The sequence below is a fragment of the Cydia pomonella genome, chromosome 17 (genome assembly GCF_033807575.1).
Source record: "Cydia pomonella isolate Wapato2018A chromosome 17, ilCydPomo1, whole genome shotgun sequence".
Classification (NCBI taxonomy): domain Eukaryota; kingdom Metazoa; phylum Arthropoda; class Insecta; order Lepidoptera; family Tortricidae; genus Cydia; species Cydia pomonella.
The window spans coordinates 7,425,739-7,569,917 of NC_084719.1; the positions used below are offsets into that span (position 1 = coordinate 7,425,739).

General features: G+C 36.7%; 3 protein-coding genes across 9 annotated transcripts in view; all 3 read left to right on the forward strand.

Moving 5' to 3' along the window:
- The first annotated feature begins 13,285 nt into the window (after positions 1-13,285).
- On the forward strand, positions 13,286-75,113 carry LOC133527137 (solute carrier family 22 member 1-like). 2 transcript variants are annotated; one of them, XM_061864023.1, is made up of 7 exons: positions 13,288-13,549; positions 52,374-52,556; positions 58,400-58,613; positions 59,233-59,488; positions 60,936-61,556; positions 71,325-71,503; positions 71,968-75,113. In XM_061864023.1, the coding sequence occupies exons 2-7, from the start codon at positions 52,396-52,398 to the stop codon at positions 72,130-72,132; spliced, it is 1,596 nt and encodes a 531-aa protein (XP_061720007.1). In that variant the 5' UTR covers positions 13,288-13,549; positions 52,374-52,395; the 3' UTR covers positions 72,133-75,113. The 2 variants fall into 2 exon arrangements, with proteins under 2 accessions (XP_061720009.1, XP_061720007.1); XM_061864025.1 differs by lacking the exon at positions 71,968-75,113 and having other exon boundaries at positions 13,286-13,549; positions 71,311-71,500.
- On the forward strand, positions 33,935-40,301 carry LOC133526844 (uncharacterized). 6 transcript variants are annotated; one of them, XM_061863649.1, is made up of 3 exons: positions 33,935-35,550; positions 36,179-36,409; positions 38,812-38,947. In XM_061863649.1, exons 1-3 carry the CDS (start codon positions 34,708-34,710, stop codon positions 38,929-38,931), a joined length of 1,194 nt encoding a protein of 397 aa, XP_061719633.1. In that variant the 5' UTR covers positions 33,935-34,707; the 3' UTR covers positions 38,932-38,947. The 6 variants fall into 6 exon arrangements, with proteins under 6 accessions (XP_061719633.1, XP_061719631.1, XP_061719634.1 ...); XM_061863648.1 differs by having other exon boundaries at positions 33,947-35,107; positions 35,402-35,550; positions 36,179-40,301; XM_061863652.1 differs by lacking the exon at positions 38,812-38,947 and having other exon boundaries at positions 33,951-35,107; positions 35,402-35,701; positions 36,179-36,516.
- Positions 75,114-96,630: 21,517 nt separating the features above from the next.
- Positions 96,631-144,179, forward strand: part of LOC133527136 (organic cation transporter protein-like) — a 48,179-nt gene continuing 630 nt past the window's right edge. Inside the window, exons 1-7 of the mRNA XM_061864022.1 lie at positions 96,631-97,192; positions 108,027-108,234; positions 118,752-119,007; positions 135,549-135,738; positions 136,580-137,022; positions 139,658-139,836; positions 143,541-144,179. The exon at positions 143,541-144,179 is cut by the window's right edge and continues 630 nt beyond it. Coding sequence (XP_061720006.1) covers positions 97,023-97,192; positions 108,027-108,234; positions 118,752-119,007; positions 135,549-135,738; positions 136,580-137,022; positions 139,658-139,836; positions 143,541-143,732 — 1,638 coding nt within the window. The 5' untranslated portion in view covers positions 96,631-97,022 and the 3' untranslated portion in view covers positions 143,733-144,179. The remainder of the gene's footprint in view (positions 97,193-108,026; positions 108,235-118,751; positions 119,008-135,548; positions 135,739-136,579; positions 137,023-139,657; positions 139,837-143,540) is intronic.

Genomic DNA, 144,179 nt, shown 5'->3' on the forward strand with positions numbered 1-144,179 from the left:
AAAGAACATAAACATTTTCCATCCATCAGCAATGTTAATCACAATCCCTCTAACGCCACTCCAAACTCCAATTTGACCTTTTTGAGATTCAAATCCTAGCCTGTAATCTCTTACTGTTACGAAATCGGGTACAAACCGACCTAGCCTTACAAAAATAATAGTATAAGTACTTACCTACATTAAAAATAAAAACTATAGTGACAACAGTGGTTATCATTCAAACACGCGTTGTCATTATGACTATCATATTGGTGAGTTGGTAAAAAGTGTCAATCAATAATCGGAAAGTTGCACAACAAATAAATAGTAAAATGCGAGCGTGCCTTGTCTTAACCCATTAGCAACACTAACCTCTATGATTCTCGGTGGGCATACTTAAAATAATAATAATAATTCAGCCTATATACGTCCCACTGCTGGGCACAGGCCTTCTCATGTGCGAGAGGGCTCGGGCTATAGTCCCCACGCTAGCCCATTGCGGATTGGGGACTTAACATACACCTTTGAATTTCTTCGCAGATGTATGCAGGTTTCCTCACGATGTTTTCCTTCACCGAAAAGCTAGTGGTAAATATCAAATAGTATTTCGTACATAAGTTCCGAAAAACTCATTGGCACGAGCCAGGATTTGAACCCGCGACCTCCGGATTGAAAGTCGGACATACTTAAAAAAAGTTAGAAATTGATGGTCAGTGAAAAATAACTTTCACAGCTCGAAAAAGACGATCAGTTGAGTTTTCTGTACCTAATAGACATTCTGTAATGTTAATACACCTACCTGACATTGTGAAGCCACCCATCACTCACAGCGGAGGTAAAAACAAGGCTAACACATTCATTACAAGTTTCAAGTTCAAGTTTCAAGTTTCTTTATTTGACCAAGTAACAACAGAACGTTACATCTAGCATGTCAAAATACAGGTCATTGCTAAAACTAATCATGCAATGTCTTATTAGGTATATAGGTAGACAAAATTATATAAATCACTTATTACTGGCCCTTGGCTTGGAGAAGACTGAGATGTGTGCGGTTTAGGACTTAACTACTTTGCTTTTTGGGTTTAGGCTTCCGTTTAAAACTATTATTTTGTCATTCTGACATTGGGAAGAACTTTTTAAAGTAAGGAACCAATCCTACCCTACACATATTTTCGAATATGTATAGTTAGCGCAGACCCGGTAAAAGTATGAATGTTGTCGGTAAACACAACCGACAGCCGGACCAATCAATCACACACAGCAACAGCCGGATAAAAACGGACCGTCCGGATTTGCATGCCGCTCTAATTATTACTTTAACATTCAATATACAAGAGTAAGTTCACTGAGTAATACTTTCACGATTTTCTACCATAAAATTGACGCCCCACGCACGCACGCACGCACGCACGCGCGTGCACGTGAGCACACATACACACACGCACGCACGCACGCACACACGCACACACGCACGCACGCACGCACCCCTCTACTTTGTTTTCGTTGTTTTAAGCAAAGAAAAGTAGACACTTTTCTTTGCTTAAAACTAACTTTACGAATTTCTTGACTAATTAACTGTTGGCTTATAGAGCCGCAATTTTATCCTATTGTATTTCTGTGGTCTATGGTATTTCTGTGGTCATCGCATCAAATTCAACATGTTGGCTATTGGGTTAGTTATTTTAATCTCTATGTTCTCTTTTTTTATTTTATTTTAGTCATTTCAAACAAGAATTAAGAAGAAATACACCAAAAGATGAAAAAACACATCAGCAAAATAAACTTACAAAGCAGAGTTGTGACAAGCGCTTGTGTGACGAGTTGTGAAACTCGAAAAACCATAGAACAAGAAAAAATATCATAACAATGTAAACGTAATAATTTATGAGATAGATCCAATCAAAATTTCTCGGGAAAAGTTATATTTCGCGTTTTATTGTACCGTCGGAAGTCAAAATGCAGAGCGCTGGTTCAAACAACAAACAAATACTAAAATCCTTTACAGATGTATAAGTCTCGAAGTGTCAGAGACAAAATATATAAAAGGTAAGGTGAGGTAACACCAACTGCTCGGGGCAAAACACACACTATAAGGTTAATATAGTCTTACCCCAACTTACCTTATAATATTAAAAAAAAAAAAAAAAACAATTATCGAATTATCCTGAGGTGTAAGGGTCTCCAAAACATGAATAACGGGGGGACACGGGGAGGACGGGGTACAATGAATTTATAACGGGGTTTGGTAAAGTCCCAGGTGATTTAAGTACTCTTCGAAAGCTGCAAATATATGTGACACGCTCTTGTGGCTCTGCAAATAAGATCGTGTCAGATCATAAATCTAGTGTTTTAACTGGATCAGGCATGAGTGGTGGGGGGGAATGACCGAGCGGGACAGTCTTATGTAAAGCCCGACCAGAAATATATGATCATTGTCAAGAGGGCGCTGTTATTCTCATGTTAACGGTGAAAGTTCCGTTTAGTATGAAAAATTTAGTTCCATTCAAATTCCGCAATATGTGCAATATGGCGCGTAATCATGTATTACTGGTCAGGCTTTATCTTTCAGTAGGATTAGCTGAGAAAGCGCTAAACAACAGTTTATCCTTGTCATAGTCTCACTGGTCCTTCCTGCTTTCTTCTATAAATTCGTGACGTAGACGTTTTTAGACGTTAGACGTTAGACCATAAAAAACGGTGGGCAACAATGAACCCGACCAAATTAAGTAGGTTGTTGTTGGTATGTTATCAGGAATGTTAAAACGTGTTTTTAATTTGGTCGCATTGCGTATGTTCTGTCCCAGGGGCGCACGCGGCACTTCGTTGTGCAACATATTATAGCAGGTGGATGTACCTACAGGTCGAAGACGGGCCGATTGCTAAACTTCATAAGATCTTCTAGACCTGATTATGTTTGTACAGATTATGTCTGTACTTTTGTAATGAACAATATTGCCGGATAATCTTTCTTATCTGACAGTGTCAGTTTTACGCCATTGTGGATTATTATTGAAGATAAGGCTGTTAAACTATAAACAAAAAGAAAACAAAGATAATTAGGTATCCATAAAATTGGATATAAACATTATAAACGTATTATTGTTGGATTTACTATTTGTCTTGCATCTACTTGGTGAACTAATAAGTACGTTTCTCACCGAACGGGTGAAGTCGGGTCTCGTTGGAGCGCATTTTCATGATGTATGGAAGACGCGATGGACTACGTCAGGAGCCGTCGGCGTCCGCGAGGAGCCGACCGGCTTGCGGCCGTACGACGATCGATCGAACGATCGGTTTTTATCTGACTCACTTCAGCCTTGATAAAAAAAAAGATATCGTGTCGTTGTCGCAGCGCAAACGATTGTCAACTTGGCTAGGCCCCCTGTGCAGTTGGGCAGCGTTGTTGTGTTCTCTAGGTTTTATCGATCCTTGACCGTTTGAGTATTGCATCGATAGCAAAAGCGATAGCGATAACCGTGGCGATGAGATTACGAAAAATAAACAAGTGCCACTTATTTTGTTATTGTCAAACATAACACGAAAGCAGAAATTGTATAACCCGCTTAATACAATCATGTTTAACCCTTAGAACATCAAGAGCTACTAATGTGGTCGTGCCTACCTCGCTAACGACCACTAAAGGGGTCATGGCAGACGCTGTCAAAGCAATTTTACTGTTGATAGATAAGGTTTAAATTCGTTTCTCACCAGTTGAGATGTTGGCGTGTATTGTATGCCACATTTTGATGCGAGAGAGGAAACGTTCAAATGGTTAATTGGATTTCCTACGTATACATTTTATACCGGTCCCTAGGTACAACTTACTTTCATACAATTTTCTATCTACCAAAATTTCACAAGATTTGTTTTGCTCACAAAATTTCACCGCAAAGAAGAACATCTGGACATCTTCTTTTTGTCGTTTGGCTCATGACAGTTACGATGAGGTATCCGCATCGGTAGTAGAGGTGAACACATTTAATCGTATCCGAGCATACGTAATCATTTTTGCCCAACGAAGACCTTCGCTGACGCTCGGTCAACGGTCAATAAACCAGTGTAAAATAAACACTTTTTCATTAATTTATTACATTTGCCTTCATACTTATTTATGATAGCGCTAAAATATCGTTATCTTATAATCGATTAATTAAATATGACCTACGAATAACATTTGTTTCACGAGGTCAATGCATCTTTTTTTAGGACAATAATTCAATAATATACTATAAACCAAACGAAACTCTGATGTGTATTCTTAGGGCCTGTTTCACAATGTCCAAGTAAAGTCCTGAATAACCTACTTGCCACTTATCTTATAAAAAAAGTCATCGTTGGCGTTTCACAGTCTTCGAATAAGCTTAACCTAACGCGAAATCACCTTTTCATACAAATGTAGTCCTCATTTTCCATTCCATTGTTGAAAATATTTTTACACGTTTGATTTTTTTCGAATGTTTAATTATTCCAAGAATTAAAAGCATTTAAAAATTTGTATGTAATCTATTTTTCGCTCCTAATTTTTACAATAATCAAAAAATCGAAAAAAGTCAAACGTACGTACATAGCTATGATACATCAAATTATGTAAAACTAATTTCCATAATATCAATGTCCAGAGAGGAATATGGGGACTACGTTTGTATTAAGAAACGGCGTCCCCTTTCCTCTTAAGGCAGTTCTATCTGACAGTTAACTTATATCCAATACTTTACTTGGACATTGTGAAACAGGCCTTATTGTTATAATAATATGTTACGAATTTGATCAGTACCCCTAGTGTAAATAAATTCGATTTCGAAACGTGACGTCGTACGCGTTTGCGTTAAGTCTCATTTTGTATGGGTTTTTGAACAGCGCGCCAAGCGGGACGTTTTGGAAAGTCAAAAATCTCATACAAAATGACACTTAACGCAAACGCGTACGTCACGTTTCGCTGTCGAAAATATTTACACTAGGGGTACAGTACCCCTAGTGTAAATTTTATCGACATCATAACGTGACGAACGCGTTTGCGTTAAGTCTCATTTTGTATAGGATTTTGAGTTTCCAAAACGTCCCGCGTCTTTCTAAATCCAATACAAAATGAGACTAAACGCAAACGCGTACGTCACGTTTCAAAATCGAATTTATTTACACTAGGGGTACAGTACCCCTAGTGTAAATATTTTCGACAGCGAAACGTGACGTACGCGTTTGCGTTAAGTGTCATTTTGTATGAGATTTTTGACTTTCCAAAACGTCCCGCTTGGCGCGCTGTTCAAAAACCCATACAAAATGAGACTTAACGCAAACGCGTACGTCACGTTTCGCTATCGACAAAATTTACGCTAGGGGCACTGGTTTAGTTATGGATATGATATGTCAGTGCCAAAAGTGACGTTTCTTCAACAAGGAACCTTACTTTTGATACTGATTTTTACCATAACAAATTCATATGGCGCATCCGTCACGTCAAGAGAGAGAGACAACGCTATGCGCGTATTATAGCGATATGCCGCTCGCACGTCGGAGTGCGAATCGGATGCAGTGTGCCATGTGCCTTACATGTTATTACGATAATACGCATTCGTCTTATCACAATTAGACCCGTAGTATGAGATACAGGCGAAGATAAGGTTAGTATCATTAATGTTTCATAATGCATTGGATTTATGAGTCAGTCTGAATGTATGTCAACATAATTTCGTCTATACCAATTTGAATTCTATATCATATCGCTCTCGAACTGCGCACACTTGGGCCCATAATTCTACCGTTTGTGTAATAATATTATTTCTTGAGATAATTACGTTCTAATTTATATGACTATGTAGTACTATGTAATCTCTCGCAATGCTCACGGGCACCTTGTATTTAATAAATAATAATATTATAGTAATTCAGCCTATATACGTCCCACTGCACACTGCTGGGCACAGGCCTCCTCTCATGTGCGAGAGGGCTCTGGCTATAGTCCTTACGCTAGCCCAATGCGGATTGAGGACTTCACATACACCTTTGAATTTCTTCGCAGATGTATGCAGGTTTCCTCACGATGTTTTCCTTCACCGAAAAGCTAGTGGTAAATATCAAATGATGTTTGTGGAGACCGGTCTGTTTAAGCTTACACGGGGTACAGGTTATGTTAAAGTATATAACTTTACTTTTGAGTGACATTAACGTGAGACACTTCATTCGGTTCTTGTCTGTTTTATTTTTTTTGTCTTTTAATTATTTATATAAGAATTCAAGCCTTGGCGACCCTCTACATCTCTAAGGATAATTTAATATATTTTTTATATTTTATCTCTGACACTTAGAGACTTATACATCTCTAAAGAATTTTAGTATTTTATGGTTTTATTTTTTTATCATAGTTTTTTTTGTGTAATTTGACATTTAGAGACAGTATACATCTCTAATAAAGTAATTATTATTTCATAGATTCGATATTTGTAATTGTTTTTTTTATTTTATTTATTGTTTGTAAAAATGGACATGTAAAAGTGCCCCTGTGGCCTATTTGCTGAATAAATGTTTGATATTTGATATTTGATATTTGATATTTTGTACATAAGTTCCGAAAAACTCATTGGTAAGAGCCAGGATTTGAACCCGCGACCTCCGGATTGAAAGTCGGACGTCATATCCACATAACACATTATACATTTTAAAATAATGCATGTTTGTACATTCACGGACTTTAATAGTTGATCCATTAATGGTTCAAGCTAATTTGGTGGTCAATACTATACAATACAAGAGACAACCAAAACTCACTAGGTAATTACAATCACAAGTAGCAATAGTGAACCGTTCTTGTACCAAAATAAAGTTAATTTTGTTTTATATTTTTTGCAATTAGTGAGTTTTAGCTGTCTCCTGACTTAAATTTGTAGTCGCCACTGTTGGTAGAACATTACTATTTAAAATCAAAAGGGTATTTGTGTTTTACAAATAAACATCTTTATTTCTTTCACACACGTTAAAAGATTGACAAAAAATTCAAATTAAATCATTGGAATTATTTTGCAATATCATTTATAATAAATATCTTTTTTAATACCTAGGAACTCCTTTGCTATTTTTAGATAAAAAAAACCCCAATTATGTTTTTATAAAAAAAAAATTATAGGATAATTTAATACATATCGATTATTTATCTAGTCCCATCGTAACTTCCGTAAGGCTTGTATGGGTCCTAAACGACTATATTATAGTATATATTTCTGTACAATTATTTACTTACAGACAATACATATAAAACATCCATAACTCAGGAACAAATATTTGTGATAAAAAAACAAAAGAATTATGCCGTAGGAGCCCGCAGGGGCCCATTTCTCGAACGATATTAGGCTAATATCAAGATAACATAATTATTGTCATAACCTCATAACTGTATACAATGAGATCGCATATCAAAATATACAAAAAAGTACAATAATTAGTATGTTGTCATGGAAACCCATACGAATCGACAGTTCGTGAACTAATGATATGTCTAATATCGCTCGAGAAAAGGGCCCGAGGATTCGAGACCTCCTGTAGTTTAGATGCTAATACTCGTAATTTTCACTATTTATTTATACTGGTAATATGTATATAGGTAATATAGTTGAGCAAATATTTGCGATTTACAAAATTAATCGTTTGTTAACCCAATAATATATAATATATATTTTAATTTATTAGACAATAATTTTGTTCTAATCTTATAATTATATTCTAATTTTTTTTAAATGTTTTATTTGGATTTTTGATATGGCTGTGTTATTTTGTAAATGTCAGCAATGTTCAAATATTTAAACAACAAAGAAATAAACATATGTAAAATAAATTATAGGTAAATATTAAGACATTTGTTAATCAGTAATGTATTATGTTGATCATTAATAATAAATTACCCAATAAACAATATAGTATATGTACATTAATTAGTAACATATAGGTGACCGCGGCCACCAAAAGTTCCACTTTGTTGCTTGCCATAAGGACGCCTTGTCAGGTTATTCGTAAAAAGATACAAGCAAATCTCGACCTTATGGCAAGCGACAAAGTGGGACGTTTTGCTGGCATATTTGCATGTTATTTTTAAATTTTGAAATAATATTTGTTTCCACCATATTTTGCATGCCAGATGTTGGTGATTTTAACTGTAAATATCTTTTAATTACTTTTATGTAGGTAAAGTTTTTATGCAAAATAAAGACATTGAATTGAAATATTATTATATGTACACTACAGAGACATGCATATTAAAGAATACTGCAGCTGTCAAAACGACAAGAACGTACCGTGTGAACCTCGTTATTATTACCCGGTCTCCTTCATTAGAAAATGTGGTAAGTGCGAACTTAAGTTACGGTGAGAGGTTCCGTATTATACATTCGTATTCCGTCTTACGTACCTATTCGGCGTTTTCACATTATCTGATCTAATATAGGATGTAGGATGCTCCGTCTGCGTAGTCAGGCTGCGGGAGCACCATTTTTGGTGGTCATGCACATTACAACAAACAATATGCCTACACATACGCACACAAGCAAAAACTATCGGTTCGACAGCTGACACTTATCGGAAGCGCCTTTCCAATATCAGATGTTGGTAGGGTTGCCACCCAAAGGTACTATAATATATAGTATCGTACTATATTTTAGTCAATTGTACTATATATTAGTTATACAAAAACAATATAGTATTAAAAAATTTATATCTTCATCACTAAAGAAAGGGGTATACAAAATTACAAAGTCAAAGTCAAAGTCAAAGTCAAAATATTCTTTATTCAAATAGGCCTAGCAACAAGCACTTTTAAATCGTCAAATTTTACAAATATCATCTTAATCTAAATATCAGAGCAATTTATTGATGCAGTTATTATTGTTCTAAAAAAAACATTGAACTATTATAGATATGGTAAACTTAATAATAAGAATTTCACAAAAAGATCGTCAAACATCAAAATTGTATGAAAATACTAGTCTAGAACCTTTCTAGAATAAAATCTAAATGTCAAAAAATACGGTATATATATACATTGAATTATCAATTTCATCATTAATAACATAACAATAAATAATTCATTCTTTACAATCACACTTAATCCCACGGTGTTTCATCATTCATGTAGTCTTGTGTGCTATAATAGGCTTTAGAGATAAGCTTACGTTTTACATAATTTTTAAATTTACTAACAGACAATTCAGTTATAATATTAGGAAGTTTATTGTAAAATCTTACACAATTACCCATGAATGATTTCTTAATTTTATGGAGCCTAGTGAAGGGCACTGCGAGCTTATGCTTATTTCTAGTATTAATATTATGTATTTCACAGTTTTTCTTAAAACTGGCAATGTTTTTATGTACATACAGAATATTCTCATAAATATATTGACAGTGCACTGTCATTATGTTAATGTCCTTAAACTTATCTCTAAGTGTGTATCTATGGTACATTTTATATATTGCACGAATAGCCCTCTTCTGCAGAACAAAAATGGTATTTATCTCTGAAGCACTACCCCATAGTAAAATACCATATGACATAATGCTATGAAAGTAACTAAAGTAAACTAATCGAGCTGTTTTCACGTCTGTTAACTGACGGATCTTGCTCACTGCAAAAGCTGCAGAACTCAGTCTATTCGAGAGATTAGCAATATGGGGACCCCATTGTAGTTTAGAATCTAAAGTTATACCAAGAAAAACTGTGCTATCTACTAGTTCCAATTCCTCATCCTTGACAATGACACCTGTTTGCTCATTCCTTATGTGACTTGTAACAAACTTAATGCACTTAGTCTTTTTCTCATTTAACAATAAATTATTAACATTAAACCAATTTACTACTTTAGAAATAGCATTGTTTACATCACTGCAAGCTTGTTGCTGTCGTTTGACTTTGAAAATAAGTGAGGTATCGTCTGCAAACAATACTATGTCATGGTGGGTCTTTACAAGGTAAGGCAGGTCATTAATGTAGATAAGGAACAGGAACGGCCCCAATATTGATCCCTGCGGTACACCCATAGAGACCAATGACCCCGGTGATCGCTGTCCACTCACATCAACCCTTTGTATTCTACCGTGTAAGTAAGACTTTATTAAATTCAGTGCCGAGCCTCTTACTCCATAATAGTACAGTTTCCTGATCAATGTTTCATGACAGACGCAATCGAAGGCCTTAGATAAGTCACAGAAGATACCTAAAGCATCCTGTGACTCCTCCCAGGCATCGAAGATCTGTTTAATTAGCTCAACACCAGCGTCGGTTGTTGAGCGACCCCGTGTAAAACCAAATTGTTTGTTGTGCATTAGATTATTAATGTTAAAATGTTTCAATAACTGACTCAAAACTATTTTTTCAAAAATTTTGCTGAATGTTGGTAACACTGATATCGGTCTAAAGTTAGTGGGGTCGGATGTGCTACCTGATTTAAATAAAGGAGTGACTTTACTATGTTTCATTAGATCAGGAAACTCACCGCAGTCAACACTGTTATTAAATATAACTACCAGGTCAGGCGCTACAACTTCTATTAAGGATTTGACAGTATGAACGGAGACTCCCCAAAGGTCACTAGTTTTTTTTACATTAATTGATTTAAACGCCTTTAATATATCTGAGGCACTCACATGTTCAAAATTAAGGTTTCTAGTACATTCTGGGACATTCTCTTCTAACAGTGTAACGGCAGACGAGGGTGATGAATTTAAGTTCTTAGTTGTGGAAGCTGGTACCTCGGTGAAGAATTTTTCAAATTCTGTTGCTACATCTAAACTGGAATCTACGATTTTGTCATCAATTTTTAGTTTAAGATCTTTCATCCTTTGCTTTGATCTACCAGTCTCCACATTAATTACTTTCCACGTTGTTTTAATTATATCAGAGCTAGTTTTTATTGTTTGACTTAAATAATTACGCTTAGCGATATGGCAATCTATTTTAAACTTCTTCGAATATTGTTTAACATATTCCTTAAATTCATCACTCGTATTGAACCGCCGTTCCTCATACAAGGCATACAATGCACGTCTTCGTTGATGTAACTCTGCAGTAGCCCACTCACTAAAAACTGATGCATCACTAACCATGACCGATTTTGTAGTAAATATCGCATTATAATTTTCCATAAAAGTGTGAAAGAATGAATTATACATATCATTAGGACTCATGTTGGAAGACAGAAAGGGTAGCGCCTGAATTAAACTTTGTTTCATTCGTTCCACGCGGTCAGAGGTTACTGGTACAAAAGTTATTTGTTTTCGCAAGGTATTTTTCCTTACAGCCTCAAACACCATTAATTAGCCTAAGTGGTCTGATTCTAACTTGCTGATTACATTTTTAGCGGTAGGAAAAATATCAGTGAAAATATTATCTATACAGGTGGCACTAGTGGCAGTCACTCTAGTAGGCTCCATAAACATGTGGTTGAGATTACATGATTTGAAAAGATTCAACAATCTACAACTTACTGTTGAATTTTCCAAAATATTTACATTATAGTCGCCGCATATAAGTAATTTCTTACTAGAAGGTGATATTTTAAGTAGGACGGATTCCATTATGCTTTCAAATATTTCAAAATTACTTAAAGGCGGCCTATACACACAGACAACAATAAATTGCTCCAATTCTACTGCACTTAGTTCTATAGTCCGCTCAACAGACATGGATACAATGTCCTTACGTTCCTTAAATTTTAACTGACTATTTAATATAATTAATGACCCACCATGTATGGAACTAAGTCTGGTGAACGAACTGCCCACCTGGTGATTATTAAATTGAGGCATTAATATCATTGATGTCCCATCGTATGCGACTTGGATTTTTAAACGCCACGCACACAATTCGTCTCAAATCGGTGTCCTATTTTATTTTATTTTTTCGCATTAAATACTATATTTTTTTTAATATTTTGTCAAAAATACAATTTTTCTGTGAAAAAAAAAGGTGGCAACCGTAGATGTCGGGTATGACAAAACTAGGTCCAGGAGAGTGCCATATGGCATCAAGTCCGCCTTTTGCGGTATTTGCGTTATCTAGGTATATCGGTTGTTGGCAATAACGATTTATTAATTATTAAATGAAAAAATAATACAAAAATACACGTATGTAAGACATTTTACTTCCATCCGACATCCGAAATCGGATCGGGAAATGTGAAAACGCTCTTATACGTAAGTACAGTCACGCTCTGTGATTGTAGAGCTATTTCTAGTTCTAGCTAAATTAGACATTCCATAGCGTAAGTATTGGCCCACCAATTTAGCTAGGACCCTCAATTGCTCATCAATCACGTAGCGTCGCCGTACATACTTTCATCTTTTTTATATACCTACTCCTCTGACCTTATCCATAAAACTTTACAAGCATCGATTATTTAATGTATTTATTTATTTAATCTTTATTGCACAAAAGAAAAACAATCTCATAGTACAAAAGGCGGACTTAATGCCATGAGGCATTCTCTACCAGTCAACCTTATATAATGTATGTTTTACCCTTTACAGACAGATTAAAACAATTAATGAATAATAGCTAATTGACGCTTGTAGCGCGTTTAGGAATAAGGCCAATATTATATCAATTATGAATAAACCGGTTAATAACACAATAACTACACAAATAAATAATATAAAATATAACAACATCAAGATAAAGTGCTAGAATGATTTGGGATACTGGGTTATTTATGCAGGAAATAAGCTTTTTTTCTATAAATGGTAAAACTAATATATTATTATAAGATTTATAAGTAAGTAATATATTTAAGTTCAGTAAGCTGCAGAAATAACTAACCCCCCCCCCCCCCTCTTTCCTGTATATGAAAAATCACCTAACAATGCGAAAAAATCAACATACTATAGGTATGTACATTATTTTTATTTTTTTGGTAAGCCTAAACTGAATACGGAACCCAAAAAAGGGCTTATCAACGCACTTGCTAAGTCTGAAGACCATGCGGTGCATTCCTTTTTCAATCGCAAACTATGCACCGTTCATTACTGCCTGTGCACAGCTGCAAAAAGTCCCAGCGGGGGAACAGTAGCATTGTAACGCGAGTAAAGCATAACCTCAATTCGTTTGGAAAGCGTGCGCCGGTGGCGTGATAAATATGACATTTCACTGTTTGTATTATTCCAAGTCAAAAGCGTAGAAGAACCAGTTTAAGCGCTTTGCGATTGAGCTCTGTTTTTTTATGATATAAAGGTTAAAGATACGCTGGTACGTCAAATACGTCTAAACGCTCGCGCTCGGTACGTAAATACAGTCGCATGCGCGCCGGCTGGCTTCCATAGCCAATGCGCTGCGCGCGCCGCGGTTATGCCACAGCGCCACACGCAAACGAAGCAGACGCCGGCCGGTCGTGCGCACAAAAACTAATAAATTCGAAATTCAAATTTGCCAAACGCTTCCGAATTATTGAACTGTGTTTAACAGTAATATCATATAATACATTTGTGAACACGTGTTTTAACTGTATTTGTGAAAATCTATGGAACTCTAGTGATTCTGTTCCTAGTTCTCTAGTGTTCTGGGTCACGGAATATTGATGAATTAGTGAAGCATTGTACTGTAAGTATTGTTTTGCTTTTAGTGTTGTATTATTTGCCTTTTACGCTTGATTATTAAACTGAAGACATTTGAGGTTAACTCCTTTATTTAGAATGCCATTTTAATTTTATCCCGAGGAGGAAGATGGTTTAAATCAGTCATGGTTTTTGCTCGAACTCGCACGCAGGTAAAGCAATTTGGGTTGTAAGTCTTCCGTTAAGTCAATTATCTGTAATCTTTATCTTTGTTGCAACACACCTAAGGCACAATTTAATATATTTTGCCGATACAGAAAATGAAATACTTAAACATTAAAATTTATTGAAGATGATTTATGTCATTACGACGTCACATCTGTCTTCGTCAAAACTGTGAATGGGCCCACAATCTGTTTCTCACAAGGATTATACTAAGAGATCTAATGGATTGTTTAGAGAAGTTTGACAGTTATCTATGGGGTGTCTGTCAGCTGTTTGTGTCATGTTTGTTTCATTTTTTTCAACTGACTCAAATATGGCCGAAGTCTCCCGCAATCTCTATAAGAAAGCGTTGGAATTATTATATTTAATCTGTATTAAAAACGTCGCTGTTCAAATATGATTGATAAAAATTAACTACATCAATAAAATTGGAGAATCCACTGCAATTATATACTAGGTTAATAGATATGTTTCGTACACTGACACTGGAACGCGTTTGACAACTTCGACACATTATTATGTTTATTTTCACTTATTCTTGCAATTAGGCATGATAGTCTGGGGCATTCACCTCCGTTCAGTCAGCTCTGTTTATAAATCTGCGGTCGAGTGTTTCACTTCACTTGACTCTGTTTGTCAAATATTGCATTATTTTCTAAACCTTGTTTGGAAAAGTGGAAAGTCAACCATTGCGTTGCTATGTTGACAATGCACCAAAACGGCTCTACATTTCTGATGTAATTTTTTTGCTTTTGAGAGTACAGGTACCTATTATGAAAAACTGATCTACTGGACTAACATGGAATATAAATTCGGGCCTAGAGTCAGACCAAGATCAATTAGCAGGGAGTGATAGCCCAGGCGGTGCACAGGTTATTTTAAACGTCAAACCTCTAAGACATTATGACGTTTACTTGACACTTGCACTGTCTGCATCAAAATCGCTACTAACTTATTCTTATTCTTGGTCTGACTCTTCTATGTTGATAATTCACTGGAAATGAATACATTTATACGTGCGTAGCCAACATGCCAATCGTTTACGCTCCGTAGCGATCGAAACGCAACCGTCACTGTCGCACTAATATGGAAGAGTGATAGAGACGATACGGTAGTCGTATCATTCGCCACGGAGCGAACGACTGTCATCTTGGCTACGCACCCAGATGTCTATTTTTTGCCCGCAATTTGCGAACTTCGGTGTTCGCGATTGGCGCTCAGGTATTATGGAACACTGACTTGTGTTCCATTTAACACAAATTCGCGCCTGTAATATCAGCTTAAGTAGTGCAAATTCTGTCAATTACTGGTCACTTTTTAATAACTTTATATTTTTAGTATAAGGTGGCCTTATACTAAAAATAATTATATTCACCCATAAACATAATTAATTTTAGTATAGGTGGCTAGTTATTGAAGGGTGGCCAGTCATTGACGATTTACCCTATATGGCGCTGACAATGCCTGACATTTTTGTTGTGGTTGGATTATCAACCCAATAGTTTGATACGGAAAGCACAAATTCATATGACGCACGAATTTTTGTCCAACTTTTGATAACTTGTTTCGTTTGTCTGTGCAATTGTATGACTCACTCGCCCAACGTTTTACTAATTAAGTACCTAGTACGATTTAATCCAATTAACATCCTCGACATTAATAACCACCTAGGTTTACTCGTAGTGCAAAAACTAAACGCAAATTCAATTAATTTGAAATAAACATTGACCTCTTATACCTACTTGCCATGCGCCATAGATGCTAAAAACCTGCAGGTGTATCTTTAGAGGGAAGAACAGCTTTGCGATCCTAACGAAATAACGGTACTTTTTTCTATGAAATTCCATGAAGAGTACGATACTACGACACGACATGGAGAATACGATATCCACTTACTAAATCTTAACTAATTATTTTGATTTTGATATCGATCGCTTCAGCATAATATTTACTTATTTTTTTATATTGGTTTAGCTTATTTTATTTGCATTGCAAATTTTGAAAAATAGGAAACCTATAAACCTAGTTTTTCATTGTGTCAATAACATACATAGCTACGGTGACTGCTTACCATCAGGCGGGCCGTATGCTTGTTTGCCACCGACGTAGTATAAAAAAATAATAATAATAAAAAACCATGGAGAATGAAAAATATTTAGAAGTGGAAAAACTTTTTCTCTGTATTGACGAATACGTGGTGTACTTCACTTTTAATTAAAGGCTGTCAACTTTATCCAAATCCTGTAGGAGCATTGGTCGTAACGTAACGAATAAATGTCATAATCGGGTACAACCCGACATCACAAAAACTAAGCAACATACTAGTAAATGGTCGTAACTACCTTATTAAGATATGCATGATATGTATGAGTCACGTGAGGTATTACAATAACTTTTAAAAATACCTCTGTGGAATATCTTCACCTACCTCAAGTCTTGTCTTAATGTGCAAAAAAATTTTTTTTTGGCTTACTTGCTCAGATATTTTATTTCGATACTTAAGAGTATTAATGAGAGTAGCTTAATGTTTAGTAAACCAATCTAATTGGATAATAATGGTTTTTATACATTTATTACAATAATTCACGTGTGAGTTTTGTTCAGGTCATTACACTCTTCTTTCTCACGAAGCCGATGTTTTTTGCAAATGCATTCGTTTTAGCCATACAACAATAGCTATATAGCGTCTATTATTAGACAACGCCTAAAATAACAATGGGTTACATCCCTTTGTGTCAAGATGGTGTAATGCGTGTCGTACGATACCGTTTACAAGAACAGGAAAAAAAATCGGTTTGAGCAGCTGCAGTATTACAGTGTTCACTATTTCTTCTTAGATTTTTGTTTTATACAGTAAAGACTCTAGATATGGAGTGTCGAATTAAGAGGAGTGGCATCTCTTATGGTAGAACTACGGAATGTGGAGATAAGGAATGGAATCTCCATATACCAAAAAGTGTCATCAAAAAACCTTAAATAGGTGGCGCTACAATACCTAGAATACTTGAAAAGAAAATCAAATCATAGACAGCGCACTTCACTCCGTCAATAAGGCCTAGGTTCTTAGCTACTCTAGCGCTACTCTGGAGAGATTTGGAACTATTATTTATAGCTGACCACTGGACACTTTTGCATAAGTTCTGCCTATGGAGATTGCGTTCCTTAACTCTACCTTCCATAGGTAGAACTGTTGCAAAAGTATCCAGCTGTCAGCTATAAATAATAGTTCCAAATCTCTCCAGAGTAGCGCTAGAGTAGCTAAGAACCTAGGCGTTATTGACGGAGTGAATTGCGCTATCTATGATTTGATTTGTTTTTTTTCTTCAACTGGTTGTTGTCACTTGATTATAGCGAAACTGAGACATTACTCCTAAGAATTGTTTAACATTAACTTTATTAATTATATAAAATGAACTTGACTACAAGATTAGTATAGAACCGAAGCTATAAAGAATGAAGCATTAGATAAATAGTTAAAAACTGAAAATTGCATGTATCAACTTAGGTATAAACCTGAATGTCATATTTATTATATAAAAATAAATTTTCGTTTTTCGTTGACTTGCATGACATTTATATGTACTTCTGGTCTCCCGCGATACAGGCCTAGCCTAGTGCGGGGACTCCTGGAAACTCTGTTGTCAATCTAGTTATGCACCAGCTCTTAAAAACAACCGCTGTATACTTTTTCTGTGTCCTTTCTTGTGCAATAAAAAAAAAAAAAAAAAAAAAAAAAAAAAAAAAAAAGTACTCTAGGTATTGTAGCGCCACCTATTTAAAGTTTTTTGATGACACTTTTTGGTACATGGAGATTTCGTTCCTTATCTTCACCTTCCGTAACTCTAGAGAAAGATTGAGAGGAAAGGGGACTGCCGCTTCTTCATACAAACGTAGTCCCTATTTTCCTCTCTGGATATTAACATTATTAAAAATATGTTGACACAATTTGTTGTATAGCAACCACAGCATTTAAATATTTATATGAAATAGGTAAGTCCTCTTTCGTCTTAAGGCAGTGTCTTACCTGAGCGAATAACTCGCGAACGCGAAGCGGCGTGGCGCGACGCGGCGCGGCGCGGGTGAATTCAATCCTTTGATACCTATGGAAGTGTCCTACGTGGGCGATCTCCGAATGCAGCTGGGCCGCCGCGCCTATAATAGAAGATCGTCTACAAGCTGTTTCGTTGCTTTTAACTCTTGCGTTTGTAGTACGTCGTCGAAGTACGTCGGTGGCAAACAAGCCTACGTCCCGCCTGATAGTAAGCAGTCTCCGTAGCCGATGTACGCCTGCAACTCCAGAGGAGTTACATGCGGGTTACCGACCCTAACACTCCGCACCCTCGTAGAGCTCTGACAAACTTATTAACCGGCAGGAACACAACACTATGAGTAGGTTCTAGTGTTATTTGGCTGCGGTTTTCTGTAAGGTGGAGGTACTTCCCCAGTTGGGCTCTGCTCTAGATCTGGATTGACATCCACCGCTGTGCTGTGCCCTACTACTTAATGTCATCTCGCTACACTCACATTGGCCATAGCTCTCTTTTGGACGTAGTTTAAGAACATACCCCCCGGGTATCTGAAAAGTTACATATGGTCGGTAGAGCAGGAGTGAACCTCTTAGAGCTCTCGGTTAGGGCTTCCAATACCGGTTTTTTAAAAGTATTTTTAAATGCAATAACGGGATCCCAATATTTTCCTTTTTATCCATTAAAATTGTCCTATTCGGCTGTATCAAGAAGTTCGAACTGCATCTAGCTATCATTTTATTAATAAAATAAGATTTTTGCATATTTGATATTTGCATTTGCGTCAGATAAATATTTGGTGATGAATCCTTAAGTTTTGTGATTGATGAATGTAATATTTACATAATTATGTAGTTCTTAAAGTTTATGACGATACAAAACTATATTTTTTTAAGCGATTCATATTCAATACCGAGATCCAGGGATTCCGGTATTTTTGAAGACTTATTAAGTATACCGGTATTGTGCGAAATTCGGTATTTGGAAGCCCTTATACCAGTCCTATCCAGATTGACCTTACTTCCAATTCAAATTCATTGACCCTATTAATTATAAAATAGGAGTGACGGTGTACAAGTACTACGGGTAGAAGTTAGTCACTGCCTCTGGCTGTTGTTACCCAGTAGAGTTCCTACAGGGTACAGTCAATGTCAAAGATATGTTTACACTTACCCCACTCACCTACTTTTGATTGGGGTCCATTTTGGTGTGAGCTCCACGCCAATATCTAATAAGTAAATAAGAAATTACACAAATCTAATAAATAAGAAATTGCTTTGAACAATGTCTTTAATATTGTCGCCGTGTTGCGTCTCATCATCGCGTTTTTCCCTTCAATTAGGATAGACAAGGCCTCAATATATCAAATCCTCAATAAATCTTTAAACTGTTTAAACTGAGTCATTGAAGTTCTATTTTTAACTAAAGGTGAATAAACCCGTCAGCCTTGGTACAGATTTGATGGCTTCTACACTTACAGACCACCCATTCACAAAGCAGTATTAATCGACTTTAAAACCTTTATAATTTTCTCCCTAATTCATAGAGTCTATGCGTAAACTGGGAGCAGAATTTACTGGTTCGTTTCTGGCGAAGAAATAAAAAACCAGAATAATGTGATCGCCAACTACACATACTTGACACGCATGCCAAGGTCAAGTAAGACTGGATAATAACGTTTTGCGAATCAAGCTACTCGTAAGGTTATTGTCGTCGAGATAACTGTAACTGTGTGTTATAATTGCTAATTAAGTTGCCGCTATGAATTAAACTTTTAATAAACACAGTTAATAGGGACTCGAAACCGGCGCGGCGGTGTTTATGACATTTCACGTTATTAAGAATGTTTGTATTCAAAAATCAATGGACTTAAGCGCGTTGAAAATACAATATAAATAACTAAACTATTAAATAGTGTAATGTGTGGTAGTAGTTTTATAAATACATTTTGTTTTACTATCTAATCTTAATGCAAATCGCAATTAAAAATGAAGAAAACGAGTAATTTATACGCGTTAAATCCATTTCTCTTGTATTGTACATTTGCAAAGGGGGGTGATAAATTAGAAGTTACGTAATTGCTAGGTTTAAATCAATTGGTTTAAATAAAGTACGACAATGGTAATGAACTAATGAATTACTTTAAGTTAAATAATATACAGTGTAAACTGTAGTATAGAGACTCTCAATGGACCAGACGTTTTTTGACGCTAAAATCTAGTATAGAGACTCTCAATGGACCAGACGTTTTTTGACGCTAAAATCTAGTATAGAGACTCTCAATGGACCAGACGTTTTTTGACGCTAAACTCTAGTATAGAGACTCTCAATGGACCAGACGTTTTTTAACGCTATAGAGTTTTCGTTTCCTCCTCCTCCGACATGAGCCAGTCTCTTCAAATTATGATGATGAGAGAAACCCTGTTTTTCTATTACTTTTCTTTGAGAACTCTAAAAATCTTAAATACCTTCTTAATATACATTATCTACTTTACGTTTCCCCGTTCATAATTCACTTGTCTCTATTGGTTCTTTGAAAATCTTAGTACATAGTAGTTTTCCACAAGTACAGTCAAGGGCGTAGCCAGCCAGTGAACTAGCCTGCCTACGAAGCAGGAGGTCCCGGGTTCGAATCCTGGAAAAGGCATATGTTTGTGTGTTTATCACAAACATTTGTTACTGAGTTATGGATGTTTTCTATGTATATAAGTATACATACATATATCTGTATATTATAAATAACGTCATCCGGTACCTACAATAAAAACCTTATTGCGTTTCCTGTGGGAATTGGTCCATTTGTGTAAACATGTCCTACAATATTTATTAAGTGTTTATATATTGATCGACCTAATACGCATCTGAGGGGGCTGGCAATTCGTTGCCATTAGGGCTCCTCTACACGATGGCCCAGTGTAAGCCAGTCTAAGGGACGCAGCTATGCGGTGGAATGAGATAGCAATATCACTTACTCCCTCTAACGCATAAATGCGTCCCTTGGACTGGCCTGCGCTGGGCCATCATCTAGAGGAGCCATTACACCCAGCTATCATCATTTTCAAGTGGTAAAGCCTCTTAACATATAAGCATACTAGGTACATTACAGAAGAGGGACTGTCTAACTTAAGTTCTTAATCTTTCCCACTTCATACCATACAGCACAATCTACGAATGCCAGCTAGCTTTGCTTACAAAATCACTTCACATCTTCGAGCAACACCGGCTTCCGACATGTTGGAAGGTAGGAGCCCAAGCGATATCTTACCGTAGAAATCGTTCTGTCATTTTTTGCGGGGGAAACGTGCACACAGTCGCACTTCTCGCTCACAATAAGCAATCCAATCTGTAATTACGACACAAATACATATAAAATGACACACGTCGAAGACAAATCCAACACCTGTTTTTGTCGGACGAAACACAACACGCACCGCGCTATGCCTAGCTAGGCTTTGGAAGAGAGGGAATAGTGCGAATGCCGACTCCCTTCCCGTTGTTGCTCGAAGCTAGATAGTCGAAGTATCACACTATTGCCGATCCACAATCTTAACTACATAGGTACAATAAACTAAAACTATACATACAGACGAATTGCTTAAACTTTTTTCACTGTCAGAACCACTTGGAATACACAGATGTACTTATATTCGCCACGATACCGAAAAAATCTAAAACCGTTTAATTATAATTTCGGACGACTGATAGTCATTTCATTTATATTGACACTAGCTGACATTGCTACTGTCATAGCATATTTTACCGAACATTCGTTATTCCATACATTGAGGTTTATCGTGAAGACCAAAATTAGGTTCCTTTTTTTGGATAAGTAGGTAAAGAAAAAATCGTCAATTGATGTAATACCTTCATATTTGACAAAAAAAAGTAAAAAAAAAAATCACAATTGGAACAAATTTTAAAGTATCTTCTTTTAAATCTATGTAATTAAATGGTTTTTTTTACCAGGTTTGAACCTGTAATTATCTATAAACAAAGCATGATGAGTTTTTGTGCAACATATAAGTTTTTTGTCTAAGTCACCTTCATGGCTTGTTTGTAACTTTGTATTAAGCGGGTGTTGCTACTTACTAGTCTTACTACACGGCCTATAATGCAAGCTTTAGCAATACTTACCTAATAATTTTAGTAGGAGATTTTTAGTATATTAACGGCACCAATCATGGAACATTTAAGAGAAAATTTGGAGTACATCAGTTTTCAAACTAACAAATATCCATGAAAAATTAAACTTAAGCAGCTCTTTGGCTCTTGTTTATGGTAAAATGTTGTAAGCGTTTATAAACTGATGGTTAGTACTTGTTTTACAGGATTTGCCCATACCATCCCATTACTAGTGCCTGGTCCATTATAGGGGTGTTTACTATAGGTACATTAAAAAAATTGAAAAGTTAGTTCTAATCATAAAATACGTCTTATAAAAGCTGTAACAAACGGGCGTACCGAACCGCGACCTTGGTCCGATCAGCTTATCTCTTTAACGCTCTCACTCTTTTTTGCAATTCGACATCTAAGTAGATATCCGAGATACAAAGCTTAGTTGCATTTTTGTGCACTTGAACTATGTAAACAGTATCTCAAAATGAAACCATTCATAAAAACCCATATCCTTGAAGAGCAGTTCACATTTAGATACCGACCTGTGTTCACGTGCTGCCTGCGTGATTGCTATTAAATGTATGAACCTTCGCAGTGATGATGATTCTAGAACATTAAAAGTATTCATCTGAATCTTTATTAGATAAAGTCGAAGTTAAGGTGCAGCAAGTTCAGAAAATGGATTTATAAAAAATCTTAGCTTTTTTTTGGATTACAATACGGGTGCCACTTTAATTAGCAATCTTGTGGCCTTTCTCGAGGGCCTGTATCGATTCGAATCTTGAGTTTTTGATTTCGCGAGAGAAAGAAAATCACGAACATACACGAAAAATGCACTTTCAAAATTTGTAACAAATTATGCACAAAGGCTAAAAATATGAAAATTACTTTTTGTTTGTTTCTACGTACAAAAATATTAAATTAAAAACATGATACCCGCTCCCGGGCACGCACTTCCATCTCGCTCACGCTTAGGCTCAGTGAGCATGAGAGAAGAACACGAAATAAAAACCTTCAATGGTTTACAGTTTATAGACTTTTACTAGTAGGTACGTGAGCACTAAACCTGATGAGTCATAAAAGTTGTAATTATTGATTTTATTTTTGATTGCTTACTTAGTAGTTAAAGCAGAAGCTTGTCTTGCTTCTGCCCCCGACTTCGTCTGTGGGGAATGATGATGATGATTGATGAAAACTACCCTATGTCTTTCCCCGGACCTCAAACTATTTCCGTGCCAAATTTCATCTAAATCGATTCAGCTGTTTTTTTTTATACTACATCGGTGGCAATCATACGGCCCGCCTATTGGTAAGCAGTCTCCGTAGCCTATGAACGCCAGAAACTCCAGATGTGTTACATGCGTGAAGAGGCAACAGACAGGTTGACAGACAGAGTTACTTTCTCTTTTTAAAATGTTTATAGCAAGAATATAAAAACCGGCCAAGAGCATGTCGGGCCACGCTCAGTGTAGGGTTCCGTAGTTACTCTCCCGTCACAATAAGCTAAACTGGAGCTTAAAGTATAGTAAATTGTTAACCAAGGGATGAAACGGTACCTTTCACCCGACTTAAACAAATAGGCAAATTTGCATACCTAATCAGTACCTAATTAAAGTAAGTCTTTTTACTATGAAGGGAAAACTTTTTGCGATAACTTAAAAACAGCTAAACTGATCATGTCCGCTATAGTTTTCATTTAATATCTTTCTTAAGCTCTACTTCCACGATTTTTTTAATATTTTTTGGACCTATGGTTTAAAAGTTAGAGGGTGGGGGACACATTTTTTTTCTTCCGGAGCAATTATCTCCGAATATATTCACTTTATCAAAAAATGTTTCTTGAAAGCCCCTATTAGTTTTGAAAGACCTTTCCAACTATACCCCACACTCTAGGGTTGAAGCGAAAAAAAAATTTCACCCCCACTTTACGTGTAGGGGAGATACCCTAAAAAAATTAAATTTTTAGATTTTATTGTACGACTTTGTCGGCTTTATTGATTTATATATCCATGCCAAATTTCAGCATTCTAGCAGTAACGACCACGGAGCAAAGCCTCGGACAGACAGACAGACAGACAGTCAGACGGACATGGCGAAACTATAAGGGTTCCTAGTTGACTACGGAACCCTAAAAAATTTTGAAACAGTGATAAGTAGGTAATTCCTTTGCACACCATCTAGGTATCTTTTCTTACATTTACCATCCGAAAATGTGTTCAATTCAATACCCTAGGCACAGTAAACCACCAACTAAGTTACTTCCTTTGCCTCGTCAATACCACTATCGGTATCTCCATTGAGAATATCACTTCAAAGAGGAACGTACAAAAAACGTCCCGTGAGAAAATGTGATATTAGACAAACATCAGACCGGATACCTATAGGTATTCCAAATACCTAACGAGTAGCCAAAAAAATAGTGTGTTCAAACGACTAAAAGTATAGATGCTAAGCACGAAGAATTTTGTACATTCACCCGCCATTTACTTTCTCTATCGCACGCCCATAATTATATTACTGTCCCGCTTGCACAGTGGCATTGACCACAGGCACACGGCCGGGAAGCAATACGAAATTCTTCGTTCTTAGCGACCCTTCTTTAGTACAGATGCCGATTCTGTTATAAGAATTTGATAGAAGATGATGAAAACGATTTCATCTTATTTAATTGTTACGACCTTGAGTGTGCGCTGCTGCTCCAATAAGCGTCAAACGATCCTCACGTAGTTCAGGACATCATATTGAATGCACTGATGATATCAAATATACCCAAAACCGAGATGACTTGGACGGGAAGTAACCTAAAACCTTCTTTGCCTACTATTGTATGATTAATTGATTATGATAATGAAAGTCTTAGTTAATTTTTGTAATGTTCGAATGTTTTAAACGCGTTTCCCTTGGCTATTGTATCATCTTATACACATGACACTAATGACACTTCGATGAGATGATGGAGAGAAGATAATTTTGGCGAATTCGCCTCACTGTGTTTAGCAAGCGATTGAAATAGCGAACGGAAAAAGCTCTCTTTGTCTCTAAACGCGTGAACTGGATACGTCACTCAAACATTAAAATAAGTATAAAAAGCCCAAGTTACTTCGGTGCGAGCATTGCCCCTTATCATTGTAACATTATTTTTATCGCGACATCCAAGTGCATTAATACTGCCGCGGATATCGTAAAATGGGTGACACTCGTTGTCGCACCAATACTGCGATTAGAAGGTTGAATCCGTCATTAATTTTGTCAAGGAAATTGAATGCCGCTTCAATAATGCAGCTACAGTTGTCATTCGAATGTAACCTTCTTCATCAACATTCGGATAAAAACTGCAGCAGTGTAAGCTGTGTGTTACTGTTGCAGTGTTTACCGCATTGCTGTCGCGATTAGAACGTTCAATCCGTTGCTTATTTTATTTGACGGTTTGCTTTTATGAAATCAATGAAATATTCGAAACGTAGGAAACTGGAAAAATATGATAGTTATAATTTGGATTTTTTCTAACGCATTGTGCATAATTTTCATACCTATCCTTGGATTTTACGGGCCTATAAACCCCGGTCTTTTGATAGGCTTGCGTGGGTTGGTTGGAGATATAGGTCCAACACGTAGATTCCCCTTGGAGAGCTTCAATGTCATGTAGATGTCTGCTGGAACCCGTTTACAGACGCAACAAAAGACACCCATGAACCGGTCGCAACAGGAATTGGGACTATTGTAGAAAAAGTGAACAGTGTAACGGTCTATGGATTGAAGTTTCGGTGGACAATGAGACTAGGTTATTGCAAAGACGTCCGGGCACCTGCCATAACAATGTTTTCACTAGCTATCGAGGCAGGCCGGGACTCGCCACCCACTCGATGGGCCCCTGAAACTGCCGTCGTGAAGACGACCAGGGGCAACACCGGTGTGAGCGGCTCAAGGGTGTCGAGATGTGTACGCCACTTTCTACCCAGTGGCTGATAACAGCCACTGTGCCAACTCGCGTCTTATGCATGTTGCACTTCCACCCCTGGAGCACATAGCTTTAACGACTCCACGCTGGCCGGCCAATGAAGGCAAGCCAGAGTTGAGAGTCCTGCGGGCCCACTCCAACCAACGAAGACTCGCCGCAGACGGAGACCCTGGCCGACTCTCGGGAGAACTCGGATCCGTTGGGTCGTTACTCCCCAACAACACGTCACAAGCTGCTCTGCAGTTATTTCATATTATTATTAGATGTTGCTATTAATCAAAACTCGCCTTATTATTTTATTAAGAAGATTGACGGTGACTTCTTCCGCGTCTACAGTTGCAATTCAATGCGAAACCCAAAGAGTAGCAAACCTTTAAAAGAAGTATTAGACATTTTATGGCATATTGTGACATCTACACCCAGCCGCGAATTGCATGGCCACTTTATGAGTGGATTCATTCGGAATGTGTCCATACCATTTTGTCCATATATATTTGTGCGAAAAGTAGCGATTATACTAGCGATGAGGCCTTAAAAATATTGATGCCGTGTTGTTATCGTTAAATCAATAATAAATCTTCAATATAAGTACGAACTGCTATCTTCCGGTTCAGAATGTTATCTTGGCGTCAGGTTATCAATAATTTAATTGAACTATTGACTTTAATCACATAATACAGAGTAAGTAGACGGATGAAAGTGCCAAGAATTATGTAAACAGGAGCATAGAGAAATAAGAAGTAATAGAGTGCTCACTCCATACATCAGTTTTGGTACCAAAAAGCTTATTATTTTCGCAGTCGACATCATCACATAGAGTAACTGGAACTCTATTTTCAACTCCTACGCTTACTCTGATTATAATATTAGGAAAATCGTTGAGCATTAAACTTATTGTTTGCCGCGATATCTATTGTCGAGTAGCAGTACTGAGACTTCCGCTACTCGATGCTAGCGATCTAGATGTCGACTGCGAAAATAATAAGCATTTTGGTACCAAAACTGATGTATGGAGTGAGCACTCTATTACTTCTTATTTCTCTATGACAGGAGCGTAAAACTGTTCTGACCGCAATTTTTGGGACTAGTTGTAACTAAGTTCGTTATACCCGTAGGTACTACACTCTACTTATACCGCAAAAGTATTCTCGTATACTTACGGCCCGATTCTAAGAATGATTAAGACACGTTTAAGATCTTGGAAAGATATTTAAAAAATCGATAACTAAACGACATGTCAAAATTGACGTTTGTTTCGATTCCGCTGTGATCCCAATAAGATCTATCTACGATATTTCTAACGTCAAAGGGACATTGGTCGCCCGAATCGAGCTGCTTCTGTCAATTATACGACTTACAAACGATATCTAAATGAGAACTTATCTAAACCAGAACTTATCGTTATTGTATTTCATTCTTCGAATCGGGCCGTTATAATAACAGTCATTTACATGTGCGTTGCGACTGTTGCGAGTTACAAGTTGGAGGAACGAATCGGGGTTTTTTACCACAACCTTACAGTAATCACGAGTACCTATGTGTGGGGTCTTACCGCGCTCTGTTGCTTATGTACTAGTAAATTATAGAAACAGGACTTAATCCCGTTAAATCCCTTTTCTGTAGTTTAAAAATGTGTAAAAATCGTGAAAGTTTAAATCAGTAATTACGTAGTGTACCAACCAGTCAAAACAGCTTCCAAATTTACAGAAAAACATTGTTATTATGAAGTCAGGAAGAAAAGAAGACTAACCTCACACTGAACCCTCACTCTTTATCCTTTTGTTTATTTTAAAACATTTAAAAGAACAAAAACATGACAAACGGTCAAGCCTAGTGGGTAGTGACCCTGCCTATGAAGCCGATAGTCCTGTGTGATGAGCACAGATATTTATTCCTGAGTCATGGGTATTTACTACGTGTATTGGACAAATGTCAAAAGCTTCATTTAATTACTTACATAATCACTACAACTGAATTTATTCTGGTTCTATTTTCCTTTAAAATTCATTTGTAGTTTTACATGTATGTAAAATGTATAATTGTTGGTGCAATAAAGAATATTTACTTACTTACTTATTAGTAATCGTATAAAACATAATTAAACTATAAAACTTCAAACCTAAATCTAAAATTTTAGTATTTATATATTATATATATATTTACCTGAGTACCCACAACACAACACAAGCCTTCTTGAGCTTACTGCTGGCCTTAGTCAATTTGTGTACGAATGTCCAATATTTATTTAAGTATTTATGTCTTTCTGTTCTTTCTGTTATTTTCTTAAGTTCAGTTCCATGACCGCATTGAAACTATTTAATTTATCTATTGGACATTATTTAATTACAATCTATTTCCACTACATCGTATATCTTACAATGTGCGTTTATTTCCATTGGCACAAGGATGCTTGTCCTCTTTATTGATAAGAGCTTTGGATTGAACTTACAACAGTCATTTTATTACCTTCATTAGTTTCTGTCATAATTTATATTTATGTAAGTATTTATCTGTCAGTTCTTGAACTTTATACAGATGGTCTTAATGAAAATGTTGGATTGTATATGTGTACACAACTCGATTCACAACTGTTTAAATGGGAATCCATTACAGAAGTCTTACACCTTACAAGTCTTTCACCATATCTTACAGAAGTCTTTAGAAGAATAATTAATTAATAAATAAATATTATAGGACATTATCATGAAATTATTACACAAATTGGCTACGAGTAATTCTCACAGTAAGCTCAATAAGGCTTAAGTTGTAGGTACTTAGTAGAGTGATCTCAAAATGTGATCAAATTGACATAGATTTGTTAGTTCAAATCGGCCACATTGTTGCCATCGCTATTATTAGGTAGTTGAATTTTATAAAAATTCTTCTCGCACAACGTATCAGCATTGGGATACGAGGAAATGCCGCCAGCATCCTTGGTACAGTCACGTCTGAAAATATCGATACGAAAAATGTGCCAAAAACATGTATACACTACCTTAATATATGGGCAATAAAGTGTATACATATTTTTGGCACTTTTATCGTATCGATATTTTTAGATGTGACCTCAAGGGCCTATTTTAGATTTAAGCTATTGTAATTCTTGTGTATATATCTGTTATGTAAATAAAGATCTTTCTTCTATCAATGTGTCAAAGAGCATTTTAAATATTCTAGGAATTTTTCTGCACGTTTATTGCCAAACCTTCCTACAATTATTTTCGGTTTCTAAGACATATGAAATAGAATCATCATCAAGAACATCGAGTAATAATCCCTAATCTGAACGGAAACTTTCTAACTGGAAACTGGCATTGAGAATTTTCTTAAGGGAGTTTCCAGAAATGGCAGAAATTTTGGTAATGTTTTGCAACTTGCACATTGTTATTTGCAATCACCTAGGACGAATGACATTCGATAAATCCATTAGTAAAATTCACATTGATGATGAAACGGCCTTGACTCTGATCAGGCAAGACAAGTATAGTCGTGATCAATTCATTTGATCATTTAAAGTCCGAATGTATGAAGTATAGGTAGGTTAGGACCGTCATGTTTCAAATTAAGAACACGTGTGCTGTGTGATTTATAGGACTCCATGACAGACTAATCAATCTACGTACATACATTTGCAAATGCTTGATTGCTTTGAGTTATAGGTACAAGATGGACAAAAACACGTTGACAATAAAAATTTAAGAATGTTTCTATAAAGAAGTTGTTATGACGATCGGTTTGGCCTAGTGGGTAGTGACCCTGCCTAGGAAGCTGATGGTCCCGGGTTCAAATCCTGGTAAGGGCTTTTATTCGTGTGATGAGCATGGATATTTGTTCCTGAGTCATGGGTGTTTTCTATGTATTTAAGTATTTATAAATATTTATATATTATATATATCGTTGTCTAAGTACCCTCAACACAAGCCTTATTGAGCTTACTGTTGGACTTAGTTAATTTGTGTAATAATGTCCTATAATATTTATTTATTATTTATTTCTCCTTACAACTTCCTTACAAAATTAAAGCTACAATCATTTAAGTCAAACAAAATGTATTATCTTCAAAATATTTTACTTTAGCTATGTTACACAAACACAAACGTTTGTTTTTAAGAAAACTATGCCGCACTAAAAAACTGTCAATGTAGTTTTGGCCCATTATAGAACGCTTTTCCATAGTTGTTATCTAAATAATTTTAAGCGATATATTGTGTTAATTCATACGTCGTAAAAACTTTACTATAATATATAATTTTATATTAATATACAATAATCCGTTATCCTTTACATTAGGTGTATCTTAGAAGCTTCTTGGAATCAGTCGCAAACGCAGTCATATAATATAAAATTACCTACCTACTTAGTTGCTTGTGTACGCATCACGTGGCCTTATATGGATAATAACATGTAGTATGCACCTGGCTTTATACTTTTTGGTTGTTTTGTTTATGGTCATCTTGGTTTTTATAAAGAACTGTCAGGTTTTGGCGGGAATCCGTCACCCGATGTTATGTTTGATGTAATCTTATTTTAATGAATACTGTGTATCGATTTAATAAAAAAATGTTACTGAAAGCTGTGGTGTGTGGGCTAAACCCCTCACACTGAGCATTAAACGAAAGGAGGATATTACTGGAAATTTATTTTTGAGAGTTTTCTAACGTGTGGTTTAGTTTAGATTCCCGGTAAACTGGAAACTAGCTATCTCTCCAACGTTTACAATGGCCATGTTTGTATGTTTGAGGCAGCACGCTTCACGGAACACACGGAATAAACTTCAGCTAGAACTCATTCTGTAGGTACGTAACTGGACTCGAGTTAACTAATACTTTAAGAGCAGAGCCCAACTGGGGAAGTACCTCCACCTTACAGAAAATCGCAGCCAAATAATACTAGACCCTATTCATAATGTTGCGTTCCTGCCGAGAAGTAAGGTTGCCAGAGCTCAACGAGGGTGCGGAGTGTTAGGGTTGGCAACGCGCATGTAATATCTCTGGAGTTGCAGGCGTCCATAGGCTACGGTGATTGCTTACCATCAGGCGGGCCGTATGCTTGTTTGCCACCGATGTAGTATTAAAAAAATATTCGAACGACTGCAGTAGCATTACTGCTGCAGTTTTGCTGAGTGACAGATTGAACGTTCTAATTTCAACAATACCGTAATTAATCAAGGAAGTTTATAGCAACAACGCTCATTTCTCGCTGCGACAACACTGCAGCAGTGTTGCTGCGGTTGCATTCCGAATATAACCTTTGCTAAAATATAACCACCAGGATAAAGACGTGAAAGGCGGTTGTGCGTACAATTTACATCTTATTCCAGGGATATGAGAATATCTACTATGTAGTAATTTGGGTAATAGCCAGAATAGCCAGAGCAAACTGGCCTTTGGGACCATATCTTCTTTTCATCCTGTTATCCCCTGCTGGCGTGTGGGGCTCGAACCATTTTCTTCCACTGACTCCAGTCTTTGGCAGTTTGGGTAACGTCCTCCCACCCCATCCCCAATACACCCACGGAACGGCGCCAAGTAGATTAAGGGCGACCATGTTTCCGTTTTCCGGGCATCTTCTAGGTCAGGGCCATTTTGCATAGGTGGATGTCAGGCTTCCTGAGGATATGCCCAAACCAATGCCATTTGCGCGTTTGGATCACCTTGTGTACGGGTGCTTGTCCGGTTATTCTCCATAAGTGAGAGTTTGTGATCCAGTTAAGCCAAAATAGACCAATAGTGGGACCGGATTTTTGCCCTATAAGTTTCGATAATTCTAAAGAGTGAAAAGTGATGTTTATCTGGTATGGGACATATTTTTAAGCATATTTGTAATATATGAAGAAAATTTAGAACGAGCGTTAGATATAAATAAGGTATTTATGTATTTTTATTGATGAATTTTGAATATTGAATTAAAGTACAAAATTTAAGCATCGTCTTTTATAATATGTATGAGGCTTTATGCTATCAAATTTTTAGAAAAAAAATCAACGTGCTACTTTGTCAAACTCAAATTAGCTTATTATTTTGTCAATATTGAATTAAAGTTTGAAAAATCCACAATATCATATCTAAATTCTTAAGTTAATAGGCAAGGCAAAAAATTAGAAGAATAGGATATGTGCTTTACAATTAATATGCGTTTTTTGTCCTGTAAGATCTAATATTGAATTAAAGTCCGTAGAGATAAGTCTATTACTATAAAATAATATATGCAGCCATTTTATGGAAAGTAAGAAATATCTGTGTGTAGCTTGCATTGTAATAGTAAAATCAACTTTAAAAGGCGCGAAATTCATAACCACGCCGCGCTGGTCCGTCAACATGTCGGCTCGGCGCGCGGGAGCCTATCGTAGCCGACCTAGTGAGCGATAGATACCTCGCACCGCCCGCGCCCCCCGCTCAGCTTCGCAAGCGCTGTTTGTCTTTTCTTTCAAATCATTCATTTGTTTGTTTATCGTGCACATAAATTAGATGCGGACATTACATGAATTTAATTATAGAATAAAAGTTATTATGACTTCAAAATGAGTGAAAAATGTTTGATATGTGTACTGTACTGACTTAGTAACAGAGAAAAAACGAGGAATTGAGCAGTTAATAACTGCGAGCAAATAATCTTTCTTGGTGATGGGAAAGTTAAATATTTCTACGGGAAGGAGGAACTACGTTTCCATAAAAAGTGTAGATTATACATTGAGTCGAAGGCTATACCGGCGTACAAAAGACTAATGGAGGTGGCATCAGAGGGCTTACCGCGAACCACGTTCGACGTGTTGCCTCCCTGTCATACTTACGTACGAATTTACAAGTGCGACAGAGAGGTAACACGTCGAACGTGGTTCGCGATAGGCCCTCAAATGTACAGACAAGTGACGATGATGAAAATTACATTTTCAAAACTTTTGTCTTTTGTTACCATTGTGTTAGCCGCCTGTACTTACTTTCAACATATATTAGTAGTTTATGTTACTGCTACATAATAAAAGGCATTAAAATACACGAGTGTGGGCTTAGGAAACGAACGAAGTGAGTTTCTTAAAAAGATCACACGAGTGTTTTAATGCCTAATTATCTTATACCTTTAAACGAGCAATTCTTGTATATATATATTTCCGGGATCTCGGAAACGGCTCTAACGATTTTGCTGAAATTTGGTATATGGGGGTTTTTGGGGGTAAACAATCGATCTAGATTAGTCTTATGTTTGGGAAAACGCGTGTTTTCGAGTTTTCATGCGTTTTTCTTTCGACGCAGAATATGGTCGCTAATTTCGTATTGCCGGCCACTGTCCGTCTGGTCCAGCGGGTTAAGACGCGGACTGCTAAACGAGTGTTACGGGTTCGAATCTCGCCTGGTGACTAACTTTTGTTTTTTTTTATATGTTCAATTTTATATATAATTTTTTAATTTTTATTGTTTTAGACAAGTTTAATTTAGTAAAAGAATGTAGTTAAGATTATCACCTATACACCACCATATTACAATAAATAGTTAGTTATAACCGAGCAAAGCTCGGTCACCCAGGTACTGTATAGTTATCGCAGGTAGTTCGCAATCACATTTTTAGCACAGGCATTATAAGAGAGGTATGGGCATTGTAAATGTCATCTGGCTCTGTGTGGTAGGGCACAGCACAGCGGATATCATTCCAGATCTAGAGCAGAACCCAACTGGGGAAGTACCTCCACCTTACAGAAAATCGCAGCCAAATAACACTAGACCCTACTCATAGTGTTGTGTTCCTGCCGGTGAGTAAGGTTGCCAGAGCTCAACGCGGGGAGGGAGGGTGTTAGGGTCGGCAACGCGCATGTAACTCCTCTGGAGTTGCAGGCGTACATAGGCTACGGATACTGCTTACCATCAGGCAGGCCGTATGCTTGTTTGCCACCGACGTAGTATAAAAAAAATATAAAAAAAACACACAATTAAAATATTTCATACGACATGTGCTAATTATATGTCTCAGTGTAAACAAAAATATATCATAATTATGATATCAATTTTCAAATTCAAAATGGCGGACATGTTTTATAACTTATTTTAAGAAATTATGAGTAGTTTGTTAGCAACATTAAAAATAAACTAAATGTTCTTTATTTTCCTAATACATTTCTTCTCGCCGACGGCGCAATTAAAGAAGAAGAAATGTAATATTATCGTTTTTTTCTTTCGCCGTCTTGCAAGGCTGAGCGGCGCAATACGAAGAAAAACGCAAGATTCAAGGCTCCGCCATATGGTCCTTCAACGGAAAAGATCAGCGCCGAAGATGGAATCACGCAGTAAATTACATTGAAGGTCAGAAATCATTCTTTATCTCGTCGACTTGAATGAAGAGCCGAGCGGCGCTATATAAAAGGATAAAGAATGCAGTAATACATTTTTTCTCGCCAACGGCGCAATTAAAGAAGAAGAATTGTAATATATCGTTTTTTCTTTCGTCGTCTTGCAAGACTGAGCGGCGCAATACGAAGAAAAACGCAAGATTCATATAACGCAATGATGCACCAACTAGCGCTATCATGAAAGCGCGTGCAAGCAACATTTAAATCGTTTCGTCTACATTGTGGTCAACGTGCAATCTTGAACGCATCCCTTCGTGCTCGTGCGGGCGGCAGCATTGCGCAGTCATCGAGTGCGACTAGCTCCTCGACCAATCGCAGCGCCGTACGTGAACGCCGAGAACGCAACACACTGCGCTTCAACTCACAGCCACTGACGTGACGACGCCATTATCCGTTTCGTGTTTGAACTATTTAATTTCTTTACCGAAAAACATATTTAGTAAATTAGTCGTGTATTGGTGTATTCCAGTAGTGTGAAATTGTAATATTTAAGTGTATTAGTGATCGTTTAAGGCATTTTATACAAAATTGTAATCGTAAAAATGTCAGAGGCTGAACAGAAAGAAGCCATAGCGGCGCGAGGTCGCGCTAAAGCCTCTATCACGCGCTTGAAAAACAGCCTTGACCGCGAAGCGCTCATAAATTCACCGATAGAATTAGTTACAGTAAAAAGGGCTAGACTTTTGGATGCCTTTTCTGACTACGAACGCCTTACTAGCAAGGTTGCCTCGCTTTTTTCTTCCCCACCAGCTACCCTCGCCAGCGATGACGAGGAGGTGGAAGATAACTACATTTTGTTGGTAGCGCAGCTAGATAGCATCATAAATGTTATCCGCCAAAGGGACAATCCTCAAGTGAACGCCACAAGCAGCAGCGCAACTGGCGTAAGTGTAAAGTCGGAGAACCTCAAACTGCCTCGGATCGTGATAAAAACATTCACAGGTAAATACACAGAATATTACGAATTTATAAACATGTTCACAGCCATGATCGATAAGTGTACTTCTTTTTCAGCAGTGCAAAAGCTATATTATCTTAAAGGTTTTTTAAGCGATGAACCGCTCGATTTAATAAAAAATCTACCATTAGAAGACAACAGCTACCCAGAAGCATTGTGCTTGCTGAAAGAACGATACGATAATAAAGTTCGAATTACCCAAGAACATATAAATACACTGCTAGATATGCCTACAATCACGCGATCTAATGTCACTAATTTACGAAATTTTATTTCAGTTGTAAAACAGCATCTTGCTGCTCTGCGAAACTTGGGTGAGCCTGTAGATAAGTGGGATGCCATAATCATTTGCATCCTATCTAAGAAGATCGACCTGCCTACCTACAGAGCATTTCAACTGGAGCGAAATAACAATGAGTCACCCACGGTAAAGGAATTCCTAGGATACGTGGAAAAACGTGCCCTAGCATTCGAGAACACTGACGTACAGAAGGGGCCTTCGCAGAGCTTTGTCAGTCATTCTATAACTGCACAAGCAAAGCCGTCAGCGCATCAGCCTCAGCTGCAATGTTTATATTGTAAGTCTGCACATAGAATATATAGTTGCCCGAGTTTTAAATTAGCTTCTGCTCAAAAACGCATCGAGTTCGCTTCAGCAAACAACTTATGCAAAATTTGTTTGTTGCAACACAAGCGCAAATGTAAATTTCATTTTCGGTGTGAGGTGTGCAAGCTACAGCATAACAGCTTGTTGCATCAAGACGAGTCTCCTACTCCTGTAACTTTGTCTGCAACATCGAGTCTAACGCATATACTCTTGCCTTCTGCTCGTGTGAAACTAATTACCATGCATAAATCTTGATGTGCATTCTGCTGTTTATCCATTCAAAGTAAATGTCAATTGCCATGTTGTTGATAAAATAACAACAAAACTGCCACAAATTCCTATTGACATCTCGCACATTGCATTGCCTACTAATTGCAAATTGGCCGATGAAGACTTTAATAAGCCTGGTGATGTGGATTTATTGCTAGATGCTGGTATCTTCTTCCAGATTCTCCTGACACAGCCGGAGTCCAATAATGGAAACCTAGCAACCTTCCAGCCTACAGTGACTGCAGGCAGTGCAAGTACTTTAGCACCGAGCATTACAACCTCGAGTGCTGCAACTACGAGTACTTCAATAGCATGTGCCGCTACATCACAAGGACCTACGCTTGTGCAGACAGCATTTGGCGTAATCATTGCCGGCCGCACGCAGCTACCTGCAAGAAATTCTGATCAGGTCACATCTTTGTTTTGTAGTAAATGCAATGACAATTTAAGCGAACAGTTAAGTGCATTTTGGGAAACTGAAAAAGTACCTGAAATTTTTCCAGAAAAATTACCAGAGCAAGATTACTGTGAAAAGCTTTTTAGGGAAACCACAAAGCTAGTGGATAATAAATATGAGGTCTCACTGCCCACCAAGGTCCCTTTAGAGCAAATCAACTCTGAGTTAGGGGAATCTTTTCACTTAGCACTCAATAGGTTTCTTAATCTAGAAAAGAGGTTACACATGCCAAAAAATCAAGCTCTTTTCACTGAATACAAAAAATTTATAGATCAATATGTTGATTTAAATCATGGAGAATACATTGACATAAATAAATATGATTTAACTAAAGATCCTGTGAACTTTGTCCCTCATCACCCCGTGATTCGCTTAGAAGCACGGACTACAAAGCTCCGTTGTGTTTTTGACGCTTCAATGCGCACAAATAAGAAAGTTTCTTTGAATGATATGCTTCTAAATGGCCCTGTGGTGCAGAGAGATCTGTTTGACATACTAATATTGTTCAGAGCTGACAAACTCTTTTTTATTTGTGACATAAAATCAATGTTCCGCTGTGTTAATTTAAATCCAGCTCAACGATCACTACAAAACATTCTTTGGCGAGAGTCCAAAAATAATGACATAAGGTGTATTCAACTTAACACGGTAACTTACGGCATGAAACCAAGTTCCTGGTTAGCCACAAAATGTCTTAGTGATCTTGCAGAAAGAAATGAACATTCTATGCCATTGGCAGCGTCAGCTATAAGAAACAACACATATGTTGACGATATTCTAGTATCTTGCAGCTCTGAACAAGAACTAGTACAAACGCAATCACAGTTGGTCAATATGCTCAATCTGGGAAGTTTTCACTTGCACAAATGGGCCTCGAATTGCATGCTAGTCTTAGAGAGTGTACCCAAAGAAAGTCACTACTTAGGAGAAGTAGATCTCCAAAAAGATCATGCCTTTGTGAAGACGCTAGGCATTCACCTAGATGTCAAGTCTGATGTCTTCAAAAGCACACGCCCTGAGCCATACAATAGTTCAAACGATTGTAAACGCGACATTTTGAGCTTTATAAGCAAATTTTACGATCCATTAGGTCTAATAGGTCCTGTTTTCGTTCGCGCAAAGGTTATTATGCAAATGTTATGGGCAGCTCATGATCTGAATTGGGATTCCACTCCTCCAGATAACATTCGTAAAGTATGGACTGACTTTATTGATGATCTCTCTCTGATGGAGCCAGTAGTCATACCGCGTTGTGTCAAGTCAGAGCAAACAGTGGCCAATCAGCTGATTGGATTCGCTGATGCCTCGTCAGTGGCCTATGGCTGCTGTTTGTACTTGCGCACAATAGATGAGCATGATAATGTACGTACTGAGCTATTATGTTCAAAGTCTCGAATTAGTCCATGTAAGAAATTACTTAGTACTGCAAGACTTGAATTGAATGCTAGCTTGCTCTTATCTGGTCTAGTAAAACGAGTTCATGACACTCTGACAATAAAATTAGACATTCATGAAATCCATCTCTTCTCTGACAGTCAAATAGTGCTGGCATGGCTAAAGACAGACGTTGCAAAATTGTTGACATACGTCGCAAATAGGGTCCGAGCCATCAAAGAGTTGACAGATGGCTATCATTGGCATTATGTAAACACTAATGACAATGCGGCGGATTGCCTCAGCAGGGGTCTCTTGCCTCAAGATATCGCAGGCCACGCCATATGGTGGCGGGGCCCGATATTCCTGCATAATAAAAATTATATTTTTTCAGAAGAATCACCCATGCCTACCGATTTGCCAGAACTGAAACCTGATCATACTAGTGCTCTGTGCCTTACAACCACGACGCACGACCCTGATCTCTTTCAAATAATAAAAAAGTTCTCTACTATAGCGAAAATGACTCGTGTTCTTGCATATATCCTTAGGTTTTGCAATAATGTTAAACCAACTTCTGAGAATCTTAAAGGGTTCTTAACTATAGTCGAACTCAACAAGGCCCTCATGTTAATAGTCAAACATGAGCAAGCTCAATTCTTTTCAGATGACTTAAGTATGTTGCGATCTGGCAAGCAGCTTAAAGGTAATTTAAAACCACTAACTCCCTTCCTTGATGGCGAAGGCATCATACGAGTTGGTGGTCGATTGCAAAATGCATTGCTTCCTTATGCTGCACAGCATCCGGCAATATTGCCAAAACAGTCGCCTATAACAAACTTGCTTATAAGAAATGAACATATATGTTTACTACATGCAGGACAAAAGTTAGTCTTGTGTTCTCTAAGGCAAAGGTTCTGGATAGTAGATGGTTTACGTACTGTAAAAAAGATTATACATAAGTGTATAATATGTTTCAGACTGAAGGCGACTGCAGCAGCTCAGCTGATGGGTTCGTTGCCTGCAGCACGCGTCACTGCCTCGCGCGTGTTCCAGAGGGTAGGCCTCGACTTCGCTGGGCCGGTCTCAGTCAAGAATAGCCGCATCAGAAAACCAGTAATTGGAAAGGGATACATAGCTCTGTTCGTATGTTTCACTACCAAGGCTATACATCTTGAGCTCTGTAGTGATTTAACGACCGAGTGCTTTCTCGCTTGCTTCAAACGCTTCATAGCGCGTCGTAACCTGCCCAGCGAGGTCTATTGTGATAATGCATCTACATTCAAGGGTGCAAGGAATAAATTAGCAGAGTTGTATCGCATGCATGCTTCTCAAACCCATAAACAAACTGTGACCTCATTCGCAGCTCAAAAGGGCATACAATTTCATTTTATTCCTAGCTATAGTCCGGTGTTTGGCGGTATATGGGAAAGCGGAGTGAAGAGTGCGAAGCACCACCTTAAACGTGTCGTAGGTAAAAGTCTCCTCACCTATGAACAGCTTAATTCCGTGCTTGTTGAGATAGAGGGCGTACTTAATGCCCGGCCCATTACAGCGGTAAGCAATGATCCAGAAGACTTTTCATATCTCTCTCCAGGACATTTCCTTACTGGTGCTCCTCTAAATACTTACCCAGAACAAGATGTAAGTAATAAACCCACTAATTTGCTTAGGTTCTGGTCTACCATAACCTGTATGAAGCAAACCTTCTGGAAGTATTGGAGTAAGCATTATTTAAATCAATTACAAAACCGACCTAAATGGCAATCGGTTACGCCAAATGTAGCTATTGATAGTTTAGTCATACTGCGTAGCGACAATTCACCTCCTCTCGAGTGGCCCATGGCGAGGGTAACTAACTTGTTTCCAGGAAAGGACGGTATAGTACGCGCAGTCGAAGTACGCTTGGCAAATGGTCATACTCATAATAGGTCAATCACAAAAATATGTGTACTGCCTATAGATTTATAAACTATTATGAAGGTATACATATGTATTTATTTTTAGTGTAAACAAAGAGCTTTTGTTTACATCTACTAAGCTATGGGTTGATTTATATGCGCTCGGTCTTAGTGCTATTTAATTTTGTTAAATGTTAATAATTAAATGTTAAACTTAAACATGCCTTTAAAATGTAAATGTAAAATAGAACTGAAATGTAATATTATAACATGATGTTTAGCGTGTGCGTAACATAAATGTAACTTTAATTTTATCTTATCTTCTAGTATACTATGCATATCTTGTTAACTTATGTTAAATGTTGCTCATGTTAATACGCTTTTAATTTAATAGGATTTCATTTTATTCTCGAGGCGCAATAATGTTAGCAACATTAAAAATAAACTAAATGTTCTTTATTTAAAAACTATGACATTATTGATTTTTGTTACTATAGAAACACTCTTCATAATACCTTCGAAATGTAACGTGCTCCCATTTCAGCTGGAATAAATCTTTATTTTCCCTAGCACATCTTTTAACTATAAATACCTACAGTCCACTCAGCTCCACCTGACCATGGCTCCGCCATAGTTTAAGACTTTAAAAAGCAAGAAATTGTTTCTTGCTTCTGTTTGTATATATGTATCATCACGGGTGCCGATTACGAAAATGACATCCATTATGGAACCCAAGATGGCGGACATTCATTTTTCTTAAAAATCGGTATGGGTGTCATCTCCGAGGTTCTTCGAGGTTCCGATTACGAAAATGACGTCCATTTTGCAATCCAAGATGGCGAACATTATTTTTTCTTAAAAATCGATATGGGTGTCATCTCCGAGGTTCCTCGGGGATCCGATTACGAAAATGACGTTCATTTTGAAATCCAAGACGGCGGAAATTATTTTTTCTTAAGTCGATATGGGTGTCATATCCGAGGTTCCTCGGGATTCCGATTACGAAAATGACGTCTATTTTGAAATCCAAGATGGCGGACATTAATTTTTCTTAAAAATCGATATGGGTGTCATCTCCGAGGTTCCTCGGGGTTCCGATTACGAAAATGACGTTCATTTTGAAATCCAAGATGGCGGACATTAATTTTTCTTCAAAATCGATATGGGTGTCATCTCCGAGGTTCCTCGGGGTTCCGATTACGAAAATGACGTTCATTTTGAAATCCAAGATGGCGGAAATTATTTTTTCTTAAAAGTCGATATGGGTGTCTTATCCGAGGTTACTCGGGATTCCGATTACGAAAATGATGTCTATTTTGAAATCCAAGATGGCGGACATTAATTTTTCTTAAAAATCGATATGGGTGTCATCTCCGAGGTTCCTCGGGGTTCCGATTACGAAAATGACGTTCATTTTGAAATCCAAGATGGCGGACATTAATTTTTCTTAAAAATCGATATGGGTGTCATCTCCGAGGTTCCTCGGGGATCCGATTACGAAAATGACGTTCATTTTGAAATCCAAGATGGCGGACATTAATTTTTCTTATAAATCGATATGGGTGTCATCTCCGAGGTTCCTCGGGGATCCGATTACGAAAATGACGTTCATTTTGAAATCCAAGATGGCGGAAATTATTTTTTCTTAAAAGTCGATATGGGTGTCATATCCGAGGTTCCTCGGGATTCCGATTACGAAAATGACGTCTATTTTGAAATCCAAGATGGCGGACATTAATTTTTCTTAAAAATCGATATGGGTGTCATCTCCGAGGTTCCTCGGGGATCCGATTACGAAAATGACGTTCATTTTGAAATCCAAGATGGCGGAAATTATTTTTTCTTAAAAGTCGATATGGGTGTCATATCCGAGGTTCCTCGGGATTCCGATTACGAAAATGACATCTATTTTGAAATCCAAGATGGCGGACACTAATTTTTCTTAAAAATCGATATGGGTGTCATCTCCGAGGTTCCTCGGGGTTCCAATTACAAAAATGACGTCAATTTTGGCGGTTCTTGTTGGTGCAGATTTCAAAAATAGAGACCATTTTAGAATTAAAGGTGGTTGATATCACGGCTACACACATCGACACCCATTTCAAAAAGTAGCGTCCGCCATATTTATTTTCAAAATAGATGCCATTTTTGAAATCCACACCCCTAAAAACCCAGAAAACAACACCCATGACGACTTTTTCAAAAAAGTGACGTCCGCCATCTTTATTTCCAAAATGGACGTCATTTGTAAAATTAGTACACATACATCATACAACATGAAAACTAAAAACATTTCTATCCTCTTTTGGGCAGTTGTGTAAGTCTGTAATAACCCTAGGTAGGTACGGAGACCTTGAGCGGTGTCGGCATTTACGCAAACATCAAAGGCGTCGGCCCACTGTTACTTTTTACACTGTGCTTTTAGTGTGTAAACAAAAACGTCACATGATATATCAAAAGAAAAGTTATTTTATCTTATACCTTTAAACGAGCAATTCTTGTACATATATATAATTATATTTCTGTGATCTCTGAAACGGCTCTAACGATTTCGCTGAAATTTGGTATATAGGGGTTTTTGGGGGTATACAATCTATCTAGATTAGTCTTATGTTTGGGAAAACGCGTGTTTTCGAGTTTTCATGCGTTTTTCTTTCGACGCAGAATATGGTCACTAATTTCGTGTTGCCGGCCACTGTCCATCTGGTCCAGCGGGTTAAGACGCGGACTGCTAAACGAGTGTTACGGGTTCGAATCTCGCGCGGTGACTAACTTTTGTTTTTTTTTAAAATGTTCAAGTTTATATATAATTTTTTAATTTTTATTGTTTTACACAAGTTTCATTTAGTAAAAAAAAAATGACCTATGTAATAAGAGAAATCGACAATAGATGGCGTTACTCTGTGACAAGTGCTGTAAGGTTAAAATCGATTGTAAATAATAATAATTGTCAGTTCACATTTTACTTTTTAAGTTTATGTAGATTATCACCACCATATTACAATAAATAGTTATAACCGAGCAAAGCTCGGTCGCCCAGGTACTATATTACTAACTGTACTAGGTTGCCTTTTTAACAAGTTGGTCCAGTCCATGGTTGCCTACATTTTATATAAAAATCGGTTAATCTAGGCGACCATTAACTGGACCAACTTTTTTAATACGGCAACTTTCAAATAAGCTTTCATTTGATATATCATACGATGAAATAACAAACAAAAAAACTATCCGTACGCAATCTTACAAGGCAACCTACTTGAAATGTATCACTGTGAATTTTGTCTTACATTTATTTCTTATCAGAAATAAATAACATGAGGGTGCATACACCTTTTAACGTATCTCTATATAACTATCGGTTATCAATATTAGCATTAGCGGTTAACAACAACATTCCCCTTAAAACAAATAACTATCGCGAGGAAAATACCAAGTCCAAACATCTGAAAAAAATCGGGAAAGAAAAGCTGCAACTGGCTTTTAAAATGGTACAAGGAAGGGTGGTCATCTGTATGAGAATGTGTTTTTTTTGTCTCTATTTGACCCAATGGTTGACTGGTAGAGGATGCCTTTTGGCATTAAGTCCGCCATTTGTGTTTTTTTTTTGTTTGTGCAATAAAGTTTAAATAAATAAATAATATTCATGTAACGCGATAACGAATTCTACGTGAACGAAACCGCGGGCAATACCTAATATAGTAACAACAAAATAACAATTTTCTATTGCTATTAATTTAAAACACGCTTTAGGAATTTTTTTGATGGACCGTAGACGCAGTCAAGGGCACCCCGCTCCCCACTACCGTTGTTCGCTGCCTCCTGCCACAGCGCGCGACGCGCGCAAACTTGCCGCGCGTTTGAAACGTAACGTATTAATATAAGCAAGGAATGCATACATATCAGTAATGAGTGTCGCCGTGATTTTATATTTCTAAATTTTTGTTTTGTAACTGAGATCATTGTTGATGATCGATTATTATTAACTCTACAAACTTTAATTCAATATTAGCTATACTGCTTAACCTGAAATTAATATCTAGACAAGCACATTGTCTACATGTCTAACTTTTTACTAGAATACTAAGTTGATCGATAATATCGTAATTTTGCAATATCAGCAACTCTAATTCTATATTTACAAAATAACTCGTGTTTTTACGTTTACCAGAAAGCAGCTGTTCCAGATTTCTAAAAACTGAAAATTGTACATAAATTGAAGTGTTATTCGATATGCTAAAGTTTTCTGTAACTTTAATTCTATATTTACTTAGTTATTAGCAAAAATTAAAATATTTAAATATAACCGAAAGCTCAACCTTAAAATTTCTAACTTTTTACCAAAGTATTATTTAACATACTCCCAATGACATATCAAAAAAGAAAAAACTTTAATATTATCGAAACCCATTTTTGTTCAACCGCTGGTCTAAAAGATGCGCAGAATTTGCCTTAAGCATTTGTTCACAAAGTTTTGTCATTAGGTTTTTGCGGACACACCAGGTTTCGCACCCATACAGTAACACGGCCTTTACATTGGAATTGAAAGTCCTCACTTTAGTTCTTCTCGTCAGGGTACAGTCACGGGCCATATATGTATATTTAAATTAGATGCCGTAACCAAATGACAATCGTCTATCAAAAAATGCCAATCTAGAAGTAAAAACTCATATATCAATAACAAAAAATAAACCTAGGGACATGTTTAAAAACGTAAAAATTGTAATATGTTTTATTTTATTGTCGAAATGTACTTCATTTGTAAGGTCCTAATGAGAAAGAAGAAATATATTATGGCGAAAATAACGAAACACTTATATTTTTATGATCTCTTCCAAACCTTTAGTCGCAGCCTCGAGGCCTGTGACGTAGGCCTCGCGCTTTTTGTACGACCTGTACACTTATTTTCACATTTTGGAAGCTTTTGGCGCACAATAGATACCTAACAAGGTTTATTAGAATGTACTAGAATCTCACGGGAAGTAGAATCGATTTATATCTTCCAAAATAATCATGCATGTTCCTAATTATCACTAACGTAAACTAATCACTAGGTACGTCGTAATTCACAATGGCAGCAGCGATTCTCATGAGACAAACAACGCATTGTCTCCGAGATGCTCATACTCGGACAATAATTCCCTCAACACGTCTTGTTACCATGTGACGCGACATATCCACTTATGCGTCTTATGTTTATAGATTTATTTCTTATTATTTATTTATTCATTCATTCATTTATTGCATCCATGGTTACATAGTAGTTTTAAGTTTCACATGGACCCCATGGGTACAGCAATAGTCTTAAATCTAAGTTATGTAACGAGGTTTTATAAGGTTCGTTGATTTTATACTATCTTATATCATTAGACGAGCAATTCTTGTATATATGTTTATATTTCGCGGATCTCGAAAACAACTCTAACGATTTCGATGAAATTTGCTATATGGGAGTTTTCGGGGGTGGACAATCGATCTAGCTAGGTTTTATCACTGGGAAAACAGGCGTTTTTGAGTTTTTATATGTTTTCCAAGCAAAGATCGATTTCCCAGTTATTACTATTCTATACTAGTTCAAATTTTAAATGTTATGTCAACAAATTCATTCGTAACTAAGATATAAAATTATTGATAGTTTACATTTTACATGTAATATAATTTATTTAATAAGATAGGTACATGTTAATCTTCCAAAACACAGAACTCAATGATGAGTTTGACTGTGGGATAATCAGCCTCTACTTACTAAAATTATACAGAGCAAAAAAAATAATAATTTATACTTAGTAGTTATTATATTACTGCAGTGTTTGGAAGTATTTTTAACAATGTCTTGAATTTAGATTTTTATTTTTAGGTTAAACTCCAGTTTTAATTTCATAATATTATCGTCTAATTTCCTTAGTTTTTACGTATTTTTTTGTATTTAATTTTATGTACCTACTTACATGTACGCAGGAAGTTTAAGCTTAATCCAATATTGGTAAGTGGATCTAGCTGGTAATACTTGACCCGAACATACATACCTACCTAAATACATGCTAATTATAGTCCAATATCATTAATGATATGTGATAAGTTGTAGATCCAACTGTTTTCCATTTTATACTCTGCATCGAATGCGTCGAAACAATCTAAATTAAATTAAATCATTGAACAAATTGATTCCAGCCGACGGGAGTCAACGAATTTCATTTAATAAGAGCGTATAGTGGTACATAAAATTGTATAAAAGTATTGAAGGCGCCATACATCCATCTCCTTCATAAGTGCCTCTTTTACGCTCGTTATTTGACATTTAACTTTAACATATTTATATAACGTATATTTACATCTCAATTTACAACTCATAAATGTACATTATTGATTATGATTAACTAGACCAAAACACTACCTACGTATTTCACCAATAATAGTACATCGATGCCTTGATTTATCAATATATACTTAAAGTTATGTATACCTATGTACCTGTCAATACCTAAAACGCGCACACTGTCTATTTGTATCGGAGTAAATGAGATAGCACTGTTGCATGTTACTGGGCCTCGGCAAGAAACTATTAAGAAATTTATTGAACAAAAAAAATTGGATTACTTGTGTATTATTATTTATAATTATTACTCCTTAGCGGTTTAGGTACAAATGTTTTGAAATTGTAATATAAAATAAAAATCAAAAATAGAGACGTAGAACCGTTTAACCAATTATTTTCTATAGAGCCGATTTCGTTCAATCATGTATCGAGTACGGCCGCGGTCTTTAAAATGTAATGAATATTAACATACCTATATGTTTATTGCGTTACTAAAACAACTAGTTTTTCTTAAAAACTTAACTTAACACCAGTTTCAAGGACATTGGGTGGTGACAGCCCCTTAAGAGATAACTATTGTGCCAAGCCCGAAAGCACAAAAAAAAATTACTCTCCTATAGAAAATGTTAAGGTCAGACAGCCAAAATTTATGAAACAGACAATTCTTTTCGTAATTTCGGGGTAAAATATATACCCTGTAAGTGTTTTCAGCTTCATAGCAATGGAAGTCGGAAAGTGGGTTATGTTTAACTTGCAAGATTTGACCCGTACAAACATAATTACACTCACATATATTACATACATAGATACATTGCAAGTTAATAAAAGCTTGTAAAATTACTACTAATACTAATTAATACTAATTAGGGAGTACCTACCTAACACGTTACTCGTATGCGCGTTTATTGAATATTAGCGATTTTGAAATCTACTACGTAAATCCATGTACATTTATTCTGAGGTTGTGCAATAAAGAGGATTTGTATTGTATTGTATTGTCCACTTAAGGCCCTAACGCCAATGACCTTCGATTTGAATCCCTAATAGTTTTCTAATGTTTTTTGCAGCTTATCATATTAACAACTACGGCTGTAAGCAATATAGTATACCAGATTTACTTCAAAGTTCACTGTCTTCGAGATATTTGGCATCAAAGTTGAATCATTTCAGGCCAAAAAACTGGTTTACTGGCCATAACTTTTGTGTTAATTAGTTAAAAATTAAAACCTCTGACTAGTTTTTAGAGACGTCAAAGACGAACCCAAATGTGTAGATTTCGTACATGTAAAATCCTTCACAGCAATCGAGTAAAAAAGTGTTTTTTTAGACACTGTTGTAAAAAAATGTAAAAACGAAAGTGTTCATTTCTTTCAAAATCCGGCAGACCAAAATAGAGATAAAAGATTGAAGAATCGATAGCCGTTTGTCTTATTATTCTATCTATAGTGCAAATATAGGAGTAACGACTCAAAACTAGTCAAAAATCGATGAAGACCGCGGGGAGCCCCTGAAGTCAAAACAAACGATATTTTAAACAAACAATACATATCATTTGTAGACCTCAGTCAGGACATTGTGCTCGGGCGGCGATGCGTACTTCCGAGATACGGACCGAAGGTCGGCTCGGGTGTCTGCGATTGATTTCAATGTGGATTGCGAACGGTGGATGGATTAAGTAAACATGTCAGTTGTGAGTATAAAGCCAGCTCCCTAGTAGTATCGAATACAGATGTTAAATTATAACATCCTTCATCATAACAGTTGGCAACCTCTTGCGAACCTATGTTAAATTGTACCTCTTTCTAACAAACAGAAATGTCAAAGTGACGGATAGGGACAAATGATTATTAACGGTTTTTTTTTAGATTTGGCAAAACGCAAAGAGCTATTTTTGAAAACCTCCTTACTTATAATAATTAAAACATTGAAGTAAAAAAACGAAGGGAGCTTTCGTTAACATACATTACATTGGGTAAAAATATTTTCTATAATTTTAATATCCAGAGAGAAAAAATATTTGTAGGGAGAAGCGGTCACTTGACTTTGTCCTTTTTCCTCATATTACTAAATAGTGAATGAAACAATATTTTTTTTCAAACCACTGTCAGTTTTGGATGACTCACGCTAGAACTAGAACGATCCGAGTCGAGTACGACCACCACCAGTTTGACACTGACATATTCGCTAGCATGTGCGTAACATACTTTTTATGCATCTCGCTCGTACTCGCATAGTAAGTTAGGCGAACAGTTTGACACTGTTAAGGTAGCACGTGATTTGGCATCATAAACTAAAGACAATTATATTGTCAATATAACGCAATAGCATTACCAGTCTACCACCTACGTGCTTACTTACAAAGTATGTTCGTGTCATCCACGATGTCGTGCAGAATTGTCAATTCTAACCTTTAATAATATGACGATACGAGTCAAGGCACACGTCGTCGTGAATGACACGATCAATCGTTTGTCAATTAATATCGCTCCAACTGCACTATGCATCGACGAAGCGGATTATTTACACATGTTTGTGTTGGTAACCTTTTGACATACATTTCGAGCTTACTTGGCAAACATGAATGACGTGATCAAACAATCACGGAGGCGTGGTGTGTTCACAAATAGCTGTCTATGAGGTCGCATGTGTGCATTAATCCTTCGATTTTATAATTCGGCCCTTGGTCTTAGAGTCGGACCAAACTAAGCTTGGCACTTGCAATGGCAAAATGTAGTAACCGAAACTGTCGTGAGTCATACTAACACTATTTTATTATTTTGGCTGGGGTAAACGCAAGCAAGACACGGGCAAATGGTGCTGGAGCTCCTCTCCTGCCTGTAACTGCGGGCACCCAGGCCAGACCATCAATCACATCATTCTGCCCCCTTACTAGATACACAGGCCATGTAGACGATTATAAGATCCTGTCAGAAGAAGCAATCGCGTACATGGGAAGGGCGAAATTCTAACGGCAAGTTTCTCTATGTAATCCAGTGACATGTACATGTGCCATTCGATAAATAATTTAGTCACTTATTTAGTCAGAGTATTTAAGTCACGTGATATTTACAGTAAAGACGAATTGTAATTGATCTATAAGCGATTTGCTTCAACATTACTTTTATAATACCTTAGAAGTTCCTTTGGGTTCCGTGTATCTACGAGTATCATCTGATGGTGGCATTCTGGACGATATCTGACTCTTGCAAAAGTGCAGTCGACTACTGCACGGGACGGGGGGATTACTCCGGCAGAATTGCAGAGCGATATTACAGCCGACTGCATTATTGCCGTAATTTTGTGACATTTGCAGCAACAATGCAGTCGGCAGTTATGTCGCGCTGCAATACTGCAGTAGGACCTTAGGGCTCAAAGAAATTTAGGTTTGACATGTGCTTATCACAAACGTGAACTTAACCTAATACATCTGTATAACCTTATACTTAAAAACCTTATGTGTGAACAAAAGGTACAAAGGGATAAGTTCACCTTTGTACACATGTATTGTATTCACTATTTTGTTATGTACTTGTTTTGTGCAATAAAGTGTTTTACTACTACTAAAACCTTATCTCCATGCAATACAGTTCACCATCGGTCAGTGGTCTATACGATGGTTTAAAACTACAGCGTGGTCATTGAGTAGTCAAAACAGTGAATAAGCGCTACCTTAGATTAAGGGGTCAATTAACAGACTGGCAGTCGGTTTATCATCCAATTATGGCCACTTAAATTTTCCTCCTTTAGCATCTTAAAGATAAACGCTTCATCGTCCATTTAAAAATCATTATTAAGCACCTCCGGTGGCAGCATGGTTCCATTTTTATCACTTGTCACTATGTCCGTCACTTTCGCGCTTACATACTTGTTAGAACGTGACAGGCATGGTGACAAATGATAAAGAGCCGATCATCTTAGCCCTACTGGTTTTGTTACGAGTATTAGATCTTCTTATACGAGTAAATTGTTTTATTCTTTATTCATACAACGCAAGCTTATAGTTTAGGCACTTTTTTCGTATCGATATTTTCAGACGTGACTGTACAATCCCTTATAAACATGTATAGAGCTGTGGAAAACGAGCCTGGTGCGTCATAAAAGACATTGACATCAGGTCTTTGGATGGAATTATCCGTCAAGTATGCCCGATTGGTGGGAGCATCAATTTATTGGTCTGACGCGTACGCAGTTACAAATTATTACAACATTTTCAGATACTATTTATCCCCTTTATAAGCGGACTATGATAAAGATTACCTTTACATGCATGGCTTTTCAAATATTGTTTCTTAAAGATTATAAGATTTCTAATTTTCAATTTTATTAAATGTGTCGTCACACTCACACATAATGCGAAATATAAAGCCACGTATTCACTACAAACAATTTTGTTTATAAACAGTGTTCGTATACAAAGTTTTCCAGAAAACGTAAAGTACTCAATGCGAAGCATGACTTATAAACAATTTTTTATAGTAAATTTGTCTTTTATGCACTTCAACTATAGTTTTGTCAAATACTCGCGGTCGTACATGGTCGCGAATACGTAGTGTGCTCTCTGTCACACCTACCCGCGGCGGGCGGTGTCCTGTCCCTTTTTTAATTGCCTCGCGTGCAGCGAGTTTTTAACACGGGTCTATTGTTTCCCATTGTATTGTTTGTCCGCATTTTCGTTAGTCATAATTTGGTTTTTCTCAGAAACTTGTAACTTTTCAGGATTGGCATGATACAAACCTAACCTAACCTATCTAAATGATAACCTTACGAAAATCCTGAGAAGTTAACAGTTTCAGAATTATGACTAATGATAATCTGTCAATCATTACATTATGACTTTCAATAATTATGTCAAACAATGGGATCCAGTTTAACACAACTATAGGTGGAGAGATGTTCTCTTAGAGGATAGTATGAGAGTAACCTTGCGCGGGGTGGACATGACGTTCAAACTTATGTCAGGATATTAAAAAAAAATGACAACCCGGCACCAACACCAGCAGGGCTCTAATAATTTCTCGGAACTCGCGCGCAACCCGCATAGCTGATCCTTTATCTTCCTTGAACGGATAAACCTATTGTTTACTAGCCTCGTGAGACAAGGCCCCAGTGTATGGAATACTTAATTGGTTACGACTCAAGCATAGCAATCATTTACATTAAATACGCCTCAGTAATAAATACACGTGCCAAATACGTATGCCATGTCAGTTTGCATCTCTTTCATACATGTTTCATTAAGCGTTAGTGCGACAGAGAAATTGCTTATAAATTACATAAAACCAAAAATGCCCAAGTTCTAATCGCTATCGTTGACTTGGTTTAAGATTTATTGTGATTGACAATGAAATTATATTCGTTGTTAACCTGATTCTAATTTGATTGATTTATTAATTATAAAATAGAATTGAGGTTAGAGTAACTTGGCAGCGATTTTGATAGCCCAGCCTGTATAAGTGATAAGACTGATAAGTAAACGTCATAATTTCATGAGTAGAAGTTTGACCCTTAAAAAAAAATTTCACTGATTGGGCTGTCAGAATCGCTGACAAATTATCTTTGTCAGACTCTAGTGAGTTAATCCAGACGGTTGGTCTAAATTGCGTGTACAGCCTGGCTAAGATGGTCGGTTTTTTATCATCTGTCATCATACCTGTCACGTTCTAACAAGTACGTAAGTGCGAAAGTGATGCATGACTTGACAAGTGATAAAAATGCGACCATGATACCGCAGCAGGTGTACTGAAGGACAAAGGCCTACATTGTTCCCGGGGGAGTTATGGTTATGAAAAAAAAATCTGCAAGTCCCTAGAGAGTTATAGCTTTTTTTACTAATTCATACAAATTACCTAGGTATAAATGAGTTTTAACTTTAAAATATTAACGTTTATAGTTTATTCATGTTTAAAAATATTTAATTTGATTAATTTCATAGCCGTTTAAAGTAATTTTACACAATTTTCAATTGTGGCTGAACGTCGGATAGGTCTGTGCCTTCGATGCGTAAACTGTCAGAACATAACAATATGGCGGATGAATGTTTGAAATGTCACCGTATTTAAGAATAATTTCGCTTAAAATCAATCATTTAGTTTTTTCTTCGTAATTGTGATGAAAAACATTGTGTGTAACTCCGGGGGTAAGAATATTGTTACTCGAGTCTTTAATCCACTCCAGCCTGCTGCTGTCGCGAATATATAGATTCTCGTACAAAATTTCACTTATCCCCCTCGTTTCACAATGCACTACGAGTATTAACTTCTTCAAAAATAATATTTGAAACTGTAAAAGTTCAAACCAATCCAATTTTAACCTTCGTTATCTTTTCCAGAGCCCTTGACCCCGCTGCCAAGATGGAAGAGAAGAAAGAAATCAATCTAGACTCGGTTCTGGAGAGCCTAGGTCCGTACGGACGATACAATATACTCAATTTCGTGCTGCTGCTTTTCCCGATTTTGCTAAGCGCTTTCTTCGAGTGTGGATTTATTTTTGAAGCGCAACAGCAGAATTACAGGTCAGTATTACCTGTAATTAAGGTATAGGGGTTCTTACAAATACATAGCCCGGGTTTTGGGGGGCTAAAGAGGGGCTTGTTTTTTCTTCGAAACGCGTAACTTTTCAGGATTGGCATGAAACAAACCTAACCTAGCCTATCTATAGGATAACCTTACGAAAATCCTGGTAAGTTAACGGTTTCAGAGTTATGACTAATAACTATCATTACATTATGACTCTCAATAATTATTTTCTCTCTATCTCTAACCTCTAACAAAGAGATTCGATACTTTTACGCAGTTTCTGCCTGTGGAAACTTGTAATTGGCTTACTGTTTCTAATGTTTCTATTTCGCAACCTATTTTGTTACTCTAGCTGTAAGTTTTCCTAAGAAATAAAATAAAGAAATAAGTTAGAATCGGGCCGTAAATCGTAATAAGAAAATATCCTTGAAGTAAACAATATTAATTAAGACTCTTTGATTTATTCTTATTGCAATTGTAAATACCTGTAAATAATAATAATTCAGTTTAATTTTATTGTTAAAGCGATAATTTTTTAGGGTTCCGTACCCAAAGGGTCAAACGGGACCATATTACTGTCCCGCTGTCCCTTCGTCCGTCCGTCCGTCCATCTGTCACCAGGCTGTATCTCATGAACCGTGATAGCTAGACACTTGAAATTTTCACAAATGATGTATTTCTGTTGCCGCTATAACAACAAATACTAAAAACAGAATCAAATAAATATTTAAGGGGGGCTCCCATACAACAAAGATAATTTTTATGCCGTTTTTATAAATAATGGTATGGAACCCTTCGTACGCGATACCGACTCGCACTTGGCCGGTTTTTTTAATACCATAATGGTACTTTCTTGTGTCATAATATTATCGACATGGACTTCACACTTTTATAAATAGAAAATTTTAAAATTACAGCAGAGTACCAAACTTGACATGCCCGTGTATTTAGTAACCAGTTTATATTCATTTTATACTACAAATCTTGATGCGATGCGCACGTTGCTCCGACGCCCAAGTGGTCGGAGCGACGTGCGAATCGGATCGAGTGTGATAGCGCTAATGCATATTTATTTTATGCTCCTAATTCATCTCATAATTTAATAAAATAATGATCTGTTACAAAATATTTAATCTGCTAACATTTACACTTTCTATTTCATTTTGCGTGTAAACGTAATAAACTTATTTTTCTAACAGCGAATTCACAACACGTGTCAAATCAAATACCTACACGTTGGTTTGTCATTTAACATGACATGACAATAGCCTTTAGATGTTTGTCATTCATTAGAAATTCATATTAAGCGACGTGGTCATATAGCGGTGTGTTTTTATTAAAACACGAGTATCGAATCTGGGGGGCGATTATTTAATTTTGATTGCTCGATTTCGTGTTCTTCCGTTAATAATATCCCCACTGCCAGGAATTTAAATAATACTAATAGAATTGAAAACGAATGGTCAATCCCACTAGATTAGATTCCAATTTCTATCGCTCGTATTTCTAACATAGCGTTTCACCGTTTTCCCACAGATTTTCGAGTACGAAATAGAGCGCTCGAAATTTAAAAATTGCCCCATGCCCTGTACATATAAGAATGATTAATATGAATGTCATATATGTCTTATATCATTTTTAGGGTTCCGTAGCCAAATGGCAAAAAACGGAACCCTTATAGATTCGTCATGTCCGTCTGTCTGTCCGATTCTGTCACAGCCAGTTTTTTCCGAAACTATAAAAGCTGTACTGTTCAAACTTAGTAAGTGGATGTATTCTATGAACCGCATTAAGATTTTCACACAAAAATAGAAAAAAAAACAATAAATTTTGGGGGTTCCCCATACTGAGAACTTTTCCCAAAAAATCTTTTTTCATCAAACCCATACGTGTGGGGTATCTATCGATAGGTCTTCAAAAATGATATTGAGGTTTCTAATATCATTTTTTTCTAAAATGAATAGTTTGCGCGAGAGACACTTCCAAAGTGGTAAAATGTGTGCCCCCCCCCCCCCCCCGTAACTTCTAAAATAACAGAATGAAAAATCTAAAAAAAATATATGATATACATTGCCATGTAAACTTCCAGCGAAAATTGGTTTGAACGAGATCTAGTAAGTAGTTTTTTTTTAATACGTCATGAAATTAAAAAAAATTTTTTTTTTCATCATACCCATACGTGTGGGGTATCTATGGATAGGTCTTCAAAAATGATATTAAGGTTTCTAATATCATTTTTTTCTAAACTGAATAGTTTGCGCGAGAGAACCTTCCAAAGTGAAAAAAAGTGTGTCCCCCCCCCCCTGTAACTTCTAAAATAACAGAATGAAAAATCTAAAAAAAATATATGATATACATTACCATGCAAACTTCCACTGAAAATTGGTTTGAACGAGATCTAGTGAGTAGTTTTTTTTTTAATACGTCATAAAATTTAAAAAAAAAATTTTTCATCAAACATATACGTGTGGGATATCTATGGATAGGTCTTCAAAAATGATATTTAGGTTCCTAATATCATTTTTTTCTAAACTGAATAGTTTGCGCGAGAGACACTTCCAAAGTGGTAAAATGTGTGTCCAAAGTGGTAAAATGTTGAACAAGATCTAGTAAGAAGATTTTTTTTTCATACGTCATAAATTGTACGGAACCCTTCATGCGCGAGTCCGACTCGTACTTGGCCGCTTTTTTTTTTCATTTTATTTATAATAACAGTACAGATATCATAACAGTTGCCCAATGTGATAGTGTAGCAAATATTATCCTAGATACATAAAGTTAATTATGATTTATCGTATCAAACTTAATAATAAACGCACCTTTATGCTACCAAAAACCTCTCGATTGGTTGATAACTCTGACGAAAATACATGACGTCGTATTTCATTGATTGATAGTACCTACTACGGGCAATAGTTATTATCTTATCGTATAGTTTCGGAAGCCCTTACGGATACACTTCGACCCATAGGGATCTTTTGTGCGATTGCCCCCTTTAAGAATGATCCTTCAACTACTCAACTTACTCAAGTACTTTTTCGACCATCTCCAAGTGGCAGATGACGGAGCGATTTGAATTCCAGATAGTCTGCTCCAAAGTCCTTCATTCTCTGCCATGCGAGGGCCTGACATTCACACATTTTAAGTGTCTTACTGTCTCTTCCTCGTTGCCATACATTAGACAATCGGTATTTTCAGAGTGTCTCATCTTGGCCAAAACTACTTTGACCCCGTAATGGCCAGTAAACACTTCCCGGCCAGTTGTCTTTTGCCAAGTTTCCATAGCGTTTTACTCCAACCGAAGTCTACTCTTTACATGAAGAGCTTTTAGTGCTTTAGACCCGTCAGACTGTCCCATTTTTGTTGTGTTGGACTTAGTATGGTCTCTGATAGCCGTTATAATGGTTCCCTATGAGAGCCCCACAAATGGTTCCGGACCTATAAGGTTGCTTACAGATCCGGCTTTAGCAAATTCATCTGCACAGTCATTGTCTATTAAACACTCGTACCCTGGGATCCATACAAGTTGCACTTTTTTTGCCTGCCAAGCTTGTTCAGAGCTTGGACGCAATTGTATACCAGTCTTGAGTCCACTCTAGGCGCCTTGAGCACAGCTTGACTGTCGCTGAGTATATATAGGTAGATATTCCTCCCTTGGGTCTGCCTAACTTATAATTCTCATGTACAGGCAATTATAGCGATTGTCTCGACTTGGAAGACAGCGGCGTAATTGCCCATGCTTACACTACTACCAAAGTTATTTTGCATAAATGTCTGCCCCCATACCAGATACTGTTTTGGACCCGTCTGTGTACCATATGATGTCGTTGACGTCAGAAATTGGTGCTTCAAGACCTTCAGTCCATTCAGCCCTTGTTGGAACTTTAACACAAACTTGAGTTGCATCTTATCGCAGCCCATATTCGTTATCCTTTCCATGAAATTGTCACATTCCATGTTTGTGTGTTTAGTCTCTGGCTTGCTATCGCTCCAGAGGCCATTTGCGCGCCTCAGATTGTAGTAGCGGCGGAAAGTCTACACCTAACGGGCTTTAACGGGCTATGGAAGTTATTAAGTATTTATATTTGTAGGAAAGTCCCTCGCCTACTTCATTTTGTCAATGATTTTATTTTAAGTCTCTCATTTGAAGAGTCAGTGACCAGTTATCATTCCGATTTCGGAAAATGGTTATGTTTCAAAATAAGGTCTACTCGTAATACCAAAAAATAAAGAACAATAGAGACAAAAGCTTTTACTGCCTATGAGTAAAGGTTATGCGACTTTCTTGTGGATATTATAAAATAAACGGACTTTAAAGCCTAAACTTTATTTATCTATATGTTAAATAAAACCTACTTGTATGATGAAAAGAATAATCCAAATTGCAACTGTTGCAATGTCCACAGAAAAGACACTGGTTTTCCCAAACTTTACCCAATAGGCTCAAGGATCATTTTTTAGTTTCATGGTATCCTTCGATCAGATGTGTTTTAGAATCAAATACTGTCTATATGGGACCCATTGCATTAAAGCAATACAAAAGTCAGATATTATAGTCAAAGTCCGACTTTCGTATTTCACCCGCCAAACGCTCCTAACAAAACGATAAGTAATCGTGACGTCACGGACACTGAAAGCCCATCCCAGCCCAAAGCAAGAAAATTGCGATTTTGACGATGAAATATTGTGTTTAAGTATATAGTTAGATTACTATACACTATTTTTTGAACAAAATGTAAGGAATGAATTACCCTTACTTTATTCATTTTCGGAAGTAAAAAATAAACAAATTTCGAGTGGCACAGAGAGCCATAGAGCGCGCCATGCTCGGCATCAAACTTCAAGACCGAGTGAGGAATGTCGAGATCCGTCATCGCACCAAGGTGCAAGATGTTGGACACGTCATTAGCAAATTAAAATGGAGCTGGGCGGGACATGTTGCCATGTAGAGTGATGGCAAAATATTAACGGAATGGTGGCCGCTTTCAGACGAATAGAGTGCCTGGCGTCCGTTGGCTCGTTGGGTGGACGACATTCGGAAGATTGCTCAGCAGTGGGCGATAAAAGGCTGATATGATGATGATGATGATGAATAAAAGACTTGAATTATGAAACTTTCAGGTCCTGTATTTTAATTGGTGTTGTGATCAATTGCTCATTTACTATCTATTTTACTAGATTTTGTTATAAAATTCAACATATGTCATCATTCCTATAACGGGACAATACGAGTAAGTACTCATCCTGAGAGAGCTTTGGCATTAATGAGTTGATGAGTAATGACTCACCAGAGCACAACTATAAAGTTTGAGCTGCACGAGTTTTTATTTTAAACGGTTTACGACTTTATCACACTGGCGATTTGCGATCGAATCTCGAATGCGTTAAAGTGTGTCCAAATTTAGCAAATATGATCGTATTAAATTGCGGACCTAATTAGCCGAACTAGTACTGCAAGGCTCGCATAAAGCACGCAATCTACAGCAAACTAGCATGAGTGAAATAGCGTTTATCATACGCCTGCTCATCATCATCGTAAACTTAAGAGCTGCGAATCTCCATGTATTTCTTTTCTTAGCCTTTTCCGGGGCAATCTGATACGACACGACGTTCACTTTCTCTAACTTGATTTATGTATATGCTCTTCTTGGCTTCCCTCTCTTCCTCTTTCTTTCAACTTCCCTTTCATGATTTTCTTGATGAATTCACCAAGTTGTAACAGGTGTCCCAACTTGTTCCCTGTTCTATTTTAAATACGACCTCTGTAAAAGTTGAAATGAAAAGCTGAACAAGAAAACACACTAGTGTATACTTACATTTTCAATTTAATCTGCCACAGATGCGAAATACCAGGCTGCGAAGGGCTATACAACGACACCTCATGGTTCGAATATTCGTTCGCTATCCCGATGACACCAGACAAGAAACACCTCGAGTCCTGCGTAAGATACGCGCCGATCGGCACGGGGTGCACGGTGGATCAGTTCAACACCAGCAAGATCGTGCCGTGTGAGAGATTCGTGTATGAGATTGATCAAAGCTTTATGCAAGAGGTGAGTGATATAGATATGCTTTTTACAAGAAGTGCAAACTTCAGGCTTAAGATATCTATATCTTGTGACGTCTATATTTATAAATTGTTTCACGAAAGTCTTGCCTACTGCTCAACATAAAATTTAGATGATGACTTATCATTATTAGGAGCATAGAAGTAATTAATACCCTTCCATCGTATATTGAGTTATTAGAGCAGATTTGTCAATAGTTACCTACAATGAAGTCTGAAGACCACGTTTTTCGTTACCTTAAGAGGAAAGTCCCCATTTTCCTCTCTGGATATTGATATTATGGAAAATATTTTTACATAATTTGATGTATATTAACAAAAGCTATGCCCCTAGATTTGAATTTTTAAGATTTTTGATTGTTATAAAAATTAAGAGCGAAAAATAGATTTCATAGATCTTTTTAAATGTTCTTAAGTTTTATAATAACTAAAAAATCGAAGATCAAACATAGGTGCATAGCTGTGGTCAATATACAACAACTAGTGTCAAAATATTCATCTAATCATCTCTAAATTTCTCAAAAGGATAGCTGCAAGAGATCCCCTTTAGGGATAAGTTTGGTACCTGCATATTCTTATATCTTTTACGTTTACCATCTCTTCAGTTCGACTTCGCCTGCCAAGAGTGGAAGCGCGCCCTAGTGGGCACCGTACACAACTCTGGGATGTTCGCCGCCATGCTCTTCACCGGCGCCATCTCAGACCGCTTCGGGCGAAAAATTGCCGTCGGGATCGCAGCGACCGCTTCGCTGGTCTTCGGGATCCTCCGCGGCTTTGCGCCAGATTACACCACTTATCTTGTTATGCATTTCTTCGAGGCCGGCTTTGGAGGTGGGCTTTATCCGTCGGCGTATGTTCTGAGTAAGTACCTGATGAATTGATGATTGACTCTTTGGTCCGGTCTCAGGTTGATGTTTCTCGTTGCATTGAACGTCTTTGTCTATGGGCATGTTGCTGTCTTTCCATAAAATATAGCGCGTATGGCGTCAATAGGAGACCAAGGTCTTAAGGTTTCTAAATAAAGTGCAATATAAATTTTAATGTCATGAAATCGAGAGAAGTTCCCACAGAGGTCTGTGGAAGTTCGTAATCCATTCGCATTGACTTTTGTTGGCATTGGCCGTTGTACAAATTGACAATTCATGCCAACACAATTTTTACGAAACAGTCGTATTTGTATTTTGGGAATTCCGACTTTTACAACACGACAAAGTAGTGTCTTTGTCGGTACTGCCGACTTGTTTACTTTTAATAATTCTATCTTTAATTGCGGACGCTTGAATTCAAACGAATTTTTTTATTAGGCAGAACAAGGTTGAACGCTTGGCAATAATATTATGCACGGATCTGATAAACTGAGCCCTCTTTTAAATCCGCTTTTAATTAGTTATAATCAAGTACTTTTATAAATTGTTAAACATTTCTTGAAAATATGTTACCAATTATATTAATAACTATAAAAGGGATCATTATTAACGTGATTAAAAGTTGCATTCGCTATAATTTTTTTGGAAACTCTTCATACCTGAAATCTTGTGACATGACACCGCGATATTGATTATAATATATGTACCAGTTTCGTTACTTAAATTATTTTGTTATAATCATAACATCTGCAAATATCATTTTTCTTCGGCGATAACGCCACTTATACGACTATATAAAAAAATTATATAATTTTAAATTATATACTGTTGAAGAACACATATTTTGCAACGTTACAACCGTGACCGTCTATTTCCATCAATAATAATGACCATACGGTCTCTATTGGTATTCGCATTTATAGAAATAAGAAACATTAATCATGAAATAAATAACACTTTATATGTCTGGCTCTATAAATAACCCATCAATGACTTTCATGACTCATAATAATTATCTTAATTATGCACCAACATTTTAATCTATCGCGGTTCGCATAGCAACCTAATAAGCAATATTATATCTTCGTTTCATGCAATAAAGTATATTTTCAAACTAGTGTTTGCAAATACGGTTATTAGGCTAATTAATCGCAGTAAAATTATACAGTAATGTTTATTGTTCTCTCAAATCAGCCTGCTGTTTGGATTATAATTAAAAATAAAATTATAAATTAATTGTTTTTTTTAATATATCGATGGACGGAAAGAAGTAATTTTTTCATTACTTGGGGGATAATTTGTTTGTTGTTCTAACAGACATATTTCGCTGATGGTGTTAAATTTAATATTTTCATCGAACCACATTAAGCAAGGTATATCTATTTTACTATCAACGATGTTAACTATATATATAATTCCATTCAATTCAAATTTGCCCACAGTTGTAGAGCTGGTCGGCCTCAAGCAACGCGTCATAGTATCAGCCATGTGCAACATGGCCTTCGTGATCGGCGTAGTCATCCTCTCCGGCATAGCCTGGTTCGTCAACAACTGGAGAACTTACGTCTTCATCCTCTACTCTCCTGCTCTCCTGGTCACATTATACGTCTGGTTCATGAATGAAAGTTCACGCTGGCTACTAAGCAAAGGAAGAAAAGACGAAGCGGTCAAAATATTGAAGTCTGCTGCCAAAATCAATAGATTAGACCCTAGAAAACTTGAATTAGACAATCTTGGAGATCCGCTTTTGAAATCAGAGAATCAAACTGATGATAAGAAATCTCAATTTTCCAAAGCTATTCGATCTTCTATAATATGGAAGCGTCTACTGATCTGCATGTTTTTGTGGATGACTTGTTCTTTTGTGTACTATGGAATGACGATAAACTCTGTGTCGTTGAGTGACAATAAGTATTTGAGCTTTATGCTGGTCACGCTGGTGGAGATACCAGCGTACGTGGTGGTGGCTTTAGTGCTGGACAGGTACGGGAGGAAGAAGACGTTGGTAGTGACCTACACGACTTGTGCTGCGACGAGCATGCTGTTTGCTTTCTTGCCAAAGGGTAAGTTACTGACAATATAAGAGTCCAGAGGGAAAACTATGAGAGTTCATATTAGCTGTTTTTTTTTTCTTTTATCTGTTTAGGTAACCCTTTGATCCTCAGACGCTTATCGCGTGCGGTGCGTCGTCGTAAACATTGCCGAAATGTACTAAGGTTCATATCGGACGCTTTATTTGATGTTTTTGGCGGTCAAAGGGTTAAGTTCTCTAAAACTAATTTTTCTTGTATGAGCCCTGTTATTCAGGCAAAATACTATTTTCATTTTTTAAAGATACAAAGTTATGGTACAGTATTAGGTATATCAAGAAGCTTTGAATGGAAAATATATGTATTATAATTTCGTAAAATGAATTGTCATAGTTTTCCACTTGGACTCTAGAATTATGATTGCCAAGCGATGGGCAATGCTATAATTAACTTCTTCACTTATCAATTATTTTTCACTTTTTAATAATAGAATAGGGAATTTCCCTATTGCAATATTACTCTGAGTAGGGGGCGCCACTAGCACAAGCAGTAAATCAGTTATTCGTAACAAATAATGTGCGAAAACTTGTCGTAAAACTGTTTACGGCGTAGTAAATATGTATGTGTAAATTACTCTATGGTTCACGGTTTGTGCTAGTGCTGCACTCTAGCAGCAAAATATTTCAGTAATACTCCCTATTATTTTAAAACATCCGTGATAGACAAAATCTACGTTATTTTCTTATTCTCCTTGTATTTTAATGAATCCGGGTTTTAACTAGTCGGAAAATAATTCTTTCCTCTATCATTATTTTTTAATACGTAACTAAATTAAAAATGGGTACCGTCAACCGGGGTGAATAGGAACAGCTGGGTTAAATAGGGACAAAACTTAAAATGTGATTTATCTGACAATTTTTTAGAAAATACCCACATAAATAGTATCATACAAATTCTACTATTATTTTCAATCGAATGATATATATTTTGTGTAAGTATTTTTTAAGAAATTGTCAGGAAGATCACTTTTTAAGTTTTGTCCCTATTCACCCCAGCCGTCCCTATTCACCCCGGTTGGTGGTATATATTAATTTGTGAACTATGGGTGTGGGCCTTATACTGGGGTTCCTTTGATCGCGGGAAACATTGATTATCGATTTTTAAGAAATAGGGAGTTGATTTCTGAACGCACTTAAGAATATTATGATGTGGTTAGCAACCTTAACAAAAATAGGTACACAATGAAAGCGTTCAGTTCATGGAGTGTGGAATAAAAGGAGGAACATCTCTATGCATGAAAAGTGTGCATCAAAAAATAAATACCTATTTAATATTAATATTAAATAGGCGGCGCCACAATAGACCGAAATAAAATGTCATAGACCCAGTGTTTATATAGATGTGCTATACGCGTGCGCCCGTGAGGGACAGAACATAGGCAATGCGACAAAATTAAAAACACATTTTAACATTCCTGACAACATACCCAAAACAACCTACGTAATTTGGTCGGGTTATTTGTTGCCCCTCCCCCATTTCATCTCTATATTATTATACCTCTATGGTTCATGTAATCCATGAGCCTACCTAGCGCCACCGGAGAGATTAGGAACTATTATTTAAACTTGAAAGCTGGTCACTTTTGCAATAGTTCTGCCATAAGAGATTTTCCTCCTTCTAATTCCACACTTCATAGTTCAGTTCAGAAACCAATTCCTTATAGTTTAAATATCGACGATCAATGCTTTCACGCGAACCAATGTATCGATCGATGGGGATGTGAAGATATTTATTTGGATATTTAATTTCGAGTACCAGCCTGGTACTCGAAATTAAATGTCCAGATAAATATCTTCACATTTCCAATGGAACTCGACGATTAACAACAGTTATGTCACAAAAAACACGTGTCGCTATTAAACGTGACATGACATAGTTACAAACCATACACAAACAACAAATCATGTGAACACAATGATGTATTTGTTGTCGGTTGTATGCACAATGAGGTGACACTTTAAATTACCGATCATAAAATAACCATAAACAACTTTTAAAGTACTTTGTTAATACCGACAGCTAGAGCGTAGCAGAACATTTATTATGCTACTATTACTTCCCTTTACCGCATATGCAACCATATATGGCAGTTATAATATTCAACTATATTGATACCTATTAAAGTTAAAATTCAAACAAATTATTTTTATGACATGCGTTAAGGGGTTCATATCTATAAGTTGTATGGGGTGATAAAATCAATAAAGTCAGGAACAAAAAATGTTTTTTAATATAAATTATTTAAAAATCAATTTATTGCGTAGGTACGAAAAAAATGAAATTAAAAAAATCTGTAGTAAGCCTCATGGACTCTCTTAGCAACATATAAATATAATACCTGGGTAAACATTATATTATAATAATCTACAAATAAATAATTACTACAATATAACAGAGATGTAAGGCTCTATGGTTAATAAAAGGTGGTGTAAAAGGTCCCCAATGTCAAAGTACTAATACTAATAAGATTTGATGGTGTAAAGTGTCTACAAGTGGCATATTGTTTTTATTTCTTTTACCACAGATAAAAATACAGTCACAAAAAGGCTCAAACTTAAATAATTAACAATAAATTTCAATTACACTAATTTAATAAATTTTTAATTAATTATTTTTGTATTTTTTATTTAATTTGGTTTTTATTTTTAATTTTTTTACTTAACATTTATATTAAATAATACATAATACATAACTTACCGACATTAATACACATGCGTACACATCACACATGTTAGGTGAATATAACAAGGGATCAAACGTTAAAATCCATCAAGTCGATTGAGTTATCAATGTTATCATGTCAAACAAGATATTCTTCTTCTTCTAAATATGAGTAATTAATTATGTATAAAGCGAAAACTTCTGCAGACAAAACATAGAAATACCTAAATGGAAAGTAGAAATATTCACTGCCTTAGGCGAGGCTCGAACTTACGACTCTGGATCGCTAGCCCATCGCTCTGCCAACTGAGCTACTGAGACTTCACTCGGCGACAGCGAATATTTCCACCATGGGCCCATTTCTCGGACGGTATTAGACTAATATTATTAGTCCACGAACTGAGGCCCATTTCTGGAACGGTATTAGTGTGTTGCCATGGTAACCCATAAAATTTGACAGTTCGTGGACTAATAATATTAGTTTAATACCGTTCGAAAAATGGGCCCCAGTATTAGACTAATATTATTAGTTTGTTACCCATACGGCTTGACAGTTCGTGGTCTAATAATATTAGACTAATACCGTTCGCCAAATGGGCTCCTCCCCTCCTGGGCAAAACCAACTTAAATATGACGTCGGTTCTAGAGCATAGAAATTCAACTATTTAAATAAAAAATTACAAAGAACCCGATAATATCGACCCGTTCAAATAGCGATTACAATTAAGTATTATTAATGTCGGTAATAAGCTACTTCAAGGAAAACATTGCCTCGATAAAGTTAATACATCTTATTACGTAGCGTATAAAAAACAATGATCTACCATACCGGTTTTTGTTTATTGTTAAATCCATCTTCAAGTTTTTTTTTACCCTACAAGGACGATCTTTATGAGGAAAACCATATTTCATAACTATTTAAAAAACAAGATAACGATTTGGCTTCGAGTCGTTAGATTTATTTAAGTACTTAACATTATTATCCAAATTCGTGAAATAAATATACCTATTTGTAGATGGTATCATTGCATAATTAAACAGAATATAAGGATGATGATACATGATGAATTTTACAACAAAATTGAATAGATAGAAAGCAATTTATCACAATAAATAAGAAACATAAAAAAATAAAATTAAGTATACCATTCAGATTTATTCAATTAATTTCAATTCAATTCTCAACAATAAATATTGTGTCGAACATAATTACTTAATTATTAAAATTATCTACATTTTACCTATTAAAAATTAAAATAAATATTGAAGATAATTATGAAAATTACAATTACAATGTCGACAGATTTACAAAATTATTAGAATAAAAATTCACAGTACATTTCCAATTGAACAATCAATTACTAGAAATTACAAATGCCAATCTCAAGTCAAATCAAATGTCAGTCTACTTAAAAAAATACTACAGTCTACTGAATAAATTCCTATAACAATAATAAAAATATTAACAATTGATTTCAATATTGTAGACAAGTGTCTTAGAGAAAACACTAGCCTTGATCGTCTGTTGAAAAATCTGCTATAGAGTACTAGGATTTTTTTAAAGATACTGTTTGAGCCTTGCATTAAACAATTTTAATTTAAAATAGATTTTAGTTCGATTGGTAACTTTCCTTAAATGTCATGCCCGAATCGATACCCCGAAGTTAACGGTTGAAAAAACACCGTATACGCGTTTTATTATTACACACTTTTATTAAGCTTCATTACGTATATCACTAAAATTGTAACTAAATTTTTTACCACTGCCCAGTATCTGATTCAGTTGAAATTTGAAACACTACAGTCATTCCGATGACTATGCAATAATTTGCTAACATGGAGCTGATCTAATAATACAAATCGGGAGGACCACAGGAACACATCGAGTTTAGACTCATTATAGAAAGGTCTCGAGAAGTACTTGATAGACATGCATATGAGAAGAAGTACTAATGGAAATATTAGAACAAATTAACTTATTTTCAGAAAATATTTTTATTTGTTTTTGTTTCAAGTAGAAACAAAACTACTACTACTACTACTGGTACTATTTAAATTAAAAACTGAAATAAATCATATAATAAGAAAAAGTGACAAAGGCCTCCAGTGCCCTACGCTGGGGGGCGCCATAAGGCTAAGAAATACATATACTTGGAAAAATTCGACCTATGCCGCCGTGATCCCGGTGGCCGAATGGCTGAGGCATCTGGCGCGATAGCATAGGAGTAGTGTTAGTAAAGACTCGAGTCGTTCGAGTCATATGCTTTAAAACTCGACTCAGTTTTTCATACTGACATATTAAGTCTTAACTCGTGTTCTTTTCATCTTGTTAGAGACTCGAGTCTTTTGTAGGGACTTGAGTCCTTTTCAGAGAACTCAATTTTTTTTATATGCAAAATTTCAAAATGCTTTGTCATTGAGTAATAAGTAAGTTAATAGCACACAAATAATACAATAACGCAAAATTTCTTTACTTTTATTCAGGTTAAACCTATGAAATTGTTGATAGTCTTTATTCCAAGGCTCGAGTCCTTTTGAGCTCTCTTAATAAAGACTCAATAAATGACTTGCCTCGGGACTTAAAAGACTCGGAATTTTTTTAAGCGTCGAGTTTCGTAAAAACGAGTCGAGTTATTCAAATTCAGACTCAGAGGCCTTGGTCACTTTTTCTTAGCATATGAAATTTATTTCAGTTTATGAGAAGAAATACTTTCACTCTGCAATAAGAGCGTGTGACACACAAATTTAAGTTAACTTTGCATACAAACCAGTGATTTATTATTTAATTATGTTAACTAGAACAGAACGCATGAAGTTTTATGAACGCCTATAAAGCTTCACGAACTCAATCCGATTCGACTTCAACATGTGTAGTGACACCTTTAACAATAAATTGCAGCCACAAACATATACAGTGTTCATTATCATCGTTGTGTAGATTAGTCCTACCTCAAACAGATAGTAAAACCACAAGCAATTCTGCAAACATATTAACGTAGATTATTTGCGTCAACACTAAACGTTACGATACCAAACTGCGAGAGATGATTGTTATATTGTTATGTTGAATATTATGCATCCATTGCACTTAGGTACCCTATATGACTACAGGATATTTATTTAGTCACCTGCAATAATTTACGGGCTGAATATATAGGTCATACACGTATTGAGCAATTTTTACTATGGGACCTATCCTGGAATCGCGAGAAAAATTTACTCCCATAGAAAATGTCAAGGTCAGACGACCGAAAAAATTTTTTTCGCGATTTACTGAGCAACTTTTACTATGGTATCAACGAGGAAATCGCGAGAAAAAATTGGCTGTTTCATACATTTTGTATATGCATGCATTGTAGTAGGTATTAGGTAAGTACCCTAAAGTTATAAAAACGGATAGCATCAGAATAAGGACGCAGGCGTAAAGGGGGCGCGGCTATCGTCTATAAGAGCGCCTTAATAAATATTTTAAATAAGATAGACTATGTGTCCTGTATACCGCGGTAGATAATCATCTTTAACAATGTTAGTAATTTCTATAGTCAGCCAACAAAATGTTTCAAAAATCGTAGCGCTGTTTCAGATTATAATACATTTGCCAAAAATTTATTTCGCGACCTTGAAGCCTTTTTTTGGAACTTCATCGATTCAAAACCTGATTTCTTGACTCTCGCTCGAAGAAAAAATCACGAACATAGATCTTGAACGCAACTTTAAAAAATGTAACAATTAAAAACTTCTAAAAATGCGCAAATGAAATGTCAAAGCTTTAGTGTACAGATATTTTTGAGCACTCTCACTCGTACACATATCTTTTGTGGCGCCATTAAAATATTGCCGATTCAAACTGCAGTATTTTACCCTATTGTAAAAATATGCAGTTAGTTCCGTTTGTCCTTTCGGCAAAATAACCATAATTATGTTATTAGCATAGCAATTACGGGCCAAATAGCAGAGGTTATCAAAAGCGTGAGAATATAATGAAAAAAATATTCTCACGACTGTCAGTTATTTTGAATTAAAGAGGAATGTTTTTGCATTAAATTATGCTCAACATTGTTGTAGAATTTACAATAATTAATGTTCGTACCTATACGACTATACCACTTAGGGATTGCAATCCGGATTATTCGAACTTCGAAAATCCGGATTATCCGCGAATTTTTCAATCCGTTTAAAAATCCGGATTTTTAAACCGCAATCCGAATTTTTGGATTTTTGACAAACTATTATACAATTGTATTTTGCACCATTAAAATGTTCTGATTACTGAAAATACGCATCAAGCGAGTTGTCTGGCCGTGTGGCAGCACTGCTGCCCGAGCGCTCGCTCACTGGCCTGGGGCCTTACCCCCTCTGCTCCGCGCCGCGGCCGCCGCACCGGAGTCGCGCGACCCACCGACCGTGCCGAAAAGATGCGACTTTATTGACGGCAGACGCTAGTTTAAAGTTAATGATAAACACTTTGGAAAGCTACGAAGATTCGTTTTCAAATAAACTAACGACAGCTTTAAAACGATGCATTTCGGAGAGGCGTCTAGAGAATGTGACTGGGACGTTGCAGTACTTGCATAATTATCAACAGTTCGTTTTACAGTCCAATGACGAACTATTTAAGACACCAACGTTCGGGCTAATCAAGGACACAATTTGCAACGTTGTTGCGACCGCCTCCTCGTTGACCTCACCATCCTCTATTCAAAGCATCCCTATCCCTTCAACGAGTTCGATGACATCTGATGGCGAACAAGTACAACACATGCCAGGTCATGTTATGACAGATAAAGAAAGGTAAACAGGCAACTCTCTTCTCACCCAAAGGGAAACATCAAGTACAGCAGAAAACACACCAGAAGCGCCTGATTTAGCAACTTTAGTGCATATAGAGATGGCTGTGTATGAAAACGGAGTAAAGATGGGTCCCATGTTATCGTCAGTCTACAAAAACTTATCAGCTATCCCTTCAACAAGTGTAGAGCCAGAGAGGGCGTTTTCCGCAGCTGGGATGCTGTGTAACCGCTTAAGAACGCGCCTGAATGACTCTACACTTGATGCTCTAATGTTCTTAATATTTTACTTTGTAGAGAAGCGTGATCCTACTTCCTAGCTTCAGTATTATCTTCTTGGGATTAGGACTTGAACACATCTCTACCACTGCCACTAAAACGACACCGCGTACCGTGTTACATGTTTCCCCGCGATACCTGGGCGGACCGAGATTGAAACAATGGCAAATCCGTGAGGTGCGGTTCTTGTTGTTCTTTTTTCTTCTTGATTAGCTCTCGATGCTGTCATGTTTCGCAGCGAAATATGTAACGGGGTACTGCGATATAGGTTCCGCAGCGGAGATGTGATAAAACCCTCAATAAATTTTGATCTCAGTGTTCGAGGATGTAGGATTCTTAATTAAAATGATTAAAGAAGAAATTTTTGTGTTTCCAATATGCTTTTGTTATTAATATAATATAACTGTGTAATGAATATAACTTGTTAATGATCATAAGACTATTTATCACAGTAATTAAAAAGACTGATTTCTTATTAAAAAGTCGTTTTATTCCAATTTATTCGTAGTACCAAGAAAAAATTCCCTAAATCCGGATTTTATCCGAAGTTCGGATTTCTGCGTGAAATTTATCCGAAAATCCGGATTTGGTGAAATAGATTCGGATTTGCAATCCCTAATACCACTATCGGTGTTTAATATAGTTAACCACGAATACCTAATGTTTATTATTAAAATATTACTGGTAACATCTACAGCCGTAAAAGCCTAAAAATACTAAATTGCTTAGTTACATTACAAATGAAATAAATCGAACGTTCGAATCAAAGTTATTCATAAATAAAGTACATAATACAGTGTAATAAGTTGAAGGCATTTGCGGAAGAGTAAAAAAATATTACCAGGACCTAGATGTGTGTTAGGTAGCTATCGGGATTGATAAAATTGTAGTTATTTTACTACCTAGTAGTAGGTTGGGTTAAGTTAATAGGATTAAAGGATTACTTACCAAGCGGACCCCAGGCTCCCATAAGCCGTAGTAAAATACCGGGAGAACGCGAGGAAGATGATGATTAGTAGGTCCTACTTAATTAATGACACATAGGAACTCCCCGATGATAAGGAAGGAAAATATTTACCGTGACTAACAATCTTATTTTACATTGATATATTCATGCAATGAACTTTAATAAAGTAACTACCTAATTTTAAAAACGGAAATTGATAACTAATCCTTTATAAAACAGAAATAACAAAAAAAAAATGAATATGATAAGTTATGAATAATAGTGAGTAACACGTTAATAACTAGCGAATGAATGACTTTCCCGTACACGGGGCAATGATATCCCGCACACTGCGGAGGCGTACGTGGAGCCGAAGCCAACCTTTTGACTATATAATGAAACATAAGGAGAACATATACCGAACGGATACTGCCACTGCCTCTACCCGTGTCGCGCGCAGAAACCGCACCTGCCATGGTGCGAAGACGAGTGGGCACTTTGTAGTTTTTTCACATCAACTATTCGGAAAAGATTATTTTCTTCCCTGCTAGGAGGGATCAAAGTGCCACTTTTTTCCTTGCTAAGAGGAATCAAGGCACTTTTCTGTTCTAGGACACTAATTGTGTTCACAATAATTTCCTCATAGGTGATGTGATAAGCAGTATGTGTCACATAGTAGCAAAATTATTTCCACCTTAACACTTGAATCTCTCACTACGCTCGGGATTACGCCCTCGCCTTAAATATGTCCTTTTGCTCCCTTGTGACCATCTTGTGATCTATTATTGCACCATGGTTGTAGCTATCTCTGCGCGCGTCTGATAAAAACTATCCTGGTGATAAAAAATAACTTGCAGGATTTAACAACTGGAGGCGCCGTATCTGTAGTTTTCTGTACAAAACATTCTGCTGATTTTTGATGAGGGTGGGGGGGCGGTATTTACAATTTTTATTCTATTTATTCTGAAGTACTTTTTATACTAGTAAATAATCTTTTATAACCATGAAAAACCGCCCGCAAGGCGCAAACCACATAACCTTAATTTCATAACAGATTCCGTTGTACAGCGGCCTGGTGGTCCACTGCGCTGTACCTCGTCGGCAAATGGAGCGTGACTCTTGCCTACAGCTCCGTGTATATCTACGTGTCTGAAGTCTTCCCGACGAACATGAGACAGACGTTGATCAGCATCTGTTCAACTGCTGGTAAAATTGGGTCTTTGGTTGCGCCGATGACGCCGCTATTGGTAAGTTCTACAGCGTTGTTGCCATCACCGCTGTCCATTTTTTTAATAACTGATCGGCGGTTGGCCCTAGTTACACCTGATGGAAAGTGAAGGTGAAGACAGGGCCTAAGATAGAGCTCGAACAAATGGAACGTTTACTACGAACGGATGCATTCGCTCCCCGCGCCTGGGCATATAATACTTTGCATTATTGCCAAATCAATTTGTATTCAGTAGGAAAGTTTGGGGCAAAACCAATTTCTCTCCGTCTCTTTTAGGTGCCTCTCCTACTAGTCAGCACCACCAATGAATTTCAAAAACCTATGGCCTTCCTTTTTTGCGGTTGATAACTGTAATATAAGTAGTCGTTTTATTAGCTTAATCTTAATTTTAAGAATTAGTTGAATTGCCTCGTAGATTTAAATATCGCAGACTTCCCCATCACTTGTATTATTTTAAAAGACTTCAATTTCTGTTTTGTCTAGACCTTCTACCACAAGTCCATGCCAACGGTCCTGTTCGGTGGCATGTGCATCGTCTCAGGGCTGCTGGTGCTGATACTGCCCGAAACGAGGAACACGCGGCTCCCGGACACGATCGAGGAGGCCGAGGCGTTATCCAAAAAACGGAACAAAGTTGACGAATCTTAATATAGGAAGCTGACTTAAATGAGATATGTTTGGTAATCGTCTTATACATACTTCGTCAAAATTTAATTTACAAATTGTCAAGGATACCGTTGATCTAATTTTTCAATATCCACCCAATGATAGCTGACTAAGACGCAAAAATAGTAACTAGATATTTTCAAATCGCTATCTAGCTAGGCTCTGAACAATAAGCCAGCTATCAAACCATTCGAAGAAAGCTTTATTTTATACCACATTTTATATCCTATACTTTGATATTTCAAATTACATTCGGCAGCTAAGTTCAACATGCAATTTTATATTTAGTATCCTTTTCATTTGAATCCAAAATTAAATTTGCTTTGTGTGGAATCGTTTGGCAGTATTTTACTGGTTTTGGCAGATAGCCCATTCTATAATGCTGTTAGTGTTTTCTATGTCTGATTACAGAATAGAATACAAATTACCTTACGTTGCCCTTGATTTATTCTAGAGTATAAGACTAATGGTGACTGTAGTGAGAATATTTTGAAAGTATGACTTATTTAATGACCAGGTTCTCTAATTATAAGATCACTTGCTTTTCCAACAGATCCACTTCTTTTTCTTTCCGTTGTCCCATCTACTTGGGGTGGGGTCAGGTCTTCTTTCTTCTTGATCGGGTGCGCCAGACTTATCCGTTCTGTAGGGCTAAGATGGTCGACTCTTTATCATGTGTCACCATGCCTGTCACGTTCTAACAAGTATGTAAGCGCGAAAGTGACGGGCATAGTGACAAGTGATAAAAAATGGAACCATGCTGCCACTGCTGGGTTGTCGTTTCTTGAAATTTTGCGGCTTCAAAATTCTTCATGACATTTGACCACCACGTGGCTTTTGGTCATCTCCTAACTCGGGGCCAATAGATCCAACATAGAAAAAAAGGTAGCAAATGATTAACTTATTTAAATAGAAAAAAAAATGCAAACTTTGTAATTTTTTAACTACTACATAGAAATAAATCATAAAACGTCCAGTCGATTTGAGTAAATTTGCTGTTACTAGAAACAGTTTTCTTGAATCGTAAATGTAAGAAGGTATTGAGAAGTTTTTTACAACTTTAACAGTTGGGCCGGCTGCATCTTCACAATACGCTATTAAAACTACATTGTACAGTGTCTTATTGTCTGACAATGTCTTATAAGCACCTGTCGTAAAACTAGCTTAGAAAGTTTCAAGTATTTTATAAACAAAGTACTTTCTTATTAAATAAAACCGTTATCAAATCTAAGTGTCTGCTTTAAAGAATAAAACGATTCTTTCAGTTTAAATTAGTTATAGTTTTTACTTAAATATATATAATGGTTACTTTCGTTTTTGTACATGCCATCACGGCCATCAGATCATTATTTTAAAGCAGAAAATAATTTTACGGTTTTGATGACTGTTTTTTTGTTTATAGTTTCGCCATGTCTGTCTGTCCATTCGTGGCTTTGCTCCGTGATTGTCAGTGCTAGAAAATTTGGCACAGTTATGTAAATGAATTATGCTGACTAAGTATTCAAATAAAAACTAGGAAAACACAATTTTTTTAGTGTGACGTAAAGTGAGGATGAGTGTTGATGGATAGATCTTTTAAAACGAATACAGTTCTTCAACAACCATATTTTAATATAGTGAATATTTTCGGAAATAATCGCTCCGAAAGAAAAAAAAATGCGTCCGTTAGAGGGACGGCTCTAACTTTTGAACCATAGAACCAAACAATATGAAAAAAATAATAATCATAGAAGCCGTTTTTGAGCTATCGCAAAAAGTTTCCCTTCGTAATAAAAAAACGTATTACTCGTACCTATGTATACTTATAGCCCCCGTTCAAGGTAAGTTGTTGTGACAGACGAGTAGCTACGGAACCCTACACTGAACATGGCCCGACATGCTCTTGGTCAGTTTTATTTATATGTGTTGTTTAAAACGTACGAATGTACTTAGTACCAACTTATCAAATTACCTACTTAAACTTTACCTTATAAGAATTAATAATTTAGGTACCGTATAACAACTTAGCAAAGCTCGAATACCTTTATTCTTAATCTTACAGAATATGTACCTAGGTGATTCTAATGTTATTTTAGTATTTATTATCTATAATGTTTATGTAATTATTCGTAAAAGACATCCGTTGACAAACGCTTTAGGGGTCATCCATTAATTACATCACACGTTTAGGGGGTGGGAGGGGGTCAAGAAAATGTGACATCTTGTGACAAGGGGGAGGGGGGAGTCACAAACTTTGTGACGTCACTTTAACTTCACCAGTATTTATTAAAAAAAAATATTCGTTGTACAGTTAAATAACGAGTTTCTAGAACGATAATCGTTTTATGCGATTAATTTTCTTTCCTAGTCGGTTATATTTCTGTTGTCCAAAATAGTTTGATAAAATATTAATAGTAACAAATTAGATTCGCCGATTTTGTTGAAAAAAAAATGCGAAAAATGTGACGTCACACCAGGGGGGGAGGGGTTTGCCAAATGTGACCAAGTGTGACAAGGAGGGGGAGGGGTCAAAAAACCTAGAAATTCGTGTGATGTAATTAATGGATGACCCTTATTGTGGAAATAAAAAATAATAATTGTAAGAATAAATATGATACATCTTCAATAATTATGGTTATTGTTTTTTCGAATGCATACATGAAACTCTCATGGTATTTAACTACAAACAAGGTAAATAATTTAAATTTTACTGTTTTAAGAAAATAGTATGTCAGTTAAATGATTTGAATAAATGTGACAAATATATTTAAAAACTACATTATAGTATCGATATGCGATTGACAGTATTTTAGTTTTGTAAATGCAGGTTTTGTGTAAAAATTTAGAAGTAAGATTTATATGGGACCAATGACAAATCAACGCTATAAATGCATTTTTTCAACAAAACATAAAATTATGTAATGTCAGTACAAACGAACGCATTATGGAAACTCACAATTTTTACAATAAACTTTTATAAATACTATGTGTTTTTTTTATCAGTCAAATTATTAGTGGACCTACTGTTTTCTTGACAAAATGGCATGTTGGAAATTTCGCCCACTATGGCGAGAGATATTTTGTAGATAATCGATCCACTCATGACTGGACTAACATAACCCCGTCGTGCGGCAAGATGCCTCGAAATGGACGCTCTCCGACACCCGCGCGTGCGGTGGTCGCCATTTTTAATATGGAAAACTTGCCGCTTTGCGGCTGTGCACCACACGGCGCGAAAGTTTAAAATATTGCTTCGCCGCCCGAGGGGATAATCTAACCCTATTACAAAATATTCTTAAATAATAAAGAAGACGCATTACAGCAGAGGGTTCATCTAATGCATAAGAATTTTGTCCTACAAATTAGTAAATTTAGACGCAATCGGCATTTTGTCGATATTTTATATTAAAATTGGATTTGGCAGATTTAGTAGTCAATTAGGCAATCAAACTATCATTAAGGATGACTTACGTTAGAACGATCCGGCTTCGGACACTTCAGTTTTCTGTAGAAAGCATCACACGACCACCAATCACCCGTCATAGAAAACGATGTGTTGGAAGCCACGACTCATAAGTTTTCTAAAACAATATATTATTGTTAAAGAAATAACTTAAATGAAATGAAATGAAACTCGGAGCCAGACCGTTCTAGCGTGACTCATGCTAAATAGTATCATACGAATATGAATCATTATTAGACCACAGTTTAAGAGGGAAGAATAGCTTTGCGTTCCTAGCGAAATAACGGTACTTTTTCTATGAAATTCCATTTCGGGAGAAAACATTTTCCACAAACTAAATCTTAACAAATGACTTTGATTTTGATGTTGATCGCCTCAGCATAATACACTAAAGGTTTATAGGTAAAAAAAAATGGTATTGTAAATAAAATAAAAAAAGTAAAACCTATCAACCTAATTTTTCATTGTGTTAATAACATACTAAAAAATCATGGAGAATGGAAAATATTTAGAAGAGGAAAAACGTTTTCTCTTTTTGTATGGACGACCAAGTGGTATACTTCCCTCCCCTCCTTCCCTCTTAACTTCTGATGATATTGCCAGGCTGAGGGTCCTCACATATGTAACATTATCTATGAAAAGGGACCTTATTGTCGATGGCGCTTACGCCGCACTGCGTAGCGCGGCGTTGTTTATAATATGATAGGATCGTTGATAATGGCGTAAGCGCCACTGACAATAAGGTCCCTTTTCATATATGATGTCACATATTTCTACAGGTACCATCACTAGCATCAGCCATAAAAGTGCATGGCGAATTTTTCAATGAATTCATTCATAATTTCTCCATGCAATTTCACAGCTCATTGTGCATCTCGCTCGTAGTAATTTTACTAGCAGTACGAGCAGTGTCAAACTAGGACCCATTTCTCGAACGGTATTAGACTAATATTATTAGTTCACGAACTGGGGCCCATTTCTTGACAGTTCGTAGACAAGTAATATTAATCTAATACAGTTCAAGAAATGGGCCCCTGTCAAGTCGTATGGGTTACCATGGAAACACATTAATATTATTAGACTAATGCCGTTCGAGAAATGGACCCCCGGTGATAGCTATACCTGTAAAGAAGTCAAACTGCGGTCTTTTTTTATACTTGGTATATACCGCCTGATGGTAAGCAGTCTCCGTAGCCTATGCACACCTGCAACTGTTGGTCTAATAATTAAGCATAGGTATAGGTACGACACTGTTCTAAAGACCCTGCTACAGCGATGATGGCATACTCGTACGTATGGAATGATTGATGGTAAGCGGCCACCTTCGCTTATGGACGTAAAACGCTTCGAATGGTGGTGATTAAAAGGATCGGTACAATAGTAGGTAAGCACCTAATTAAATCATCCGAATAGAGAGCATGTCAATATGACACATCACATATAGACTGGCACAATGATTTTTAAGGTTTCATATTTAAATAAAAGTTCGGTTAGCGTTGAGCGGTAAACGGGTAGCGCAGACGACACAACTACGTAAAGTTAGAGCAAGCTAAGTTGGCAGCGATTTCGATAGCAAAGAGAGTGTAAATTGTTCATCTAGGGCCAAACGTTTCCCATACAAAAGACCACTAATGTTTCCCCTTAAAGCTAATTGAACGGAAGGGAAGCCATCACCTGTCCGATCTCAAAGATCAAGTGCGCCATAGATTTACTATGGCGAACTTGGTCTTAGAAAAGCGGAGACTATACATGAACATTTCATGTGAGTGCTAAAGAGACAGACTACAACAATTATTTATTATAACTCAAGATATGTTACAGGCGTTCTAAAATTGAAGCGCTAACCTTGTGACAGATTGTACAAGTTGCCTTTATCGCATCTGGGCAAGCGAGAGATGTGCACGTGCTAACGAGCTCCCGCTCACCGAAAGAGAAAGATACAAGCTCATGTTTAACAACGAGTATGACAAATATGGATGGCATGCGAAAATAATAATTAATATACTATGAAGTCTATACAAACAAAGGATTTATCCTCACCGTTCTCCGGCCGACTATAAATGGTTTAAGAGACAGAAAACTCCCCCACAAAAACTAGAAACAACGCGGCAACTTTGAGAAAAAATAAATAAAGTCCTACAGAGTTTAACGCTCAGTGTAAGACTGGCGCTGCAGCCAGAGACGAGTTAATAAGACTGCTGATTTTCATACAAAGTTAGTTTTTCCAAAATGATAATATCACTAACATTATCTTTCCAACGGTGATCAGACTTAAGAGGGATCCGTAGGCAGCCCTACCTCATCGGATACAAAGAAAATTTGAAATAGAGATGGATTGTGAAAGAAAAATTTGTAGCCACAGTCAATTTACTGCCATCTTTCGTCACGTGATTAAAACTTTTAGAACGCCATTGGACTTTGATCCTTATTTTTTCACTGATATTTGTTAAATTTGTCAAATATCAAAAAGTGGAGCCATCGCTCAAAACGATGCCGCGTTACCTTTGGCCTTTGATCTATTAGATGGCGACATCTGTTGGAATTTAACACATCACACATCAGCGAAAAATAAGGATCCTAGTCAAACGGGGTCCTAAAAGGTTTAATCATGTGTCGAAAGATGGCAGTAAATTTACTGTGGCTACAAAGTTTTCTTTGACAATCCACCTCTATTTCAAATTCTCTTTGTCAAATAGCAAGATACAGCACAAAGCCTGGCAAAATTCGATTTGGGCCCGAGATAGTGTCGCTACAAGCAACTTACGTAAAATGGCCTGGAGCAAAAACATATCATTTTTTACACACTTCATAGAACAATAATGACCCACCTTCAGAGCATAAGAAATGAAAAATAAATTAGTGTCACTGAAAACCCGCAACATAGTGCAGGCTAAATAACATCCTCTCAGGGTATATATAGGTAAAACCGGACTAACTTCAATTACGCCTAGTTTTCCTTCTGGGCTTGAAGGGCTGATGGCAGTCGCACTTTTTAAAAACTAAATTGGCTTAGGCACTTAAGCCAATCCTTGGGATTAGTTGCCAAGCGGACGCTAAATCGAGCGCCGAAATTCAAAAATCTGCCCCCAGCCGGATCACTTATCGGATTGTACAGAATTTAATGAAGAATATAATTATTGTTCATTTGCTGTTTTGTTTTAACTTCAACCATCTAATTACAAAATGGGACTCAAAAGTGGAGGAAATCGGGCAAGCATCTACTTGACTTCCCGAAGGAAGGATAGATACTATAGATAGGTATGTAGATACTTACTGCTTTGACGCAGGGACCCGAAGTGGACCTTAAGCCTCCGATACCAGAGACCGCCAAGCTTCTCTGTCCAAAGCCGTCTGTGTCCAGTCGACGGCGCCGAGTTGGCTAAGGTCTTTTTGCACTTCACCTCTCCAGCAGTACCTAGGCTATAATAATAGCTATATTAGCTGTGATTATTTCTACTCATCTCTGTCTCAACTATCAGCTAGATAGGCGTTTCTGAGAGATAGTTCAGGACGAGGAAACACACTTTACCCGCGGAAAGTTCCCGGCAATTTTTGTTGTCTTAGACCGTTTGTTTTCTGGTCTTGGCTAGAAAGAAACTTTCATTACTTTCATAGCTAATATAGCTATAGCTCAAAAATATAGTATATATAAATTAAACTCGTATATAGCACGACGAACACTCCGTCTATATGTCAGCGGCCGATCGTAAAGTTGTACTTAATGTTTTGACCTCATTTGACGAACCTATCCTACCTAGGTTCGTTAGGTTGCTTTAGATTCCCGAAAGGCAAATTATCCAGAAAATGATTTTATCGTATCGTTACAAAATCGTTCACACGTCTATGCGGGAAAGCCGTCCAGCCGCATATTTCGACTAAACGAGGCAAATGATTTACACGTTTTACGATATGCCTAGAAATTTCATCATCTGCCTCATTTAACGATCCGCCGTTGATATATATACGATATATGATACATAGTCGAGTCGATACGATATATAGTCGACGAAACTCATTAATTAAACGCGTGACTTCAAGGAGGCCTAGAAACAACAGTTGCGAGTGCCCACGATCAGGGGCCCATTTCCCAAACAGTATTACACTAATAATATTAGTCCATGAACTGCCAAGTCGTGTGGATTACCATGGCAACACACTAATAATACTAGACTCATACCGTTCGAGAAATGAGCCCCAGAGTAGGTAGGGCAGCGTAGGGTAGGAAAGAGGTAAGCCTCTTCTCCTGCAATTAAGACATAATTAGAGTGACAGAGAAGCCCGTGATTTCCGAACTTCGGCGTTCGCTGTAGGCCCATGTTTAAAAAAACGCATGTATTTTACTTTCCTCGTATTCGAAATGAAAAGTAGAGTGTTTAACTCGGGTGAAAGTCATCATTCCGCCTCGGATAACTACCTCGGCAGGAATGAGTGCCTTACATCCCTTGGTTAACAATCTACAATTGAGACGTTGTTTTATACGCTACTTATGCTGACTGTACTCTGCACTTACCGAGACTGCATACATCCGCTGCAGTGCTATCATGCACTCTTAAGATTGTCTGTTGAGGTTATCAAGCTGAGTGACGTTAGAGCAATCTTTAACCGCTGGCTCCAATCACACAAAGAGCCTTTATGCACCAGTGTCAACTTGTAGTGATGGGACGATATCGACAACCTATTTAGATATAGTTACTGTTTTTTTCATTTTTGGTAGTCAATTATAAAGTTAATCAAAAAATTTATATTTAAAGACCTGGGATGCATAACTCCAAAATATGATTCCAAAAAACCAAAAGAATAATTCCAATTCTAGGCTATCACGTTGCAGAGCAGCAATCTTTAACCGCCGACTCCAATCACATATTAAACAGCTTTTATGTACCAGTGTCGACTTATAGTAATGGAACGTTATCGTATTTAAAAGAAAATTTGTTCGGTACTACTTTTCCAACCACCAGATGTGCGAGCGGCTGGAGTAAAGCTCGCTGTGAACTTTTGAGCACATCAGCTTAAACTGGCATATTTTGAACTAGCTACAATAGTGTCCAATAATGCATATTTTATTACTGTAGTTATTTTATTTTATTTTAAGTCAGTTTGTTGTTTAATAGTATGAGGGTGTACGTAATCTAAGTACGTACCAGTAATAAAAAATTTACGTTGTACCTATTATTTATTGGTTTATAGTTGCCTCCCTATCCATTTTACTTTACCTTACGTCTAAAATGTGTCGATATATTAACTCGCTGCCTTATTATCTCACGCTATCGACATTAATTTCTTTAGGTGCCTCACTATGCCACGTTTAGAAAGTGCAATATTTCGGGCGCTCGCGATGGATAACGGACCGTCTCCGCGATATATCCGCGAGGATACGGGAACTTCGGCTACGATGCATTGGTAATGACAAATTTGTCTGTTGAGACATTGATCAAAACAAGGATTGACTTGTTTTCAGGACTACTAAATTTTAACCTTATAGCCCTTCCAGGCGTAAAGAGGACTTACATCCTTTAGTTCATATTTTTTTGATAACCAGCGATATATTAAGGGTGATCCGGCTGATATAAATCAAAACTAAAAAGTAGGCTATCACAAATTTTTGGAAAAAGAAGTGCCAACTGCTGTTTTTCTGCATACGTGTACTTAGAAGTGCCCATGTATTTGAACTTATGTAGTACGCAATTTGGTTTCACTACACTTTTTCAAAAAGTATCGATAGTTATTATAGCAACATAGATTTCTTTAGGTGCCTCACTATGCTACGTTTTAGAGAAGTGCAATATTTCGGGACGGACAAAGGGGACCGGCTGCGCGATATCTCTGCGAGGATGCGGGAACTTTGGATAAGATGCACTCGGAATGACAAACTTGTCTGGTGAAACAGTGATTTTAGGTAAAGATTTTGCTTTACTTGTTTTCAGGAATTGCATGATTTAAGAGGAAAGGGGACTGCCGCTTCTCCATACAAACGTAGTCCCCATTTTCCTCTCGGGATATTGACATTATGGATGATATTTTTAAAATATTGTCCAGTAAGCATCAAAAGTAGTGACTTGCACAGTGGGGTAAATTTTTAGTGATGAGCAATGTTGCCATTCATAGTTCTGTAAATTACCGGATTATATTGCCCACCTTCAAAACTTATGTGTCTTTATACCTTTTTAAGTTTAAACCTCAATAAAAATAATCTATGCTTCATGTTTTATAACTGAAACGCGGAAATATTTGTCAAAGGGTTCTCATTTTTTAAATACTTGCAACCATTTTTCAACAATTTTTGGCCCGCAGAACCCTACATTTGACAACTCGCAAGCACATGTGTGTTATAAAGTTTTGTCACTAATGTAATCTAATATCTACCAAAAATAGTAGTGTTACTATGACGGCTACATCTACGAATTTGTTTTAAAATGTGTCTTTGGGCAAAGATACCCCTGGAGGTAAAGTTGGCTAGTTTGACGATACCTACTTTACTCACACATTGTATTTGAATTTTGTCACAGATGTAGGTAGGCAGGTTTCCTCTTGGTGTTTTCCTTAAAACTTGCAACTGGTAAAAAACTATCAATTGAATAAGTAATTATAGGTATCGTGTGAAACTTCCGAGAAACTCATTGGTGAAGATAACCTCCAGTTTAGAAGCTACACGCTTACGCGGTAATATTAAATACCTACATTTTACTAAAATAATAATGAGTATGGTAACAGAGTTTGGTGTCTTCCCATTTGTCCCCGCTCACGTGGCCACTATCATACATAAGGCAGCGACGGATGGGAATGATTCGTATGTATGCACCTATTCCCATTTGTGCCCGGCGGTGACAAATTACATTACACCGAAAGTTTGGACCTATATACATATACCTAAAACGCCAGTATAGAAAAAATAATAATTAACCTATTAGGTAATACTAATCTGAAACTGAAATAAATGTCATATACCTACTAAGAAAAAAAGCCCGTAAGCCTTCAGTAAGAAATGCATATAGTCGGAAAAATTCGACCAATGCCGCCATGACCCCGGTGGTCAAGTGGCTCAGGCACCTGCCGCGATAGCAGAGGACGCTGGTTCGATTCCAGCCTGGGGCACTGGAGGCCTTGAGAGACATAAATATAGCAAAATTTATATCAAGACGGGCTGTATCGCCATTCATGTCACAATCTTAAAATATGTATAAAAGATTAAAATTACCTGCAAGCAAAATTTAACACTAACTCTAATTATAATGAACATGTATTTTTACAATTATTATTCCGATGGTGACTGAATCGGGTTACTGCTGCAGCTTTGGCATGGGCTATATAAGTCACTTTCAATCCCTTTGTCGAAATGAGCAACCGGTTTGATTTCATCTTTTAACGTTCTAATTGCAACAGCATTGAGGCAACGACAGCGCAACTTATCAAGAAATTTGACAGTGGCATCAATACAGCTGTATCAGTAACTTTGTACTCTTAACACTTGCAACATTAAAGCTGCATTTCCACCAGAAATGTTCGAGGATGCGTAGTGAAGCCTGTGTTTTTTTAAGACCCAGTAAGTAGAATCACTTCATTTGTCCAGCGTGTACACATCCCTCGCAACGCATCTTCGTACATCTCTGGTGGAATGGAAATGCAGCCTAACGTCGCTGCAGTCGCCTTCCGAATGCTAACCGCTTTATCACTGAGCTATTAAGCAGCACAGTACCTCGGGCCACTAGTTTTCCTATTTTCCATCATTATTTAAAATCTGAGAATTCTGAGATTAGAACTCGTAGATTAATAGTACCTTCTTACCTCCGCGACACTAAAAGTTCGCAGGGGCCGGTTTCACACTCCAAAAAACATTGCGGTTGCGAACTGAGCAAGACGGCTCAAATGAGTAATTACAGAGTCGAGGATTAAACGTACGCTTGTGGTCAAATATGTGGGTGTTTGGGCTAAATATACCTTCTGCCATATTTGGAACGTTTGGGATTTGATGTTATTTGTTAAACTAAGATGTTATAGAAAACTTTATTAAGACAATTAATTATACACCGCGTTTTTTTCCGTTAATTTCAAGGGAGTGTTCCTGAGCTTAAATTAAGTCACTTTCTCAAAGACACCGGTATTCTAGTTAACTCCAATTCGGAGATAATGAATAATTTATTTTTATCTTATAAGGCCCTTTCAAGCGTATACACATACCTTAGGGCCTGTTTGCATATTGGTTAGTGTTTAGTACGAATGTTTGCATTTGCTGCTAAACGTAAGTACTATCTCGGACGATCGATGTTCGGAATGACATTGATATGTCACATTTTTCAATTGTTTGGTTAAATTAAAAGTAATGCCCGTGTTGCAACAACGCTATAAAAGTATTCATTTCTTTCAAAATCTGGCAGACCAAAATAGAGCTAAAATATTGAAGAACCGATAGCCGTTTGTCTTATAATACTATCTGTAGTGCAAATATAGGAATAACGACTCAAAACTTGTCAAAAATGAAAACCACCCTTTAAATATAGAATCTCAAATTTCAATGTCTATGGATTCAAATGTGAGAACTTCACTCTTCGTCCAACTGACTAAAGATGAAGTCATGTAATAATATACTTGTGTAAATTTAATAATGAATAATGTTGCGGTAATCAAAAAGTGCCTTCCAATCATTTTAATAAACCTCCAAGGACCTCCTGTAATCGTTACAACAACAGAGTAGGTACAATAAATTCAGTCGATCAACCAAATACTGCTTTACATGTAAAGAAAATTGTTTATTGAACCGACTAAAATGGCTTATTGGGAAAGCTTACTGGAATAAATTAGATAAGCTAAAGTTTATAGTAAAACAGGCCTATAATACGTTTTCCTATATTGAAACAATTAAGTTATACTATGAGATGCTATCTGACCTAAAAAATGAGAAGTAGATAAACCTATTTTCACCCCTATGGATGCTTGCAATGCAACTCCACGATTGCCACAAGCGCATTGCCGACGCATTGAAATCATCGTTGTTGACACTCAAAATTTGACAATGTCACGGAATCTCACGTACAAGAGTAATTTCAGGCACTGGCCGAAAATTATGGTAATTTCATTTCTAAATTGAGAACAATTACTCCTCAGGGTAACACGAGGAGCTTCAGGAATTAGGCACGCGTATAATATGTACATGAGACAGCACTTTCCGTAGTACCCATGTGCCTAAGGGTAAGTACGTGGTAAGTACTCTCTTAGCTAAGTTTCGAAAGATAAACATTTACTATAAGGCACGCACAAAACTTGACGCAGATGGCGTAGCAAAATAGTAGATTTCCTATTTCCTGTTTATGGAGTATGAATTGAAGGGCAAATTAATGGAATGAACTACATACTCGTACTTTTGCCTTTTTCAAAAATATAAGAACCAGTAAAATGTGTCAATGAAAGTGTATATGTAATTTATGAGTTTTCATGTCACATACTGCATTTTTAAGGGTCGGTGCTCACTTAGGGGTATTTGAAGTCAGGATGGTGGGTGTGGTGTACCTAAATAAAAATGAACAAAAAGCATACCATATTTTTGTACCTAGGTATTGCTACATTTTCGTGTTCACGGATGACTGGGTAATTATTGAAAAATAGTAAATAAATGGTTATAATATTATGTTATGTACTATATTTATTCAACAAAAATATTCACGCGCTTACTTGACGTGAACTGTTTCTTGAGTCTTGTATATATAGATATATGCAAACTAATTATATGAGAAATCAAACAATATTTACTATCGTATGTTTACATGATTTTGTTGACAATTAATAGCATTCTTAGTATAATTTTTAGACAAATGACATACTCGAATTTAATATTTTTAAAGTAGAAACCGCGCAGGTTGTTACATATATATATAAAAAAATTAAAATATTTAATTTTTTTAATATTTTTTATTAGTAAATAAGCAATTAGTGCGGATGAAGATTTTAAACGTTGGTAATATAGTCAACATCAATAATAAGTTAGTAACAGATGAAACAACGCACAAAAAGGATCAGCCACCAAATGAGATAATCTCTACAGTTCGTGATCAAAAATATCTGCTACAGTTCAATTGGTCTACATGTAGAGACAGGTCTCTTTTTGTTATGGATGCTGTTAGGGAATGAATAGATACTTTTGACGCATGGTCTGTCCCGCAACTTTTGATGCTGACTGTACCTGAAACGTGACAGGTACATGTAGCTAGTCTCAATTGATCTGGGGTTTACCGCAAAGTCAGTTCTATTAATTTTATTGATAACCGCATATTTTTCTTGTGTAAATGATCACCTTTTTATGTTGATACATCATAGTTAAGGATTTAAATTGGTTAGGTGTACCTTTAACATTGTAAGGCCAGCCATTTTTTGACCAAGCGTTAGCGAAGGTCTCCAGCCCGCGTAGCCAACATGCTAATCGTTAACGCTGCGTAGCGTATCGTAGTCATCTCTCTCTATCACTCTTCCATTTTAGTGCGACAGTGACAGTTGCGTTTCATTCGCTACGGAGCGTTAACGATTGGCACATTGGCTACGCGGCGCGGGCAGTTCAGCCTGGACAAAAATCCTTTCGTTCCCCACTGTAAGTCGCAATTTCTTAACCAATTCTCGTGAAATTTTGTGAGCAGAGTTCGATAGTTAGTTTTTTTTTTTCAAATCTCATCTCATCTCAAGCTCTGAAAGTGGGCCATATAGTTGAGCTATAAAGTGCGCAGAAAGTGGTATGTTTCTGCTCAAGTGCAGAAAAGTGGTGTACTCCTCTGTCTGTGTGCGCGTCCAATGAGCAACTAGGTGGAAACAAATGGAAAAATATTCTACATTTCCCCGCCTTGAACAATTGATAATTGTTCAGATTTTACTGATCCCGCGTCGGATATTTTTTATCAAAAGTGAAATACCTAAATAAATGAAATAATTTTTTTTTTGATTTTTTTTGTTGAATTGAATTTAAGTACATTGATTTCACTAGGCAGGAACCAAAACGAATACATCAATATTTTTTTTAAACCTTAAACTTGCATGTTATATTATAATTGAATCTAAATCGTAATTGATATACTAAATGACTATTTTTGTATACATAGATTTTTAACTGGTATAAAGACATATTGTCCCGCGGACGCTCCGGCTGTGGAATGATCTCCCTGCCGAGGTTTTCCTGAGAGTATACATGTAGTATGGGGTTCTTAAAAAAAGGAGTGTACAGGTTTTTAAAAGGGTCGGCAACGCGCATGTAACACCTCTGGAGTTGCAGGTGTCCATGGCCTACGGTGATTGCTTACCATCAGGCGGGCCGTATGCTTGTTTGCCACCGACGTGGTATAAAAAAATATATTGTATAATGGCTTTTGTTTTATTATATTTTAATATAACATAGTACTTTATATGATCAAAAACATTATTTGTTATACGATGTCTCAGTTCTAACCTAACCTAACCCACTTTTTCTAAATATTCGTTTGTGTGGGACCAAATTTTTAACCTAACCTAATCCACTTTTCTGGGCGCCTTGTATATCTATTGAGACCTCCATATAATTATATAATGTCACTTGTTATAGCAAATATGTTTTAGAGTATGTAATACTTATGGCAGTGTATATTAGACGAAGTGTTAATATACACTATAACCATTATACCAAGAGCAACATTATGTATGTCGTTGATTAGGTAATATAGTAGTATGCCTTTTATTACGTTATTCAAAATGACGATATATCAAACTATAATATATAAAAAGTAATTATAAAAAAACCGGCCAAGAGCATGTCAGGCCATGCTCAGAGTAGGGTTCCGTAATTACTCTTCCATCACAATAAGCTAAACTGGAGCTTAAAGTATAGTAAATTGTTAACCAAATTTGCATAATCAGTACCTAATTAAAGTAAGTCTTTTTACTATGAAGGGAAAACTTTTTGCGATAACTCAAAAACAGCTAAACTGATCATGTCCGCTATAGTTTTCATTTAATGTCTTTCTTAAGCTCTACTTGCACGATTTTTTTCATATTTTTTGGACCTATGGTTCAAAAGTTAGAGGGGGGGACATATTTTTTTTTCTTTCGGAGCGATTATCTCCAAATATATTCACTTTATCAAACAATGTTTCTTGAAAACCCCTATTAGTTTTAAAATACCTTTCCAACGATACCCCACACTCTAGGGTTGAAGCGAAAAAAAATTTCACCCCCACTTTACGTGTAGGGGAGGTACCCTAAAAAAATTAAATTTTTAGATTTTATTGTACGACTTTGTCGGCTTTATTGATTTATAAGCCTCGAACTGACAGACAGACAGACAGACAGACGGACATGGCGAAACTATAAGGGTTCCTAGTTGACTACGGAACCCTAAAAACGTAGTGCACCCTTCAAGAGCATATAGGTACACGCTGCTGGCAAAGAGAATTGTATATATAAATCTTTGCTGCTGGCCATGCGATCCATTGTCACTAATTAATCCGCAACACTCAAGTTTACGAAACGAAAACAACACCCGCGTCCCTCGCACATCGCATTCGAAAATTATTCGAATTTAAAATCGGAAATCTGCCATTGGACACACTATATTTCAGTTTAATATTGACAGTTAAATAAAAAATAACTTAATGTCTACTTGTAAAGTTATTTACCGTCGAAGTCGCAACTTCTTATATATCGAACAGATCGTGTTGGGAAGAGATTTCGAGACTTGCATAGTTTTGAGCGCATACGTTTGGAGCCACTTTGTGGATAACAATCCTTCTGAGTCAAAAAGTTTCAATCCCACAAAGAGGTTTGCGAAATTAGGGCGGGGTGTTGTATCGATAGTTTTTGTCGAAAATTCTTGTAATCAATTCTAAACATAAAACAACACAACCAACAACAAAATCATTAAAAACAATAACAATAATATCATTAAAAATCTCTTTAGGGAAGGGCTTAGGGAAAGTTTATGGGAAAAACGAGATAAAAACATTTAGGAAATTATTTAAATAGTTCTTGGAAAAAAGAAGTTTTAACAAAACACAACACAAGCCTTCTAGACCTTACTGTGGAGCTTAATCAATTATTTATAAATAACAATTCAATGAAAATACGAGGTTTATAATGACACTGTCTCACTTTACTCCGTTCAAAGTTAGCTTAGACGAACTCTAACTTTATATTAGGGTGGGTCATATTTCCTTTTTTTTATACTATTAACTCCTTCAACTAATTATTCAAGGAAAGATGTAAGGGAAAAGATCATCCGAACGAAGACGTAACTCATGGCTCAGAAATCTTCGAACATGGTTTAAACACTTTAAACAGAGCACATGTTCATTATTCCGCGCGTCTGTGTCTAAAGTCCGTATAACCCACATGATATCCGACCTCCGGTAGCACATGGCACTGAAAGAAGGAGAAGATATTATGATTACTTGGAGATTCCAACCATAATTTGTTTTACCGTTTACGTACCAATAAACGTTTTTTCATTTTTCATAGGTACACGAGCGACCAATCCTACTTTATCTAGATATATCGATAAATTCCCCATCACTACCTCATATAAACCAATATCGGATATCGCAGTAAGTTCACGGAGCGGCGTAACACGAGAACATTGAAACGGAAACCCAATACTGTTGAGTATTTATAAAAAATCACTGTTTTGTATTTCGTAGAAGTTGCAACTGCAATTGTTAATGACATCCGAGACTGTTGAAGTGCACTAGTCATAACGAACGGAGGACTTAAGGGTGTATTCAGAAAAGTCAAATGATACCAATTAGATTTCAATAAGTTTCGAAGATTGCATGAGCGTAATTATATTTGTTAGTTAAAATGAAAAATATTTTTAATAATCTTTTAAATGTCTTAATATTTTTCCACTACAAAGACGTGTCATATTGCATATATAATTAATAAAATAGTTTAAATGTTAAATATTTAAATATCATGTATTTAGTAATTTTAGTTTTAGTTATAAGTACATTGCCATAAGGTAGAAGTACTAGTGCTCGACGCTGCACTAGTCATCGACATGGGCACTTTATTTCATAGAAATATAGGTTAAATTTGAACAACGAAGATTTTTCTGTATTCGAACTTAATCCTTGTCACTTTGACATACTCGTAATGTGCCCACGTCGAGTACTAGTGCAGCGTCGAGCACTAGTACTTCTACCTTATACCCTAACAGGGTTCATGTGAACACTAGCTGTAAAATGCTCTTTGTGAGACCTTATGTAACACACGATTATAAATGAAATAAATGAAAACGCCAGGGACGCACCGCACGACCTGCATCGTGTTTTAAATTTTATAAGCATTAAGAGGGAACTATACCACGTGATCCTCTATACAAAAAGATAAAACGTTTTCCACTTCTAAATATTTTCCATTCTCCATGATTTCTTAGTATGTTATTGACACAATGAAAAACTAGGTTTATAGGTTTTCATATTTTTCAAAATTTGCAATACATTTTTGTTATTATAAAAAAAAAGGCGAAACCTATAAACCTGGAATATATTATGCTGAAGCGATCGACATCAAAATCAAAGTGATTTGTTAAGATTTAGTTAGTGGAAACCGTTTTCTCCCGAAATGGAATTTCATAGAAAAAGTACCGTTATTTCGCTAGGATCGCAAAGCGATTAATTATACCTATATTATTAATTATACCAACATTAATTCAAACACTATAGATAATAGCATGCATAGCCTGTAATTTAATATTAAGCTGTAATTTATTATAAGACAATTTGTGTGCCCTGACAGACTTTACAAATAAACATAATATATTATATTATCTTAGCTATGTAGGCCGATTCTGACGTATCATTTGTAAAGTTTTTGATATGACCATGACGATTGCTCACGCTGATTGAGTGTTAGTGGGTAAGAGGTGCATTGATAATTACGTTTACGTACGTTTGAGATGCCGAATGACATTGAATGTTTAGTCATAATTCATAATGCCTCCTGAGCAGGGAAAGGATATTTAAATCAAATTGAAATGAAATCATTGTATTGAACAGTCAATATCAAATGAAACAACCCATTAAAAGTATCTACCAAGTTCGTCAAGTCAGTCAGTGGATAAAACTGTTGGAATTAACAAAGCTAAATCTATCTCACTCAAACTCAGTACATTTGAATACTTTCTCTTTCACTCATATTGACGTAACTGAACGAAATGCAACAGCCCGTAGTTTGTTACATTAAGGACCTTCATTTCACAAGCTTTGTAGTTTAGTCTCTCGGTAGCTCGGTATAGAAACACACCTTAATAATAATTTGCGATAGTAAATTCATACATAGAAATCGCTGTGTGTCTTAATTCTAAGCCCATTTCCAATAAAAACAACATAACAAAAGTATCTGCCACCCCCTAATAGTTTTACAAATAGGGAATTATCCAGGGTGTTAATTTATTCACCTGCAATAATTTACGGGGTGAATATATAGGTCACCCTGTCTTTACAGTTCCTCTTAAAAAGTACCTACTTACTTATTAATATAAAATAATTTCCTAATCCTGAATATCACTGTATGGACCCCAGATCCCTAAAAAAAGTATTTTTTCCGATTTTAAATGATCTAAGGCTCATCTACTTTATAGGCAAATATTAGAATCGGGGCATTATTCGCTAAAGACGCCAGATTTTACCAGAAGTGGGTACTAGTATAAATAATGTAAGAGCAATAGTGCATTCTATTGCAATTCGCTGCTATTTCTATTCACCGGGCATTTCGTTGCGTCTTGCGGTCTAAAGTAATCTATTCTGAACATGTTTTAAGAATAGATATACCGATCTGTATTTGTAATTCTATTGTATGTTTCAAGGAAAATCTTTGAATCACATCTTTTATAGACTTTAAAAAGCGATATGTGTAATATATGAATGATGCTGTCTTACTATAACCTATAAAATAGCGTTACAATAAATATATTACTTACACACTATGTTAAATTTTTAGTCGGATTTTAAATTTACAAATAGGTTAGGCTGGGCCTAAGGAGAATAGGGTAAATTTGACCATTCAGAAATCATGGAAAAATTAATAATCGACAAAAAGTACACCACCTATATAACATATTCATTCCTGGTTTAATGACTATGTATTTACTAAAATAGTTTCCTATAGGTTCTGCTTACATTTAGATTTTCGAGCGAGTTGAAAACGAGCCAAACATGCAGCGTGTTTGCTTTCATCTCGCTCGCAATCGCCAGTGTGAAAAAACCCTAAAGTTTGACGGATGACAGATAATAAAGCCTCACCAGTAATATATGATCACGCGCCATATTGCGGAATTTCATTGGAACGAAACTTTTCATACTAAACTGAACTGTCACCCTATACATGAGAATAACAGCGCCCTCTTGACTATGATCATATATTTCTGGTCGAGCTTTACATAAACTGTGATTCCCTGCACTTTAAGAGACTAAATAAATATAACAAAGAGTACTTGTACTTAAACCATTTCCTACTTTTCAACCATCCCCCGTCTTTGAGCAGTTTTTCAATCTCTCCCAAATTGCAATATCTAGGATATTTTTCTTGCATCGAGCTAGCTTCTATGAACTTTAGCCAAATTGCGATCCAATGGCATTAGAAGCACATTTCCGTAACGCGGATCCGATAGCTTGATATCGGCTGATGTGGGAAAGATGGCGCTGGATACATAATTTAAAAGCGGGTAGGAAAGTCTTTAAATCTTTAAAGTTTTCAGTTTTTGATTGAATTTTAATGTTTTCGAGTAAAATATCTGCTAACAAACAAGCGCTAGATTTTTAGCGTCTTTATGTGCAACCAACAGTAGTAAACCAATAAATATTAATTTTAATAAGTTTTTTGTGAAAATCTTTATTTTTGATCAACCTTTTACCGCTGACTGTACTTTTTTGCAACAGGCAACTAATACTTCGAGACAATACGTTGTTTTATCACAGAGTTCATATGGTCACCTCCTGTCTCCATCATCAGATCAGCTCGATGGTACCATAATACTGCACTACTGTACATACTTATGTGAAGTTTCAGCTCAACTGAATAATGGGAAGTGGGTCAAATTTAAGAGGGAAGAATAGCTTTGGGATCCTAACGTAAATTTTTGATGAAACTTCCATTTCGGAAGAAAACGGTTTCCACTGACTAATATTAACAAATCACTTTGGTTTTGATGTCAATCGCTTCAACATAATGTATTCTATGTAAGTTTCGCTTTAAAAAAATGTATATAGTTTTTAAAAAACAAACGTATAAAATGTGACTAAAACTTGGTCGTATTAAGCCGTCACAATAGCTATGGTTAATATACGTGTAAAAATATTTTCAGAATGTCAATATACAGAGAGGAAAATGAGGACTACGTTTGTATGGAGAATCGATCGTCACCTTTCCTCTCAATCAAAATATCGCCGCATATTGCAAAAACAATGAAATTCTGAAAACATTGCGACGAGAACAGATCGACTAAACGAGGTTAAGTCATTTTCGATTAATTTTAAATATCCGGCAAAAAAAAAGGCGGCAACTACCTGGTAACGACCCCAATCCTCGTTCCTCAAAATTCAAACCCTCTGTACGACAAAGTTGATCACAGGATAGACCGTCATGGGGCGTGAGTTCTCGTATTTGTATATATAGTACGCGTACGTAGCTCAGACAGCCAAAAAGGAAGGCTTCCTCCTGCTCTACAGACCGTAAGTCGAGTATGTCTCCTACAGCAAGAGTTAAAGTCAACGAAAGAAAGTTTTTTCGTAGACGGTCTTCTCCGCGTCGACCCTAACTATACTATATAATTCAATCACAGCCACTTTGTGCTACCTATCTAAAATAAAAAAAGATACTTCGTCCTTACAGAAAGTGGTGACTTTTGTTCATTAACGTGTAATTTGTGAACATGTATTTTTCGATTAATTATTACGTTATTAATCGTAGCGTATCATTCTGCGGTCAAACCTATACCCTCCATACTCATACTCATTTATTTATAATATTATCACATATTACTCGTCATAATTTAATTTACATAAGTAAGATAGATTATTACAGTTATTTTTACAGTTTCGGGGAGTATCGATAGTTAAATATGTCAATTAATTTTACAATAGTGAGCATTAAATTCTTTGTTTTGGTTCTTTATGTCTTTCAAATGTCAATTAAATCACAATAATATATTTCAACACACTTGCTCAAAACGACGTTTTTATTCCACTGATTTTTGGCTCATAATCCTAGATATTAAACACGCGTGCTTTTTCAGTATATTATAACACTTGGGCTTTTTCAATATATTATCCGACTGAGTTGAGAAGGTAACTGATTGCAAATAATATGCATGGAAACGGAGCCTTCTTAATTTGGTCGAGTAATACTTTTTTTTTCTAACCAACTATTAGGTTTCAAATGTTAGTTCAAAGAGGTTTTATCACACCAAACATAATTTATAGATTAAATTATCTCGTAAATTAATGAATAAACATAACATTTTATCGATTTGATCTCCATCCGTCGAAAAGAAATACGAAAACATTAGCTTTTTAACATTTTTTTAATTGGCTGTTTATCGAATTCATGCGCGCCTTTTGCCTTGCGCGCGCATTGGATACGTGCGTTAAAAAATAATAACGCGCCAGCCATTTTCCGTATTTATCATAAAATTGGAATAGTTTTGCATGTTTTTAGTTTATATATTGACGAACATGTCATTTTCAAGCATTGAAAATGAAGAACACATAAAATTGACGCTGGCAGTAATACTAAAGAGGCAAGAGCCGAGAACGATAGCTTTTTACCATGAAAATCGGGTGAAAATTAATTGGCGGCATATGAAACTTTTATTCAATGGAAAATCAGCAAAAACGCCCACTCTTTCTTGGAAAACGTGTTGGTAGCTTATTCCAATGAACTGGCGAATAAGTGCCTACAAACCCAGCACGCTTTGGTGCAATTATTCGATGTTAAGCCACCATTTAGAAAATTGTAGGTACCTTAACTGTTTTGCCAAAAAATCTGACTTATTAGTTTTGTTTTTTCTTCGCAAGTGTGTTGAAACACAATATCGCCTCGTGTGTAATGACCAACTTAGCACACTTGTATCATAATGTACTATTGTAGAATTCATTCAAGCTATAAAAAGCGTGGGAGAGTGAAAGGTAGGGATACTTACTATTCCCTATTACTATTTATACATATTTAACTATTGGATCTATAAATTCAAATTTAGTTTACAATACGCTGACCCTTCAACCCCGCGTTACGAACGTCACTGTTATTTCGCTACTGCGTACAGTAAATCACATTGGCACTAAATAAGCGAAGCGTTAGATCGCGTAAGGGAACGCGAATATAGGAATTCGCAATTAAACTGTAGCTGTCCGTGCAGCAGGCATACAAGATTTAGTGGCGATGGCTGACAAGGGGTCATTTCAAATGCTTACCGAGCTGCTTCGGGTCGGAACTAAAAACTTCAAAAACTTAATCGACGAAAAATTATATATCCTCTAGCTGCCCATCAAAACTTGAAAAGACAAATGGAATTTTAATTTGTCAAATTAAAGATTCACAAATTTAATGGTAGACGTTTTATAGGCCTCTGGAGGTTATGATCACCGAACCTGCTCACCAAGTTTCACGAGAATCAATTGAGAAATGCGACCTGTAGGGGAGAATGGAGACCTTCGCTTCCACTCAATTTATTATTGATAATAAATCAAGTGTATTAGATATCTAGTTGTCGGTGAGTCGTCGCCCGCGTCAGCAATGAGGATAACATGAGCAGGCTGTGTATTTCGTAAAGGCATTGGACACCCCAAAGCTATGGCGAAAGGGTAAATTAATTCTCTATCTAAACCATCTGCCTCACACAGACAAAATGCGGGTAGTTTGAAAAAATCGCGTGGTGCATGTGGTTGCCTGTTGGTTGTTTATTCAGTTATTTACATAATTAAACATAACGTTTGAATGAAGAAAGTGGTAAACACACCATACTTATAAAGCAGTATGATTATTTCCAACTTTTTCCATTATCTGTGGAAAGGTGAACCCTTATAATCATTTATAATGCTAGGTTTACACGAGCTTAGTAGCTTTATGCTTGGTACTTATCAGTAAATAATAAATGTATGTAAACATATTGAACTTAGAGCTATAAATAATAATAAATATTATAGGACATTATTACACAAATTGACTAAGTCCCACAATAAGCTCAATAAGGCTTGTGTTGAGGGTACTTAGACAACGATATATATAATATATAAATATTTATAAATACTTAAATACATAGAAAACAGCCAAGACAAATATCCATGCTTATCACACGAATAAATGCCCTTACCAGGATTTGAACCCGGGACCATCGGCTTCGTAGGCAGGGTCACTACCCACTAGGCTAAGCCGGTTGTCTAAGTGCTTAGTATCAGTGTAACTGCAAGTGCAAGTAATTAGAAGCCACGTCTGTTTACTAAGAGACAAGTGTCTACCCCCAGCTAAAAATCTACTAATATTTGTCACTTTTCGAGTGGTGTGAACAAGCCGAGCTGGATCCAACCCCCGTAGACACGTAGGACACCCGTAGGATCTAAACTCTTAAAGAAACTTTATAGATGTTTTTCTAATATATACAAAACTGGGAAGGCAAAGTAAACAAAACTCCTGAGTAATTAAACTTCACTTAACATGAGTGTTCACACTACTAGAAAAGTGACAAGTATTTTAGTAGATTTTTAGCTGGGGGTAGATCAAAGAGTTGTATAATATGGGTAGATAAGATACTTATCGCTAAGTAAACAGAACCGGCTTCTAATTACTTGCAGTTGCACTAATACTAAGCATTTGTTATCAAGCCCGTGTAAACCTAGGCATCATAAGAATAAGGATTGCAAAGACCCTAAGACGAAAAAAATAATTAAAAAGAGAATAATACGTAATTATAGATCTAATATGAAATTTATATATTAAGTGTGCAGGTCAAATTCCTATGAAAATATGACTTTATACTGACACTTATACGTTGCGGTTAGGTATACGGACTTTAGATAACTGGACTTTTGTTATTAGGTACTTGTGAGCAAGCATAACTTATATTTACATATGTATATATATTTACCACTTTCAAGAACTAAAGAAATTTCGCGTTTTATTGTGATTTAATCGATATCGTAGACAATTAAGGCGCACGATAAAAGTCATAAACCTACGCGCGGTGTAGGCGCGCGCACTTTCGGCCCGGTGACCGACCGGCGCGAACGCACGTTACCGGTTCAAATTATAACGTGAAAACGTTAAATAAATAAACGGTAAACGTTTTAAATAAAAATTTTAACGTTTTAAAAAGCCAATTGAGAAAAGCTTAATTTTATACAATTGTGTATTTTAACTTAGTTGACTTATGACAAAAACTTATTCTTTAAACTTAAAGTTGTGACTTAGTGTTTGTTTGTTTGTTTTTATTTGAACGATGGATCCAGAGAAGAAACAAAACGAGGTGACAGTGGACGATATTTTGCACGATTTGGGACCGTTTAAAAAGTTTAACATATGGAATTATTTTTTAATTTTGATACCGGTTTTCCTCGCTGGGATGTACTCGTCAGTGTTTAACTTTGAAGTGTTAGACTTGAATTACAGGTAAGAAAAAAATATTTATTATCAACATACTTAACTAAACAACAAATAACTAAAAATGATCGGAAATACCCTACAGTTTGATTCGACAGAATTCAAAAATAGTGTAAACAAACCAATTTTACCTTTATTACTTCTCGTAACCAATGATTGATTGATTCTATCAATGATTGATAAACCAAAATTATTCAAATTTCAATAAAATATATTAGATTTACGAGTAGATTCGTCGATTCTCTGTGAAAATATTAGATTATAGATATTTCAAATTATGTCATACATACTTTTTACCTTTTTTTACATTTTCTATTGGTCCTAGTGTAGTCCTTACTATATGTAATTTTTCCTGTGTTTATTAAGCTATCTACGGCTTGACTACTTATTTTAAAAGAAGACCACCTAATATCCCACAAAGAATGCACATAAATTAACAACAATATCGATGAAGACGTTTTCCATTTTTAATAATATTCTTCGAAATAAGTGAATTGTCTGAATATTCTTAACAAGGTCGTAGGGTAGGTATTGTTCAATTTGTAACTTACATGTCAATCATTAACTTTACTAACGGGTACCTAAACAATAGCGTGTTTTGTCTTTATAAAGTGATTTTGTCTAAACATCCTCAGTAATTGCGAATGATCAAGCAAATATTCGTGTACTTAATTATTGGGAAATTTAATAACTTTAAACTTTACATTATAATAGTTGCCTATTAAAATTAAGATCATATTTGTAAACGGATTTGTTAGGCACGTGCTAGACTAATTAAAACTTTAAACTAAAACTCAATGAATTGTATATGAAAAATAATTTTGAATTTTACATTATAATAGTTGCCTATTAAAATTAAGATCATATTTGTAAACGGATTTGTTAGGCACGTGCTAGAATAAGTGAGTAAGGTTGCCAGAGCTCAACGAGGGTGGGAGGGGGTTAGGGTCGGCAACGCGCATGTAACTCCTCTGGAGTTGCAGGCGTACATAGGCTACGGATACTGCTTACCATCAGGCAGGCCGTATGCTTGTTGGCCACCGACGTAGTATAAAAAAATAAAAAATAAAAATAATTAAATATTTTAATGAATGCCTCAGAGACATACAGGTTGTATTCTCTATGTCTATAAGTCTGGTTGTATATTTATATGTATACTTGTCAATCTTAAATACGTACATACGCATGTCATATTGAATTAGTTTAAGACTCACAAGAAAACAATCCACCAAAAATGTGTCCACGGCCGGCAAAACGTCCCAATTTGTCGCTTTCTATAAGGACGAGATTTGCTTGTATCTTTATACGAAGAACCTGTCATGGCACCTTTTTGGCAAGCGACAACGTTGGACGTTTTGCCGGCTGCGGTCACGAATACAAATCATTCTTTACATGCTTGTTTAAGTAGAATATGGAGAAATTGTAAATACTATATATAGGTATTTATAACAACCGTATGTAACCCGTATTCCGCAAATAACATTCATTCATTCAATCATAGCCGCTGCCATACAATCGAAGGTACGCTCCAATTTTATAACGACATGCTTAAATAATATTAAATTTGCCATGAACATTCAAGTACCAGAACTAATACCACACTTGTAATTTCAGCATGTCGTTTTAAGAGTCCTCAGCAAGCTCGGTTCTCCATGCAAACGTAGTTACGCTCTAATTTTAAAACGACTGGCTAGATTGCTCTGTACCCCTAGTGTAAATATAGTCGATAGCGAAACGTGACGTACGCGTTTGCGTTAAGTCTCATTTTGTATGGGTTTTTGAACAGCGCGCCAAGCGGGACGTTTTGGAAAGTCAAAAATCTCATACAAAATAACACTTAACGCAAACGCGTACGTCACGTTTCACTGTCGAAAATATTTACACTAGGGGTACTGAACCTTTTTACTTTACTTACAATAGGATAAGGTATATATCTATGCATGCAATTGGGAGAATCAACTTTTTAGCGTCACTCGTTGCCATGGTTACGATTAGTTGTCCAGGGGACAAAAGTTCATTGAAATACTGATTTTATGGTACTTCAATGTATTAAACTTGCGTTTTTGTGGTCGTCCAATGTCCATAATGGGCCCCCTACTAAGCATGTTAATAGAACGGCATACAACGTCTCTTCAAACAAACTGTGCCACTGTTGTCCCTTGGACAACGGGACAGGATAACAAAACAAAAAAAGTTGATTCACCCAATTAGTTCATGTAGCTTCAGATACCATAGTTAAATAATACAGCGAATTTTAAGTTTCTCATACAAAACATGTTTTTGCTTTTCGTTTGTTTTATACCTAAACTGGATTGGTGCCTCTACTATTTATATTCCCTCGAACCAGTTTGCTTGTCAGCAGCAGACGGGAAAAGACCCGATGGATGCTCGCTTCTGCCTTTGGTTTTTGGGGCGACCCTTGGCTTGGGACGTGACCCGCGTGGATACTTTGGCTCCGTCCACGTCCAGCGCTTAGCCCGAAAACTGGAGACGGCTGCAGAATACGCCCAAGTTAACAAGTGCCGCAAATATGCATTTTTAAAAAACAATTACATATTTGCAGCACTTGTAGTCGAAACCTTTAGGCCGTGGTCATCAAACACCAGACAAGTTGTGAAAGAATAGAATAGAAGAAGCTTTATTCAAAAACGCTTAATTTAAACTTAATTAATAGCACTGACATAATATCATTAAGCGTCACTGAAATGGTGTCCACTCAGCTTCATGTCAAGGAACCTTTGACATGAAGCTGAGGCCCCGACGCTGGTCTTCCGTGGAAACCCTTCTGAGATAGCGCAACTACAAGCTATACAAATTAAATAGAATACTACAAACTATACAAATTAAATGTAATTTTATTTGCAAGAGAGTTAAATTAATAAAACTATATACCCACAATAAAACTGTAACAACTATTGATCTGTACAGTCATACTTGACTCACTAATAAAATTAATAAAATTAGTTCCAAAGAAAGAAACATATAAATACACAAAATAATAAGCACAGACTTCTAATTGTGGTTTTTCTGTACATTTAAAATTTATTTTAGGAGATTAACTTTAAACGAATTCACTGACAATGATTTTCTAAGAGGAGGCGGTATATTGTTTCAGCATTTCGTGGCAGAAATTTCTCATAAACTTGTCTGGGTGGCCGGCGAGCTGCGTGCGGGGGAATATTTCTCTCAGAGGCTTAATCTGGTAATCCAACGGGGAAATGCAGCAAGCGTCCTGGGGACCCCCAGCCCCAGGCAACTCTATTAGGTTTCAGAGACGAAAACTGCTAATGTGTATATTTTGTATACAATAATAAAGCATATAGAAACCAAAAGTAGGTCATAACTCAATAGTCATTAAATTCGGACTCCTTGTGACCGTCTTGATATCGTCAATCGTCTGTCAAAAAAGAATACAGTCAGCGATAATTGATGGAAATAAAAATAACATTTTCGGCGATATTTTGTATGATATTTTGTGTATCTGGCATGTAATCCATTAAATACCGAATGTTTAACACATCAAGAACCTTCTTGAGCTTACTGTGGGGTTTAGTCAATTTGTGTAAGAAAGTCCCATAAAATTTATTTATTTCAATATATTTTTTTAAGTGAACGCATTCAGCGAATGATTTTGTATTAGTATGAATCACTCGTAGTGGTAAATTTATCTCGATACGTGATTATCATATAGTTAAATGAGTCGTGCCGATATCTATTCTTAAACTAGATTCCTATGAAACTATCTTAGGTAATAGATATAGCAGCTTTTCCATTCACGTGTGTGAAGGATGATCGAACGAAAGGCGTGTTCGAACTTAATTCTTCTTCCTCGCGTTGTCCTAGCAGTTTGCCACGGCTCATGGGAGCCTTGGATCCGCCTGCCAACGAATCCCGAGAATTGTCGTAGGCACTAGTTTTGTACGAAAGCGACTGCCATCTGACCTTCAACCCAGAGGCTTAACTAGTCCTTATTGGGATTAGTCCGGTTTCCTCACGATGTTTTCCTTCACCGAAAATTGACATATAAATATCAAATGATATTTCGTACATAAGTTCCGAAAAACTTATTGGTACGAGCTGGGGTTTGAACGCGCGACCTCCGGATTGCAAGTCGCACGCTCTTACCGCTAAGCCACCAACGCTTTCAAATCTAAACCTAATTATGATATTTATTGACATTACTCGCAGAGCATCTCGCCCGATGATGATATGCGATCTGCGTCTTCTGCGTGATGGGATGCGAGTAGTACAAATTAGTACAAAATAAAGTTGTCTCTCGAGGCGGGTCCAAAGTCCAATGAAAGTTGGCTAGGAGTTGTACTTATTACAAGTATCACAACTGATATTCGGAACTCCGTTAGCGCGATGTAAGAGATGTTATGGCGCTTCATAGAAGGTTGCACTCTTTGTATAGGAGTGGCTACACTAACGCCATCTGTTAGATCTTCACGATGTTGACAGTGACAAAGGAAACGCACACATAAAACCTAAACAAGTAGTGACTGCCCTAAATCAGTGCCAATTTTTGGTTAACGTGAGGTTCAAATCTAAAAGTTTCAAAACTTGCCAGAGATCGAATTTCAAAAAGTAGCGAAAAGATATCGTTAGTCTAATTTGTTTTCCAGCATGATCAAGGATTCTAATTATGTCACTGGCCAAACATGTATGTCAATATCACATAGTTTAAATACACAAACATAATGATGCCTATTTCTATATTTATTGATGTGTAATCGTTTTATAAATAGAATCAGCCTAAACTATTTGCTTATTTAATATTTGTTGGTAGTGGTTGTAATTATTTTGCGTTGTCATCTCAACTACACACTTGGCCTTAAGAGGAATTCCTAGTTGCTATTTTTCCATACAAACGCTCTCGACTGTTTCCTCCCTGGATTTTTAACCTAGAGCGTTAATTATTAAATAAGATCAATATCATCAATATCTGTGCCGCTACTATGTTTTGCTTTTTTTGGTTTATTTTACTTTGAAGAAACTTACAATGACTCGAAAATCGCAAAAACGGCTCAATTGAAATGGCTGCAAAAAAAAGGCGCAGTATACAAATATTACAACAAATATCCAAAAAACCTAAACATAAAGGCACAGATCATTTCTTTCTCTTGCAGTTTCTAAAATTTTATAATGATTGGTTGCGTTTTGGAGGAGGAAACAGTCAAGAGCGAGACCTCGAATTTTGAGTTTTAAGCGTGGGAATTTTAATCCGTGTTGCAGTTGTCCTTTTCGCACGCACGCACTCCCGCCCACCGCAGCGCGACAGAAACATAGCTCCAAAAATTCGAGATTTGATAAGTTGCGCAGCTAGGAATTGCTCTTTAGTATTTGTTCAAATATCATTGCATCTCTTTCTTGAATATCCCAAAAAAGGTGAGTGAACCATGTCCGCAAAAGACAAAGGCCAAGGTAGCTATATACCTAGCGGATAGCCGGGGTCAAAAAATGGCCCCAACGAAAACAATATTATAAAATCGGCTAAGAGCATATCGGACCATGCTCAGTGTTTCGTAGTTACCATTCTGTCAGAACAGGGGCTATAAATAAGTAAGTATCATGTACCTATTCGTACATTACAAGCATAATAATGCGATTATCTCCGAATATATTCACTTTATCAAAGAATGTTTTGTAAAAAGACCTTTCCAACGATATCCCACACTGTAGGGTTAAAGCAAAAAAAAAAATTTTACCCTTACTTTACGTGTAGGGGAGGTACCCTAAAACAAATTACATTTTTAGATTTTATTATATGACTTTGCCGGTTTTATTGATTTATATATCCATGCCAAATTTCAGCTTTCTAGCACTAACGACCACGGAGCAAAGCCTCGGACAGACAGAAAGACGGACATGGCGAAACTATAAGGGTTCCTAGTTGACTACGGAACCCTAAAAAGGCCTTGCACCTCAATGGCCAATGAGTATTTTTTTTAAATACCAACAGACTTTGAAAAAAAACCTTCAAATTACATTCAACAATATAATTAACAAAAGAAAATGGTCAATGACAACCCACAAACGAGAAAAAGTCCCATACACAATCACATCCTTTCTATTCACTGCAAATAGATCACAACTAATCGGTTTTATATCACAGAGTTACTGAACTAAGCTCAAACTTTTACGCCACACAAGCACTTAAGGTGTTCGTGTTTAAGTCTATAATAGCGTGCCTAAACAAGTGTACTTCGGTCACTTTGATTTTGATGTAGATTATTTACCTAATTTACAAAACATAAGGTCAGCGTCAGCGCAAGTATAATTTGACCCCGAGGTCCACGATGATAATGTATTGTTGTTTATATAGTTATTGTTGAATAAATTAGTATCGCTGCAATAAGTAATTTGTTCAGTAATGTCGACCTGTTTAACTGCATATTCAATTCCTGCTCTGCACAAATTACTAAATCTTATTTATTGATCGGATATACTTACTTTTTTGTTAATTTTCGACTTATCATTATCAGTCTGGATAAAATTCTCAATGCATATTTAATTCGTCATTATCATGAGTTATTCTCCCGTCGGTGGACTATCTTCCGACTTTTCCTACCTTGCGCCAGCTCTTTGACTTTTATAGTCTGTTCGGAAAGAGAAAGAGTCGTGGAATGTATTGGGCCCCATACATTCCAAGACTCTTCTCTTTCCGCACAGACTCTATACGACATGACCCATACTTTTTCTTTCGATCGATCTTAGTAACTGCGTCTGGGTTTTCCTTTACCTCACTTTCGTGCTATCCGCCCGCCTTCCAAGGATAGTTTTAATGTTTTATTGTAAGGTAATATTTAATGTACTGGAATAAGTAGATTTTTTTATAAGAGGCAAACGAACAGACAAATCACTTGATACTTCATCACACATCCGCAATATTAAAGCGGACGCAAGTGCGTTGCCTGCCTTTAAGAGTATACTCTTTTCTTAAAGGTCGTGTCTGTCTGTTCATTCCACAGTTTAGATAAAGTCTATGATGGCTCGCTTAAACCACCAAACCAATTTCAATTAAACATACAATGTGATACTGATCTAACATGGATCTGACATCATTCCAGTATGAAATGGTTCCAATCCTTTTGGAGGAGGAAAATGTCGAGAACGAAACCTCGATTTCTAAGATTATTACGCAGGATTTTCGCCTAAGTTGCAATTGTCCTTATCGCACTCATTTTAGGAGCCGCCCCCATCAGCGCGATGGAGATATTTACCTAAAATTCTCAAATCTGAGAAGGGGCTTAGCTGGTATTTCCTTTTAAACTTTAAAAATTTCAAACATGAGTTAATTAAATGCAACACCCTTGACCTTGCATTGTGCCGTTGTCAGGCGCGGATACTACATTCTCCAATTAGATACAGAACTATTTTTACTTGATTGATTGACGGTAGGCGCACTTTTACTTTATCCTGTTAAATTTTATATAATCAAATTAGAGAGGTCAGAGAAAAAATACTGGCCATCAACGTCAATTGACGTCAGTATTTTTACTTTTGCTGCTAACAGTTACCTTGGGAAAACGCCATGACTGCTATTACTACGCGGGGTTTTTTTAATTCTAAAGGATGAGATATTTTTTGTCATAATTTTTAAAGCAGTCGATAAGAAACTTGATAAAAAATAACTATACGATCTAAAGATCATCTTGATCTAAACAGCACCTATTAACATAATTTAGTTATAAGGGGTATTTAGACAGCGCGGAACTCGCGTGCTATTTTAAATAGTCTACTTACATTGGGGACTATTGAATGTACGATCGAGGAAATTTCATTCTTAAGCAATTTGTGGTTCAAGTACATTTGGTCGTACATACTTTATTTAATTTTATTTAGGTCCCCAGTCGCATCCACAAGCCTCTTCGACAAAGCCCCAAAAAATTCAGGGCACCGCGACCCCACGGGCCGAGTGTTTCCACACCAAAAGGGGTAAAACTATACTAATGCTAAGAGAGGTCCAATGTAAAGTGAACCGTAAACAGCTAAAGAATCAAATTACTCGACCGTACGTCTAATTCAGCCGACCTATCAAATAAACGTCTAAATGAGCCTGAATGAGTAGTTATAAATCGTGTCATTCACGAAGACGCGTGCCTTGACTCGTATTATCATGTTTTTAAGGGTTAAATTTGATAAATCTGCGCGTCATCGTGAATGACACGAACTATACCTACGTACGGTACACAATATTCTACTTTTACTTTCCGTAACATTAGCTAAATACCTACGTTCAATTAATAGAATACTTAAAATACTTCGCCTAGTTAAACCAAATAACTAATACTACTTATTACTTGAACTGTACTCTACTGTATAACTAGCTAATACTTATTCAGAGCAACAGTTAGGTAAATAGTACGGTTGGCACTAAAAGTCACTGAACATTTTAACACTTTATTTATTGAACTGTCAAATAAATAATGTTGTGTCATTTTACGCTTTAAGTTTAGCACTGTACTAAACTGGCAGGCCAATTCGAACGTTTTACACTGATATCAAGACATCAAACTGGTCAAACTGATGTCATTCAGCTATCGTTCATTCCGCTCGTAGTTCGTACTTTTCCGTATCATGTGTCGGGTGGGGGCGAAACGCACGATAGCTATGAATAAGATACGCGAATAAGGCGAATGATGATCCCTATGATAGTTCCTCCTACTCGCTTTGGGATGGACTTAATATGAAAAATAATTGAAGAAACAGGCTTTTAACGTATATTTATTACTTAACTGTTACATATCTAAGTACTTAAAAAATGACATTGACAGTTAATCCATATAAAAATGAACTGTCATAGGGATCATCATTCGCCGGGTCAAGTATAATAACATGATTCAAATATCATTCTGATGTTAGTATACGTTCGAATTGGCCTGTGTATCAGGCTTAAATATTTTCTGTTAGCAAGAATACCTATTGGATTAGTTGTGATCATAATATTAACGCAACTCCTCGCTTCACTTGTTGTTGTACATGATGTGACTGATATATATAGCTCTTCATAATTGGAACTGGGAAGCAAGTTTGGATTGATTTTGATCGCAAGATACCAAACGCTCCTCCTCACTTCATTTGTTGTCGTAACCGATAGTTCTTCTTCATTAGTAGGTTCAATTAGTGTGGTACTGGCAATATTCCTGCAAAATATAGCAAATTCTAACACCAACTGTACCTAAACCTGTTTTAAAGGCGCCACTGGATCTTTTCCTATCCTGTCATTAACTTTTACTAGAAGACCGGATACATGGAACACAGTCATTATGTCCATACGGCCCATAAAAGTTGCTTATTGACTATAAATAACTTGAGGCTGTGGTGTCTGTTTATCTACTTACATTCGTAATTGATAGCATAGTTGATTGCTTACGTACCTGTTTTATAACAGTGTTGTATGGTCTTCGTCATTGTGCCTTTATATTTGTTAAAATAAAACAATTTATAATTGTAGTGTATTATGTCTGTACCGTCAAGTGGGGGTAGCTGAGGATGGAATAACTATAGACATTTTTTTAATTATGTACTAATGAACTGTCCACCATATTCATATAATTGGGGAATACTATCTCCTGTCCCCAGCTACCCCCCTTTACGGTTTAGGTTAGGTTAGACCACCATTGTTAGTTAAAATGTTTTCAATTTATATACTCTTATGTATTTTTTGTAAACCCTGGCTATTCCACAAAATAAAGTACAGACATGTTTGATCTTAAATAAGATGTTTGGTTTTATTTATTCAGCATACCAGGTATAGAATTTTTATTTTATTACTTACATCGACGTATGTCTTTAACTGATGCAGGAGGATGAGTCATGTATCTAAAAGCATAATATGAAAAGTACTAGTATGTTCTTCTTTCCGTTACTAAGACTGAATCTAAACAACGGATTTACATTAACATAATATTGTATACATAAAATAATATTAAGTTATTAGCACAATTTTATTGAAAAAAGCGCTGGTGGCCTAGCGGTAAGAGCGTGCGACTTGCAATCCGGAGGTCGCGGGTTCAAACCTCGGCTCGTACCAATGAGTTTTTCGGAACTTATGTACGAAATATCATTTGACCACCATTCGCTTTTCGGTGAAGGAAAACATCGTGAGGGAAACCGGACTAATCCCAACAAGGCCTAGTTTATCCTCTGGGTTGGAAGGTCTGATGGCAGTCACTTTCGTAAAAACTAGTGCCTACGCCAAATCTTGAGATTAGTTGTCAAGCGGACCCCAGGCTCCCATGAGCCGTGGCAAATGCCTGGACAACGCGAGGAAGAAGAGAGCACAATTTTATTGAATTAGGACAACGCTCGAAATCTCTAGAGCAGTCCTGAAATTCGGTATGCGTGTTAATAAAAGGTTATGTTTCATGTCCAGACCATGTTTCGCTTGGGGATCTCAGAAACTGCCTCCGTCTTGAAAAAAAGTTTCACCCTTTAGTAATCCGATTTTTATTCTGAATCTACGCATTCTAATTATATAAGGAGAAATGTATGTATATATCTACTCAGTTATAATAATAATAATTCAGCCTATATACGTCCCACTGCTGGGCACAGGCCTATAGTCCCCACGCTAGCCCAATGCGGATTGGGGACTTCACATACACCTTTGAATTTCTTCGCAGATGTATGCAGGTTTCCTCACGATGTTTCCTTCACCGAAAAGCTAGTGGTCAATATCAAATGACATTTCGTATATAAGTTCCGAAAAACTCATTGGTGCGGGCCAGGATTTGAACCCACGACCTCCGGATTGAAAGTCGGACGCCATATCCAATCGGCTACCACCGCAACTACTCAGTTATATTTATATAATTCTATTTTATTTGTCTTGTTATAGATGTGCAGTCCCTGAATGCGTCGACAACCCTGACGCGTTGAACTACACCATACCGCGCCTCGACGACGGCGGCTTCGCGAAGTGCCTCCGCTATGGCACCTTCAGTAACTCGACCAACAGCTCGTGCTCCGCTGATGCCTTCGACACTTCCGTGGAGCTTGAGTGCGACGAGTACGTCTATTTGGAAGAACATTCTATTGTCAAAGAAGTAAGAATGACATTATTATTCGACTTCTTCTTCTTCCTCGCGTTGTCCCGGCATTTTGCTACGGCTCATAGAAGACTGGGGTCCGCTTGGCAACTAATCCCCATAATTGGCGTAGGTACTAGTTTTTACGAAAGTGACTGCCATCTGACCTTCCAACCCAGAGGGTAAACTAGGCCTTGTTGGGATTAGTCCGGTTTCATGAAGTTGATATAAATAATGGATGAGAATTTAATTATCTGCGATAAAATGTAGACTTAATACAGGAAATTGTTTGCAAGGCCTTGAGGCTTATTCTGATTATTATAACAGATCTGGTTGAAGAAATGTCACTGTTGACACATAATCCATAAGAAATTCAGCTTATACACCTTGGGAGGCAGTCACATCGCATCATGGAGACTAGCTTACTCTGTGGTGTTTGTCACACACAGCTATCTAAAATTAATAGACCGAGGAGTGTTGCCAGATCAGAGGATCTCGTATGAACCCTGTCAGAGGTCAGTGCACATACGCCTTGAGATCTACGTTTCTAATCAGGTTTGATATGAGGTGTTTTTGATTATTTTGTAACGTTTATCGCTTTGCGATTCCTACTTAGTTCTTCGAGACCGCTAGTGGCTAATAAATAAATCTAGGTACTATATGAAGTAAGGAATACTAATTTTACAAAATATTACATTGGTTTGATTTTTTTATGATATAGGAGGCAAAGGAGCAGATGAACCGCCTAATGGTACACAATTACCGTTGCCCATGGACACCCAAGACAGTGGTTGTAAGTGAGTTGTCAGAAAAATACTTTTCGACTTTACTTATCATCAGCTTTCCTCTTACTAATATTACCGCGACCAAGAATATCTAATCAATGTCATGATGATGATGATAGTTCCGGCCGATTTCGACCATGGCTGACAAAGCCGATCTTCGAGATGAACCGCGTACATTGGGGGCACGTGCGGACACCAGCCACGTAGTGGTAGTGAATGGGAGCGGACTGGCGTGTTTTCAGCTCGTCGCGGTTATCAATATCATATTTAAAATCTGAATAATCCGCTCCACTTGTCTTATGCAAGAAAATCTGCTACAGAAACCACGTGTGTCTAACTTAAAATATTATGCTTTACTGGAATTTACATGGGCATGTTGTGTTTAATATTACCTGAATCATCTATTGTTGGCTACTGGCCTTTAGATTGTACAGTTTCATTGGACGTATGTACCGTTATTTCCTGATTGGAAAGAGTCTTTTTAAAGCACAAGGGCAGAATAATAAGCGAATAGGTGAGGTGTTAAGGCGTATGTGTATCAGACTTTCTAGGCTGAATCTAAGTGATATGTGAAAATCTTATCATCTTACTCGCGTTGTCCTGGCATTTTGCCACGGATCATGGGAGCCTGGGATCCGTTTGACAACTAATCACCAGAATTGGCGTAGACACTAGTTTTACGAAAGCGACTGCCATCTGACCTTCCAACCCAGAGGGTAAACTAGGCCTTATTGGGATTAGTCCCGTTACCTCGCGATGTTTTCCTTCACCAAAAAGCGATTGGTAAATATAAAACGATATTTCGTACATAAGTTCCGAAAAACTCATTGGTACAGTCAGCGTCAAATACTTCGTAGCAGTCAAAGTGGCCAAATAGTTCGATACACCATACTAAATATAGGGTGTACCGAACTATTTGGCTACTTTGACTGCTACGAAGTATTTGACGCTGACTGTACGAGCCGGGGTTTCAACCCGCGACCTCCGGATAGAAAGTCACACGCTCTTACCGCTACGCTAGGCAATCAGCGCATACCTAAAATCTCAGACAGACATTTCTTACTTTACTGCTGCCAACTCACACACAACAAAATAGTCTCGAACCAACGTGCTACCTAAGGTCATTGAGGATATTACTAGCCTTAACAATAATATATTTTCGCCTCGCTCGCCTGAGTCCTCTAATCGTTTTCATAGCAAATGATCCACCGTTTTGTTATTATGACAGGAATAATGACACTTGTGTTATCGTCATCCTCGGCTATAAATTTAAACAAAATTGCTGGTTTTTCCATTGTTTTATAAAAAGAGGGTTTTTTGTTAAGTTTAACAACTCTCTAGAAAAACCAGCATAATGGCGGTAATTTTGTAAAAATTAATGTTTTTTTATAGATACGCATTTCAAAATCTCTTCGCTTCCGCTTTAAATTCTATATACTAATATTTTAGACGTCTTGGAATGCCCACGGTATACAAATTTATTCATTAAAAATGTTCCCGATCGGAGCTAGAAGACGAAGAGGAAACCATGAGCTAGCTATTCCTACACAACAACTACTTACAAGGAAAAGCAAATGTAGTGTCTTACAGGAACCTAACTTAGCCGACGGCCACGAAAACTGGCGTCTACTCCACCGGCAGTAACCGGGATCTTGATGATGAAAAATATTCCTTTAATAATTTAACCTATTCCGTTAATGAACAACATATTGTTAATGCAACGAAATTCCGTGCATCGATAAATTATCACATATTACAAGCGTAAATAATTTAAATTGTTACTGTTAATTAAAATCTAAAGTATTTTCACTCATGATATTAAATAACATCAAACAAAATAAGCAACATAAATTATAGGAAAAAATTTTTGGTGTTAACATTTTATGAGTATTGAAATATTTGAATGTGAACTATTTAATATTCATTAAATAATTCGGCCCTCGTCGTCAAACAAATATAATAATATTCACTCATTATTCAAATAAATGCGACATGACTACTAAAATATCGTATATTACATAGATAGATAGATAGATTTATTTATTGGTACTAATCATACACTGTCAACATTGGTTAAAAATTACAATTATGATCAAAATTCAATATGTACAATAAATTATGTCAATATTAGAGGTATATACAATTACCAATTCGGAAATTAATACAATAGTAAATGAAGTCAGTCAAATTAGAAATTAAAATAAAAAACAAAAATTATACATTAAAAAATATATATAATTATGTCAAGACAAATGATATGGTTTTTTTTATGTCAAGACAAATGATTACTATCTGACATATATTATATTATTATTCTGCTAATTTTAGATTAGGAAAAGAAACATCTAGGAAAACGCCTCAAAAAAATTAAGCACATTATAGCATGAACCTACATAGGAAAACCAGTCGTATATCTACTTTTTGCAGGCATGACTCCACGCATGAAATTTTTAAATGGGAAAGTCTTTTTTGAACTTTGAATTTTGTACCTCCTTTTAATAATAGTGCAGTAAGGAATTTCTTATTGCAGCAACAAAACATAATTCTATCATATCACATAGAACAGCTTGAACGGCTTGAAAGCGTTATTGAGCGATTTGAAACTTTGAACCAATAAAAAATTACAAGCAAACAAGTAGTATAGTTGTTCGTTTTATGCAGGTAAGTAGCGCGTGCGGTTTTACTTACAATAGACAAAAGATTAGCCGTTCGGGGCCAGCTACAAAATAAACGACTGACGACCCTTTTTCAATTTGTTTCATGTTGTTTAGTATAAATAGACCATTATTATCATTATACTTTATAATACGCCCCACTGCAAGGCACAGCATTATTTATATGGACGAGAAGAATGGTCTAATTTAATAGTTTACAAATATATTATCTACCTACCTGCCTACATACACTACACACATACATTGCGATGAATACATTGAAGACGAAGAATATTAAATGCAAGCATGACGATTGTTTTACACTAGACATGTTATTGATTCTAAAATATACAATGTACGTACCCTTATGAGTTTATTAAAATCATATATTAGATGGAAAAATCCATTATAGGTTTTTATGTATGTCAAAGATAAACATATGCAGTTTTCCTTAACTTTTTGTGAATTTTAAACAACAAGTTTTGTATTATCTCAGGTTATTTTGATTTAAACATAAAAACCGGTGGTGAATGTTCTCGAAAAACACCAATGATTCATAATCCAAACATCTCTAAGGGTTTGACTTATAAACCCAAGGACGAGACGAAGTCGAAACACGACACAGCGAATAGTAGATTTTTAACCAAGGGATGAAAGGCACCTATTTCAGTCGGGTAGTTCGGCGCTCGAATTTAGTGAGAGCGCCAATAGGCCGAGACTGAAATGCTGCCTTTCACCCGAGTTAAACACTGTACTTTTCATTTTGAATACGAGAAAAGTAAAATACATACATCTGCGTTTAAAAAAAACATTATTAAGTATAAACTCACACTTACATCACTCGTACTTTAAAACACATGGCGAAGTTCTTGAAAGGCGAACCAGGGTAAACATTATGAACCGTTTATATCACCCTCGAAGTCGCAAGATGATATACAAGATTTTTTTTTTAATATGTGCATCGTTGTATACACATCTCCCTGAGGACTAACACTGCTAGAAGGAAACGCCTTTAAGAGTCTTACAAACTGGCTTTTAGAGCGTGACATTGGTTGCCCGAATCGAGCTGCTTCTGTCAATTATACAACATATAAACGATATCCAAATGAGAACTTATCTAAACCAAAACTTATCGTTATCGTATCTCATTCTTCGAATCGGGCCGTCAGAATGGATATTATATGAAAAATCCATTTAAAACCAAATTTTAATCGACAATCGTAAAAAACTGAATAAAAATGCCCTAGAGAAGAAACGTATCATCTTCTGCACATTTCATAGATAAACAATGACCCACTTTCAGTGCATAAGAAATGAAAAATATTAAAAACGCATATCAATTGTCTTGTTATTCTCCATACCAACATCTGAAATAGATGAGAGACCAATCCTGAGATACGTGATACGTGAAATATATTTGTTGGTTGTTGGTATTAGCGAAAAAAGCTGATCGCAGGTGCCGTGGCAAAAATGTGAACTTTATTATTTTTCTGACAATGCAAATAGCGAATGCAATCCATAGTCAATAGGCCCTCACCAATTATGTTCAAAAGAAAAAACTTAAACTGCGCAACACAACCATTTAGGCTTTAGGTAAATATGGCCAAGTATCGTCGATTTAATATTTGAATTCTAATAAAAAGAATTGTTTATAGGTAAGGTGATATTAAAACACATCTTTTTGCTCGTTATGACATCATAATTGCATAATTTTGATTGATTGCTTTACCTCTTTGCATGCGTGTGTTTATTTCTCTTTAATTTGCTTACTAATTATCCTGTTGACGAATAAGCGTGGACGCTATCTGTTGATAATTGTGTGAGGTTAGGCATCCGCTTACTGCAAGCTTAGCGACAGAATAGTACCTACCACAACTACCATTATTATGACGGTACAAGAAAGTCCAAGCGATAACGAGTCCTCATTTTGCGGTTAACGTAAAGTTTGGCGAGCCTAATATAAGCTACAAACTTTTTTGTGTTTTTTTTAACATCAAACATTTGTAATACGATGTACACGATGCGTCCTGTTTGACAACCTCGTTTCAAGTAGACGAGTTCATCTCTTGCTAAAACTACCATGTCGCTAGCAGTAAAATATTAATTTCTCATTTACCCCTATATAATCGGGGTATCGTAATAAGTTTATCACACCTCAAATGAAAACATGAATAAATGATGACACATATTCTGACAAAATTGATGATTCTAAAAATGTTTGTGGTATAAACCTTTTAAATAAGTACCTTAGCTCCATGCTCAAAATCCAAGTGATCCCAACCCGTGAGCGCCAAGCACAGCCGACCGATTCCTGCACAGTCCAGTGACCACTATATTTTCCTTAATGGCTATATAGACACAACCTTAATAAGCTAGTTTCCTATATATAGATTCAATTGTTACACAGTTCAGTTCGTTTCATCCATGATGATGCGCAGATGTGTCGAATCTAACCGAATATGTCGAAACATGGCAATACGAGTCAGCGCAAATCTGTACGAAAATGTGCGCAAAAATTAAAGTTAAATAGTTTTTTGTTTTACAAGGGGGCAACGTTGTTGTTTAACTCGCTACGCTCGTAGTTCAATTTTGGAATCTTTCGCTTGCTCGGGTATCAATATCGGATATCAACAACTTTGCCCCCTTACAAAACAAATAACTATTTGCGCTTTCAATTACTTTTTAATCAGCAAAACCTCATGAAAAGGTGGTGCATTTTTCATACTGATAACAAAAAACGAATTATTAACATTCTTTAATTAGCCCATTGTCGCCTCTTTGAGACCTTGAATTGTGAGATTTCAGAGAAGAATTAATAAAAAGATAAAGCATAAAAACTGTCGTAGTCTCAAGCCAATTCAATTCAAACCGACACTAAGCTTTAAATTTGACAATCAAAATGCCTACCTATAACTATAGAACCATGCAGTTTGGAGATTCCTGCTACGATAAAAAAACACTACCAAAGACACATTGTCGTCGGCTATAGATCGTGTCATTCACGATGACGCGTACCTTAACTCGTATCACCTTGTAATTAAAAGTTAGATTTGACAAATCTGCGCGCCATCGTGGATGACACCAACTATAAAGTCGCAAATCATTATCTCCTCCAAATGAGTTAAAAGGTTTGCAAGTTTCGGTATTGTTGCCTAAAGTTGCAAATCCTAATGTCCTTAAAATGGAGTTACGTAACGTTTGCGATTTTAGCCGATGGTATGAGTATATCGTGTATTAATTCTGCTGGTCAATGATCGAATGCGAATCAAATTAAATATCAGTTAATTGAGATACTTTTAGATTCGCATTAGAACGAGCCAATTCCAATCCAATATAAATATGATTATGTTCACTCGAGAATTAATTTCAAGATCAAGTTTACAATGTTTACAAGCAACTTGACCGCCATCAATTACCTGTGGCAGGTAGAATTGCTGAGACAGGTAAATTTATTTAATCATTTGCATATTTTGACTCGCGTAGACAAACTTAGGCTATTTTTATTAGGTTCATATTGTATCCATGAAAAACATGACGGTTTTGTTTAATAAATGTTACTATTATTTTTTGTTTTTATTTTTTAGTAAGAAAACTGTTCATTATACAGGATGGAAAAAATTAATGGGCCCTGGAAGGAAAGTACCTTAAACGGAAACATTCTGTTATTTTTTAAAAGAAACAAAACTGCATTGAAAGATTTTTTACAATTGGCTTTTCTAAAAATATTCTTGTGTACTCAATTTTCGATTTTATGAATATTTCGTACGACAGACACAAAGATTTCAAAAGTAAAGATAGGCCTTTCATATAGTGCCGAGCGAACATATGCAACAACGAAATGCACACAAACGCTATTGACAATCCATATCAAAAGGGACTTTATGGTGGTCGGTGCATTACGTCGTGTAGTACCGCATTAGTATTAGCGCGCCGCTAATAATGGCGTAAGCGCCGACCGCCATAACATAAGGTCCCTTTCAATATAGAAGTAGATTGTCACGTTTATGACTGACTAAGTTTGTACGTCTATCACCCACTTAGCTACGCAATGGAGACAGTCAATCAGCAGACGAATCAAATTCCTCACTGTGTTGTAATCCATTTTCCTCGAACTTGACCTAATTCATGGTCACGTAACTAATTGGTTTGCAGATGCATGTGCTTGCATCTGCAAACCAATTACTTGCGTCGTCGGCTCCACGCGCTATAAATTGTGATTTCGCACAGTTTCGCCCGCCTATTATTTTTACAAGCTAGCAACTGTGCCGATTAGTTTGCAGGTATTTCTGCAGCGAATCGATTTGTGGTCATAATTCAGTTATCTTGAACTGTGTGTTTGAATTCTATTCACTCATCGAATAGGTTTATACACCGTGTTTTTTAACTCTTAATTTCAAGGATGTACTCCTAAGCTTAAATTAAGTTACTTTCCTAAAGACACCGGTATTATATTTGACTCCATTTTGGAGATAATCAATCATTTATTTTTATTTGATAAGAACCATACGAGTGTGTACAATACATATAGATTAGTGTTTAGCATGAGTTTATTTCATTTGTTACTAAACGCAAGCACTGTCTCGCTCTCGGACGACAAATGAAAATGAAATTGATGTCATAGTTTTCAATTGTTTGGTTGAATTAAAAATAATGCAAGTTTTACAACATCTGTATATATATGCAGCACATTTTATGAAAAAAAAATATTCAATAATTCAATCAATCGAATATACACATACAGCCGGGCGAACACGTGATTGGCGTGTCTTCCTCTAACTATGTTTACTAAAAAGGGACGGGTAGTCTATCTCGCCGCGAGGTACTGTCGCGCCAATCATGGCGTAGGCCTACAGAACTAGTACTAGTACAAACGCCATGCATTTGTATTAAACCACACTTAGACAATGGCTGAAACCGTCAATAAAGTAGGTGCCTAAATTATGGAACGTTCTGGCAACTTTAACTTACCTTAGAGATACTACAAACCAACAGAGTTTGTATTTGTTTATACTAAATTTTAGGTTATGTTTGTATTCATTTAACGAAACTAAGTCTCAAGGTCTGCAGACTTTGCTAATTAACCGCCACAAACGCCAAGTTCACTCAAGTTATATTATTATAATTAACACGTTGAAGATACACAGACATGTCTTGATTCAAGTGTCAAAATGACTAGGAGACCGATTCTAACTTAACGATTTGTTGTGATTTTCAACTGGTTTTCAGATTCAGTTTCATTTATTTGCAGAAAAAAGGTTAGTTACAGGTCTTAAAATTAGGTTAATAATTGTTCCACCTTGATCCGCTATCCCAAGACAGCATGCAAATTTTAAAATTATTCTTAAAACAATACAACATTTATTTATTTACACAATACATTTATTATATACATTTATACACAATACCTACATTTATATTTATAAGCCATGTCAAGTTAAACTTATGCCAAATAATAATAAAACAAAAAATAAAAAATCTAAAATCAATACATTTTTCAAACCAACAATGACATCATGTTTTTATAATTCAAAAATTATTGAATGGTGATTGACATGCATCTCTCGCACGGCTTTCACTTCATTTCTCATGTACTAATCAGCATGAGCTATCTTCAAGGTCGTATCCAAAATTAAGATCAAAACCATAACAAATTCTTAAATCTGAGTCGTGCTCCAGAATGTGAGTGTTAGGGCTGATTTAGACTGCAAGCGAACTCTCATGCGAATTTAGTTACATTGTGGACTATTGAGGTTATAACCAATACGGGCGACCGATTAAATACCGCAATGTAATGATTCATTACAATGAAAGTCGCATGCGAGTTCTCTCACTGTTTAAATGAAATGAATCCCAAGTTACATTATTCCTATCCATCTAGGAATAATTTATTAAGATGGCGGCGGTATCACTATTATATATTACACTTTAATGAGACGTATTTATTCTGTTAAGTCTATTACAGTTTACCTAATTCTGTATAATGAAATAGAGGAAAGATAATTATTATCTTACGTGGTTCAAAGACATCCTTTATTAATTATCCTTAATTAACCAGAATTATCGTAATAGTTTAATATAGTAAGAAACAATGCCCTGCTGTAGGTAACCTAATTTGTTGAAGATATCATGCGCGTTAGGTACATTCCACCTCCTTGCATCGGTTTCCTCATCACGACGTTGACGATCATATTGTTCCTTGCGTTATCCCGGCTTTTTGCCAAGAATTGGCGTAGGTAAGTTCTTACTAAAGCAACTGCCATCTGACCTTACAACCCAGAGGGCAAATATCAAATGATATGGCGTACTTAAGTTACGAACTAACACCAGGTGTTTGTTCGTAACATAAGTACGATATATCATTTGATATGTACCAGTCGGTTTTCGATGAAGAAAAAAATAGTGAGGCAACCAGATTAATCTCTATAAAAGTCTAGTATTGCCTTTGAGTTGGATGGTAGTGACAATTCGCAAAAATTAGTGTCTGCGCCAATTCTTTGCAGCAGCAAGAATTTGTAAATTTTCGCATGATCCCTTTTTATGGAAATCATATAAATTGATTCGTTTTCATTGTTTTTGAGTAGATATATATTACCTACTAGTATTATTATGTAGGTATAAATACTAGATAGATGTTTATTTACTCTGTTCGTTCACGCTTTTTGCACCAATCAACATTCATCATTCACCACGGTGGAAAAATAAGCGGGGTTATTTCCCGTACGCAGATTAAACGCTATGTACCTCGTGAGACTGCCATTTATAAATAATTGCCCAATTCGTAAAAAAATTGCAAAAGCCACCAGGCTACCTAACTATTTTTAGCTTATTACTTAATTAACTCATACTTCCTGATTTGCTGTTGGCAAAGTTGAATTTGTGCAATTAAATAGCCTTATTGAAAACTACAACTCGTTTTTAAACCTGAGGATAATAAGCCTTACAGACGTACACTGAAACACTGAACATCTAAATTATGATATTCAGATATCGTGCACTTCGCTCGTAGTAGCTTGATACTGACTGTGCATGTATATACATACGGATAATTTTATTTTTTTAATACTATTAGTGATTTTAACATAATATTTTGTTCCAGTTCAACCTGGCCTGCCAAGACTGGAAGCGGACCCTAGTGGGCACTGTCCACAACGCCGGGTTCTTCGTATCCATTCCCCTCACTGGATTAGTCTCGGACAAGTTTGGCCGCCGGCTCGCCGTGGTCTTTGCTTGCGTGTCGAATGGTGTCTTCGGGCTGATCCGGGCGCTGTCGGTCAACTACAACATGTTTGTGGTGTTTGAGTTTTTGGAGCCAGCGTTCGGGGGTGGGGTTTATACTGCGTGTTTTGTGCTGGGTGAGTTTTTACAGAATTTTCATAGATATTATTCTATTATTTCACAGCCTCTTAGCCTAGTCGGTTATGACCCTGCCTACGATGCAGGAAGCCCCGGGTTCGAATGGCGGTAAAGAAATTTATTTGTGTGTTCATCACGAATATTTGCTGAATTATTGATGTTATCTATGTAATCAAGAATGTATTATCTATTTAAATATGTATATCGTCGTTTAGTACCCTCAGTGCAAGTATTGTTTAGTTGTGGGCAAGACCTGTGTAAGATTGTCCCCAAATATTTATTTTCTAACGGACTAGTTATTCTAACAGAATTTACGAACTTTATGGTGCCAAAATTACTCAGTTTTTAAAATGATCTCACAAGGATTCCCAGTTACTCGACGGTTTTCTAAACTTTATCATTCTGAAGTCCTGATGATGGAACGGGCGCATGCACGCGAGTACCATTGCAATGGTACTTACATACTCGTTTAATGCATTGTAGGTATAATGCGTCCGCGCCAGTTAGCATTGCTCATACTATCTTTCGTTATATCGCGCCAGCTAAGGGAAGCCCTAGGACATGAATCCTGAATTTACACAACGCAATAGTAAAATACTCAAACTATTATTCATAGATGTATGTTAAATCTAACAAACCGTTTGTTAGAAAGAAGTAAAATTTAATAGAGGTTTGTAAACGGTTGTTAAATTATAGGTGTTAATATTGGGTCTAAATTGATTCCCATAAAATAACGTCAAAAATCATAATAATATAAGGACACTTTTAAAGTCATAATTATTGATGGCCATAGTACAAATAGTCATAAATTAAATATTATAGGACATTATTAAATTTCGAGGTTATGACACTTCATGATTGCAATAAGATTAATATTAGTTATAATAAAAAGTACCTGGGCGACAGAGCTTTGCTCGGTTATAACTATTTATTGTAATATGGCGGTGTATAGGTGATAATCTTAACTACATTTTTTTACTAAATTAAACTTGTCTAAAACAATAAAAATTAAAAAATTAAATATAAACTTGAACATATAAAAAAAAAAAAACAAAAGTTAGTCACCGGGCGAGATTCGATCCCGTAACATTCATTTAGCAGTCCGCGTCTTAACCCGCTGGACCAGACGGACAGTGGCCGGCAACACGAAATTAGCGACCATATTCTGCGTTGAAAGAAAAACGCATGAAAACTCGAAAACACGCGTTTTCCCAAACATAAGACTAATCTAGATAGATTGTATACCCCCAAAAACCCCCATATACCAAAATTCAGCGAAATCGTTAAAGCCGTTTCCGAGATCACAGAAATATATATACATATATATATACAAGAATTGCTCGTTTAAAGGTATAAGATGAGGAGGTCTAAACATCAATTGGTACAGTTTTAAGCCTTTGTCATCGTGTTGCATAATTTATATTTTTAAGCAAGTAAGACCTGGCAACATCTCGATGAAGCCCCGCTCGGCGGAACTTCTATTTTTCGCTGTAAGGGACAAAAGGTACCTCGCGAACCTATCCAAGTGGGAATAGGGATGGCACTTGTTATGAGTAGTTTAAAAAATATGACATAATATAATTCTTGGAGTTCATTGATATGCCTTTAGATGTTACAGATATTTGCGTTATGATTTGTGTAATATATTACTTAACATTATATTCCAAAAACGTCTATTATAAAAAATTTATGACTACTGATAGTTATAGTAAAGTGATCCCGTTATTATTAATTAATTAATTAGTTTAAAAGTCGACGTATGCGAAATGGTCAGAAATTAATCGACAAGCTATTAAGCAGATTGCATTTTAATAGAATTAGTGATAATATCCAGTCTGACTATACAATCAATAGTAACACAATCAAAAACCCATCAACCAGTATAATTGGCACAATCAAAATGGTTAGAATATGTAGATTAATTCATACAACTATTGGCTACGTGCGTCGTGCGTGGTGGGTAAGTAAAGCGATCCTAGCGCATAAAGTGGTAAAAATTAGAACTAACTACGGATAACGTCATAACATTTCGTACAAGTTCGCTCGAAATGAAACTCTAATTTACGAGTACTCCTGGAAATATTCATTTAAATTGTATGGTGTACGGGACGATTGTAATCTGTATGAAATTCTTAATATAACTAACGTATTTAATTTGATAATTATTAATATCGTATTCGTGTAAATAACTTTGCAAATGCCACATATTATGTGATCTTTTTCTAGAAGTTAAGAATGGGTAAGTTATCCTTAAAAGATAGACATTCAATATCGCGGACTTTTTTGTAGACCCATGAAAGAGAGACAACCCCACCATACATTGTGTTGTTATAACTCTAACGGATTAGGCAGCGTTTTCGATTAAAGCTCCTAGCCAGCATGATTTTTTCCGACAACATCGTTATATTTCAACCAATTTACACAAAACCTTAATAAGTTATATGCCTTTCTCAAGAATCATTCTATTGATAGATGAGAGTTGTATGAAAATCCTTTCAGTAGTTTTTAGTTTTGGAGTAGTTTTATAAGATGCAGTGAATTGACGTTTTCCCCTAGACTGTCACGCAACCTAGCGTCCGCAACGCTAGGTTGCGTGTAGGGAATGCAAAAACCGGAGGTTTTTCAAAACCGGTTTTTTCTTCGGTTTTACCAACAAAAAAACCGAAACCGGTTAAAACCGGTTTCGGTTCGAAGGACCAATAATTCTTAAATTCATCGCCATGGAATAAAGAAAAGATTGCTTCACGTGTAAAAACGAATGCAAGTATAGACTTAATGTTATTTGTAACTAGGAGTAGGAACACACCAATTTAATTTAATTATTTTTTTTTGTTTGTTGGTTAGACACCGATGAGATAGGTCATTTTTTCTTTAATATATGACAATAACTTATCTAAAGCATTTGACGTAATAAGTCACACAATGCTCCTGGATAAGTTAAAATGTTATGGCGTAACGGGTGAGGCGCATCGCTTAATTGCTTCATTTTTGTCGGGCCGAAGACAACAGGTTAAACTGTCCTCAAATGGCAAACGATTCCAGTCTGACATTGGCCATATCAAGTTAGGCATTCCCCAAGGATCAGCCCTTGGAAACACTCTGTTTCTAGCCTACGTCAATGATCTCCCATCTGCCATCACAACCGGGCTGTCAGTACTATTTGCAGATGACACTACGGTCATAATCAGCGCGCAAACATACAAACAGCTTGGCGAGAATATCAATGAGGCATGTAGGCAGTTAAAACGGTGGTTTACTGCAAATGGGTTACTTCTTAACGTCAGCAAGTCTAACGTCATGTTATTCTCAGGACGGACGACTACTGCGCCCCCATGTGTAGTGGACTGCCCTATGCCAATGTGCAGTGAAACGAAGTTCCTTGGCTTTATGTTGGATTCGAATCTGAACTGGAAGTGCCATGTTGACCAGCTATGCAATAGATTGAGTAGTGCAGTCTTTGCGTTACGGAAGTTGAAACCCCTTGTTTCGTATGTTACATTAAAATCGATTTACTACGCTCACTTCCACTCACTAATGACGTATGGTGTACTCATTTGGGGAAACTCTACGCATGCTAACCGAGTGTTTATCATGCAAAAACAGGCAATAAGAACACTAGCAGGTGCGAAGCCTAGACATTCATGCAGGGGCCTTTTTGTAACGCACAAAATAATGACGCACTACTCGTTATATTTGTTCGAAATCCTTATGTATGTTAGAAATAACCTTTCTTTGTTTAAACGCGTTGAGGTAGCTGGTATAAACATTAGAACTACAGGTCGATTACGAACAGTTCCACGTCGCATGGCACTTGCAGCTAAGAACCCGCGTGTCATCGGTCCGACTTATTATGAGCGATTACCTGCAGAAATAAGGACGGACACATCAGATACAACATTCAAGCGTCTATTGAGAAACTTTTTACTGGACAACCCATTATATTCAATAAGTGAATTTTTTGACATAACTGTATAATTTATAATTGAATAATGATTTGACATTGTGTTTGCTTATTCTTGATATTATTTGACGATCCTTTTCAGGTGAAAATTTTCATATATATATATTATTATTGAAATTAATTTATTTGGATTATCTTGTTATTATTTAAGTTTATTTCTGACGATCACAATATAGATTCTTATAAATTGACATTGATGTAATTTGTACTGTAATCATATGTTGTGAAATAAATAAATCTAAATCTAAATCTATATCAATTTATTATTTAATGTTATTTGTCTTAAATCAAATGGCCCAATCCGAAATCTTGCTCTAAGTTTTTCGCTGTCTTCTAGTATATATTCAAGTAGTTAATTCGTTTACTGTTACTACCTTCCTTTATAAAATATTTGCTAAGTTATTATGGATTTGTAAAGTAGGAAATAAATGAAACAAGCTTTGTTTTTACTCCATAATCAACTTTAATTAGCATTTGTACTATTAATCTCAAAAAAAAGGTTCTCGGTAAGTCGTTATCACCGAACCAACAAAAGACTCTAAAGCTGCCATTGATATAATTGATTACGTGGAATTTTTCTACAGTGCATCGCATAATAAAATTATAAATTATAAGTAAGACCTTTTATACCCATTTTTATTAAAAAGTACTACTATACAATTCGTACACCAGCACGGATGTCCTGCCACTGCCAGTACTTTATATTATTTAAATCTTTCGTATTTGTGTATTTTGTACCGTAAAAATTCATTTAGCGTTACAAATGATCAAACTAACACAACACCACATTATTTGATTTGATGTCGATTCAACCGGTTTAGGACCGATTTATACCCTTATAATGAATAAAACATGCAACTTAGGTAAATAAAAAAAACCGAATAAAACCGAAACCGGTTTTTTCAAATTCTAAAAACCCGGTTTTGGGTTTCCGTCAAAAAACCGGTTTTAACCGGTTTTTTCGGTTTCGGTTAAAACCGGTTTGCATTCCCTAGTTGCGTGACAGTCGACCAACAATGTTTTTTATTTGAGTTTTCATTCAGTGTTTTTTTTTTTCTAGGGCAAACTTCTACCTCGCTTAAATATAGTTAATTTTCACATATTTTTACCATCTTACCTTAACTAGCTACATGAATTGAATATAACAGCTTCTTATTTATTTGAACAATTACTAAAAGGGGGTCACTCTATATGGAAATGTCTTGGTAGTAGGTACCTAAGGCGTATCAATCAATCAAATAAAAATCAATAGTCTGCTTTTTCTCCGGTTTGTCCGGTAGGTAATATATACTACATACCTGCCACCGTGAAATAGGTATGGAATACATTGCTAGGCAGTATACTCGTAATTATTATATCTACATAATATGTAGTGTTATGATCTGAGTCTATTTTGTGGGTACATACTTACATGCACGCCGCGTACCTATAAGTGACGATGACGATCCTACGTCTCCGCCGAAAACTGCTAGTAAAGCCTCGCAATTTTGGCATGTCCGTGTCTGAGGTTAGCATGCACTAGCACCCGTACCATGAGTCACTGACAGTGTCAAAACTGACGTATACGCTATCGAGAACGTAATTTACTTTTTATTAGCAGTTATATGAGAGTCCAAGCGAAATTCATACAAAGTAAATTACCTTCTCTAATTCTTTTTGTTCTAACTGCCCGCGTAGCCAACATGCCAATCGTTAACGCTCCGTAGCGAACGAAACGCAAGTATCACTGTCGCACTAATATGGCAGAGTGATAGAGAGAGATGACTGCGATACGCGACGGAGCGTTAACGATTTGCACGTTGACTACGCGGCCTGGTGGAAGCCACATAAGCTCTTTACGCTGTGTAGGATAATATTGACAAACATATGCATAATGCAAGACAGCAATATGACGTAGGCTGTTTTGAAGGCGTGGTAACTTGAATTCTTATTCACTACTCTTTAATATGCTTGACCAGTGGATGTCTGGTCTTCAGTCACTCAAAGTTTATTAGAGATCTTGGTGTCGAGTTAAAACGGTGAGATGAGTATTACAATATTGGAAGATTTTATGAATAACTGGTTATCTATCCTTTCCAATGTATTTTCGAGGACAAATCGTAGCAAATAAGGAAGAACGAAAATGAAATAGCAGAGGTCAGTGAATGCGGACGTTAAAAATGGCTTGTTATTAAAATAAATATGTTAATTATACCTATCTGCAAAAAGTAGTTATGTTGATAAACAAGTAAAAAATTGTTATTGTGAATATAAAATGTATCAATGCGGGCTTATTTCAATTTCAATTAGTTAGATGAGTTTGGACTATGAGCTGGCTGGCTGGGGTCGGAAAAGTAATTTGTTAAGAGGAAATACGAGCTGACATTTATTGAAAAATATCGATTTTGTGTTTTCGGTATATTCCCAACACCGAAATTGAAAATGATTAAATGTTTTTCTACTCGTCGACTGTAATGATTGTATTAAGATTTCGTGTACCAAACTAAAATATTGTACTTTTTATATGTGGGCTCCGAACTCAAATACAATATTCATTTCGATACGCTGTAGTCAACTCTAAAAAAAATGACCAATCACGTGCCGGCGCGGGACTAAATAGTCGCGCGTTGATGTCCTTTGTACTACATTTTTGTCTACTGAGGTACTTACCAATTTTCATTAATTATTTAGGTTTTATAGTAAAACAAAGTATTATTTTAGATGACTTCGAGGGCTTCATGCTAAAGGGGCGTATAAGCAAGAACCCTACTTTTCAGGAGACACAAAAAACTGAATAACTTTTGTTACAATGTACCGATTGTTCTAAAATTTTGCATAGAGTATTTAAATTACTATCTTTTTCATGTGTCATGCCTAGTTTCGTTCTATGTATTCTAAAAAGCAGTAATTATGTAGTTACGCCTCTTTACCACGACAGTAATTTCCGACATTTAGGTTGAAATTTATTGAAAAATACTTGAGATTTATGGTCGTATAATACATTTTTTTTTTCTATTCGATAATTTAATCATGAAAGGTGGAAATACTGTTAATAATTCGAAATAATTTAATTTTACAGTCATTTAGTCACCATTGTGTAGTTTCTTCTATTTTTTCTGATTTTTATACGCCCGTCTGGGCTGACGAATCTATCGTGTAAGTATCCTTTATTTGTGGTCGTATAATAGGGCGCCATATTATATTTTGAGTAAATATTCATAACTTCATCTAGATTTTACCATTTAAATAATTCCTGATGGTTTTGATAGTGTCACAACTGTCCACGAGATTAAGCAATGTCGACTCGAGCTGGTTACCGATTGGGTAAGTAACTGTTTTGAATTGCCACTTTGAGCATTTCAGTGTTTCAATAGCCTCCGTGGTCTAGTGGTTAGAGCGGTTGTCTTTCGATTCGGAGGTTCCGGGTTCGAATCCCGGTGGGGACACTGTCAAGCAAAAGTCGCTTTGTGACTTTGTGAGACTATTCCCGGTTTGGCTAGGACATTGCAGGCTGAATCACCTGATTGTCCGAAAAGTAAGATGATTCTGTGCTTCGGAAGGCACGGTGTAAAGTCGTTGGTCCCGGCTGCTATCTATCCGGTGGTGCTCGTCATGAGAGCCATGTCAGAGGCCTTTGGCGGCTCAATAACTCTAACACCAGGGTTTTTAAGGTACATCAATCTTACAAACCACACGATAAGAAGAAGTGTTTCAAAAGACAATCACGCCGCTTATTCTGATTTTCGCCTCTAATAGCAGTCGTTTAGCCCTTCGGTGGGAGTTAGAGTTAAGACGTGTGGACTTACTTAAGAAAACAGACTTGACTGAATTCCAATAAGATCATTTTTACTATTTGTGATAGTAGGTAAATGTTAGTCACTCAAAAGTCGAGTAGTACAAAACGATTATATAGAAAAGAATTGAAATCGGTAGTGAAGGATGCATGGAAATTGCTAAGACAACACAATGACAGCTTTACTAAAAAAGCAGTCAAGAAACAATCAAACGATTATATTTAGAGTGCATTAACTAAAACAAAAGGTTAAAACGTATCAAAACTTGTATTCGGATAATAAACATTACTCCTTCTTTAATGGTACCACTGGTAACAAAATTATAACTATCTTAAACAATAAAATATTAATCAACACTTCTAAACAAATAAATACGACATCATTTATCGTCATTTCATAAAAAGAAACAATATTAAATCTTCTGTACTAATAAACCTAAAAGTAGTTTAGCTAACAACTTAACCCACTTACGTCTCCATCAAATTATGACAGAGGAATGTTCCACTTAAGAATTACAACCACCTCGACGGAGGACGAGTGGCTACAGACATATGAGGTAATCAGCCCGCAGCGCACGGAGTGGGCCTTAAATAGCTTTGACTCCTTCAAATCTCCAGGAATGGATGGGATCTTCCCTGCGCTTCTTAAATGGGGCGGGAAGCATCTCACTCTGAAGCTGACCATCGTTCTGCGCGCCTGTCTGGCTCACAGGTACGTGCCGAAGCAATGGAGGGAGGTCAAGGATATCTTCATACCGAAACCAGGTAAAAGCGACCAACCGGACCCCAAATCCTTCAGGCCCATCAGCCTGACCTCTTTCATGTTGAAAACATTAGAGCGGTTGTGTGACAGATATCTTAGAGAGAGGGTGCTAATTCATGTACCCTTGCATCCAAACCAACATGCCTACAGCCCTGACAAATCTACAGAATCGGCACTTTATGCAGTAGTAAGTAAAATTGAGGTGGCGATCAAAAACAGATCCATGTGCTTAGGAACCTTCATAGGTATAGAAGGGGCTTTCGACAGGACCAGGTTCAGCAGCATTACAGCAGCACTGGTAAGACATGGCGCGAATGCAGTTATGACAGAATGGATAAACAACATGTTGAGCCAACGAACCATCAAACTCGGGACGGGCGAAACACAGCAGGCATTAGTGGCAAAAGGATGCCCCCAAGGAGGAGTCCTATCGCCACTACTATGGAACCTTGTGGTGAATGACCTGATCACCACACTAAACAATAATCACTATTACACAATCGTCTATGCTGACGACATAGTGATACTGACGAGCGGCAATCATGCAGGTACGGTATGCGATGTTACCCGCCCTGCACTAGCCATCGTGGAGCGCTGGTGTTTTAACAACGAACTCTCAGTCAATCCCAACAAAACTGAGCTGGTTATGTTCACCAACAAACGCAACTTGGGAAACTTCCGCCTTCCCAAACTGTTCGACACTGAACTCCAACTATTTGCGGAGGTAAAGTATTTAGGGGTAATACTTGACAGCAAATTGAATTGGAGCAATCACTTAAACGGCAAAATTGACAAAGCCACAGTCGTATTCTGGCAATGTCGTAGAATGGTGGGTAGAACCTGGGGGCCAAAGATAACTCTATGGCTTTACCAGGCAGTCATACGACCAATAATAAGCTACGGTGCGATAGTTTGGTGGCCACGCACCAAACTATCCATAGTTGAAGCTAAACTACAATATCTCCAGAGTTTGGCCTGTATGGCGACCACGGGCTGCATTAGGGCAATACCAACCGCGGCCCTGGAAGCCTTACTGGGCCTGCCGCCGCTGCACCTTTTTATACAACAGGGAGCGCTAGCTACGGCGGTACGTCTCAAAAAATCTAATCTCTGGACCTAGGGTACCACACACCGAGATCCTCTACGAGGCGATAGGTAAGGAACCGCTAATAGAAGCGGTGACTGACAGGATACCCAGACAATTCGTCTTCGACAAGAAATACAAGATACAGTTACACGAAGAACCTCGTGAAGGACTTAACCCAAGAGAGCTGAGAATCTTCACGGATGGATCAAAGACAAGGTCAGGCACTGGCGCTGGAGTATTCGCACAGGACCTAAACATACATATCTCAACACCACTAGGTGCCCACAACAAAAATGCACACTATACTGTAAGGCAGAATGTATGGGCATCATAATGGCAGCACACGCAATCGCCTCAAGGAAAGTATTGGACTACCCCATCCGCATACTCTCTGATAGTCAGTCAGTACTACAAGCTCTGCAAAGTTATACTTTGACCTCAGGGCTAATCTACGAATGCCACAAAGCTCTGTCAGAGGTAAGCACCACCACCAGCGTAACTCTGCAGTGGATCAAGGGACACAGCAACTCGCGAGGGAACGATGCGGCTGACATATTGGCGAGAGGAAGCTCGGAACTGAGGGTGGCAGGACCGGAGCCAATTATACCTCTGCCTTATGCCTGGCTCCGGAACATGCTGCGACACAACACCAAGGTTAAACACCAACAGTACTGGTCTAACCTAGGCACGTGCAGGCAGGCGAAGGAAGACCTCCCGACAATCGGTCCCGGTTTGTCGAGGAGGCTGAGACAGCTGAAGAGGCCACAGCTCCGGTTTTTCACTGGGGCCATAACCGGCCACGCCCCACTAAACAAACACCTACTAACCCTACGTGTTACAGATAGCCCCCTCTGCAGAGCGTACATGGAGGCAGAGGAGACAGTCGCCCACGTCATTCTTGAATGCCCAGGGCAGAGCCATCAGCATCAGAGCGCTCCACTTCATTGTTATTATTCGCACGAAATGCACACTATACTGTAACGCACTAGACACTGACTGAGACACAGGCGGCCCTAGTGCGCTTACCCGCTTGAAAGTAAGGGATAGCAATATGCGGCAATCAAGGACGCTGTCTCCGCGCCCCTTTGGCCCGGCATTATTTGAAGACCAACGTAATTTTTGTAAGGTCGTATGTTCATACGCCTCTTTGCCGCGACGCACTTTGAGGATAGTTGGTAAAAGTTTATGGACGTATGTATGTACGCCTATATAGCGTGACACTATTTCGTAGTTCGCACTGTCACGTGAGAGAAGTATGTACGTACGCCTTTATACTCCGATGCATATTGGGGACTGAATGAAAATATCGCTTATACGCCTTCAGTACGCCTTTTTGGAACGACATTAAAATGATGACTGTCAGTTATACGCCAAATGATTTTTTAATTATTTAATTAACTAATTGTTATGATAAAATTATAAAAAAATTTTGCTTACGTATTGTTACAAGATGAATACGATGCCGTTAAAAACGAAAAATGGCATTTTTGCGTATATGCCCCTTTGGCCTGAAGCCCTCGACTTGTAGAAAACATTAAACTAATTCTACGGATTCCACTCACGTGTTTTTAGTTTTTAGTCATTCGCGCGACATGCATGTGTGATGCATGCATGATAGTGAGCGTGCGACGCGGCGTGGAGCAGTACGCGAATCGCGGCCGTCGTGAACGCTGCTCGCACTGTTAGTGCGTGACGAAGGAGACCTAGGCTCTCCGAAACATGTCGCGCGGGTGACTAAAACACTTGAGTGAAATCCGTAGAATTAGTTTAATGTTAGTATGTCTCACGACAGTTTAAATTCGACTTGTAGAAAAATTATTGGATACAATAGTGATATAATCAAGCTTTTCAATCTCGTACCTTACTTAGACAACTCAGCAAGCATCGCTTAAACACGGTGTTCGACTGAAAAGGTATTTTATCACTATTGTAGAAAATACTATTTTGTACAATACTACTTTAATGTGGCAGCCTAAAGACAGAACTTTTTTAGTCTACTATATTAAGCTGAAAGCTGACATTCGGCTGTCAACTGCAGCGCCATTACTGTTGCGCCATGTTAATCGTTGCTGTCATGCTGTGTATCTGTCGATTTCCTTGATAAAATGAGTGACGTTCGACGCCGCATTACTGCCGCGATTATGAAGTTCAGTCGACCACGCATTTTATGTAGGAAATTGACAAATACAGCGCCTGTCTGAAATCTGCAGCAGTAATGTCGCAGCAGTAATGCAGCTGGCAGCTGATTTCAAGGGACTGTACACCTGAGTTTTAATTTCAACTCGATACGTCCACGTGTTTCTGGGATAAAGGGTCTTGAAAGACAGACGGATGGCTAACAAAGTGATCCTTTAAGGGTTCCGTACCCAAAGGGTAAAACGGTAACCCTATTACTAAGACTCAACTGTCCGTCCGTCTATCTGTCTGCCTATACGTCTGTCACCAGGTTCTCATGAACCGTGATACCTAGACAGTTGAAATTTTCACACATGATGTATTTCTGTTGATACTAAAAACTGCGGAAGCCTCGGTGGGCGTGTCCGACTCGCACTTGGCCGGTTTTTTCCTTTTAAGGGACGAAACCTTAAAAAGGACAGCTGCCGGATCGATAATATTTGTTTGTGTGCGTATGTGTAGGCATAATGATTGTTGTAGTGTACGTGACTGCTAAATACGGTGTCCCCGCGGCCTGTGGACTACGCTGATGTAGGATTCTACCCTACATGCGAGATCGGATCGGATAATGTGAAAACAATTAACGAATTGAGATGGACAACCGTGGTTGGGCTGCACCAGATACAATCAAGATGACATTTCACTGTTCCCTGCTCCTAAATAAAATGTTTTAATAGTAAACTCAGTTTAAAATATAAGACCTCAGCAACAACCTTCGTTTCCGCTTCGTTAATTAAGCCTTTCCGGCACTCTGCTGTTTTTGTCACTTCCGGTCTGCTCTAGGTTCACTTTCTTATTACTGTGACTGCATGACTTACTTTTATGTAAAAAGATTTAAGGAAATGTTCATTTTTGTGAAACTAAAATTTATGAAATGCCCTTGGTCTATGTTGAAGTATTAATCGTGTTTTTATACAAACTACATGTATGTTGGTTCTTTAATAAATTAAAACTTATATTTGGATAATAGTATCCCACCAAAAATATTCCATGTAAAATGGGCGGCCAAGATCTGTGCTTTTACTTTTAAAAGTTATCAGTACCCCTAGTGTAAATTTGATCGACATCATAACGTGACGAACGCGTTTGCGTTAAGTCTCATTTTGTATAGGATTTTGAGTTTCCAAAACGTCCCGCTTGGCGCGCTCTTTCTAAATCCAATACAAAATGAGACTAAACGCAAACGCGTACGTCACGTTTCGAAATCGAATTTATTTTCTCAGTACCCCTAACGACTTTACTAAACCTTGGTTTAAAAACTATGGCTTGGGCGTTTCATAGCATTGAAGTCCTGTAGCCTTACCACGAATTTGACACTGACATATTCCCTAGCGAGAGCGTAACTTACTTTCCATGCATCTCGTTCGTACTGGCATATTACATACAGGCCGCGGACTGGACGTAAGCGGCGCGCGGCGCGTCGAGCGGCTATCCAAGGCCATTTATATTGGCCTTGGCAAGGCCTTGATTTGCCGCTCGCCGCGCCGCGCCGCTGGCCCTTGCGTCAACGTGCAGCCTAATGTAATTTCTTATCACATGATAATGATAATGATAATGATAATGATGAGCATGGATATTTGTTCCTGAGTCATGGGTGTTTTCTATGTATTTAAGTATTCATATATATTTTTATACCCTCAACACAAGCCTTATTGAGCTTACTGTGGGACTTAGTCAATTTGTGTAATAATGTCCTATAATATTTTAGTTTTATTTTATCGTAAGCGTAAGTCCATTGGATAGCACGCAAATATTTAAAACTGCCTTAATAAAAAAGAATATAATACGTTTCGCTTGCGATAGCACTGATTAAGTAATTAAATTAGGAAGTTACACATAAATAAAGGGAGTTTTTCGGCATATCCGTTTGTCCGTCCGTTGGCCGTCCACGCCTTATGCTATTATCATACTACGGACTTCGAATGCGGCCACGGTGTGATAACCGCCTTAGCTCGGACTTTTAAATCTAGAACTGGGTATGGGACCCATGCTAGTTTCCGGGTGTTCTAATATTTAAATGAAATATTTAAAAAAATACAGATATAATTATATTATTTTTTTATAAATTTCTTAAATTACAGGGTATTATGGCATGAATCATTAATATACTTTCTTGTTTTTAAAAACTCTTTTTTTTTCAGAAATCTTTTAAGAAACCTTCTCAACTTTTTTATCAAGATTTTCTCTTAACACTTTTTTAAGGTTTAATACAAATAGTAAAGTATGACTAATATCTACATGGGAAATCCATGGTTTAAAAACAACTATTATATTCGTCAAATCAGACCCTGTAATTTAAATTATTAATTAATTAAGGCCTACTTGCACCATTATACTAACCCGGGGTTAACCGGTTAAACCTGGAGTTACCATGGTTACAGTACAATTTTACACTAGGTTAACGGTTTCATCGGTTAACCCCGGGTTAGGGGGATGGTGCAAGTGGCCCTTAAAAGTCTTAAAACCTAAGGCCCACATGCATGGTGCCCACTAATCCGGGCTTAAGCGGTAAATTAACTAATATAGGTATAATATAAAAAGCAAATATTTTTGGCACAATATTCATTCTTTTTCGAGAAAGTAGCGAGCAAAATAAGAAATAAAGCACCAACACTTCGTCATTACACTGGCCTGAGTTTAATGACCCCGATTTAAGTGAACAGTTAAGATTCAAGAACCAGGAGCGGTATTCGACTTTACTTTTTGACATCTTGTGACATTTCACATTTTAAGCAAAAGGCCAGTCCAATACAGTACCCCTAGTGTAAATTTGATCGACATCATAACGTGACGAACGCGTTTGCGTTAAGTCTCATTTTGTATAGGATTTTGAGTTTCCAAAACGTCCCGCTTGGCGCGCTCTTTCTAAATCCAATACAAAATGAGACTAAACGCAAACGCGTATGTCACGTTTCGAAATCGAATTTATTTACACTAGGGGTACAGATGACGTCGGAAACGTTCGTATTTGTCATACTACTACTTCAGTCAACCTCAGTACTTTTTGTACCGTGACTTAACCCGATTCGAACTTTGAGATATTTCAAAAATTTGCTAAAGATACCACATAATTAGATATGTCACTATCAAACGTGACGTTTCTTGAAACAAAAGTTCGAATCGGGCCGATAGACTGAAATAACAAAACACATTCGTTTTCGTGAAAATACGACGAAAAATAATTATGCACTACATCTGCACTAGATGTTTCAAATATCTCACTTGAAACCGTACTGAACAACGATTTTCCTTGTTCGCAAAAATCGTCTACCTACTCTTTTCCAATGCGACTTCATTATTGAACAGGGTTTATAAAACACGTTGTATTACGTTACTAAGCATACGTATTTTATCCAAAATGTTGGGAAAATGCCAATGACATTCAGTCAGAGCAGAAAACGAGGGAGGTCTTTGCCCAGCAGTGGGACACCAAAGTAGGCTAACAAAAGAAAAATGCGTTACATTGCAAAACCATAAAATAACATCAAGCAATATGGGCCAACAAAAGTTTTAATTATTTCTCATGAATTTAGAAATGAAAACCATACGAAGGATCAATGTCATGGGCTATGATTAACCAAGTCAAATATACCCTTTATAAGTAAAGTGCAAAAAATTAAGTATACCGACTTTCCAATAATTGTTCTAGATTCTTGAACTTGCCTCATGGGGACAGCGGCATTTACTTCGTTATAAATAGCCACTTAATTACGAGAACGTGGCAGTAAGGATCTGTTTAATAACCTGTACAAACAGCAACACTCTTTAACTGTCCATCGGTGGACCTTATGCCTTTTGTAATAAGGTCCACCGATGGACATCAGTTAACAGTGTGGGCGACGATGGTACCATACCTGTATATGGCTTACCTGTACCATAGACAAAAAAACATACGAAAGTATGTATTTACATTTAGATACTCGTATTCTTAATCCATCTAAATAAAACTATAGTATTTAAAAAGGATTGATAAACCCATAACGATTGATAACGTTTTATTCAGAGCACGGATTACAAAACCGTCCTACGTGTGTAGTTTATTAATTTCAGATTTGTATAAAGTCATTTTTTCGGCTATCGCATACCGATAGTACTTACAACCAAATTAGCTTGAACCCTAAATGGCTCAACAATCAAAGTCCGTGACTGTACATGAATTAACTTGTTACCACATCCCATCGGTACCCATAACTACTGTTGATTAAAAATAAACAATCATAATTTTTACTTAGTTCGGGACTTTAAAAGATAGCACTGACTACATATATAACAAAAAGTACCTACTTACCATCCTAAATAAGTTCTCATGAATTAGTAATACCGTGCTAATATATTTTTAGAGGTTAACTGGGATCCTTGCTAAAATATAATTATTGCTTTTAGCAATTGACCTTTGGATAGAAAATATTGACAATAACAATATTGTAAGCGATATTGAAGGCTAGATAAGTAAATGGACTAAAGTCATGATTTTTTCATAGCGGCCCTAACTTCGTAACTTCTAGACTCATTCTCTACATGTTCAACTACGTATCTGCCAAAATAATGTAAATTTGGATCAACAATACCTATAGCCGTACCAGCGTAAACTCGATCGCAGTCCATCTCGCTCGCACTAATGGATTGGTGAAGACTCCTTGCTCCATCGATTATTGGTAATCCATCCCAATCAACGTTTGTACCAAATGTCATAAAAAATCTATTTTTCATGTCAATCATTTTACTTTGCACCCCTAATTGACCCTAAGACCTCAGTTATTAATTAATTAAAATTGTCCTCAGCCCTCGAGTTAGTGGGTCCAAAAGGCCGTGTCCTCGTGAGTCTCCTCTTCAATACCATGTTCATCCTCGGAGGCGTCACCGTGACTCTCCTCTCCCTGTGGCTGCAGAACTGGAGATATCTGCTTTTCATCATCTACACGCCTGCAGTCTTTGTGTTCCTGTATATGTGGATGCTGACTGAGAGCTTCAGGTACTGTAACATCATGTTCATCTTCAGAAGCGTGACCGTTATCTTGTGCTTATGGCTACAGAACTGATATCTGATCTCCATTATCTACACGCCGGCCGCCTTCTTTTCCCTAAATATGTGAATGCTGACCGAGAGCTTCAGAATCAGCTTTATGATGTCAGAGCTTCAGGTACTTTGACATCATATTTATCCTCAGGAGCGTAACCGTTATCCTCTGAGGCTATAAAACTGGAAATATCTGCTCTTCATCATCTACACGCTGGCCGTCTTCGTTTTTCCGTATATGCTAACCGAGAGCTTCAGGCACTTTAACATGTTTATCCTCACAGGAGTGTCCGTTATCCTCTTCCTATGGAACTGGAGATAAGTGCTCTTCATCATCTACACGCCTGGTGTCTTTGTTCCTATATATGTGGATGCTGACAGAGAGCTTCAGGTACTTTAATCCCTGTAGCTGCAGAACTGTAGTTTTTTTCTCTTCATCATCTACACTCCCGTCCCAACAGGCAGTCAGTGCCCCAACTTAAGTTAGGGCACCAATTAAATATTACAAGATCTTAAAAATGTAACGCCATTAATGTTAAGGGCATCAAGATAGTTACTGACTTTCACTATCAGCACTAAAATCTGGCAACTTTGTTACCTTTGGCTAAGAAGAAAATACATAAAGATTTTAATTAGTTTTCTAGCCGCCAGCAAAAATGTTACTCTTAAGAGGATTCCACCAGTGAGCGGAACTGTGCAGCACAAGCATATTCAGTAGAAAAATGCTTGTGCCGCACAGGGGTGGAATCCCACCTATAAATAGATGACAATGATGAATATATGTTTTTTTATCCAGATGGTTCTTCAGTAAAGGACGCTACGATGAGGGCCTAAAAGTCTTAAGTAAAGCGGAAAAAATGAACAACGTCGTGGTACCCAAAGAACATTACGATCAAATCGAAAAGCAAGCCATTCAGCAAAGAGACGCAAGAAAATGCGAGAACATTGCTACCAACCAATCATCGTTCAAGCAGATTCTGACTTCCAGTATGATTTGGAAGAGAGTTTTCACCGTATCTTTCCTCTGGACATGCTCTACTTTGGTCTACTATGGCTTGTCTATAAATGCTATAGAATTGTCTGGGAATAGTTATCTGAACTATATTGTGGTGATCGTGATCGAGGCGCCGGCAAATGTCTGCAAACTTATATTGTTGGATAGATATGGACGAAAGAAGGTGATTGCTATCGCGTTCTTCTTGACAGCTCTGATATTGATCAACTACGGATTCGTCCCTGGTAAGTTCAAAACATCAGTATTACATAGAATTTAAAGCGATGTTAGTAATTTGAAACGAGTATGGATTATTTTCATTTATCGGATTGGGTTTAACACATTGCGTATTTGCAAAGTCATAGGTAGGCCGATTTCTTTTTGCGTTCGTTTTTTTTTCATCTGATATTAATAATATTTGGTGAAAAGATAGTTCCCCATTCTGCAGTGTAAGCGCTATTTCACCGTATCTACATCCTACTTACAAAGTTTCCTCTGAATTACGAAAACGTACCATACATACTTATTTTCGAAACTAAACGGAAAATTATCCCTCTTCAAACCAGCCAAATTTTATCCAAATTTCATGAAAAAAATCGACAACGAAACAAAATGGCTGCCGTTGATAGAAAACGCCAATCAAAAATTAAATCAACCGATACATTTTTTTCGTCCGGCGTTTGTCGATGTACGATTGTCACCTTGGCTATTTAGAAGCAGAGCAGGAGCGGTTTATTATAAATAAATTAAAAATTAAAAATAATATTAAGCTTAGCTGGCAATAATTGTTTGCTATATTAAAAACGCCCATCCTGTTTAAAAAAAAAAGTATTATTAACATCGAAACTAATATTTGCCGGCTATGGACTCAGCGCAAGCTTGTCATTAAGGATATTTGACACATTAAAACAGGTACCTGTAAAAAAAACTATTTTATCATTCCAAAGGTAACAAAACAACCATGAAATCCAGAAACCGAGATAGGCGGCCCGATCCGAAGAATGACTAAAACACGTTTAAGATCTTGGAAAGATGTTTAAAAGATTAATAACTAAACGACATGTCAAAATTGATGTTTATTTCAATTCCGTTGTGATCCCAGTAAGATCTATGTACGATATTTCTAACGTCAAAGTGTAATTGGTTGCCCGAATCGAGCTGCTTCTGTCACTTATACGACCATCCTCAAATTAAATATAAGCGCCTCCCAAACATGATGACTACATGCTTTGAATTATTAATAAGTTTTCCTGTAAGCGAAACTCAAAAAAAGAGCACACGTTTTTATCCCTCGGCTAACATTGGAGTGCATTGACTTGGAACTTAAAACCTGACATAATGGTTGCTTACTGGATATCGTTAGTCGGGTTCCTCTGTATGATAAAATCTTTATAACCAGGTAGCAGTACCTGTAGCTATTTCTAGCTTTACTAAAAATAAATGAAATAGTGAAATATTTTATATGTATTCACAAGGGTAGACCTTTTCCCCGAAATGGTTAAATTGGTGAAGACACAATATTGGAGAAAAAAACATACAATAGACATATATATTTCTAAATAAATAAAAATCCATTACAGTATCTTAAAATAAGTACTTAAAGGTATACAGCTTACTGCTATATATATGTTAATGTCCAATAGATGATAACCTTCTGTCACCTCAATTGTCAATAAAGCAAAAAAATTACAAGTAACTCATAAGTCTACCGTAGCGTAGGTTCTTACCACGTGACAACATTTTATAAGCTAATACCTACATTTGCGTCCTATTTAATTGTAATTGCGCCACCTATGATAGGTGAACACAGCATGCATTAATAGTAAGCTACTTACTGTAAACATTAAAATAAGAAAACGAATGGTCATTTACTTATAAACTAAAAAAACTATATTCAACAGTAAATAAACTAACCTAAAATCGACAATGTGGAATGTCAAAAGGCACCTCAATCGGGAATGGAAGCAAATTTATTTTTAAAACTATACAGGCTTTCATATTATTCATTAATATATATTATAGCATTCATATCTTAAATCATCCGTAATTTTCAGACGAGTCCCTAAAACCATGACGTTTATTTTGTCTTGTTAATTTTACTAACCGGCTCTGTCAAGACCTTAAAAGCTTATAAATTGTGGTCAAACAACCTATAACTCAACACGTAAGTACAGTCAAGGTATTAAATATCGACACGGACAAAGTGCCAAAAATATGTACACACATTTTTAATGCATGGGCAATAAGGTCGTGTATACATATTTTTGGCACTTTGTCCGTGTCGATATTTAATACCTTGACTGTACATATAAGTCTTTTGTATACTCAGACTGGCAGTGTCTATTTAATAAGTTAAGGTGCAGTAGGTTCAGAAAACCGATTAAGAAAAAGTCGTAGCGCTTTTTTGGATCACAATATGGCTGCCATAAGTTTAATTGGCAATCTTGATACGATGTGATTGAATACTTGATAAGTACAGTGTAATATGACTTGAGATTTATGTGTTTACTGAGTTAAGATTAATAATTAATAACCATACCAAATCCAAGACAATGCCTGCAAAACTTCACGCAAATTTGTCTCCATGTTTTAGCGGAGCACAAAAACTACTTTCATATATGTATTTAGTTCATTACCTACGAATGAATCGGTTTTTACCAATCTTTGATACATCAATGTTAAATAAAGTTTGTCGTTTGTTGTTTGTCGATGTGGTTAGCGCATGGATATAACATAGCTCTAGGTAAGCTAGCTAGCACGACTAAAGAGCAACTGTACAATTTGTACAATCTAAGCGCTTCAATTTTGGAACGCCTATAACCTATCTGGAGCAGCTTATGATTGTTTTTAACTGTTTTAAAAATATATCTCACATTTCAGCTGGCATGTGGTCCCTGGTATTCTATTTGGGCGGCAAGTTCTTCATAACCCTCGCCTACAACTCTTTATACGTATTCGCGGCTGAAGTGTTCCCGACCAACTACAGGACGACGCTTCTCGCGCTGTGTTCAACTATAGGGAGGACCGGCTCCGCCGTTGCTCCTATGACGCCACTTCTGGTAAGATCACACTACTTCAATCAAGGTACTTCTGGCATGTAACTCCTCTGGAGTTGCAGGTGTACATAGGCTACGGAGACTGCTTACCATCAGGCGGGCCGTATGCTTGTTTGCCACCAACGTAGTAATAAAAAAAAAAAAAAAACGAGTTCTCAACACTGTTCCCTAGTTTTACCATGGATGGTTGTAATGGGTTACAGGACAACGCTTCTGGTTTGGATTGCTAGCTCCGTTATCTAGTCCACACATTTTTCATCACTTGAGGACTGGGTTGATTAAAATTAGAATTCGAAGAGTAGGCACTTTCTATTTTTTACAAATCTACACACAGCTATCTTTGTTTTCATATCAATGATTCCAAACGGACTACAAGAGATTCTTCAAGAAAATCGATTTAGCAGCACGTTTGACACGATGAGGTTACGAAATGTCGTGTTCGCGGTTAAGTCCCACTTTGTTTAATGACGCTAGACACAACTCTTTGAGCCATTATACATTATCCGACACGACATCAGTGTCGGACCCGGCGTCGTAACGACATCAAAGCAGCAACAGATTATTTAAGCGCCACACCCTACACCGACGAAGTCGTGGCCGCAAACGCTTACCAATTTCGTACACTTTAGCTTGCCCGATGTCCGTCTGTTGTCATTGATGTCTACTACGATACAGATCACCGTCAGATAAGTTCTGTACATATATTATGATCGTTTTGTCTACGTGACAGCGTGATAAAACGGTGTCCGCCACTTTCTATCCCGCGCTTTTAAGAGGTGACAGTTATTGTATCACGTGGATGAAAAACCTTCCATAATACGCCTGTAAGGTTAAGATAGTCGATTTTTTCACTGTGCCCGTCACTGTCTCGCTTACATACTTGTTAAAACGTGACAGACATGATAAAGAGTCGACAGTCGACCATATTAGCCCTACTGTACTGGACATAATATGCCACCCCAAATAATCGGCACTACTTTGGTCACTTGCCGCCCATATGAAGCACAGATCTTTAGTATCTTTACCAGGTCGTCGCTCCATCTTGTCAGCTCTCTGACTCTATCAGTTATGCGTATATCGTATCGGAAAATGTAAAAGGGCTCACTTTTGCCAACCCCATGGTGATTACAGAATTTACAGACGTTAAATTTGTTTGTTCGCAACACTGTTTATGTTTCATCGAAATCTTGATATTTGTGTTCGACTGAACTTGGGTTTGGTTCTAAACTCAATTTAGCATTTTCCATTTGAATTTCAACGCGGAGCCAACTTACGAGTACGACTAAGCGGGCCGTTTTTGATGTAATGTTTTACTAGCAAGTTTGTTTTAAGTTTTAACTGACATGTTGATTTGAGTTCGATTCTGAGGACTGCTTGAAATTAATATTGTTTTAAGAGCGATGTTATAGGTAGACTTTCTTGGCGAGTATATTTTTATACTGTAAAAATTAAATTTGATTTATTTAGGGTAAATTTTATATCACAAAAAAACTTTTAAAAGACTAAATGTAAAGTATTACATTACTCCATAGGCCTCGATCAATAAAAGTCGACTTCAGGGCCACATGCACCAATCACTAACCCGGGGTTAACCGGTTAAACCTGGAGTTACCATGGTTACCAGTACAATTTGACACTAGGTTAAAAATTTAACCGGTTAACCCCGAGTTAGTGGGATCAACCATATTCCTACAACATATTTGTGCATCACAAATAATCATAATATATTACCATGCGTTGAGAAATCAGTGCCAATGCCCTTTATGACACGCCCTTTAAATAGTATGACGTCAGTTTCCTTGACCCAACGAACCTATTCCCACGCTGAACCTAATCATAATCGCCTCGTGACTATTTAGTCAAACGCTAATAAGATTATCATAATTAATAATTACTACTATCCAAGGCAATACCTACTTCGCCTTTTTACCACAACCTATTTTTAAACTACTATGAAGTTAAATTCTACGTTTTGCAATGTTTTAGCTAGTTATGTTATAAACAAGTAATTGAGTGCGACCACAACACTAATCTCAAGACAAGAGACCAATTATAGTTACGTGACGATTATATTAATGAATTATATGTTTAATCTTGCATTTAAAATATACATATATACATAAACTCACGCCTGTATTCCCAAAAGCACTCGAAACTGCTAGTTGCAGCACCACTTCTAGCAATTAAGGGGTTTTAAAAATAACGAAATTGTGAGAATCGTATTGCATTCTGACTGGTTGCTAACCCATATCGCCCACAACACACTTGAAACCATATCCCACAGACGACATCAAAGACACCCACGGGAGGAAAGAAATGGTGAATTAAACATTTAAAACATATTAAATAGGTACATACTTACAGAAACCTAGAATACTGGGGAATTTTAAACATTCTTATTGTTAAAAACAAAACAACAAACAAAATTGCAAAATATCATCATATCATATTCATGTCATTGAAATGGTCTAACGATGTAACATAGGACATATGTACATCTAGGAACTATATGTAGGTAATTAAGTTAAGCAACCCCATTTCATTTTACAGAATCGTTTCGATGAGAAGTTTTCTATTCAATTAATACCTAGTACAGCAAGGTATTGTAATTGTAAACATAAATTCGTCAGATCACTGGTCTATCCGGTTCGAAGGACCAAAAAAATTGCGTTTAGTTTTATAAATTATAAATGATGTTCGATAGTAAAAAATTGTGTTGTCTTCTACATCTACGCCTAATCTTATACCTTTAAACGAGCAATTCGTATATATATGTATATATATCGGGCATCACGGAAACGGCTCTAACGATTTCGATGAATTTTGCTATATGAGGGTTTCCGGGGACGAAAAATCGATCTAGCTAGGTCGTATCTCTGGAAAAACGCGCATTTTTGAATTTTTATAGGTTTTCCGAGCAAAGCTCCCAGATATTAATATTATGAATGCCAAAGTAACTTTGTCTGTCTGTCTGTGTGTTACCTCTTCACACTTAAATCGGTAAACCGAGTTAGATGAAATTATAGGATAGTTAGTTATTTACTTAGTTAGATAGTTTTTATCGATTAACATAATCATCCAACGCAGACGAAGTCGCGTGCAGAAACTAGTTTGATATAAGTAGCATTGTATTAATAATGATATTCATTATTATTCATTGTATTCTGATTCATCGGTGTTTTCTATCTAGAAATCACGTCTAAGTACCTACAAAACACTTATATTGAGCTTACTGTGGGATTTGATCAACTGTGTGATAATGTCCTATAATACAGTAGGTATGTCTCCCACCATGGGACTTAAATTCAAGGCTCAATTCTACTCGCTGAATCAAGCTACTTTTACTATGGGGGCAACCACGAATTTACGAAAACGAAATGTTGGCTCTTCCATACAAAACATCGACATCTAGCCAATGTGCCAATCGTTTACGCTTCGTAGCGAACGAAACGTAACTGTCTCTGTTGCACTAATATGGAAGAGTGATAGAAAGAGATGACTACGCTACGGAGCGTTAACGATTGGCACGCTGCCTAATCACCCTGATCAGCCAACATGTATGAAAGAGCCAAAATTTATACGCGATTTCGGGGTTGATTCCATAATAAAAGTGGCTCCGTGTAGCGAGTAGAATCGAGCCCTGCATTTACTCTACGATGAGAGATTGTATTTATTTATTTTATATTTACGGTCGCTTTAATTTCCAGGCGCGCGTGTACGAGTACCTACCAACCATAGTGTTCGGGGTAATGGCCGCCATGTCCGGCCTCCTGGTACTCACGTTACCAGAGACCAACAACCAGAAGCTGCCGGACTCGCTCAAGGAGGCCCAGGATCAGGATAGAAAGGATGTGCAGGAGGATCCCGATGTTCGGGAAACTAGTAAAACTAGGTTATAACTTAGCGTTTTTTACAACTACCTATACTTATAAGATAATTTATAAATTTGATTAACACGGTTATCGTGACTGCAGCTCATACACTGTAAGGGCTTGAAAATGGAGCAATAGGCTCATCTAAACATGACGTGCGAGTGACTAAAATTACGTTAGTAACCGTAAGATTACCTTAGTGTAAGTCCTGAGTGGACGCTAGAGTTGGGCGTGCAGCGGGGCGGGACGTGCGGCGTGCATGTTAAACAAATGCAAACGTATAGGGGCGGCCGCAGTGCACGCTGCTCACATCACTTGTGAGCCCGACGCCACGCTGCACGCCCCACCGAACGCTCCGCTTCGAGCGTCCACTCAGGCCTTATACTTAATGTTCGTATGACTCACGGCAGTATAAATACTTTAAATTCGATTCTTTAAAGATCTATTAAACTAAGGGTCTGTTTCACAATGTCC

Excerpts from the sequence above, each read along its gene's own strand:
- LOC133526844 (XM_061863647.1), top strand. The coding sequence starts at position 34,708 with ATGTCAGAGGCTGAACAGAAAGAAGCCATAGCGGCGCGAGGTCGCGCT. Across the intron at positions 35,551-36,178 it reads ATAACAATGAGTCACCCACG|ATTCTCCTGACACAGCCGGA; the intron begins GTAAAGGAATTC and ends ATCTTCTTCCAG.
- LOC133527137 (XM_061864023.1), top strand. The coding sequence starts at position 52,396 with ATGGAAGAGAAGAAAGAAATCAATCTAGACTCGGTTCTGGAGAGCCTA. Across the intron at positions 52,557-58,399 it reads GCGCAACAGCAGAATTACAG|ATGCGAAATACCAGGCTGCG; the intron begins GTCAGTATTACC and ends AATCTGCCACAG. Across the intron at positions 58,614-59,232 it reads ATCAAAGCTTTATGCAAGAG|TTCGACTTCGCCTGCCAAGA; the intron begins GTGAGTGATATA and ends CCATCTCTTCAG.